At 45.2% G+C, this 144,179-nt stretch overlaps 1 protein-coding gene and 1 long non-coding RNA gene across 3 annotated transcripts; one reads left to right on the top strand and one right to left on the bottom strand.

Moving 5' to 3' along the window:
* Positions 1-60,637: 60,637 nt before the first annotated feature.
* On the bottom strand, positions 60,638-86,269 carry LOC132399977 (uncharacterized). 2 transcript variants are annotated; one of them, XR_009514156.1, is made up of 4 exons: positions 86,003-86,269; positions 84,365-84,529; positions 71,108-71,285; positions 60,638-62,101 (listed from the first exon to the last, which is right to left on the bottom strand). It is a non-coding gene; the product is annotated as an uncharacterized LOC132399977 (long non-coding RNA). The 2 variants fall into 2 exon arrangements; XR_009514155.1 differs by lacking the exon at positions 86,003-86,269 and having other exon boundaries at positions 84,365-84,737.
* On the top strand, positions 84,912-112,086 carry sdc4 (syndecan 4). Its single transcript, XM_059980981.1, has 5 exons — positions 84,912-85,150; positions 103,559-103,679; positions 107,110-107,132; positions 107,555-107,744; positions 108,232-112,086. Exons 1-5 carry the CDS (start codon positions 85,082-85,084, stop codon positions 108,381-108,383), a joined length of 555 nt encoding a protein of 184 aa, XP_059836964.1. The 5' UTR covers positions 84,912-85,081; the 3' UTR covers positions 108,384-112,086.
* The last annotated feature ends 32,093 nt before the right edge of the window (positions 112,087-144,179 follow it).

Raw genomic sequence — 144,179 nt, 5'->3', positions numbered from 1 at the left:
CTTTGCTTAAACATTGAAATCAAGCTTGCATGCTCATTCCACACTCTCCCAACTCTCTGATTAAATAAGTTTTGTTCCCCTTTAACGTTTTAATTTTAACCCTTAACCGATGACTTTGTCTCATCCAACATCAGTGGAAAAAGCCTGCTTGTTGCATTTACCTTATCTATACACCTCATAATTTTGTAAACCTCTATCAAATCTCCTTACAGTCTTCTACATTGTAAATAATACAGCCCTAACCTATTCAATCTTTCCTTATAACTCAGGTCCTCCAGACCTGGCAACATCCTTATAAATTTTCTGTCAGAATCTTCTATCAGATTCCTTTTTTTTCAGCTCTTTACCTCTTCATCATTCTCAATTACCTGCTCTGTGCATTGAAGGTTGTTACTACGTGGCCATAGAGAGTAACACTGGTATGTCTGACTCTGACCTGGTGCACCTACAAATCCTCTGCAAAGCCCTTTCTTACGATGCTGACAGATGTGTACAGAACAGGGAACAGAGCTGTGAGCTCTCTCCAGACGAGTGATCTTCAGAGGTGGAGTGGGAGTTTAACGTCCACATTCTGCAGCTTTCGAGCGGAGGTCGGCAATACCCACACGGAAAGTGACATCAGGAACCTGACAGTAAACGCTGTGACATTTCATCTGCAGGCAGCCCACTGGTGCAAGGGTGTGATCTCTGAACCTCGGATCTTCAACCCAGAGGTCCGACCACAGACCGCCCCGCAAAATCTCCTCACTCCATCACACACAGGCACCTACATCTGTACACACACAGAGTTACGCGTACATGAACACTCACACTCACTCACACACAGTTATAAATAAACACAGACGCAAGCAGATAAAATCACAGATAGTCAACCATAAATACACCCACACACACACGTGCACATGCTCAGAGTTATAGACAAACACACTGTGGAATTCTTTACTACAGACGGCTGTGGAAGCCAAGTCACTGAATATATTTAATGCAGAGGTTCTTGATTAGTAAGGGTCAAAGGTTAGAGGGAGAAAGCAGGAGAATGGGGTTGAGAGAGATAATAAATCAGCCGTGATGTAATGGCAGAGAAAACTCGATGGGCTGAATGGCCTAATTCTGCTCATATTTCTTATGGTCAACACACACACACACGCACGCACGCACGCACGCACACACACACACACACACACACACACACACACACACACACTCGCACGCACGCACGCACGCACGCACGCACGCGCACACACACACACACACACACACACACGCACACACACACCTCTTGTGCCTAGTAAAGTGGTTACTGAGTGTATGTCCATGGTCTTCTGCTGCTGTGCCCCATCCACTTCAAGGTTCGACGTGTTGTGCATTCAGAGATGCTCTTCTGCACACTATTGTTGTAACGTGTGGTTATTTGAGTTACTGCCGCCTTCCTGTCAGCTTGAACCAGTCTGGCCATTCCCCTCTCACCTCTCTCATTAACAAGCTGTATTTCCCCACAAGATGGCCGGTCACTGGATGTTTATCGTTTCTCACACCATTCTCTGTAAACTCTAGAGACTGTTGTGTGTGATAATCCCAGGAGATCAGCAGTTTCTGAGATACTCAAACCACCCCGTCTGGCACCAACAATCATTCCACTGTCAAAGTCACTCAGGTCACCTTTCTTCCCCATTCTGATGTTTGGTCTGAACAACAACTGAACCTCTTGACCATGTCTACATGCTTTTATGTATTGAGTTGCTGCCACGTGATTGGCTGATTAGATATTTGCATTAACTAGAAGGTGTACAGGTGTACCTAATAAAGTGGCCACTGAGTGTGTGTGTATGTACATATACACACAGACACACAAACACATGCACATACAGACTAACTCACACAAGCACACACACGTACTGATACAATCACACATAATAACACACTCAAACTCTTGCACACTGCCTCTCTCGTGCTCAGTCACACAAAAAAACACACAAACACACATCCAAATCCAGAAAATTGCCCCACCTCTGATTGCTAACCTGTTCTAACTTTCAACCAATAACTAGTTCCAATCCCTGCTTTCCTTGCTGCCTCCCTGATCTCACACAATCCGATCTGATTAGTCATTTATTATGAAAGAACTTTGAGCAACCTACACCCGTGAGATAAAATGGTGGAATTCAGCTGTGGAAATCACTATCTGAGCTGTAGTCCCTTTCCTGTACTCTCCGTTCTGCTCCACTGTTAGCTCTTTCCAGTCATAGCATCCCAACCCAAACCAAACACTCAGACTTCAGACTGTGTAAAATATATAGTCACCACATCATATGCAGATCAGCTCCTTTACTTATTTGAACACACACAGATTTCTGCTAGGCTCAGCAGGTCAGGCAGTATCTATGGAGTGGGAGAAAGAGGCCGAGACTCTTCATCAGGACTGGAAAGGAAGGGATAGAGGCCAGAATAAGGAGGAGGAGGAGGAGGAGGGAGGAGAGAATCCAGTTCCAGCCAGCTGGTGATAGGTGAAGCCAAGTGAGGGAGAAGGTGGGTGGGTGGGAGGGGCAATGAAGTGGGAAATGGGAGATAGAAGCATAGAAAACCTACAGCACGATACAGGCCCTTCGGCCCACAAAGTTGTGTTGAACATGTCCTTACCTTAGAAATTACTAGGCTTACCCACAGCCCTCTATTTTTCTAAGCTCCATGTACCTATCCAAAAGTCTCTTAAAAGACCTATCGTATCCTCCTCCACCACTGTTGCCAGCAGCCCATTCCACGCACTCACCACTCTCTGTGTAAAATCTGTGTAAAACCTGACATCTCCTCTGTACCTACTCCCCAGCACCTTAAACCTGTGTCCTCTTGTGGCAACCATTTCAGCCCTAGGGAAAAAGCCTCTGACTATCCACATGAGTAATGCCTCTCATCATCTTATACACCTCTATCAAGTCACTTCTCATCTTCCGTCGCTCCAAGGAGAAAAGGCCGAGTTCACTCAACCTATTCTCATAAGGCATGCTCCCCAATCCAGGCAATATCCTTGTAAATCTCCTCTGCACCCTTTCTATGGCTTCCACATCCTTCCTGTAGTGAGGCAACCAGAACTGAGCACAGTACTCCAAGTGGGGTCTGACCAGGGTCCTATATAGCTACAACACTCAGTCGGCTCCTAAACTCAACTCCTTTACTTATTTGGAACACACACAAATTTCTGCAAGAACTCAGCAGGTCAGGCAGTATCTATGGAGTGGGAGATGATCGGTAGAAAAGGCTGAATCTGATAGGAGAGGAGAGTGGACCATGGGGCATCAGAAGGAGTTGATTGACAGGTGAGGATCAACTTTATTCACTATATACATCCTTTTACATATATTAGCAAGTTCCTAATAACTGTAATTGTATGTGATGAATGAAGTCCATTCTTAAAGTTGAGAGGGGAATCTCCTTGGGGATAGCAATTCCTCTGTCCAGGAAGATGGCCAGTACTCTGGACTGGCCTCTGCACCAATCCTATCTCTCTGCTGCTTTCACACGGGCGAACCCCATTACTCAGAATCAGCTTAAATATCACCAGCAGACGTCGTGAAATGTGTTGTTTTAGAACCATAGAACACAACAGTACAGAAACAGGCCTTTTGGCCCTTCTTGGCTGTGCCGAACCATTTTCCTGCCTAGTCCCACTGACCTGCACCTGGGCCATATCCCTCCATACACCTCTCATCCGTGCAGTACATTGCAATTCCCAATAAAAAAGCATTAGATTATAATAATTATATATACAAATTAAATAAGTGGTGCACAAAGAGAGAGAAGAAATGAAAAGTAGTCAGGGAGTTCGTGGGTTCACTGTCCATTCAGAGATGTGATGGTGTTCCTGAAACGATGAGGGTGTGTCTTCAGGCCCCTCCTTGCTGAGAAGAGGGGTCCTTGCTGCTTGGTGGATACCAATCGTCACAAGCTCCTCCACGGATTGACCTCATCTTCCATCAGCTCATTAGCTTTGCTGACATCGAGAGGATGTTTTTACGTACCACCTGTCTTTCTCCAGTAAAGATAAAGGTTATAAAAATCAGCTTTCTTTGTCACATGGAAAATACAGTGAAGTGCCTCATTTGCATCAACGACCAACACAGACCCAGGGCATGGTGGGGCAAGTGACGCCAATAAAGCAACTCACAGACAGTGCTGGAGGAGCTCAGGCAGCGACTGTGGAAATGAATAAACAGTCGCGGTTTGGTCTGAGACCCTTCTCAGCACTGGAAAAGGAGGAAAACACCAGAGTTAAAAGGTGTGGGGAGGGGAGGAAGCCATCCAGAAGGTGATAGGTCAATCCAGGTGGGTGGAAAGGTAAAGGCTGGAGAAGAAGGAATCTGATAGGAGAGGAGAATGGACCATAGGAGAAAGGGAAGGGGGAAAGGACCCAGGGGAGGCAATGGGCAGGTCAGAAGAGGTAAGAGGCCACAGTGGGGAATAGAAGAAGAGGGGAGGGGGAGGGAATTTTTTTTACCCAGAAGGAGAAATCGATATTCATGCCATCAGGTTGGAGGCTACACAGAGAGAGTATACACACAAAAGGTTCAAAGGTCCAATTTACTGTCAGAGAAATGTATACAATATACACCCTGAAATGCTTTTTCTTCACAAACATCCATGAAAACAGAGGAGTGCCCCAAAGAATGAAAGACAGTTAAATGTTAGAACCCCGAAGCCCCCCCCAACAGCTCTGCTCCCGCGTGTAGGTGGCAGCCAGTCACAATCCCCCACCCCCCGCCAAAAAATAGCATCGGAACCCCCCCCCCCCACCAGGCACTGGAGTATGAGCAAAGCAACAGCAAAGACACAGACTTGCAGTTACCCCAAAGACTACTCGTTCAGTCAGTATTCGACATACCACAGGCTCTCTCTCTCTCTCTCTCTCCCTAATAAGGGAGAAGGAGGTGTCTCCGTTTTCCCCAGTGAGCGGTGAGGCACAACAAACAACTTGCTGGCTTATGATGCTAAAAGACTGTTACGTCGCATTTTTTCCGAGCTCTGTGCCTGAAGATCGCAAAGATCATGGGTCTCCAGGCACACGGCAGATATCCTGACTGCCCTGATGACACGTGGGTCTCCTGTCGTGACGCCGACCCTCTTAGGCCGAGCCTTTGGCGTGTCAAACAACAGCCAGTTATGGAGCCCCGAGAACGGCTCCCATTCCCGCAGAGAACCGTAGTCAGCGTGTAACTCCAGGTCAGGGTCATCAACGGAACCCAGAAAGGGACAAATGGAGAGATTAGAGATGGGAGTAGAGCTGTTTCTGAAGACGCAAGCTAAGGAGTCGCCGTTAGGCGCCATTAACCTTCCTAATCTCCACTTTCAAAATGCGTGAAAACTTCAAAAGGTCAGGCGGCATTTATGGAATTGACTAAATGGCCAATGTTTTGTGCCAAGACCCTTCATCAGGACTGAAAAGGAATATAAGGTGTTGCTCCTGCAGCCTGAGTGTGGCCTCATCATGTCACAAGAGGAGGCCACGGACCAACATGGGAATGGGAGTGGGAATTTAAATGCTTGGCCACTAGGAAGTTCCGCTTTTGGTGGATGGAGTGAAGGAGCTCAACGAAGCAGTCCCCCAATTTACGAGAGGTCTCACCAATGTAACGGAGCACCGGACACAACAGACAGCCCTGGCAGGTTCGCAGGTGAAGTGTTGCCTCACCTGGGAGCAATGTTTGGGGCCCTAAACGGAGGCCCTAACCCAGGCATGGGCAAACTACGGCCCGCGGGCCATATGCAGCCCGTTAAGCTTTTTAATCCGGCCCGCAGAACTTGATGAAATTATATTAATAAACCTTGTTAACGTTTTTTCCCCACAATTCTGGCGTTTTCCCAATAGATGACGCACTCTATATACATTGACCTTTGTTGAGGTGCAGCGTATTACTCCACATTTGCGCTTTACTTTGTGACCTTGTGGCAACCCATTTCCTGGCACATCCGAACCGGCTCACAATTAGCCAGCGTTCCGGCTAAGGGAGATAGCCTGCAGAGATTTGCGAGCACAGAGCTCCGCATACCAGCGCGCTCTCCCTGCTTTGTCATTGTGCGGGTCGTTGTTGAGTTTTGGCACAGGGGACAATTGAATAAGAAGGAGCAGGACAAGTAGACCTGCATCTCCTACCGTTTTTGAAATAAAGACAGTCAGGAGGAGAGTGATGATGATAATATCTTGAAGGATAACAGAATTTTCAGTGCTTTAAAATAATAACTGTTACTATTAAAAAAAGCTGTATTTTATTCATTTAATTTTCAGTGTTTTAAAAGTCATTTCAATAAATAGCTAAATACCATGGGACTTCAAAGACAGATATTTTGTTGTAATGCATTTGTTCATTTTCAATTGAAATTAAAGCACATGTTTTCTACATATCCCATGATATTTTATTTTCTCTTATGAGGTGTATTACCAAAACACTCCGTCCATCTGCTCCTGGTCCGGCCCCCCTGTCAAATTTTAGAACCCTTTGTGGCCCTCAAGTCAAAAAGTTTGCCCACCCCTGCCCTAACCTGTACGTCTTTGGAATGTGAGGGGATACTGAAGCAACTCTTTACAAATGTACAGACTCTTTACAGGCAGTGGCAGGAATTGAGCCCTAATCATTGATGCTGTTATGCATTATGCGAACCACTACACTACTGAGCTGTTTACTCAACATTGACTCATTGTCAATGTGATTCATCCAACAATTGTGTTTTCATTGGCAAATTTAATTATGACATTTCTTTTTGAAATAAAAAATAATAATCATTAGGCAATGATATCACAAGCCAGGCTGACTTAGTGTCTGCAATCTCTGCAAATTCCAGACAAACTGTCTGGATTGTTCCTGCTATTGGTGTTGATTTATTATTGTCACACCTACCAAGATACAGTGAAAAGCTTGTCTTGCAAACAGTTCATACAGGTCAGGTCATTACACAGTGTACTGAGCTAGGATAAAGTAAAACGATGACAATAAAGAATAAAGTGTAAAAGCTCCCAGAGAAAGGTAAATGATAAAGTGCAAGATCATAACGGGGCACCATGGAAGCATAGAGGTGTCAGAGTTCAGAGTTCAAACTGACGCTGCCTATAAGGGGTTTGTACATCCTTCCCGTGACCACGTAGGTTTCCTCCGGGTGTTTTGACCGCTTCCTCCCACCGATTGGTAGGTTCATTGGTCATTGTAAATTGTCTTGTAATTGGGCTAGGGGTTAAATAATTGGGTTGCTGGGCAGTGTGATTATTTGAGCTGATATTGTCTGTTCCACACAGTAAAAGGCATCATGGATTTGCACCTTGGAAAGTTTCCAAGGCGCAGGCCTGAGCAGGGTTGCATGGGAGACCAGCAGTTGCCCTTGCTGCAAGTCTCCCCTCTCCACGCCACCGCTGTTGTCCAAGGGAAGGGCAAGGGCTGATACAGCTTGGCACCGGTGTCGTCGCAGAGCAATGTGTGGTTAAGTGCCTTGCTGAAGGACACAACACGCTGCCTTAGCTGAGGCTCGAACTAGCGACCTTCAGATCACTAGACCAACGCCTTAACCACTTGACCATGCACCAACACTGTTCCACACAGAATCGCTAAACAAATAAATATATAAACCATTATCATGCCAAGGATGATGGTAGAGGCAGATACATTAGGCATATTTAAGAAACTCTTAGATAGGCACATGGATGAGAGAAAAATGGAGGACTGTGTGGGGGGGAAAGGTTAGATTGATCTTAGATTACATTAAGTGGTCTGTACAACATCGTAGGCTGAAGGGACGGTACTCCACCATATTCTATGTTCTATAAGACCATAAGACATAGGAGCAGAATTAGGCCATTTGACCAATTGAGTCTGCTCCGCCTTTCAATCAATGGCTGATCCTTTTCTCCCCTCCTCAGCTCCATTCTCCGGCCTTCTCCCTGTAACCTTTGATGCCCTGTTCAATCAAGAACCTATCAATCTCTGCCTTAAATACACCCAATGACCGAGCCTCCACAGGTGCCTGTGGTAATAATTCCCACAAATTCATCACCCGCTGGCTAATGAAATTTCTCCGCATCTTTGTTTTAAATGGACAGCCCTGCAATCCTGGGACTGTGCCCTCTTGTCCTAGACTCCCCCACCATGGGAAGCATCCTTTTCACATCTACTCTGTCTTGATCTTTCAACATTTGAAAGGTTTCAATAAGATTCATTGAGGCATAGAAAGCCTACAGCACAATACAGACCCTTCGGCCCACAAAGCTGTGCCGAACATGTCCTTACCTTGGAAATTACCTAGAGTTACCCATAGCGATCTATTTTTCTAAGCTCCATGTACCTATTCAGGAGTCTCTTAAAATACCCTATCGTATCCGTCTCCACCACCGTCACCCAATCCTTCTTCCTTCTGAATTCCAGTGAGTACAGACCCAGAGCCATCAAACGTTCCTCGTATGACAACCCTTTCATTCCTGGAATCATCCCTGTGAACCTCCTCTGGACCCTCTCCAATGCCAGCACATCTCCTCTAAAATGAAGAACCCAAAACTCTTCATAATACTTAAAGCTTCACCAGTGCCTTATAAAGCCTCAGAATCACTTCTCTGCTCTTATATTCTAGATCTTTTGAAATGAATGCCTTCCTCAGCACCAACTCAACCTTCAAGTTAACCTTCAGGGTGTTCTGCACAAGGATTGCCAAGTCCCCTTGCATCTCAGAGTTTTGGATTTTCTCCCTGTTTAGAACATAGACTGCACATTTATTTCTGCTACCAAAGTGCATGGCCATACATGATCCAACTTTGCATTTCATTTGCCACGTCCTTGCCTATTCTGCTAATCTAACTCCTTCTGCATCCTACCTGTTCCCTCAACTCTACCTGCCCCTCCAACAACCTTTGTATCATCTGCAAACATGGCAACAAAGCCGTCTATTTCATCATCTAAGCCACTGATATACAGCATAAAAAGCAGCGATCCCAACACCGACCCCTGCAGAACACCACCAGTCACTGGCAGCCGACCAGAAAAGGATTATTGTATTCCCACTCGCTGCCTCCCACCAATCAGCCAATGGTCTAACCATGCCAGTGACTCTCCAGTAATACCATGGGCTCTTAAGCTGGTAAGTGGCCTCATGTGTGGCACCTTGTCAAAGGACTTCTGAGAGACCAAATATACAACATCCACTGCATCCTCTTTATCTATCCTACTTGTAATCTCCTCAAAGAATTCCAAAAGTTTGTCCTTAAGGAATTTTTTCTTAAGGAAACCATGCTGACTTTGTCCTATCTTGTCATTTGTCACCAAGTACTCCATAACCTAACGAGGTAGATTATGAAGTCAAGAGTCCATCACATCGTACAAGAGGCACAGTCAAGAATCTGATGCTGTCCTTGAGCCTGGTGGTATGTTCTTTCAGGCTTTTGTATCTTCTGCCTGAGGGGAGAAGAGTGACAGAGAATGTCTGAGCTGTGCACGTCAATGCTGACAATCATGAGAGACCTATTTGTAAAGCCAATGGGAAGTAAAAGTCAGAGTGTGCCAGCCCAGGCTGGGCAGAGCTTGAGTGGCAAAAGGGTGCCACAAAGGCATTGAACGGAGAGCCCGCTGTCCCCTCTGGTGAGTGGGAAACCTCCTGGGCCAACCACATCATAGGACAGTGGAAAGGTTTATTCCAGGGACTGCGACTAATGTTGGTTCCAAGTCCTGTCAAGTGCACGGGTACAGAGACAATGAAAAGCTTGCTAACAGCACCATCACAGGCACGTAAAGTAGGTACAGACAACACTCAGGATATAAATAGCCTGTTTATTATACAAGATCTACCAGTCGAGATGGTGGCTGCAAACAATGATTCTTCAGGCTACACCTTCCAGATAGCAAATTGTTCCAATTTTTTCACTTTTTCTACGCTTCCTGCTTGTTCTTTTTTGTCTTGTTTGGGTTACGGAAGCTGCTGGAGCCAGTGACGTACACTTTGAATCTGGATCGAAGAATGGATCTGGACGTTGAGCTGCAACCAGAGAGCTGCCTCCTGGATCAGAGACGTGGGGGAGGGACGTTGGGTGGGTGAATAGGTCCGAGAAGACAAGCAGACTCACAGGGAAGACCAGGGACGAAGCGAAGGGTCATGAACGACTCCATCTCAAAGCTGCGATGAAAGTTGAAGCATCGGGGTGAATGCAGAGGGGTCAGCGATGGCTCCCAATGGAAGAAGTCAGCAGCCGAATCATCATGTTCGGCTCTGGATCAGCATGTTTGACATGGATGAGTGGCGGATGGACCCAAGTCGGTGGCATTTGGACCCAGATCAGCAGTCTCTCTTTGTGGAAGGACTGAGTTCACATAGCTGCTCTCCTAGTATGCAGACATCCCCCATATTCTGAGATTTATGTGGCTATTGCATTGTACTTTATATTGATTTCCATCAGTTTTTCAGTGTTTTCTTTCTTGTGGACAATTGGCAGGTGGGCGATCTGTTAATTTTTGCGTGTGAGAAGGGGTTCTGGGCTTTGGTGCTACTGTCACTGTTCTTTTCTGTGAGTGAAAGGGTCTGAGATTGATATGTATAGGGGTCATTTTTATTCAGACTGTTTTTGCTGTAGGGGAGGGGGGATTTTGGGGTCTGCAAGTTTTGTTTCTTTTTATTCTTGTGCCGGTGGGGTGGGGGGGGTTGATGTTTTTCCTTTCATCAACACCCATGGTCTTTCTGCACTTAATGGCTATTTGGGAAAGACAATTGTCAGAGTTGTATTGTGCCCATGGTCTTTCTGCATTTAATGGCTATTTGGGAAAGACAATTGTCAGAGTTGTATTGTGCCCATGGTCTTTCTGCATTTAATGGCTATTTGGGAAAGACAATTGTCAGAGTTGTATTGTGCCCATGGTCTTTCTGCATTTAATGGCTATTTGGGAAAGACAATTGTCAGAGTTGTATTGTGCCCATGGTCTTTCTGCATTTAATGGCTATTTGGGAAAGACAATTGTCAGAGTTGTATTGTGCCCATGGTCTTTCTGCATTTAATGGCTATTTGGGAAAGACAATTGTCAGAGTTGTATTGTGCCCATGGTCTTTCTGCATTTAATGGCTATTTGGGAAAGACAATTGTCAGAGTTGTATTGTGCCCATGGTCTTTCTGCATTTAATGGCTATTTGGGAAAGACAATTGTCAGAGTTGTATTGTGCCCATGGTCTTTTTGTGTTTAATGGGTATCTGGGAAAGACAATTGTCAGTGTTGTATTGTGCCCATGGTCTTTTTGAGTTTAATGGGTATCTGGGAAAGACAATTGTCAGTGTTGTATTGTGCGTGCATAGTTTCACAGTAAAATGACCCTTTGAGCAGTTGAACAAGACAGTGAGGATAGAAGCACGAAGGTCTGAGGGACGGAGCCCTGAGTCTGCAAATCACTGTGAGTTGCTGAAGAAGTCGAAGGCCCGGTGTCTGTGAATCCAGTGAAGGCAGCCTGTTGTAGGACTGGGAGACTGTGTAATGTGATTGCACGGACGGGAAGGAAGAAAGGGGCCTGCTCTTATTCTCATTTTGTTGCTAGTTGTGTTCTGTGTTGTTCTGCCGAGCACTGTCGGCCTCAAGTTGGCGTCGGAATCTGTGGCGACACCTGTGGGTTGCCCCCAGCACATCTTTATTTTTTTTTTCAATTCCATTTTTAATTTCTTAACTTTGCAAGGAATTTTGTGAAGAACCTGCGTTCAGCTTTCCCTCGGAGTAATTTGTTTGAAGGAATTAGGGCAGCCAGTGGAGTTTGCTTCTCAAAGGACACGTTTTCACCATCAGAAGAGACCAGGCTGCTCCAATTCTGCAGAGACGCTGGGCCACTGTACACACCTCCCTCACGCCACAACCTCTCCAAGGCTTTCCACGTGAGGAATGTTTGATGCTTCTGGCCCTGTACTCACTGGAATTCAGAAGAATGAGGAGTGATGTCATTGAAACCTATCGAACGTTGGAAGGCCTTGATGGAGTGCATGCAGAGAGGATGTTTCCTATGGTGGGAGAATCTAGGACCAGAGGACAGCCTCTGAATAGAGGGACATCCATTTAGAATGGAGATGTGGAGGAATTTCTTTAGCCACAGAGTGGTGAATCTGTGGAATTTGTTGCCACATACAGCTGTGGAGGCCAAGTCACCGGGTATACTTAAGGCGGAGGTTGATAGATTTTTGATTGGTCAGGGTATGAAGGGATATGGAGAGAAGGCAGGAAATTGGGGCCGAGAGAGAGCCATGATGAAATAGCAGAGCAGACTCGATGGGCCAAATGGCCTAATCCTGGTCGAGCTTTATATTTTATGTTCTTATGGTGTTAAAACACCTTTCTCAGAACGTTTTAATGCAGATCTGATAAACGAATCTGAATCTGAAAGAAAGTCAACAGACTGCCATTACAAGACAGAGTGAAAATAAGAGTGAGAAAGGACACAATCAGGGAAAAGTCATTGGTAGTCCGTAGTGTGAGAGTTGTGTACGTTCCTCAAGCAATCTCACAAAGCCAGATTATCTCATCATTGCAGAGGGCAGATTGGCCCACGCCTTTCCTATGCTGGAACGACCTGGGTTGTGTCTGGGAACGGAAGATGACTTGTCTCCCGCTTTGCATCTGTGGGGGCAGTCAGGGAGGCACAGGGCTCACGGATAGGGTAGGAGGTGGGTGGCTTGTAAAGTGTTACACTCCTCTGCCATTACACAGGGACTCCGTCTCTGCTCCCGACACACGAACATGAGGATCACGGCGTTGGCGCAAGTCCATTTCGAACAGACATGGACCAAGTATTCCCCAAAAGTCACTGGGTTTTCACACGAGGTTTGCATGTACAATCCACCTCTTGCTCTGACTGTCTGAGAATCTCCTTCCGAGACACAGCTCAGAGTAGAGAAAACGCAAGAGCTTCTGCAGGTGCTGGAAATCCAGAGCAATAAACACAGAATGCTGGAAGAACTCAACAGGTCAGGCAGCCTCTATGGAGAGGATATTTCAGGCTGAGACCTTTCATGAGGTCTCGTGAGATCATGATAAAGTGTCTTGGCACAAAATGTCGGCTCTTTATTCCTTTCCGTAGATGCTGCCTGGCCTGCTGAATTCCTCCAGCATTTTGTGTGTGCTACTTGGAGCAGAGTAGCTGTTTGCACGTGCCTGGCCGTTGTTGACTCACTCACTGAGGCATAATAACAACAGATGTAGTTCAATAGGGAAGTTCAGCATTTTGGTCATGGTAGGGCTGCGGAGGGTGCTGTACAAACCAGTGTCTTTCATCGTTAGTTTAACAGTAAAGGTAAACTCAGACCTGCCTTCTGGCTTCATGCCGATAACAGACAGTCTGTAAACTCACTCACCCACATCAGCCTGGGTCAAAATATAGAAACATAGAAAACCTACAGCACAATACAGGCCCTTCGGCCCACAATGCTGTGTCAAACATGTCCCTACCTTAGAACTACCTAGGCTTTACCCATAGTCTTTGATTTTTCTAAGCTCCACGTACCTATCCAGGAGTCTCTTAAAAGACCTTATTGTTTCTGCCTCCACCACCACTGCCAGCAGCCCATTCCACACACTCACCACTCTCTGCGTAAAAACTTACCCCTGACTTCTCCTCTGTACCTACTTCCAAGCATCTTAAAACTGTGCCCTTTTGTGCTAGCCATTTCAGCCCTGAGGAAAAGCCTCTGACTATCCTCACAATCAATGCCTCTCATCGTCTTATACACCTCTATCAGGTCACCTCTCATCCTCTGTCGCTCCAAGGAGAAAAGGCTGAGTTCACTCAACCTATTCTCATAAGGCATGCTCCCCAATCCAGGCAACATCCTTGTAAATCGCCTCTGCACCTTTTCTATGGTTTTCACATCCTTCCTGTAGTGAGGCAACCAGAACTGAGCACAGTACTCCAAGTGGGGTCTGACCAGGGTCCTATATACCTGCAACATTACCTCTCGGCTCTTAAACTCAATCCCATGATTGATGAAGGCCAATGCATCATGTGCCCTCTTAACTACAGAGACAACCTGGGTAGAAGCTTTGAGTGTCCTATGGACTCAGACCCCAAGATCCCTCTGATCCTCCACACTGCTAAGAGTCTTACCATAAATGTCTTATTCTGCCATCATATTTGACCTACCAAAATGAACCACTTCACACTAATCTGGGTTGAACTCCATCTACCACTTCTCAGCCCAGTTTTGCATCCTATCAATGTTCCGCTGTAACCTCTGACAGCCCTCCACACTATCCACAACACCTCCAACCTTTGTGTCATCAGCAAATTTACTAACCCATCCCTCCACTTCCTCATCCAGGTCATTTATAAAAATCAGAACAGATCCCTGAGGCACACCACTGGTCACTGGCCTCCATGCAGAATATGATCTGTCTACAACCACTATTATCTTCTGTGGGCAAATCAGTTCTGGACCCACAAAGCAATTTCCTCTTGGATCCTATGCCTCCTTACTTTCTCAATAAGCCATGCATGGGGTACCTTATCAAATGCCTTGCTGAAATCCATATATACTACATCAACTACTCTTCCTTCATCAATGTGTTTAGTCACATCCTCAAAAAATTCAACTGGGCTCGTAAGGCACATCTTGCCTTGACAAAGCCATGCTGACTATTCCTAATCAGATTATGCCTCTCCAAATGCTCATAAATCCTGCCTCTCAGGATCTTCTCCATCAACTTACCATCCAGTGAAGTAAGCATCACTGGTCTATAATTTCCTGGGCTATCCCTCTTATCTTTCTTGAATAAGGGAACAACATCCGCAACCCTCCAATCCTCTGGAACCTCTCCCATCCCCATTGATGATGCAAAGATCATCACCAGAGGCTCAGCAATCTCCTCCCTCACCTCCCATAGTAGCCTGGGGCACATCTCATCCGGTCCTGGCGACTTATCTAACTTGATGCTTTCCAAAAGCTCCAGCACATCCTCTTTCTTAATGCCTACATCATCAAGCATTTCAGCCTGCTACAAATCATCACTACAATCACCAAGATCCTTTTCCGTAGTGAATATTGAAACAAAGTATTCATTAAGTACCTTTGTTATTTCCTCTGGTTCCATACACATTTTTCCACTCTCATACTTGATTGATCCTATTCTCTCATGTCTTATCCTCTTGCTCTTCACATACTTGTAGAATGCCTTGGTGTTTTCCTTAATCCTGTCCACCAAGGCCTTCTCAGAGCCCCTTCTGGCTCTCGTAATTTCATCGGTAAGCTCCTTCCTGCTAGCCTTATAATCTTCTAGATTCCTATCATTACCTAGTTTTTTGAACCTTTCATAAGCTCTCCTTTTCTTCTTGATTAGATTTACAATAGCCTTTGTACACCACAGATCTTGTACCCTACCATCCTTTCCATATCTCATTGGAATGTATCTACTCAGAACCCCATGCAAATATCCCCTGAACATTTCCCATATTTCTTCCACACGTTTCTCTGAGAACATCTGTTTCCAATTTATGCTTCCAAGTTCCTGCCTGACAGCCTCATATTTCCCCTTACTTCAATTAAATGCTTCCCTAACTTGTCTGTTCCTATTCCTCTCCAATGCTCTGGTAAAGGAGATAGAATTGTGATCACTATCTCCAAAATGTTCTCCCGCTGAGAGATCTGACACCTGACCAGGTTCATTTCCCAAAACCAGATCAAGTACAGCCTCTCCTCTTGTAGGCTTATCTACATATCGTGTCAAGAAACCTTCCTGAACACACCTATCAAACTCTACCCCATCTACATTCCTCACTCTAGGGAGATGCCAATCAATATTTGGGAAATTAGAATCTCCCACCACAATAACCATGGTATTCTTACAACTTTCCAGAATCTGTCTCCCTATCTGCTCCTCAATATCCCTGTTACTATTGGGTGGTCTATAAAAAACACCCAGTAGAGTTATTGACCCCTTCCTTTTCCACCCACAGAGACTCAGTAGATGAACCCTCCATGACTTCCTCCTTTTCTGCAGCCATGACACTATCTCTGATCAGCAGTGCCATGCCCCCACCTCTTTTGCTTCCCTCCCTATCCTTTCTGAAACGTTTAAAGCCTGGCACTCGAAGTAGCTAATCCTGCCCTTGCACCATCCAAGTCTCTGTAATGGCCACAACGTCATAGCTCCAAGTGCTGATCCACACTCTAAGCTCATCCACTTTATTCATAATACTCCTCGCATTAAAATAGACACACCTCAACCCATTGGTCTAAGCGCGTCCCTTCTCTATCACCTTCCTATCCTCTTTTTTGCAGTGTCTCCAAACTTTCTCTATTTGTGAGCCAACCTCCCTTTCCTTCATCACTTCAGTTCGGTTCCCACCCCCCAGCAATTCTAGTTTAAACTCTCCCCAGTAGCCTTAGCAAACCTTCCCATCAGGATATTGGTCTGCCTGGGATTCAACTGCAACTCATCCTTATTGTACAGGTCACACCTGCCCCAGAAGAGGTCCCAACAATCAGAAATCTGAATCCCTGTCCCCTGCTCCAATCCCTCAGCCACACATTTATCCTCTGCCTCTTCCTGTTTCTATATTCACGTTTCCACTCCGAAATCCATGTGTTTCAGCTTCCTCTCCATGAACTCTGTCTACACTTCTCACTGCCTTGGTAAAACAGCCAATTTAATCAAAGACCACACCCACCCCAGACAAGACCCTTCATCAGTCCAAGGTCAATTCAGTTCTGCTGCAATCAGAGGTTCCCACCAGCTTCAAAAGGGCAACAATCTTACCCCTGCCCAAGAAGAGCAGGGTGAGCTACCTCAATGACTATTGCACAGTGGCACTCACATCTACTGTGACGAAGTGCTTTGACAGGGTGGTCATGGCTAGAATTAACTCCTGCCTAAGTAAGAACCTTGATTTACTGCAATTTGCCTCTCACAATAGGTCTACAGCAGATGCAATCTCACTGGCTGTCCATGCAGCCTTGGATCATCTGGTCAAAAGCAATATCTATATCAGGCTGCTGTTTACTGATTACAGCTCAGCATTCAACACAATCACACCCTCGGTTCCAAAACCTGGGCCTCTCTGCCTCCCTCTGCAACTGGATCCTTGACTTCCTTACTGGCAAACAACACTAGTCCACCTCAAGGATGCCTGCTTAGGTCCTCTGCTCTATTTTCTCCACAATTGTGTGGCTGGGCACAGCTCAAATGCTATCTATAAAGTTGCCAACAATGCAACTAATATTGGTAAAATTTCAGATGGTGATGAAGAGGCGTACAGGAGCGAGGTAGATCAGCTGGTTGAGTGGAGTCTCAGCACTCAATATTGCACTCAATGTCAGTATTACTGACCAAGGAATTGAGGAGTTGATGTTGGACATCAGGAAGGGGAAGTCGAGGGAACACACCCCAGCCCTCATCAAAGGATCAGCTTTGGAAAGGTTGAGCAGCTTCAAGTTCAAAAGTACCTATCCTGGGCCCAACATACTGATGCAATTACAAAGAAGGCACAATAATGGCTACATTTTATTAGGAGTTTGAAGAGAATTGCTTTGTCACTAAAGACGCTCAAAAATCTCTACAGATGTACTCGTGGAGAGCATTCCAACTGGTTGCATCACCGTCTGGTACAGAGGGGCCACTGCAAAGGTTCAGGGAAAAGCTGCAGAAAATTGTAAATCCTGCCAGCACCATCACTGGCAATCAGCATTTCAGGACACCTTCGAAAGGCGATGCCTTAGAAAGGTGGCACCAGTCATTAAGGAACCCCATCACACTGGCCATGCCCTCTTCTTATTCCTACCATCAAGGAGGTACAGGAGACTGAAGACGCACACTCAATGTTTCAGGAACAGATTGTCTCCTCTGCCATCAGATTTCTAAATAGACAATGATCCCATGGACACTCATATGAGGGGCGTTTGATGGCTCTGAGGCTGTGCTCACTGGAGTTTAGAGGAATGAGAAGGAACTTGTTGAAAGCTATCAATTATTGAAAGGTCTAGATAGAGTGGATGTAGAGAGGATGGTTCCTTTAGTTGGGGGGTCTAGGACAAGAGGCAACAGCCTCAGAATAAAAGGACCTCTATTTAGAGCAGAGAAGAGGATAAATTTCTTTAGCCAGATGGTGGTGAATCTGGGGAATTCATTGCCACAGGCAGCTCTGCAGGCCGAGTCATTGGATATATTTAAGCGTAGGTTGATAGCTGGGAGAGATAATAAATTAACCATGATGGAATGGCAGAGCAGACTTGATGGACCAAATGGCCTGATTTTCCTCCCAAGTCTTATGGCCTGTGACCTTGTTAACAAACTTAGGTGTACCTAACATTTGGCCGCTCAGAGTATATTGTGAGAAGGTGTGCAGAAGTGGCCTAAAAATGATCATCACTTCCTTCCCACCCCTCACTTTAGCCACCTACATTCACTCTTCCTCCCCCCCAACATTTAGATCACCACCCTTCCCTCTCCAGCACCTTCTCCCTCCCTCCCCGCCACCTCACCCACTGTCTTCATTGAAACAAGTTCTGAGGCAATTCCCGGTTGTAAACTTGCCCATCCTACCAAACACATCCACTTCCCTGAAATGAGTCAGTAATTCATCATTGTGCTCCACCTTTCATTTATTCTGTTGGAATTATTCACTGCATGCTGGTGTAAAAATCCAGTAACTCTGGTGTTTGGTTTGTCTGGGTTCTTCCTGATTGGAACTGATTCGTCAGTGTTTGGGAAAATGGTGCTAAGGTCTACTAAACCCTCAGCCTTCGGCCTCCAGTGTGGTGATGACAGCTACAAATTCAGATTAACTTACCTTTCATATGTATATCGAAACATACTGTGACATTAATCTTTTGTGTTAACACAATCACCATCGTAATACTGATAGGGTTGCTCTTGTCCTCCCCTACCATCCCATCAGCCTCCACTCTTAACCCATTATCCAGCACAAATCCGCCATCTCCAAAGGGACCTTACTACTAAACATATCTTTACCTCAACCCCACTTCCTGCAGGGATCACTCCCTCTGCGATTCCCTTGTCCAGTCATCCCTCCCCACTAATCTCCCTCACTTCACTTATCCCTGCAAATGGCCCAAGTGCTACACCTGCCCATTCACTCCTCCCTCGCCTCCTTTCGGGGCCCCAAACAGTCCTTCCAGGTGAGGCAGCACTTCAATCTGCTGGGGTCGTCTATTGCGGCCAGTGCTCCCGACGCGGCCTCCTCTATGTCGGTGAGACCTGTTGTAAACTTGGGGACTGTTTAATCCAGCAACTCCACTCCATCTGCCAAAAGTGGGACTTCCTGGTGGCCAAACATTTTAATTCTGATTCCCATTTTCATACCAATGTGTGATCCTTGGTCTCCTCTTGTGCCAAGTTGAGGCCACCATCAGGGTGGAGGAGGAACACCATATTCTATTTGGGTTTGCCTCCCCAAGAATAAAATTCCCATCCCCACCCCTCCTTCATTCCCGCTCTGACCTTTTATTTATTCTCAGTGGGAGGTTGTGCTTTAGCACTGCTGGCCCACCACCTTGAGGGGGTCTTGTTCATAAGTGGGCCGAAACTCCTGAAGACAGGTGGCAGATCAACCGATGATCCCACTGATGGTAGCACAGGACAGTTAACATCTTAGTCCACGTGTATTTTCAATTCAAATTCTCACCTGCTTATTAATTCCCCCTGGTTCCCCTCCCCCTGCTCTTTCTCCTATGGTTCACTGTCCTCTACAATCAGGTTCCTGCTTCTCTAGCCCTTGACCTTTCCCACCCACCTGGCTTCAGCGATCACCTTCCAGCCGGCCTCCTTCCCATCTCACCACTTTTAATCTCAGTTCTGGAAGAGTCTCAGCCTGAAAGGTCGACTGTTTACTGTATTCTGTCGGTGCTGTTTGATCTGCTGAGTTCTTCCAGCATTTTGTGTGTGTTGCAACACAACCTGAACATGCGTGGACTGCCTCTCATTCTGACGCCAACATAGCACGCCCCCCATATTCAGCAGAGCAACAGATGATCGTCATCAACAAGAAAACAGCAAAAACAAGCTTCTTCAACTGTGTCTCCCACACGTACACACACACACACACTCACTCACTCTCACACACACACACTCTCTCTCACACACACACGCACACACTCACTCACTCTCACACACACACACTCACTCACTCTCACACACACACGCACACACTCTCTCTCACACACACACGCACACACTCACTCTCACACACACACACACACACTCACTCTCACACACACACACATGCACACACTCACTCACTCTCACACACACACACACACACACACACACACACACACACACACACACACACACACACACACACACACACACACACACACACACACACACACACACACACACACCCAAAGACAAGCTATCTCGTTTTTATCTGGATATATCTCCCTATTGCGATAAATGTAACAATGGAGAGGCTTCACTAATCCATATGTTTTGGACATGTCCAAGTCTTGAAAAATACTGGAAGTATTCCAAACTTTTTCTGTACCTTTTAAAGTAAATTTTAAGCCTAACCTGGCTTGCTTGGTATTGTTGGAGAAAAAGGCATAATGTTGGAGACATCTTACCTGCATATATTGTCTTTTATTCCTCTTATAGCTCAGAGGGCGGTGTTGCTCCGTCTACTCACGCTCAATGGTTACGTGATGTCATGTCATGCTTAAATTTAGAGAAGGTCCATTGTTCAATTTCTGGTTCTAACCAAGACTTTCAAACATTGTGGGGATCATTTTTGAACTACTTTCAAAACCCTTGATTTGAAGTACAGATGTTGGCTAATAACATAAATCATTATGTGATAAGGATTTTCTTCCATCTTTCTTTCTTTACCAAACAGCCTCAACTTTGGTAGTGAGTTTAGATTCTTTTTTTATAATAAAATTATTACAATTCAAATTCCAATTTAATTAATGTACATATTTAATTATGAATGCAGGGTACTGCGATTGTAAGTGTGATTTAAATATAATGTGTTTGGTACTATTCCATCTTTTTTTGATTTATAATCTATATCCTCATGCACTCTATATTCTTGTTTGTGAAAATTAATAAAAATATGGAAAAACACACACACCCACCCCCACCGGCCCTGGACTTCCTGGTTTACAGAAATCAGACATCCAACCTCCAGTTCCCAGACCAGACTTGCAAACTCATGGACCTTTGACGTCTTGGCATAACAATCCATGGTCTTTGAACCTGGACCTCCAGACTCACCAATTTCAGTCTTCGAACCTTTAGGCACACACTCAGTATACAAAACTGTAAGAGGCTTCTGCACGTAGAGGCTTTGACGTCACCCAGCATCCTAGAGCTCTTCAAGGGAGAAATTCCCAAAATCTGGCTCTGACTCAATTACTGACAGCAGTGTATGGTGAGACTTTGAAATTCTCTATTCCTGGCAATCTCTGAAATCTCTGGAATTCTTAATACAGTAAATTGTGTTTTTGGATTTGTTTACCTGGAATTTGGAATCTTCGGCTTTCTTTTTCTCAGAAGGTTGTTTCTGTTCAGTCCTTGAGAGCAATAGAGTGATGTCATACTGTTGTGAAACAGGCCCTTCAGCCCAACTCATCCTTACTGACCCATATGTCTATCTGAGTTACTCCCATCTGTCTGCCCTGATGCCTCTGAACGTTTCCTGTCCATATACCTTTTTCAAAAAGTCTTTTAAAAAAAGCTGCAGGCACCTCTACTACTTCCTTTTCCAGCTTGTTCCATATACCCACTGTGAACTCACTTTCAAGAACTATGCAACTCATGTTCTCAGTATTGTTGTGTTGTGTATTTAATATTTCAGTAACATTTGAGTAATCTTGTGTATATCAATCGTTTGATTCAGCAATTTTGTTTAAATAATTCATTACGGGTTATATGTATAAATACGCAAATGGCATTCGTCATCACGCTCCCACACGATGCACGTGTGTCTCACTAAAAGGAAACACGAAGTTAGACTCACGCTTCGGACTTCTGTGTCTTCCTTTAAACTAGTTTAATGTTACAAAGCGTAATTTGCATTTATTTATTTTTATTTGCTCAGTTTGTCTTGATTTCCATTTTGTTGGTTCAAGTGTAGCTTTCCATTGAGTCGATCGTAATTCTTTGTTCTACAAGAATGCCCACAAGAAAATGAATCTCAGGTAGAACACAGTGACATTAACATACTTTGATAATGAATTTACTTTGGACTTTGAACTGTGACATACACCACCCTCTGTGCGAAAAAGTTGTCCCTTGTGTTCCCTTTAAAACATTCCTATCAACTGATTTCCCTTTGTGTCCCTCCCACTACCTCCTCTGCAAATTTAACTCTTTCCCAGTTCTGGAGAAGGTTTTCACTCTGCCGTGTCCACAGATCATGTCTGACTTGTTTGCTGCATTTTCGGTTTCGGTGAGTGAAGTGGCATGATTCCACGATTCCATGAAGCATAAGGAATTTTACTGGTCTGGAGGCAACATTTTCTAATCAGTCAACAACTCCAGAGCAAATTAGTTATTTATATCTCTTTGCTATTTCTGGGAACTTGCTGCACATAAGTTGGCTGACCAGCAACCATTAGATTTCAAAATCTAATTCATTGAAGCTCTTTGTGACGTGGCAGCCAGATTACAATTGTAAATCTTTCTTACAACAAGCCGCATTTCAACATAACTTCCCCAAGCAGTGGCTGGGATTATTATTCATTGTATTAAGTTACAAAGCAAAACAGAAAGGGAGGGGCAAAAACTGGTGGAGAAAAGTAGTTCACTTTCATAATGCAAGTTTCATGTTGAATAAAGAATAATAGTTTGTGATGTAATCTTTAATATAAAAAAGTGATATCAAATTGCTCAGCTCTGTTATGGTCATTCTCTCTCCTCCTCCTTCCTGTCAGCAGAAGATACACAAGTCTAAGAGTGCATAAGGATGCGTTGTCATTGGAGAGAGGAGGTTCACAAGGATGATTCCGAGAGTGAACGGGTTAACATATGAGGAGCATCCAGCAGCTTTGGATCTGTTCGCAATGGAATTTAGAAGAATTTGGGGGGGATCTCATTGAAACCTACTGAATGCTGAAAGGACTGGATAGGGAGGATGTGGAGAGAATGTTTCCTATGGTGGGGGCATCCAGAACCAGAGGGCACAGCCCCAAAACTAAGGGGTGACCCTTTAGAACAGAGATTTATTTTAGCCAGAGAGTAGTAAATCTGTGGAATGCTCTGCCACAGACTGCAATGAAGGCCAAGACCATGGGTATATTTAAGGTGGAAGTTGTTCATTTCCCAATCAGTCAGCATAATGCGAAAAGGCAGATGAATGGAGTTGAGTGGGATCCAGGATCAGCCAGGATGGAATGGTGGGGAAGACTCAATGGGCTGAATGGCCTAATTCTGCTCCTATGCCTTCTGGTCTTACGGTATGATCAGGCTCAAGGACAGCTTCTATCCCATTGTTATCAGACTCTCATATGCTAAAAGATGAATTCTTAAAAACTTGATCTCCCAATCTACCAGGCCATGGCCCTTGCATTTAATTTGTATACTGCTCTGCACTTTCTCTGTAACTATACTATATTCTGCATTCTGTTTTCTTTGTACTGTATTTCTTTAAGGTAGTCGTGTATGGAATGGTCTGTCAGGATCAAGATTAGCTTTGTTTGTCGCATGTACACAGAAGCATACAGTGAAATGCATCATTTGCAAAAAATCAAATCAAATTAGCAAGTATGGTACTGGGCAGTGACCAACAAAGTCCGAAGATGCACTGGTGGCAGCCCACAAGTGTCAACAGCCTTCCGGTGCCAACATAGCATGCCCACAACTCACCAAACCCTAACTTATATGTCTTGGGAATGTGGGAGGTAACCAGGGCACCCGGAGGAAACCCACATGGTCACAGGGAGAACATGCAGACTTCCCATGGGCAACGGCAGGAACTAAACCTCAATCTTACAGCTGGGGTGCAAAGTGATGTGCTAACCACTACATTACCGTGCCAGATGGCACACAAGCAGAAGTCTTTTCCACTGTTATAAGTCACAGTAATAAACCAGTTACCAGTAGTTTGAGTTCATTGTTATGGGCATACCAGGGTATAAATGCCACGAAAATTAGCTTCTTGCACCAGCAGTACAAAATATAGCAAACCACAACAAAGGTATAAAAGGTAGTAAAAGTGAGTGGGGAGTTGAATGATTGGAAAGCTTTTAAAATCCAACAAAAGGCAAGAGAAAAGGTGAAGCATGAGAGCAAACTAGCCAAAAATATGAGGCAGAATTCCAAAGATTTTTCAATTATATAAAGAGTAAAAGGGAGGTGAGAGTTGATATTGGACCACCAGAAAGTAACGTTGGTGAGGTAGTAATGGGGGGCAAAGAAAAAGCAGATGAACTTAATGGGTACGTTGCATCCCTCTTCACTGTGGAAGACACTACCAGTGTGCCAGAGGTCCACGAGTGTCAGGGATTGGGAGTGAGTGTCATTGATATTACAAAGGAAAATATACTATGCAAGCTCAAAGCTCTTAAGGTGGATAAGTCACCTGGACCAGATGGACTACATCCCAGAGTCCTGAGAGAGGTTGCTGAAGAGATTGCAGATGCATTGGTGATGATCTTTCAAGAATCACTCAATTCTGGCATGGTCCTGGAAGACTGAAAGATTGTAAATGTCACTTCACTCTTTAAAAAGGGAGGACAGCAAAAAAAAGGAAATTATAGGCCAGTTAGCCGGACCTCAATGGTTGGGAAAGATATTGGCACTGGCATGGACAGAGGAATGGCTGACAGGCAGGAGGCAGTGAATGGGAATAAAGGGGCCTTTTCTGGTTGGCTGCCAATGACTAGTGGTTTTCCTCAGTGGTATGGGACCGCTACTTTTCACATTGTTTGTCAATGATTTACGTAATGGAATTGATGGCTTTGTGGCAAAGTTTGCGAATGAAACAAAGAAGTGCAAATGGGCCAGTAGTGTTGAGGAAGCAATGAGATTGCAGCAGGACTTGGACAAATAGGAAGAATGGGCAAAAAAGTGGCAAATGGGATGCAGTGTTGGGAAATGTATGATAATGCATTTTGGTAGAAGGAACAATACTGCGGACTATTATATAAATGGGGAGAAGGTTCAAACATCAGAGGAACAGAGGGACTTTGGAGTCCTTGTGCAAGACTCCCAGAAAGTTAATTTTCAGATTGAGTCTGTGGTTGTGGTGAACTACATATACCTGTCTGGACACGCTCCCTGCTGACTGCTCCTGTTGCTCCTCCCACGGACCCCTGTATAAAGGCGATCGAGGCCTGAGCCGGCCTCTCAGTCTCCAGGATGTAGTATGGTGGTCACTCACTGCTTGTTCCTTCTTCCAGTCAATAAAAGCCGATATCTCACCTTTACGTCTCAGAGTGAGTTATTGATGGTGCATCAGTGGTAAAGAAGGCAAGTGCAATGTTGGCATTTATTTCAAGAGGAATAGAATATAAAAGCAAGGAGATAATGCTGAGGCTTTATAAGACACTAGTCAGGCCACATTTGGAGTATTGTCAACAGTTCTGGGCCTCATCATTCAGAAAGGATGTGCTGTCATTGGAGAGAATCCAGAGGAGGTTCATGAGGATGATTCCAGGAATGAAGGAGTTAACATATGAGGAGTGTTTGTCAGCTTTGAGCCTGCACTCACTGGAATTTAGAACAATACGGGGTGATCTCATTGAAACTTACCAAATGTTGAAAAGACTAGAGAGAGTGGATTTGGAGAGGACGTTTCCTATTGTGGGGGTATCCAGAAAGGAGGACACAGCCTCAAAATTGAGGGGTGACCTTTTAGAACAGAGTTGAGGAGGATTCTTTTTAGCCAGAATCTGTGGAATGTTCTGCCACAGACTGTGGTGGAGGCTAAGTCCCTGGGTGTACTTATCACAGAGTTGATAGTTTCCTGATCGGTCAGGACATCAGAGGATATGGCGAGAAAGCAGGAGAATGGGGTTGAGTGGGGTCCAGGATCAGCCATGATGGAATGGTGGAGCTGACTTGATGGGATGAATGGCCTATGTCTTAAGGTCTTTTGATCCAGCGCTGGGGAGTCAGTTTCCTGACAAAAACTACACCATGAAGACAAAAGAACACACCAAGCAACTCTGCAAAAAGGTTATGGAAAAGCACAGGTCAGGAGATGGACACAAGAGAATTTCCAAGTCACTGAATATCCCTCGGAGTATAGTGAAGTCAATCATCAAGAAATGAAAAGAATATGGCACAGGTGTAGATCTGCCTAGAGCAGGTCATCCTCAAAAATGGAGTGACTGTACATGAAGGGGAGGCCACCAAGAGACCTACAGCAACTCTGGAGGAGTTGCAAGCTTCAGTGGCTGAGGTGGGAGAGACTGCACATACAACAACTGTTGCCTGGGGGCTTCACCAGTCGCAGCTTTATGGGAGAGTAACAAAGAGAAAGGTACTGTTTAAAAAAAAACACATGAAACTTCAGCTAGAGTTTGTAGAAGGCATGTGGGAGACTCTGAGGTCAGCTGGAAGAAGGTTCTATGGTCTGATGAAACCAAAATTGAGCTTTTTGGCCATTAGTTAAACGTTACGTTTGGCGTAAGCCAAGCACTGCACTTCATTAAAAAGACATCATCCCTACCGTGAAGCACAGTGGTGGCTGCATCGTGCTGTGGGGATGCTTCACTGCAGCAGCCCTGGGAGGCTTGTGAAGGTAGAGGGTTAAATGAATGCAGCAAAATACAGGGAAATTCTGCAGGAAAACCTGATGCAGTCTGCAAGAGAACTGTAACTTGGGAGAAGTTTTGTTTTCCAGCAAGACATTGACCACAAGCGTAGACTGGAAAGGCTTAAAAACAACAAAGTTAATGTCCTGGAATGGCCAAGTCAGAGTCCAGATCTTAATCATAGAAACATAAAAAACCTACAGCACAATACAGGCCCTTCGGCCCACAATGCTGTGCCAAACATGTATTTACTTAGAAATTACTAAGCTTACCCATAGCCCTCTATTTTTCTTTGCTCCATGTACCTATCCAGAAGCCTCTTAAAAGACCCTATCGTACCCACCTCCACCACCGTTGCCAGCAGCCCATTCCATGCTCTCACCATTCTCTGCATAAAAAACGTACCCCTGACATCTCCTCTGTACCTACTTCCAAGCACCTTAAAACTGTGCCCTCTCATGTCAGCCATTTCAGCCCTGGGAGAAAGGCTCTGACTATCCACACGATCAATGCCTCTCATCATCTTGTACACCTCTATCAGGTCACCTCTCATCCTCCGTCGCTCCAGAGAGAAAAGGCCAAGTTCACTCAACCTATTCTCATAAGGCATGTTCCCCAATCCAGGCAACATCCTTGTAAACCTCCTGTGCATCCTTCTTAATTGAGAATTTGTGGCTGGACTTGAAAAAGACTGTTCACTCATGATCCCCTTGCTTGAGCAGTTCTGTAAAGAAGAATGGAGAAAAATTGTAGTGTCCAGATGTGCAAAGCTGATAGAAATCTATCCACACAGACTCAAGGCCGTAATTGCTGCCAAAGGTGCATCTACTAAATACTGATTTGAAGGGGGTGAATACTTATGCAATCAATTGTTTGTGTTTTATATTTGTAATTAATTTAGATCACTTTATAGAGATCTACTTTCACTTTGACACCAAAGAGTCTTCTTCTGTTGATCAGTGTCAAAAAAGCCAAAATAAATCCACCATGATTCAATGTTGTAAAACAATAAAATATGAAAGACACACACACACGAATCTGTTCCTCAAATGTTGAGGGTGTGTCTTCAAGCTCCTGTACTTCCTCCCTGATGGTAACAATGAGAGAAGCATATGTCCTGGGTTATGTTTTGTAACTGCGCAACATCAAATTAATTCAAAGGAAAATATGGGAGTCCAAAATGTCTAACTTTGTGTTTCACTTTAAGCTAGGTATGTCAGGCAAGCGGATCAGAGTCTCAAGTCACTATGTCCTTTACCTTCTTGAAAACCACCTCACATTGGCTCACATTTCGGATTCCCATGTCTCCCTTTGAATTTGTTTAATGTTTTGAAGTTACAAAACAGAATATCCTGGGTGATGGGAGTCCTTAATAATGGATGCCACTTTATTGAGGCATCAAAGATTGCGACTAGTCCAAGGCAGCATTAGGGATTTTCATGTCAGTTCTATCACCTGAGGGACAGTGGGGAAGTTGTTATTGAACCATGAGATGTGGGTCTTCAGGCTCCTGTACCTGTTGCCTGCAGCAGCATCAAAAAGAAGATATGGCCTCTGTGGGATCCCTGGTGGGGAAATCTCAGCTTCCTGAGACAATTCCTCTAGAACAGGAGTTCTCAACCATTTTTATGCCATGGGGCCCTACCACTCCTCCAAGAGGACCACAATCTTGTTGTGGTTTGGAGGCTTGTGTGCCTCAATGACTCAATGAGCTATGTTGGCTAGTGTCAGGGTTTTATGCTTTGGCTTTTGGTATGTCAAACAAGTCAAAGCTTAGAATGGTCCACCGGTCTTCCAGGTTTGGGGGTTCAGCTCAGGGCTAACAACCTTGACTAGTAAAACAAAATTGTTACAGAATCAGCAATGAAGATTCCTTCTACATTGAGCGCGATGATATTCCCGAGTCTCCACATTGGGCTTGCATGACAGGCAGTAGTGAAAACCGAGAGGAAGCTACTGAGACGATGAAGGAAGCCCTGAACACCACTAGAGATGGAGGACCTTCATTGCTGCCCTGAATGTCAGTGATGTAATGGGCAACAACACACTCTACCATTAACATGAGTGGCCCGAGGACTGCAGGTTGGGAACCCTGCCCCAGTAGATGTCCTCAATGTTAAAAGCTAGACCTATCAAACTTGGCACTTGAAGGCCTCTTTTATATCTTTACAAGTGAGAAGTGACCTGTTGCGAACAGGACAGCATGGTAGCGTAGCAGTTCATGTAACACTTCACAATGCCAATGACCCGGGTTGAATTACTGCCATGTAAGTACATGCAGGTACTTAAAGGGTTGCCATGTTTGTATGATGGTTAGTCAACACTTTACAGCTCGGGGTGTCGGAGTGTGGAGTTCAATTCTGGCGTCCTCTACAAGAAAGCTTGTACATTCTTCCAGCGAGTGTGTGCATTTTCTCCGGGTGTTCCAGTTTCCTCCACAGTCCAAAGATACATTGGTTAGTAGGTAAATTGGTCATTGTAAATTGCCCTGTCATTAGTTTATGGATAAATTAGTGGTTTGATGGGTGGCATGACTTATTGGGCCAGAAGAGCCTAGTCTGCACTACATTTCTAAATAAAATTAAATTAAGGAATGAGCTGAGTTGATACCTTCTGTCTGTACTGAGACTGGATGGGTTGTGGACCCATTGGTTAAAGTTACGATTTACCTGCCATCAATGAGCAGATGCAGGAAGCAGTTGGTTTCTATGGGAATTCAAATTTGTAAAGGATTCCTCACAGTCCCTCTAGTTGGTAGAGAGTTGAAGTTCAAGATTAATTATCATACACCCTAATGTGAAAATAGCCAAACAAAGCAACGATCCTCCTGCACCAAGACGCAAAACACATTACCAACAGTACACTACAAATAGCACATACTATTACAACTTCAGAAACATACACAGTCGCAAAAAATAACAAATTAGCCCAAGTCCCAGAATGTCATGACTGTAGATGGTCCTGATCCAGCTTATTCCTCCATTGAGCAAACACTGGAGCAGCACAGAGCGAACACCGGGGAGCAGCACCGAGCGAGCGCCGGGGAGCAGCACAGAGCGAACACCGGGGAGCAGCACCGAGCGAACACCGGGGAGCAGCACCGAGGGAAAACCGGAGAGCAGCACCGAGCGAGCACCGGGGAGCAGCACCGAGCGAGCACCGGAGAGCAGCACCGAGCGAACACCGGGGAGCAGCACCGAGCGAGCACCGGAGAGCAGCACCGAGCGAACGCCGGGGAGCAGCACCGAGCGAGCGCCGGGGAGCAGCACCGAGCGAGCGCCAGGGAGCAGCACCGAGCGAGCGCCGGGGAGCAGCACCGAGGGAAAACCGGAGAGCAGCACCGAGCGAGCACCGGAGAGCAGCACAGAGCGAACGCCGGGGAGCAGCACCGAGCGAGCGCCGGGGAGCAGCACCGAGCGAGCGCCGGGGAGCAGCACCGAGCGAGCGCCGGGGAGCAGCACCGAGCGAGCGCCGGGGAGCAGCACCGAGCGAGCGCCGGGGAGCAGCACCGAGGGAAAACCAGAGAGCAGCACCGAGCGAACGCCGGAGAGCAGCACCGAGCGAACACCGGGGAGCAGCACCGAGCGAGCACCGGAGAGCAGCACCGAGCGAACACCGGGGAGCAGCACCAAGCGAGCACCGGGGAGCAGCACCGAGCGAGCACCGGGGAGCAGCACCGAGGGAAAACCGGAGAGCAGCACCAAGCGAGCACCGGGGAGCAGCACCGAGGGAACGCCGGGGAGCAGCACCGAGTGAACACCGGGGAGCAGCACCGAGCGAGCACCGGGGAGCAGCACCGAGGGAAAACCGGAGAGCAGCACCAAGCGAGCACCGGGGAGCAGCACCGAGGGAACGCCGGGGAGCAGCACCGAGTGAACACTGGGGAGCAGCACCGAGCGAGCACTGGGGAGCAGCACCGAGGGAAAACCGGAGAGCAGCACCGAGGGAACGCCGGGGAGCAGCACCGAGTGAACACTGGGGAGCAGCCCCGAGCGAACGCCGGGGAGCAGCACCGAGCGAGCGCCGGGGAGCAGCCCCGAGCGAGCGCCGGGGAGCAGCACCGAGCGAGCGCCGGGGAGCAGCACCGAGCGAGCGCCGGGGAGCAGCACCGAGCGAGCGCCGGGGAGCAGCACCGAGCGAGCGCCGGAGAGCAGCACCGAAGGAAAACCGGAGAGCAGCACCGAGCGAGCACCGGGGAGCAGCACCGAGCGAGCACCGGGGAGCAGCACCGAGCGAACACCGGGGAGCAGCACCGAGCGAGCACCGGGGAGCAGCACCGAGGGAAAACCAGAGAGCAGCACCATGCGAGCACCGGGGAGCAGCCCCGAGCGAGCACCGGGGAGCAGCACCGAGCGAGCACCGGGGAGCAGCACCGAGCGAGCACCGGGGAGCAGCACCGAGGGAAAACCAGAGAGCAGCACCGAGCGAGCACCGGGGAGCAGCCCCGAGCGAGCACCGGAGAGCAGCACCGAGCGAGCACCGGAGAGCAGCACCGAGCGAGCACCGGGGAGCAGCCCCGAGCGAGCACCGGAGAGCAGCACCGAGCGAGCACCGGGGAGCAGCACCAAGCGAGCACCGGAGAGCAGCACCGAGGGAAAACCAGAGAGCAGCACCGAGCGAGCACCGGGGAGCAGCCCCGAGCGAGCACCGGGGAGCAGCCCCGAGCGAGCGCCGGGGAGCAGCACCGAGCGAACGCCGGGGAGCAGCACCGAGGGAAAACCGGAGAGCAGCACCGAGCGAGCACCGGGGAGCAGCCCCGAGCGAGCACCGGGGAGCAGCACCGAGCGAACACCGGGGAGCAGCACCGAGCGAACACCGGGGAGCAGCACCGAGGGAAAACCGGAGAGCAGCACCGAGCGAGCACCGGAGAGCAGCACCGAGCGAACACTGGAGAGCAGCACCGAGGGAAAACCGGAGAGCAGCACCGAGTGAACACCGGAGAGCAGCACCGAGGGAAAACCGGAGAGCAGCACCGAGCGAGCACCGGAGAGCAGCACAGAGCGAACGCCGGGGAGCAGCACCAAGCGAGTACCGGAGAGCAGCACCGAGCGAGCACCGGGGAGCAGCACCGAGCGAGCACCGGGGAGCAGAACCGAGGGAAAACCGGAGAGCAGCACCAAGCGAGCACCGGGGAGCAGCACCGAGGGAACGCCGGGGAGCAGCACCGAGTGAACACTGGGGAGCAGCACCGAGCGAGCACTGGGGAGCAGCACCGAGGGAAAACCGGAGAGCAGCACCGAGCGAGCACCGGGGAGCAGCACCAAGCGAACACCGGGGAGCAGCACCGAGTGAGCACCGGGGAGCAGCACCGAGGGAAAACCGGAGAGCAGCACCAAGCGAGCACCGGGGAGCAGCACAGAGCGAACACCGGGGAGCAGCACCGAGGGAACGCCGGGGAGCAGCACCGAGTGAACACTGGGGAGCAGCACCGAGCGAGCACCGGGGAGCAGCACCGAGGGAAAACCGGAGAGCAGCACCGAACGAGCACCGGAGAGCAGCACCGAGCGAACACTGGAGAGCAGCACCGAGGGAAAACCGGAGAGCAGCACCGAGGGAAAACCGGAGAGCAGCACCGAATGAACACCGGAGAGCAGCACCGAGGGAAAACCGGAGAGCAGCACCGAGTGAACACTGGAGAGCAGCACCGAGTGAACACCGGAGGGCAGCACCGAGTGAGTACCGGAGAGCAGCACTGAGTGAACACCGGAGGGCAGCACCGAGCGAGCACCGGAGAGCAGCACCGAGCGAGCACCGGAGAGCAGCACTGAGTGAACACTGGAGAGCAGCACCGAGTGAACACTGGAGAGCAGCACTGAGTGAACACTGGAGAGCAGCACCGAGTGAACACTGGAGAGCAGCACCGAGCGAACACTGGAGGGCAGCACGGAGTGAACACTGGAGAGCAGCACCGAGTGAGCACTGGAGAGCAGCACCGAGTGAACACCGGAGAGCAGCACCGAGCGAACACTGGAGGGCAGCACAGAGTGAACACTGGAGGGCAGCACCGAGTGAGCACTGGAGAGCAGCACCGAGCGAACACTGGAGGGCAGCACAGAGTGAACACTGGAGGGCAGCACCGAGTGAGCACTGGAGAGCAGCACTGAGTGAACACTGGAGAGCAGCACCGAGTGAACACCGGAGAGCAGCACTGAGTGAACACTGGAGAGCAGCACCGAGTGAACACCGGAGAGCAGCACTGAGTGAACACTGGAGAGCAGCCCCGAGCGAGCACCGGGGAGCAGCCCCGAGCGAGCACCGGGGAGCAGCCCCGAGCGAGCGCCGGGGAGCAGCACCGAGCGAACGCCGGGGAGCAGCACCGAGGGAAAACCGGAGAGCAGCACCGAGCGAGCACCGGGGAGCAGCCCCGAGCGAGCACCGGGGAGCAGCACCGAGCGAACACCGGGGAGCAGCACCGAGGGAAAACCGGAGAGCAGCACCGAGCGAGCACCGGAGAGCAGCACCGAGCGAACACTGGAGAGCAGCACCGAGGGAAAACCGGAGAGCAGCACCGAGTGAACACCGGAGAGCAGCACCGAGGGAAAACCGGAGAGCAGCACCGAGCGAGCACCGGAGAGCAGCACAGAGCGAACGCCGGGGAGCAGCACCAAGCGAGTACCGGAGAGCAGCACCGAGCGAGCACCGGGGAGCAGCACCGAGCGAGCACCGGGGAGCAGAACCGAGGGAAAACCGGAGAGCAGCACCAAGCGAGCACCGGGGAGCAGCACCGAGGGAACGCCGGGGAGCAGCACCGAGTGAACACTGGGGAGCAGCACCGAGCGAGCACTGGGGAGCAGCACCGAGGGAAAACCGGAGAGCAGCACCGAGCGAGCACCGGGGAGCAGCACCAAGCGAACACCGGGGAGCAGCACCGAGTGAGCACCGGGGAGCAGCACCGAGGGAAAACCGGAGAGCAGCACCAAGCGAGCACCGGGGAGCAGCACAGAGCGAACACCGGGGAGCAGCACCGAGGGAACGCCGGGGAGCAGCACCGAGTGAACACTGGGGAGCAGCACCGAGCGAGCACCGGGGAGCAGCACCGAGGGAAAACCGGAGAGCAGCACCGAACGAGCACCGGAGAGCAGCACCGAGCGAACACTGGAGAGCAGCACCGAGGGAAAACCGGAGAGCAGCACCGAGGGAAAACCGGAGAGCAGCACCGAATGAACACCGGAGAGCAGCACCGAGGGAAAACCGGAGAGCAGCACCGAGTGAACACTGGAGAGCAGCACCGAGTGAACACCGGAGGGCAGCACCGAGTGAGTACCGGAGAGCAGCACTGAGTGAACACCGGAGGGCAGCACCGAGCGAGCACCGGAGAGCAGCACCGAGCGAGCACCGGAGAGCAGCACTGAGTGAACACTGGAGAGCAGCACCGAGTGAACACTGGAGAGCAGCACTGAGTGAACACTGGAGAGCAGCACCGAGTGAACACTGGAGAGCAGCACCGAGCGAACACTGGAGGGCAGCACGGAGTGAACACTGGAGAGCAGCACCGAGTGAGCACTGGAGAGCAGCACCGAGTGAACACCGGAGAGCAGCACCGAGCGAACACTGGAGGGCAGCACAGAGTGAACACTGGAGGGCAGCACCGAGTGAGCACTGGAGAGCAGCACCGAGCGAACACTGGAGGGCAGCACAGAGTGAACACTGGAGGGCAGCACCGAGTGAGCACTGGAGAGCAGCACTGAGTGAACACTGGAGAGCAGCACCGAGTGAACACCGGAGAGCAGCACTGAGTGAACACTGGAGAGCAGCACCGAGTGAACACCGGAGAGCAGCACTGAGTGAACACTGGAGAGCAGCACCGAGCGAACACTGGAGGGCAGCACAGAGTGAACACTGGAGGGCAGCACCGAGTGAACACCGGAGAGCAGCACTGAGTGAACACTGGAGAGCAGCACCGAGCGAACACTGGAGGGCAGCACAGAGTGAACACTGGAGGGCAGCACCGAGTGAACACCGGAGAGCAGCACCGAGTAGATGCCAGCACTGGCTCATATCAGAATCAAAATCAGGTTTATTATCACTGACATATGTCATGAAATTTAAAAAAAAGATTAGCTTTATTTGTCACATGTATATAAAAACGTATAGTGAAATGCATCATTTGCTTCAAATCAATTCAACGAGGATTGTGCTTTGCATTCCTCAAACCTTGCCATACTTCCAGCGCTAACGTAGCATACTCATAACTCACTAACCATAACCCTTACATCTTTGCAACGTGGAGGAAACCAGAATACTTGAAGGAAACCCACAATTGTGGGGTGAACATACAAATTCCTTTTGTACAACGGGAACCGAACTCTGATCTTACAGTTGCCGCTGAGAGCAATATGCCAGCTGTTAAGCTCTTGCTTTGTGGTACCAGTACAGTGCAATTCATAAATAATGCAAAAAGAGAGCAAAAACTGTAAACACAAGAGATTCTGCAGATGCTGGAAATAAAGAGCAACACACAGAATGTTGGAGGAACTCAGCAGGTCAGGCAGCATCTATAGAGGGGAATAAACAGTTGACATCTTGGGCCGACACCCTTCCTACGCCAGCAGGCATGGATGTCCCCAGACCGCAATCCTTGCTTACGATCCCAAGCAGATTCAAAACCCGGACTCCACCACCATCAATGCAGGTTCTAACAACCTCAGACACCTTCAGATAGGTGATAAGTGAAACCAGCTGGGTAGGCAAAGGGCTGGAGATGAAAGAATCTGATAGGAGAGGAGAGTGGACTACAGGAGAAAACAAAGGAGGAGGGTACCCAGGGGAATAGACTGACGAGAAGTAACAAACCAGAATGGGGAATAGAGACGGGGGGAGAGGAGGGAATATGTCCTTTACTTGAAGGAGAAATCAATATTCATGCCATCAGGTTGGAGGCTACACAAATGGAAGAAAACTGTTGTTCCTCCACCCTGAAGGTGGCCTCATCATGGCTCAAAAAGTGTTTGTGGAGGCTAATGTTGGATAAGAATGAGAATCAGAATTAAAATGTTTGGCCACTGGGAAGGTCCACTTGTGGCGGATGGAGCGGAGGTGCTCAACAAAGTGGTCCCCCAATTTATGGCGGATCTCACCGCACTGGGAGCACCGGACACAATAGACAACCTAGCAGATTCCTATGTGAAGTGAACGATTGTTTGTGGCCTTGAATGGATGTGAGGGAGGAGATGGATAGCCAGCTGTAGCACTTTGGCCACTTAGAGATTTAAGTGTCAGGGGAGTGATTAGACGGGTGGGATGAATGGACAAGGAATTTAGAGGGGTGGGATTGAGGAAGCAATCCTTGCAGAAAGCAGAGAGCGGGTGAGGAGGGAGTAGGTAAAGATATGTTTAGTGGTAGGATCTCCATGGTGATGGCAGAAGTTGCAGAGAATGATCAGTTGTATGTGGAGACCCATGGGGTGGTAGGTAAGGACAAGAGGAACTCCATCACTGGCGGGAAGATGGGGTGAGCGTGGATGTTCAGGAAATGGAGGAATTGCGGGTGAGGGCAGCATCAATGGTGGAGGAAGGGAAACCCCAATCTTTGAATAAGGAGGACATCACTGATGTTCTGGAAAGAAAGGGCGCATTTTAGGAACAGATGTGGTGGAGATGAAGGAAGAGAGAAAAGGGAATAACATCTTTACAGGACACAGGGTGGGAAAAAGGTATAGTTAAAGATAACTGTGGAAATCGGTGGGTTTATGAAAGGTGTTGGTTGGCATGACATAAGTAGTGAGGTAGTGCTCACAGGTTCGTGATCCATTCAGAAACCTAGACACAGAGGTGTAGAAGCTATTCCTAAAATGTTGAATGTGGCTCTACAGGCTCCTGTAACTCCTCCCCGATGGTAGTAATGAGAAGAGGGCATGTCCTGGATGGTGGGGGTCCTTCACAATAGATGTTCCCTTCTTGAGGCATCACCTTTTGAAGGTGGGAGGCGGTGCCCAAGATGGAGCTGACTGAGTTTCCAATTCTCCAGATCTTGTGCTCTGGCTCTATCAGATCACATGGTGAAGCAACCAATCAGATGTCTCCATGGAACAACTGCTGAAATCTACTGGAGTCCTTGTAACTCCAGAACAAATACTGTGGAAAATTTTTTAACACTCCCTGAAATGGACCAGTCATTCACTCCATTTACGGCCACTTTAAAATAAAGAATAAATCAAGATTTATATGTTCAAGATTGCTTAATATTATTTCCAGTGCACAAGTGTAAAGGAGAACAAAATAATTGTTACTCTGGATCTGGTGTAGCACAAAAAGTCAATAAGATAAAGAACACAATAATAAAAACACAATAAATATAAATACATAAGATATCTCATATACATAGACTGATCGTATGTCCATAAAGTGACACTAGGCACAGGAGGAAATGTTAAAGTTGTGATGGTTGGGGCTGCTTGGGGAAAGTAACTGTTTTTGAGTCTGGTGGTCCTGGCTTGGATGCTACATAGCCTCCTCCGTGTTGGGAGTGGGACAAACCGTCCGTGAGCAAACCGTGAGCAGGATTGTCATGCTGGTCTTGCTATCAATATTTATGTTTCATGAATGAGAAAGGATTCCAGGAAATAATTTCACAATGGTTTGCACTGTGATGAAATTCCCTGCCCGTGTCTCCTGTGTCAGGACTTTCTGTGAGCAAGCTCCTTGAACTGTTATACTTGCAGCCCTTCTCTGTCTGAACACCAACATCAGTAAATACTTAGACAGATCAAAGTGTATCTTTACTGCTGAGTTTGTGTGCATAGCCAAGTTCCCGCCCAGTTAATTAATAACCTTTAAAAATCATAAAACAGCTCAGTCAGATTTCTTTCGTTCAATGGTACCAATGAAAGGAAAATGTTTCCTTTAAGACCATAAGATAAAGGAACAGATTTGGGCCATTCAGCCCATCGAGTCTGTTCCACCATTCAATATTGCCTGATATTTCCCTCTACCTTATTCTTCCACCTTCTCCTCATTATTTATCAAGGACCTGTCAATCTCTGCCTTAAGTATACCTGATGATCTGGCATCCATGGCTCTCTGTGCCAATGAATTCCACAGATTCACCACCATCTAGCTGAAGAAATTTCTCCTCATCATAGTTTTAAAGGGATATTGCTTTATTCTGAGACTGTGTCCTACTAATGGAAACATCTTCTCCACTTCCACTCTATCCTGGGGTTTCAATATCTGGTAGCTTTGCCCTTATCCTTCTGAACTCTAGTGAATATAGGCCCAAGCTTCACACAGGCATGTTCAAAAGTTCAAAAGTCACCATATACAACCCTGAGATTGATACACAACGAATCTACGGAATAATAACCATGACAAAATCAATGGAAGACCACCCAACCAAGGAGTGCAGAAGAAAACAAACTGTGCAAGTACAAAAAGAAGAAACAATAATAAATAAATAAGCAATAAATATTGAGAACACAAAATGCTGAGTCCTTGAAAGTGCGTCCATTGGTTGAGGGAACATCTCAATGATGGGGCAAGTGAAGTTGAGTGAATTTATCCCCTTTGGTTCAGGAGCCTGATTTTTGAGGGGTAATAACTGTTCCTGGAACCTGGTGCTATGAGTCATGAGGCTCCTGCACCTTTTTTTTTGATAGCAGTAGTGAAAAGAGAGCATGTCCTGTGTGGTGGGGATCCCGGATGATGGATGCAGCTTTCCTGCGACAGCGTTTCATATAGAAGTGCCTTGTGGTTGGGAAGGATTTGCCTGTGATGGACTGGGCTGTATCCAGTACCTTTTGTAGGGTTTTCTATCCAAGGGCATTGGTGTTTCCATACCAGGCCGTGATGCAACCAGTCAATGTACTCTCCACCACACATCTATAGATGTTTGTCAGAATTTTAGATATCATGTTGAATCGCAATGGCTCAATGGTTCCATTTAATATCAGAAAATGTACACAATGTACAATCTGAAATTCTTACTCTTCACAGACGTCCATGAAACAGAAGGAAACCCCAAAGAATGGCAGAGAAACATTAGAACCCCAGAGCCCTCCTCTCCCCTCCCACACACAAGCAGGAGCAAAGCATGAACCCTCCCCCTTCCTCCCCCCACTCGTAGGAAAAAATTCCTAAGGAAGTAGTGGCACTGCTGTGCTTTCTTCATAATTGCATTTACATACTTGGCCCACAACAGGAGTTTAAAGTTGTTAACCCTCTGCACCTCTGATCACCCAATGAGGACTGGTTCGCGGACCTTCAGTTTCCTTCTACTGTATGTTGCAATCAGTTCCTTGGTCTTGCTGGCATTGATTGAGAGGGTTTTGTTATGACCCCACTCAGCCAGATTTTCACTCACCCTCCTGTATGCTGATTCATTGCCACCTTTGATTCAGTCTACCACAGTGGTGTGGTCAGCAAGCTTGAGTATGGCATTGGAGCTGTGCTTAGCCACACGGTCAAAAGTGTAAAGCGAGCAGCACAGGGGCTAAGCCACATTCACTCTTACCAGGAGTAAGGGTTGGTTATTCAGTCCCTCAAGCTTGGTTCTGCCAGTTAACCTCAAAATCACTTTGCTGCACTAATCCCTCATCCCTTCTTTGTTTACTGCCATGGAGTCCCAGATTAATAAAGCACAGATACAGGCACTTTGGCACGACCATGGAACTCAAGCAGCTAGTCCACATACCCTGCATATGCCCCATATCTCTCCATACCCCTCACCTACCTATCCCCAGAGGCCCTCTGTTGGTTATGGTCAACCATAGAAGTCGCACCCTGTTGACTATGTGATACCCAGGCCAGGGCAGTACAACGTGGAGAGCAAGCTGTTGCCCATGGAATGGCAGAGGCCGATACAGTTTGGCACCAGCGGCATTGAGGAAGTTGCCAGTCAGCGTTGAACTCACCGTAGGACTGTCGAAGGGACCCCAGCTCCGGACTTTCCCTCAGGGTTAACTCCCAAAACCTTCTCCAAGAGTGGGTACAGCTGCAAAGTAGAGGAGGTTTGAGATCAGAGTTTTCCTTCTCCTAAATAAGCTGTCAACCCCATCTGCCCAAAGTACATATATGTCATAAAATACTACCCCGAGATTGATTTTTGCAGGCATTCACAGTAGAACAAAGAAGCACAATAGAATCGATGAAAAATTACATACAAAGATGGACTAACAACCAATGTGCAAAGGACAAACTGGGGAAGAACTTTAGAATTTGCTGGAGAGGAATCTCAGGTCCACAGTCAAGGTTAAAGTAATTATCAAAGTACCAATATGCTACCATATACCACTTTGAGATTAATTTCTCTTCACAGGAAAATAAAGAAATACAATAGAATGCATTTTATTTAGAGGTACAGCATGGAACAGGCCCATCCGGCCCAATGACCCACCCTGCCCAGCAACCCACCTATTTAACACTAGGCTAATCACAGGACAATTTACAATGACCACTTAACCTACTAACCCGTATGTCCTTGGACTGTGGGATCCCATGACTATGTATGTTTCCTCGGGATGCTCAAGGTTCCTCTCGCAGTTCAAAAACTGCCTCTTTGTCATCAATTTATTCCTGCAAGATCAAAGTTCAAAAGTTCAAAGTAAATTTATTATTCAAGTACGTATGCTGTATGCCACCATATAGAACCCTGGGATTCATTTTCTTGTGGCACTCACAGTAAATACAAAGAAGCACAAAAGAGCCAATGAAAAATGACACACAGCATGATGAACAAACAACCAAAAGACAACAAAATGGGCAAACACAAAAAGGGAAAAATAAATAATAAATAAGCAGTAAATATCAGGAGCATGAGCAGTTGGACTTTGAGAGTCTTTGAGAGTGAGTCCGTAGGTTGTGAGGACAGATCAGTAATGAGGCGAGTGAATTTGAGTGAAGTTATTCCCTTTGTCTGAGGGCGAATAACTGTTCCTGAACCTGTCTGTCGTTTGACATCCTGTTGAACAAAATGATAAGTGCTGTTGGGAACCTAGAGGAATGAGCAATGAACTGATTGAAAGGCGCAGATTTCTCAAAGAAACTGGCAGGGTAGATGCTGAAAGAACATTTGGAGGCACAAAATTAAAGTTCAGTTTATTGTCATCCAACCATGCACGTGTATACCGCCAAAGGAGATAACGTTCCTCCAGACCAAGGTGCACAACTGACCTACTTGGGCCTTAGTTCCCAGTGGAGCATTGGCCATCGATGGCCTCCCGTCTCCACCATCCTCTGAAATTGATGGTATGGTTGGTGTCCTTCAATGTTTCTGTAATCCGTTGTATCCACTGTACGGGGGATTGACCTGTACAGCTTCACCAGAGCCCCATTAGCTGACCTTGCCAGTTTCCACCTCTCATGACGGAGACGCTGAGTTGGACTTTGAGAGGAAAGGTGCACAACACTGTACATATAACTCACACACACAACACATAAAGTAATATTACCACTAGTAAATTAACAAATAATAAGGTGCATTTACAACCAAGTTAAAAAGTATGACACTACGAGCACTTTGTACATGATGAGACCTGGGTGGTGGCAGGGAATTCAGTCGTCTTATGGCTTGGAGGAAGAAGCTGTTTCCCAAACTATCAGTCCTTGTCGTGAAACTATGATATCTCCTGCCTTATGGTAGGGGATCAAAGAGATTGATGGCAGATGCTGTAAACACTTCCTCTCCTCCGAACCAGGAATTGGGAATGATTCAGTTAAGCCAGACATGGCAAATCACAAAGGGGATGTACTTTAACTGTGAACATAAATCTAGGCTCTCCATGGTCCAGTTCATTCGTATAAATTATCGCCACCCATTGTCGTCTGATTATTCTTCCATGGATTCCTAAGCAGCTACTTACCAGCTCAAGCTTGAAACTCCCTCATAATCTTGTACTCAGTCCCACAGAGTTCAAACTGTTTGGGACTTATTTACCCTGTAATGTTGACGTGACCCATTGTCGTTTCTCAGTCAGTCAGTCCTATCGGCTGCTTTTAAACTTGACTGCATCCTCCCTTTTCCAACTCTCCATAAACTCGAGGAATCCAAAACTCTGTTTCCTGTACCCCTCCCCAATCCAAGTCTCATTCAGTCACAATAGACAATAGACAATAGGTGTAGAAGTAGACCATTCGGCCCTTCGAGCCTGCACCGCCATTCTGAGATCATGGCTGATCATCTACTATCAATACCCGGTTCCTGCCTTGTCCCCATATCCCTTGATTCCCCTATCCATAAGATATCTATCTAGCTCCTTCTTGAAAGCATCCAGAGAATTGGCGTCCACTACCTTCCGAGGCAGTGCATTCCAGACCCCCACAACTCTCTGGGAGAAGAAGTTTTTCCTTAACTCTGTCCTAAATGACCTACCCCTTATTCTCAAACCATGCCCTCTGGTACTGGACTCTCTCAGCATCTGGAACATATTTCCTGCCTCTATCTTATCCAATCCCTTAATAATCTTATATGTTGCAATCAGATCCCCTCTCAATCTCCTTAATTCCAGCGTGTACAAGCCCAGCCTCTCTAACCTCTCTGCGTAAGACAGTCCAGACATCCCAGGAATTAACCTCGTGAATCTATGCTGCACTTCCTCTATAGCCAGGATGTCCTTCCTTAACCCTGGAGACCAAAACTGTACACAGTACTCCAGGTGTGGTCTCACCAGGGCCCTGTACAAATGCAAGAGGATTTCCTTGCTCTTGTATTCAATTCCCTTTGTAATAAAGGCCAACATTCCATTAGCTTTCTTCACTGCCTTCTGCACTTGCTCATTCACCTTCAGTGACTGATGAACAATGATTCCTAGATCTCTTTGTATTTCTCCCTTACCTAACTCTACACCGTTCAGATAATAATCTGCCTTCCTGTTCTTACTCCCAAAGTGGATAACCTCACACTTATTCACATTAAACGCCATCTGCCAAGTATCTGCCCAGTCACCCAGCCTATCCAAGTCACCCTGAATTCTCCTAACATCCTCATCACATGTCACACTGCCACCCAGCTTAGTATCATCAGCAAACTTGCTGATGTTATTCTCAATGCCTTCATCTAAATCATTGACGTAAATCGTAAACAGCTGTGGTCCCAATACCGAGCCCTGTGGCACCCCACTAGTCACCACCTGCCATTCCGGGAAACACCCATTCACCGCTACCCTTTGCTTTCTATCTGCCAACCAGTTTTCTATCCATGTCAATATCTTCCCCCCAATGCCCTGAGCTTTGATTTTACCCACCAATCTCCTATGTGGGACCTTATCAAATGCCTATCACCCAGCCACCCACCCTCCCAAAGAAATTGGTAAAATTGGTAGCGTAGATTGGACGGCACATTAACGTAGCATGGGTGTGGCGCTGTAGCGGTTAGTGTAATGTTATCCTACACCCTCCTACAGAAAGCCCAAGCCAGATGGGCTGGCCATGTCGTCAGGATGTCTGACAGTCCACTACCAAAACAGCTGCTGTATGGAGAGCTGAGCCAGGGCAAGCATTCAGTCGGAGGGCAGAAGAAACGTTTCAAAGACTGCCTCAAAGTGTCCCTCAAAGACCTCAACATCAATCCCAGTAGCTGGGAATCGCTTGCTCTGGACCGCCCAGCCTGGTGGAGCAGGACCACTAAAGGAGCGTATGCAGCAGAAATCAGATGCACCGCAGAGCCTCAGAGGAAACGCGCCGCGTGCAAGGCTCGAGATACCTCCACTTCCACTGCAGCACCTACCCTCATGTGTCCCACATGTGGGCGAGCTTTCAGGGCCCGGATTGGCCTCACCTGTCACGTCCAGACCCACAGTCACAAACCCTCCACCTGACAGAAGTCGTGGTCGTCTTTGACTCCGAAGGACGAACAACAGCATCACCAAGCCAGCACTCAGCGACCAGGGTTCAATTCCCACCACTGTCTGTAAGGAGCACCAGCTCTCCTTGTGGCTTCAGGCATTCCGGTTTCCTCCCACATTCCAAAGACGTACGGGGTAGGGTCAGTGAGTTGTGGGCGTGCTACGTGAGTGCCATAGCCAAGGCGACACTTGCAGACTGATGCAAACAACACATTTCATGTGTGTTTCAACGTACGTGTGACAAGTAAAGTTAATCTTTTCTCTTTAAGTTGATAAATTGCTTTGTTATCCTCACGTGTATGGAAATGCATGAAAAACTTTGTTTCGCATGGCGATCCTTACAGGTAATTTCATCGAGGTATCAAGTGCATCAAGGTAGTTCAAGGGAAAGGTTCAAAGTTCAAAGTAAATTTACTATCAAATTACACATTGTGGGGAACTACATATACCTGTCTGGACACGCCCCCTGCTGACTGCTCCTGTGGCTCCTCCCACAGACCCCGGTATAAAGGCGATTGAGGCCTGAGCCCGGCCTCTCAGTCTCCAGGATGTAGTATGGTGGTCACTCACTGCTTGTTCCTTCTTCCAGTCAATAAAAGCCGATATCTCGCCTTCACGTCTCAGAGTGAGTTATTGATGGTGCATCACACATACATCACCATTCCCAACCCTGAGATCCGTGCTCTTGTGGGCATACCCAATAAATCCGTAGAATAATAACTATAGCAGAGTCAATGAAAGATCTCACCAACTTGGGTATTCAACCACTGTGCAAAAGACAACAAACTGTGCAAATACAAAAAGAAAGAAATAATAACAATAATAAATAAGTAAGCAAAAATATCGAGAACATGAGACCGAGAGTCCTCAGGAGTGAGTCAATTGTTTGTAGGAGCAGTTCAATAATGGGGCAAGTGAAGATGAGTGAAATTATCCTATTTGGTTCAAGAGACTGATGGTTGAGGGGTAATAACCATTCCTTGACCAGGTGGGTGTGAGTCCTGAGGCTCCCGTACTCTCTTCCGGATGGCAGCAGTGAGAAACGAATATGTCCTGGGTGGTGAGAGTGCCTGATGATGGACGTTGCTTTCCTGCAAGTGTTTCATGGAGATGTGCTCAATGATGGGGAGGGCTTTACCTGTGGTAGACTGGGCTGTATCCACCAATTTTTGTAGGATTTTCCATTCAAGGGCACCAGTGTTTCCATACCAGGCTGTGATGCAGCCAGTCAATATACTCTCCACAGGACTGTAACAGAATGCAGTGTTACAGTTACAGAGAAAGTGCAGTGCAGGCTGACAGACAAGTGCAAGGAGGTAGATCTGAGGCCAAGGTTTCATCTTACCATACAAGAGTGCTGGAACAGTGGGATAGAGGCTGTCTCGGGGCCCGCTGATAGGTGCTTTTAGGCTTTTGCAACTTCTGCTCAATGGGAGGCGGGAGAGGAGAGAATGACCAGCATTGTAGCATAACGGTTAGCATAATGCTATTAGAGTGCAGGAAACCCAAGTCCAGTTCCACCACTGTCTGTAAGAAGTCTGCAAGTTCCCTCTGTAACAGCATGGGTTTCCTCCAGGTGCTTCAATTTCCTTGGTTAGTTGGTCACGTGTGTGTAATTGGGCAGTGTGGGTTTGTTGGCCCTGTCACTGTGTTGTTTTTGTAAATAAAATAAACTGTGCAAGCTCCCAGTATATCAGGGTTCTTACCCTGGGGCCCACAGATCTCTCAGAGGTCCATGGATAGATTCCAGGGGTCTACAAACTTGAATGGGAACAAATTTGCATCTTTATTTTCACTAACTTTTAACTGAAATGTAGCATTTCCTTCAATGATGAACGTAGGCAACAAACCACAGTAGTAATAGCAGTAGCTATGACTTTGTCAGAAAATCACTTTACAGGTGTTATAAATAGCACAAAATATTGCTTACAGCATGCTCATCACTGCTTCAAAATTACTGTAGTTATTAGACCCGCGGCTAAATTGAACGTGATCACAGTCTTTCTGGCTGCAGACGCCCGTGCAGCGTAGCTGGCCAACTGTTGGGCAGCCCTGCAATTGGACATCCGACATGATATGCGTGTCCAGCCCACAGTTCAATGTTCCAATTCAAGCTAAGCAACAACGGCCTTCACACTGACAAGTAGCTGTTCAGAAGACGAAGAAGAAGGAGAGTTTTATAAGCTATCTGCAAGATGGCATCATCGGTCACCGGGACCTTCTTGCTGGAAGTCCAAATCTGTCCTGCTTGCACTTTCCTCAAAGAATTCCAGAACAATGTGTCAGGCAAGATTTCCCCTTAAGGAAACCATGATGACTTTGGTCTATATCATCATGTGCCTCCACCTACCCCGAAACCTCATCCACAATAATAAACTCCAACATCTTCCCAACCACTGAGGTCAGACTAACTGAAAGAATTCTTCCTCAGATCCCATCCAAATCTTTTCCCTCTTACCTTATACCTATGCCCTCTAATTTTAAAATGCAAGGCAGTGAAATTGAATTACATCCTTCATATACACGAGGAGCAAAAATCGTTATGTTATGTCTCCATCTAAATGTGCAATGGACAATTTATAATAAATATGTACAACAGGATAGTAAATATAACATAGAAATACAGTTGCATCAGCATGAATTAATCAGTCTGATGGCCTGGTGGAAGAAGCTGTCCCGGAGCCTGGCTTTTATGCTGCGGTACCGTTTCCCGGATGGTAGCAGCTGGGATAATTTGTGGTTGGGGTGACTCAGGTCCCCAATGATGCTTTGGGCCCTTTTTACGCAACTGTCTTTGTAAGTGTCCTGAATAGTGGGAAGTTCACATCTACAGATGCGCTGGGCTGTCCACACCACTCTCTGCAGAGTCCTGCGATTGAGGGAGGTACAGTTCCCATACCAGGCAGTGATGCAGCAAGTCAGGGTGCTCTCAATTGTGCTGCCGTAGAAAGTTCTTAGGATTTGGGGGCCCATACCAAACTTCTTCAATTGTCTGAGGTTAAAGAGGTGCTGTTGTGCCTTTTACACCACATATCCAGTACATACAGACCATGTGAGATCCTCGGTGATGTTTATACCGAGGAACTTAAAGCTGTTCACCCTGTCAACCCCCAGTTCCATTGATGTCAATAGGGGTTAGTGTGTCCCCATCCCTCCTGTAGTCCACAATCAGCTCCTTTGTTTTAGCGACATTGAGGGAGAGGTTGTTTTCGTTACACCACTGTGTCAGGGAGGTGACTTCTTCTCTGTAGGTTGTCTCATTATTATTTGAGATTAGGCCACTCAGTGTAGTGTCATCATTAAATTTAATTAGCAGATTGGAGCTGTGGGTGGTGACACAATCATGAGCATAGAGAGAGTAAGGAGGAGGCTTAGGACACAGCCCTGGGGGCTCCTGTGTTGGGGGTCACTGGGGTAGAGGTGAGAGATCCCACTCTTACCACCTGCTGGTGATCTGACAGGAAGTCCAGGATCCAGCTACACAAGGCAGGGTGAAGGCTGAGGTCTCTGAGCTTCTTGTCAAGCCTGGAGGGAATTATGGTGTTGAATGCTGAACTGTAGTTCAAGAACAGCATTCTCACATAAGCATCCTTCTTCTCCAGGTGTGTAAGGACGGTGTGTAGAGGTGTGGCTATTGTGTCATCTGTCGATCGGTTGTGTCAGTAGGCGAGTTGTAGGGGGTCCAGTGTGGGTGGTAACAAGCTGCAGATGTTGTCCTTGTCCAGCCTCTCGAAGCACTTGCTTATTATTGAGGTGAGTGCCAGTTGTTCAGACATGTTACTTCGGTCTTTTTAAGTACCGGGACAATGGTGGATGTTTTGAAGTGGGAGGGCACTCTACCCTGGGAGAGGGAGAGATTAAAAATGTCAGTAAACACAATTACCAGTTGAGCTGCGCGCATCCTGGATACCTGCCCTGGGATGCGTCCAGTCCTGCAGCCTTGCAACTGTCCACTCTTTGGAAACACCTATGGACTTCGGCATCAGAGATGACCAAGGTGCAGACGTAGACGTAAATGTTGTCTACATAGACTTTAATAAGGCACTTGACAAGGTCCCGTATGGCAGGCTGGCCAAGAACATTCAGCATTCAGAATGAGGTAGACATTGGCTTGGTGGGAGATGCCAGAGAGCAGTGTTAGAGCTCTGACTGGAGGTTTGTGACTGGTGGAGTGCCACAGGGCTGGATGCTGGGTCCTTTGTTGTCATCTATAATCAATTATCTGGATGGTAACGTGGTTAACGCGATCAGCAAATTTGTAGATAACACCAAGATTGGGGATGTAGTCAACAGTGAGACCTGCATCAGCTGAAAAAAATGGCAAATGGAATTTAGTGCAGACAACTGACAATACTGATCCCTTTAAGGGGAAGCCATTCACAGTGTATCTACAATCACACTGAAGCCTTTAGGGCATTCTAAGCACTTGATGACTAAAGACTTGTTTACCAAGCTGCTGGCTCGACTGTTCCTGTGACAAATACATCAACGTTTGCACTGTTCCCACATTATTCACTGTTCTTAATACTCCGTTGCCGAATGATAAAAGAAAAACAATGTGTTACGCTGCACATAGGCTTTGCACATAGTAGCTCATTACTTGCATACAGTCATGCAGACTGACTCACTTTTTCTGTCTGCTTATGACCGCTTTCCATATAAACCATATAACCATATAACAATCACAGCACGGAAACAGGCCATCTCGGCCCTCCTAGTCCATGCTGAACTCTTAATCTCACTTAGTCCCACCTACCCGCACTCAGCCCATAACCCTCCATTCCTTTCCTGTCCATATACCTATCCAATTTTACCTTAAATGACACAACTGAACTGGCCTCTACTACTTCTACAGGAAGCTCATTCCACACAGCTATCACTCTCTGAGTAAAGAAATACCCCCTCGTGTTTCCCTTAAACTTTTGCCCCCTAACTCTCAAATCATGTCCTCTCGTTTGAATCTCCCCTACTCTCAATGGAAACAGCCTATTCACGTCAACTCTATCTATTCCTCTCAAAATTTTAAATACCTCGATCAAATCTCCCCTCAACCTTCTACGCTCCAATGAATAGAGACCTAACTTGTTCAACCTTTCTCTGTAACTTAAGTGCTGAAACCCAGGTAACATCCTAGTAAATCGTCTCTGCACTCTCTCTAATTTATTGATATCTTTCCTATAATTCGGTGACCAGAACTGCACACAATATTCCAAATTTGGCCTTACCAATGCCTTGTACAATTTTAACATTACATCCCAACTACTGTACTCAATGCTCTGATTTATAAAGGCCAGCATTCCAAAAGCCTTCTTCACCACCCTATCTACATGAGACTCCACCTTCAGGGAACTATGCACTGTTATTCCTAGATCTCTCTGTTCCACTGCATTCCTCAATGCCCTACCATTTACCCTGTATGTTCTATTTGGATTATTCCTGCCAAAATGTAGAACCTCACACTTCTCAGCATTAAACTCCATCTGCCAACATTCAGCCCATTCTTCTAACCGGCATAAATCTCCCTACAAGCTTTGAAAACCCACCTCATTATCCACAACACCTCCTACCTTAGTATCATCGGCATACTTACTAATCCAATTTACCACCCCATCGTCCAGATCATTTATGTATATTACAAACACCATTGGGCCCAAAACAGATCCCTGAGGCACCCCGCTAGTCACCGGCCTCCATCCCGATAAACAATTATCCACCACTACTCTCTGGCATCTCCCATCTAGCCACTGTTGAATCCATTTTATTACTCCAGCATTAATACCTAACGACTGAACCTTCTTAACTAACCTTCCATGTGGAACTTCGTCAAAGGCCTTACTGAAGTCCATATAGACTACATCCACTGCCTTACCCTCATCAACATTCCTCGTAACTTCTTCAAAAAATTCAATAAGGTTTGTCAAACGTGACCTTCCACGCACAAATCCATGCTGACTACTCCTAATCAGATCCTGTCTATCCAGATAATTATAAATACTATCTCTAAGAATACTTTCCATTAATTTACCCACCACTGATGTCAAACTGACAGGTCTATAATTGCTAGGCTTACTTCTAGAACCCTTTTTAAACAATGGAACCACATGAGCAATACGCCAATCCTCCGGCACAATCCCCATTTCTAATGACATCTGAAAGATCTCCGTCAGAGCTCCTGCTATCTCTACACAAACTTCCCTCAAGGTCCTGGGGAATATCCTGTCAGGACCCGGAGATTTATCCACTTTAAAATTTCTTAAAAGCAACAGTACTTCCACCTCTTTAATTGTCATAGGATCCATAACTTCCTTACTTGTTTCCCACACCTTACACAATTCAATATCCTTCTCCTTAGTGAATACCGAAGAGAAGAAATCGTTCCAAATCTCTCCCATCTCCCTCAGCTCCACACATAGCTGACCACCCTAATTCTCTAAGGGACCAATTTTATCTCTCACTATCCTCTTGCTTTTAATATAACTGTAGAAACCTTTTGGATTTACTTTCACCTTATTTGCCAAACCAACCTCGTATCTTCTTTTAGCTTTTCTAATCTCTTTCTTAAGATTCCTTTAAATTCTTTATATTCCTCGAGCAATTCCTTTACTCCATGCTGCCTAAATCTATTGTAGACATCCCTCTTTTTCCGAACCAAGTTTCTAATATTCCTTGAAAACCATGGTGCTTTCAAACCTTCAGCCTTTTCCTTTGAGAAGTTTGTCACCTCTGTTTGGGTGGCATGGTAGGCTAGCGGTTAGTGCAACACCTGATATAAGATCGGGGTTCTATTCCCGTCACTGTCTCTAGGGAGTTTGTATGTTCTTTCCTCGAGGGCTTCCTCCGGGTGCTCCAGTTTCTTCCCACGTTCCAAAGACAGTTAGGCAAGCGATGTTGGGTAAGTGGCAATGGTGGTGTCGGAGGCATCCTTGGTATTTAACTATACGTATATGTGACAAATAAAACTAATCTTTACCTTTAATATTTTTTAAAATGTTTGCTCCCTCTTGATATAATAGTGGTGAACCGCCTTTGAAAACAGAGTCCTTCTGGTGGAGGTTGCCAATGGTGCTGGTAAGGGAGTTCCGGGATTCAGACACAGCGGCAATGAAGAATCCAAGAGATATCGGAGGCAGCTAGCACGATTCTATTACAGCTCAGGACAATCAGAGTTCAGAGTTCAATACCGGTGCTTTCCGTAAGGAGTTTGTACGTCTTCTCCATGACTGTGTGGGTTTCCTCTGGGTGCTCCAGTTTCCTCCCACAGTCCAAAGATGCACTGGTTAGTAGGTTAATTGGTCATTGTAAATCGTCCTGTGACTAGGCTAGGGTTAAATAGGTGGGTTGCTGGGCAGAGTGGCTCTTTGGGGTAGAAGCCCCAGTTCTGCACTGTATCTCTAAATAAATAAATGATTATCTCAAGTCAAGTTGAATTAATTGTTATTTACACAAATACGGTGAGGTATAGGTACAATGGAAATACTGGAAAACTTACTGCATCACAGGCACATTCAGACAACACACAGAACGTAAGTTATGCAAGATAGTCAAAGAATACAAAATTTGCAAAGCAAACCAAAATCAGAGATTGCCATAACACAGATAGATGATAAATATCATTAAAGTACTCGATAAACCATTCCTGTACTCCCAGCTTGGAAGTATAGAGGTTAGTGTAACACTTTGTAGAGCCAGCTGGTAGACCAGGGTTCAATTCCTCCCACTGTCTGTATGGAGTTTGTATGTTCTCCCAGTGACTGCATGGGTTTTCTCCCGATGCTCTGGTTTCCTTCCACATTCTGACGGTTTACGGGATAGGGTGAGTGAGCTGTGGGCATGCTATGTTGACACCGGAAACATGGTGACACTTGTGGGCTGCCTCCAGCATGTTATTGGACTGTGTTGGTCCTTGAGGCAAGTGACACATTTCACTGTATGTTTCCATGTTCGTTCATGTGTTTGTTATGTGCAGTGTCATATGACGTACGCGATCATGGTCTTTCCATGACCATGATTATTCTTGGCAACTTTTCTACAGAAATGGTTTGCCGTTGCCTTCTTCTGGGCAGTGTCTTTACAAGACGGGTGACCCCAGCCATGATCAATACTCTTCAGAGATTGTCTGCCTGCTGTCAGTGGTCACGTAACCAGGACTTGAGATATGCTCAAATGACCATCCACCACCTGATCACATGGCTTCACGTGACCCTGATGGGGGGGTAGGCAGCTGCTACACTTTGCCCAAGGGTGACCCGCAGGCTAGCGGAGGGAAGGAGTACCTTATACCTCCTTCGGTAGAGACGTTGCTTCACCCCACCACCCAAGTGTTTCGATGTACAGGTGACAAATAAGGCCAATCTTTAAAAAGGACGATATTAAACACTCAGTAAATATCAGAATCAAACACAGACTAATTGAGTTTACTGTCCTATACACAAGTGCAGTGAGAAATCTGCTTAGAGCAGCAACGTGGGCACATCACTACAGACAACACACAGAACCCATGTTATAAACAGTGCCTAGAAAAGTGTTCACGCCCCTTGGAAGTGTTCATGTTTTATTGCTAAACAACATTGAATCACAGTAGATTTAATCTGGCTTTTTTGACACTGATTAACAGAAAAGACTTTCTCATGCCAAAGGGAAAACAAATTTCTACAAATTGGTCTAAATTTATTATAACTGTTAAACACAAAATATCTGTTTGCATAATTACTCACCCCCTTCAAGTCAGTATTTAGTAGAAGCACCTTTGGCAGCAATTACAGCCTTGAGTCTGTGTGAATAGGTCTCTATCAGCTTTGCACATCTGGACACTGCAATTTTTCCCCATTCTTCTTTAGAAAACTGCTCAAGCTCTATCAGATTGCGTGGGGATCGTGAGTGAACAACCTTCTTCAAGTCCAGCCACAAATTCTCAATTTTGGTTTCATCAGACTATAAAACCTTCTTCCAGCTGACTTCAGAGTCTCCCACATGCCTCCTGACAAACTCTAGCCAAGATTTCATGTGAGTTTTTTCAACAGTGGCTTTCTCTTTGCCACTCTCCCATAAAGCTGCGACTGGTGAAGCACCCGGGCAACAGTTAGCATACGCGCAGTCTCTCCCACCTCAGCCACTGAAGCTTGTAACTCCTCCAGAGCTACCGTAGCTCTCTCAGGGGCCTCCCACACTAGTCCCCTTTTTGGCATGGTCACTCAGTTTTTGAGGACGGCCTGCTCTCGGAAGATTCACAGCTTCCTGATGATTGACTTAACTTTTCCAGTTCCCTTTGCAATCTCAACCCTTTCCAGATACAGGTGTATTTTTACTATAGTCAATTGACATACCTTGACTGCACACAGGTATCCAAAAACAGATCTCTAGTTAACTGATTACGTGACTTCTAAAACCAATTGGCTGCACCAGTGATGGTTTGGTGTGTCATATGAAAGGGGGTGAATATTTACGCAATCAATTATTTTGTGTTTTCTATTTGTAATTAATTTAAATCACTTTGTACAAATCTGTTTTCACTTTGGCACAAGAGTCTTCTTCTGTTGATCAGTGTAAAAAATGCAAAGTAAATCCACTGTATAAATTATACAAGTGAAGAGAGAGAACTGATGGTGCAAAAACCAGTCATCAGTGCAAAAGAAAGCCACAACCAGATTCAAGTCCATAGTGGTGTAAGAAGTGGTCTGTAACGCGCTGTTGCCAAGGTAGGATTAGGGTTATGTATCACCTACTAAAAGACAATAGAACTCTGATGGGAACAAGCTGTTCCTGAATTATCCAATGGGATCTTTAAGCTCTTTCAACCATCAAGATCCTGAACCAGTGTGGATAACTTCACTCACCTCAGCACTGAACTGACTCCACAAGACTCACTTTCACGGACTCTAATATATATATCCATAGAACAATTACAGCACGGAAACAGGCCATCTCGGCCCTTCTAGTCCATGCCGAATGCTTACTCTCACCTAGTCCCACCGACCTGCACTTAGCCCATAACCCTCCATTCCTTTCCTGTCCATATACCTATCCAATTTTACTTTAAATGACAATACCGAACCTGCCTCTACCACTTCTACTGGAAGCTCGTTCCACACAGCTACCACTCTCTGAGTAAAGAAACTCCCCCTCATGTTACCCTTAAACTTTTGCCCCCTAACTCTCAACTCATGTCCTCTTGTTTGAATCTCTCCTATTCTCAATGGAAAAAGCCTATCCACGTCAACTCTATCTGTCCCACTCATAATTTTAAATACATATAAACCGTACATACATACTGTAAATACATATACATAAAATACATTAAATACATATATACTGTATACATTATTATTATAGTTGTGTTCTTAAATTTTAAAACCTGAGGTACAGGCATAGTCAAGCACAGTCATTTTGCAATTGCTAGGAACATTCAGACTATTCTAACGACGTTTAATATAGAGGCTTTCTGAAAACTTACATAAATATGGCTGTGTAGGCCTACTTGCTTAGTGCTACTGTGTGGTGAATTTTGATGGTAACAATTGTAGATAGTACTATCGGGACAATGTTTACCCTGTTCATGTTCCATAGTCTTTCAATTTCCTCTTTTGATTCAGCTTACTACTGGTGCTTTTCACTTATTGATTTCTGTATATTTTATGTTTGGAATGATTATATCTATTAAGCAAGTTGATCTTGTTTATCCTGTAATATTTTATCTGGACGGTTATTATGGATTGCCCTGTCTGTAATAATGCATCTGCCATAATATCATTTGTAGAACTCCAACTCTAAAGCTGGATCAGAATTATTATTATTTGCTTTTTTGTATCAGCACAGTTTGTCTTCCTTCGTACATTGGCTATTTGTCAGTCTTTCTTAGTCTGCAATTTTTCATTGATTCAATTGTATTGTATTTCTTTGCTCTACTGTGAATATCTGTTGGAAAATGGTGACATATATTTTAAGATGTTGAGGAACAACAAGGCCACTGGGCCTACTGGAAAAAATCCTTAAGCAACAGAACTTTTAAATCATATCCATGACCTGCTTGTCAAGATCTGGGACCAGGAGAAGATTCCAGCTGAACTCACAGGTGCCCTGACTGTTACACTCTTCAAAAAAGGGTGACAAAGCTGACTGTGGAAATTATATCCTCTCTACAACAGGAAAGGTACTCTCCTGAATTTTATTGACAGACTTTCACCTCTGGCAGAAGATTTCCTGCCTGAATCTCAGTGTGGCTTCTGTCCAGCCAGAGAATCTGATGTGATTTTTACAGCACGTCAATTGCAGGAGAAAGCCCGGGAACAAAATCTCTCACTTTATATGGCCTTCATAAACCTTACAAAAGCATTTGACTCTGTAAATCATCCCACCCTTTGGCAGGTACTGTCCAAAATCGGGTGCCTGGAGAAATACCTCAAGATCCTGCAACTCTTACACAATGATATGAGTGCAACAGTCATCAGCAACAGCGGCTCTGAAACAGCGCCTTTTTCAACATTGAGACCGGGGTCAAACAGGGGTGCATCATTGTCCCAACTCTGTTTGCCGTTTTCATTGCAACCATTCTTCACCTCACAGGCCAAGACCTCCCACAAGGACTCTACAGGACAGATGGGGGGCTCTTTAACCTTAACAGGTTCAAGGCGAAGAGCAGGGTGTCAACTGCCTCCATCATGGAGCTCTAACATGCAGATGACAACGTCATCGTAGCTCACTCTCAGGAGCATCTGTAGTGCATAATGGATGCTTTTGCCAGAGCATAAGAGCTCCTGGGACTTGATCTAAAACCCAAGTCCTTCACCAACCTGCTCCAGATCAAGCTCCTAAAGCTCCAACCATCCCCCTGGAGAACACTGAGCATTTCCCAATGTTGGCATCCTTCTTTCCTCAAGAGCCAACATTGACCTCGAAACAAATGGCAGAATAGGCTGTGCCAGTGGAGTTTCTGCCAGGCTGAGAAAGAGTTTTTGAAGATTGGGATATCAACTCCAGCACTAAGCTATAGTCCTCCCCTCCTTGCTATATGGAGCAGAGTCATGGACAACATATAACAGGCACATAAAATCCCTAGAAACTTACTATAGAAGATGCCTCTCAGAGATTCTGAGAGTTAGATAAAAGAACAGGCACACTAACTCCAGCATCCTAGAGGAAGCTAACATTAACTCCACAGCCTCAATCGTGACTCCAATTGCGATGGGTTGGCCTGACTCCCGCCTCCCTGAACAACTCCTGTTTGGCCAACTGAAGGATGCAAAGCACACTTCTGGAGGGCAGAGAAAGCAGTTCAGGGACAATATTCTAGACCTACCTGCGGAAGTGCCACATTAGCTTGAATGGAGGGGAGAGATTAGCAAGGGATAGGAAAAGCTGGAGAAGGTCTATGAGGGGAATGCAGAGCTTGAAGAATATTTCCACCGTGCCACTGAGACTAAGCAGCTTCATCATAAGGAGGGACTGGGAAAGACCCAACTAGCTACATCCACCAGCACTTCAGTGCCAACTAGTAGGACTTGTGGGTCACGGATCGGCCTCTTCAGTCATTTCAAGACCCACAAGTGACCAGATCAACAACCAGGAGAAGAAGCATACTCATCTACGAGAGATCGTTGATGTTGATGATGATGACCGTATGTACTTAGTGTTATGATCCCAGCCCCCTCCTTTGTGAGAATCGCAAGAGCACCCGTCGAAAAGGGGGGGGGGGGGGGGGGTCAGTAGACCCAGTCGGAGAGAGAGAGAGAGAGAGACGTGCCAAATTGCAGGTACCACCAGGGATACAGAATAAAGACAACAGCGACTATTGTCTCATGGAGACCACGGGAAAAGCCCTTGGGCAAGGTGGGCTGGTTGAGAGAGAGATTGCATCATCACAACCTGATTGACACCTGCGACTCCGTGAGGAAGTATAAAGGAGAGTCTCAGGGGGACAGCCCCCTCAGACGCACCAAGAAGACACGAGAGTGTTCCCGCAGCAGCGGGAAGCCATTCTGAAGGAAGCCACGTGCGTTAGATTCCGGGATTGGAATCTGTGGCTGGAATCACAGAAAACCGCTTTAACTAACATCGGAGAGAGGAAACCAACGCTCCCCCGATTTCACAGAAGATTCATCAAGACTCGGCAAGTTCTTTCTCTTCTCCCCCAATCTCTCTCTCTCGGTCGCCCCACGGAAAACCCAGCGATTTTCAAAGGGCTGAGGCCTGCAGACTTTCAGAGTGACTTTTATATTTCCAACGGACAATCTATTAACCCCTAGACAACAGCAGAGCTCACTTCTTAATGATGAGTATTACTATACCCGCGCTTTAGATTGAGTGTTGACGATGTGCATTATCTGAATGTTTGTATTAACCCTACTTTTATGTTCCTTTATCAATAAAAACGTTTGAAAATAGTGACATCAGACTTCAACAGACCTCCCTATCTTTGCTGGTAAGTTATCCAGTTACGGGATACGTAACATTAGATAATAAATTTACTTTGAACTTTGAACCTCCTCCCAAAGGTAGGACCCGGATGGTGAGTATCTTCAGTGATAGATACCACTTTCTAGAGATAGTTGCTGCCAGAATGTTTGGCGACATATGCAGGTTGCCCCCCCCCCCCCCATCACACCCTTGTTAATGCAAAGAACTTCACTGTGTATTTCAATGTACACGTGATAAATAAATGTTATTGTTGAATCCTGAATCTTTAAACTTCAAGTCAAGATGAAGGGTCTCACCTTAAACTGTTAACAGCTCATTTCCCTCCACAGATTCTGCCTGACTCGCTGAGTGCCTCCAGCAGCTCAGGGTCCCAGTATCTGCAGGTCCCTTGCGTCTCCAAGAGTCCAGAAAGCCTGCAGTCCACATCCGATCCTCCTCAACGCCTAGGGCATAAGTGTTCCCGGCAGGTGTGAAGTGACTGCGCGCTGGGTGGCAGCTGAGCCTACATCCACACTACACTGGATAAATCTGTAACCGAAGCTTTCTCGCTTCGTTTTTACCCTCCATCCACACTAAAATGGCGTTTTCGTCCCCCGAAATCGGAGCTTTTCAGAAGCGCTTTCCAGGGTGGGTATTTTTGAAAACACTGCTGGGGCAGATCAGTGTGGATGGGGTAACCGGAGAAATCTGAAAATGCTGTCAGATGGCAGCGTGCTATTTCATTGTTCTCTTGAACGCAACCGAACAATTTCAGAACAGACGGCAATGAGACTGAAGCCAGAAGAGTTAGAAATGTACTCACCAAATACTTTGACCCATAACTTACTGAATAAATAAGTATACTCACTTTGCCGTTTTCTGTCCTTGCTCGTATGAAGGTGGTTTACCTATTTATGCAAGTACCTCTCTGACAATAGATGTGTAACAGCCTAATGTAACATTGTATGGAAATACAAGATAACGCTGATGCATTTAACAAGGTGCTTTATTAATGCAACAGAGTTAGTCAGTTTTTCAATGTTTGTCATCAGCCGGGTCAATCTGTCCCTTTACTTTTAAGTTCTCCTGCGTGAGAGCCAACAACTATCCATCGTTTTAAGTTTTTCTAGTCTGTAACTACACAAATGCGCACTTTTACCGCGAGATTCGACACCAAACATGTCACTTGTTTTCGGTAGATGTGTCCTGCGCATGCCCAGTAGGAGGAGATTCGCCAAAATCTCTGTTTCAAGGTGGATAGAGATATTTTTTAAAACCCATAGTGTGGACACCTATCATTTTTACGCAAAACCGGCGTTTTCAAAATTATCCGGTCTAGTGTGGATGAAGCCTGAGAGTCAGGTGTCAAGCACATTACTGTAAATGATAACAGATTGAAATGAAGGATTCCAAGGCTGTAACACAAGCCAGACTATCTTGGATGATATTTGTGGAACGTGCAGCCTCCTCTGATGTGGTTAGTGGGATTGGACAAAGTTCTTCCTAGACCTGTTGGGTGGCTGAGTCTGCATGGTCTCTTCCCGTTACCTCCCATGCTCTACTCCACTTTGTGAATCTTGCTTCTGTAACGAGCTTCCAGAACCTTTCATAATACATCCACAAGGCTTACGAGCAAAATAAGACCATTCCACCCATTAAGTCTGCCTTGCCTTTCTATCATATTCTGTTAACTTTCTCAACCCCATTCTCCTGCTGCCTTCTCCCCATAACCTTTGACATCATTACTGTCAGAAACACACTGAGTCTCAGCAATTTGCAGAACGGTAAACTTTATTTTTCGAGTCTGCAGAGTCGGACCCAACCAGCTCCTGCTAGATTGAGTGCCGAATTACACTTTGCACAGTTTTTTATACCCTACATTCTTCTTTAATCTCATTACAAAATTACAAATGTGATTACCCCTTTGGCCCACTTATCAGCCTCAGCGCATTAACACCGTTATTGTTCAACCGTTAAGCATGTCTTCCCGTTACCCGTATCGCTTCTTTAATCAGCAAGCTATTGTTTCATCCTGATTTTGCAAATTGGTTTATACGTTGCCCTGCAAGTTGCTTTGCACGTTCTTTCTGTGTCAGCACATTCTAAATGGACTCCTTAAGAATCATTTCTCTCAATTACTAATCAATAACCTATCAACAACCACTTTATAAATACCCTATGACTTCAGCCTCCATGGCCATCTGTGTTTCTGTAAATTCCACAGATTCACCACGCTCTGGCTAAAGAAATTCTTCCTCATCACTCTTCTTAAGGGAAGTCCTTGTAGTGTGAGACTGGGCCCTCTAATCCTAGACTCCCCCACTATAAGGAACATCTTCTTCACATCCACTCTATCCAGGTGTTGAAAAGTTGCCATGAGATTCCCCCTTCATTCTTCTCCACTCTTGAGGGTACAAGCCCTGAGCCATCAAAGGCTACCGATCTGTTAACTCTCATTCCCGGGATCATTCTCCCAAAACTCCTCTGGACTCTCTTTAATGCCGACACATCCTTTCGTAGACATGGGGCCTGAAACTGCTCACGATACTCCAAACACAATCTGGCCGATGCCTCAGCATTACATGCTTGCTTGCTTTTAAATTCTAGCCCAGAGGGAGGTTATGCCTACGTGCAGCAACAGCCGACAGTATCTGAGGCTACAGTACTCATTCAAATGGCACTTCTGTATCAGGCAGTAGTAAATCATGGCAACTGGACTTGCTGTGTTGTCTAGAAGACGTTTCACCACTCATCGGAGAGGCTTTTTCAGTTCTGATCCATGGCGGGTAGTTTTCCGGCATATAAACTCTATGATTTGTTTAAAAGTACAATTACATGAGGGGCATTAAGAGTTGTAGAGGTGATGAAAGGATCATTAGTCTTATCTTTGCATGAATGGAGGTGAGAACTGTTGTGGAGACGCTGGGGTAGAGTTGTTAGGACTGCATTGGAAGTAGCTGATAGGTGATGTCATACCCCACCCCCTCTGTTCAGGGATGAGTTTTCCAGTTTGACAAAGGTGGCTTCTTTAACCCCTCTTTCAAAACATCTGTCCTCCCTCTCCAAAATACGCACATTGTCACCTTCCACAGAGAGTCCTTTGTCCTTTAGGTGTAGATATACAGCTGAGGAGTCAGCCCTCCATATGTGAAGCAGTTGTTTTGTCTCCCCGATATAAAGATCTGTGCAGTTCTCACTGCATTCGACAGCATATACAATATGCTCTGTTTACGTTTGGATGTAGCATTCTTGGACTGGACGAGTTTCTGTTGGAGTGTGTTTGTAGACTTGACAAACATGGGATTTGGTGTTTGTTTAAAATTCTTCTGAGTTTCTCTGAAATTCCAGCTACGTATGGGATGACTATATTTTTCCACTTGCTTTGCTCCTTCCCTCTGTGGGACTGACGTCCCTGCTAGATGAAGACCCAGCCAGGGTGGCCACAAAGGCTTCTCTCAAATACTTGCGCTCCTTGTCTTTAGCTGTAGTGTTGGAGGTAACAATGTGCACAGGGAGGACAGGTGGCTTGAAAGAGGGGTTAAAGAAGCCACCTTTGTCAAACTGGAAAACCCATCCCTGAACAGAGGGGGTGGGGTATGACATCACCTATCAGCTACTTCCAATGCAGTCCTAACAACTCTACCCCGGCGTCTCCACAACAGTTCTCACCTCCATTCATGCAAAGATAAGACTAATGATCCTTTCATCACCTCTACAACTCTTAAGTGATTGCTGTACCTTTAAACAACTCACAGAGTTTATAAACTGGAAAACTATCCACCGTCGATTAGAACTGAAGAACTCTCTTGGGTGAGTGCCGAAACGTCTTCCAGACAACACAAGAAGTCCAGTTGCCTTAATTTACTATTGCTAATGGCCTGGATGACTAGGAGCCTTCATAGACATATAGCACTTCTGGTTAAGATGATACGACCAATCACATGCAACATCTCTCTGGTAGTTAAAATGGCAAGAACTTCGACTAAAAATATCATTAAAAGCACCTTTTCTGAGGTAAATTGTGTTAGGTTCTCACCACAAACAGTGAGGGGGAAAGCGAAGGCGAAGTGAGTTCGGGGAATCAGTTAGAATGGTGTGTTGCAGAATTGATGCAGATGGAGAGAGCCATTCGGAGAGGAGTTCTGATGCCTGTACAATTGGTCTGGGTTGGAGGCTGAATCGCTCTGGGTGCTAAGAGGAGGAGGTGAGGCAGAGGAGATTCGGTGCCGTTACAACTGGCCAGGGTGTCAAGCTGATATGAAGAGCTGAGGAATGGCTTTGGACTGGATGGTGAAATCTGGGCCCAGAGCAAGTCAAAGGGCAGCATGGTCTAGGCCCTGAGGCCTTCACAGTAGCCGGGTCCTAGTGCGAGGTATAATATGCTATTTAGATCATTTAAAATCTGGCCCAGATTGGAGGCAAGAGCCGATTTCACTTGCTCACTGCAAAGTTTTCTCCCCTCTCTATGATGCTGGCACCTTTCACTGTTCCATTGTTTGTTCAAGATAAATACCGGCCAAGACAAAGTGAAAAGAAAGGGTGTCAGGGTCTCAGACAAGAGCCAATTTCACTCGCTCTCTGTGATGGTCACCCCTCTCTCCATGGCACTGAGGCTATGAAAACTGCCCCGGCTGCTGTGCTCCATTCCCGCTAATGTGATGAACTTACAAGTGAGGCTTTGGGCCTAGTCCCGGTTGCTCCAGGGCCAGATCTGAGGACTCAATTTGGTTTGGAATGCTGTTCACTTCGATTGTTTGCATGATTTGTGTTTTTCTTTCCTTTCTCTTGTGCATCGACTGTTCTTTTATTTTTACTTTTTTCTTCAATTGGGTTTTTTTTTTCAGTTTCTTGCTTTGTGGCAAGTTGTGAGCAAATAAATTCCAGGGTTGTATAATTTATACATTCTTTGATAATAAATGTACTTTGAATCTTTGAATAATTAATATACTTTGAGTCAATAGCAATCACCATGGCACTTGGTTTACTACCCTACACGTGGGTAGCCACCCAGTACTGGTGTGAAGGGTATAACAGGCATGAATTGAACTCACAGTTGATAAACTGAGCTATGGTTGATGTTGTCCTGGGATCCATCATTAATCAAGCTCTTCCTTTAATACAAGTGACTTGGAATTCTGCACTGTAAGGGTCCGTTCTCCTTAATCAGGCACCTTCCAAATGTTGAAGAGGAGACCACAAATGCTAGAGTGAGATACAGAATGTTGGAGGAGCTCAGCAGGTCAACCATCACCTATGGAGGGAAGTGGAAAGACAAGGTCAAAGTAAATTTAATATCAAAGTACAGTACATATCATACACTCAATGGCTACTTTATTGGGTATCTCTTGTGCCTAATTAAGAGGCCACTGGGTGTATGTTTGTGACCTTCTACTGCTAGAGCCCATCCAGTTCAAGGTTCAACATGCTGTGTTTTCAGAAAATCTTTTCTACACACCCCTGCTGTAACATGTGGTTGTTTCAGTTACTGTCACCTTCCTGTCAGCTTGAACCAGTCTGGCCACTCTCCTCTGGCTTCTCTCATTAACAAAGCATTTTCACCCACAGAACTGCTGCTCACTGGACACTTTTTTTTTACACGGTTCTCTGTAAAGTCTGGACAAAATTGCAGGAAATCAGCAGTTTCTGTGATACTCATACCACCCCATCTGGCACCAGCAATCATTCACAGTCAAATTCACCTAGATCACATTTCATCCCCAGTCTGATGTTTGGTCTGTCTTCTGTTAGATGACCTCTTCTTCAGCTCATTACCTCTTCAGCTATCGCTTACCATCTTCTCATCTCACCTGCCCTCCCCCCACCCACCCAACTTCCCCCTCACCTGGTCTCACCTCTCACCTGCCACTTGGCACTCCTCCACCAACCCCAACCCCATTAATCTGGCTTCTGCCCCCTAATGAAGGGTCTCAGCCCAAAATGTCGACTGCTATTCTCTTCTGTAGATGCCGCCTGACCTGTTGAGCTCCTCCAGTATTTAATATGTATTGCTTTGGATTTTCAGCATCTGTAGAACATAACGTTTTTGATGAGTAAGGTCATCAGAGGTTATGGGGACAAGTTAAGAGAATGGGGTAGACAGGAAAACTAGATCAGCTATTATGGAAAGGTGGAGCGGAAGGGCTGAATGGCCTAATTCTGCTCCTATGTCTTATGATCTCCAGAGGCACTTTATTCTTTGACATTTCTACCCGTTACTTCCCCTCCTCACTTCCTTTCTACTTTCCACAGGGTGCTCTCTCTCTATAACCCCTGGTTCACTTATTCCTCCCTATCCTCTGCCCAGCATCTCTAGGAGGTGCAGGGGGCAAAGAGTGGGAATAAAGGGAGCCTCTTCTGGTTGGCTGCCAGTGACTAGTGGTGTTCCACAGGGGTCTGTATTGGGACTGATTGGGACCTCTTGTTGATGGTTGAGGGGCAGCAACTGTTCTTGAACCTGGTGGTGTGAGTCCGCAGGCTCCTGGACCTTCTACCTGATGACAGCAGGGAGAAAAAAGCTTCGTCTGGGTGGTGAGGATCTTGATGACAGATGCTGCTTTTCTATGTAGATTTCAAATAGATGTGCTCAATGGTTGGGAGGGTTTTACCCGTGATGTACGGGGCCGAATCCACTACCTTTTGTGGGATTTTCTGCTGATGTTCCCACACCAGGCTGTTATGCAGCCGTTTTTCACACTCTCCACCTCACATCTATAGAAGCTTGCCAAGGTTAGAAGAAATAAAACCATAGGCTATTTTCTATATGGAGAGAAAATTCAAAAATCAGAGGTTCAAAGGGACTTCTGCAGAATTCCTGAAAGATTAATTTGTAAGTGAGTTGGTGGTGAGGCAAGCAAATGTGATGTTAGCATTCATTTCAAGAGGATTAAAATATAAAAACAAAGATGTAATGTTAAGGATTTGTAAGCCATTGGTGATGCCTCCCTTGGAGTACTGTGAGCAATTTGGGGCTCCTTATCTAAGAAAAAATATGCTGACATTGGAGAGGATTCAAAGGAGGTACAGGAAAATGATTCATATTACAGCCTGATGGTATGAACATTTAATTTTTCAGCCAGGTAACCTACTCCCCCTCTGCCCCTATCCTTCTCTTCCTGATCCATCCAGTTCCCTCTACACCTGCCCCAGCTCCCAATCACCCTATTTCTTTCCCCTCCTCCACCCATTCTCCCTATCACCCACACGCTCCTCCTCCTACTTTTCTCATCTGCCCTCCCCACATCCTTTTTTTTTGGCTCCATGCTCCACCTTCCTCTCCTATCAGATTCTATCATTTGCAGTTTTTTTAATGATATTTTTAAATCCATTATCCCTCCTGGGGCATGGGCCGCTGACACCAGTTCACCAGAGGCCTCTGTTCTGGGCCTATAAATCCTTCCTCGACCAGGGATGGGGTCTAGGGGGCTTCCGTTGGTGTTTCTATGGCTCTGCGTTTTTGTGGGACAGGGTTGCTAGTCCCATGCCCAACCCTCCTCCGTGCCCAGCTGTGCTTGGGATCGTCCATGGTAAAATTGTAACCCTTCACCCATCAGCTCACAGCTCTGCCACAATTCCCAAAAATATATTCCTCATCAGTTCTCCTCACCTGGATCCAGCCATCGCCTTCGTGCTCGTGCTTGCCTCTTTCTACTGGTAACCCCTCTCTATCTCTGAGTTGGGATGAGCGGTTCTAACCTGAAATATCAGCTATCTGTTTCCCACCACAGATTCTGCCTGAACCACTGAGTTCCTCCAGCTGTTTGTACGTTTCCTGCAGATTCCACCATCTGTAGGCGCTTTATCCACACCCATACAAAAACCTACTCCCACTTGCTCTCTTCTGTTCATCCTTGCCTTCTCTCTCTCCAATTTTCACTGTATCCCTTTCTCTCTCTCTTCCTGTTTTATTTGTCCCCTCTCTCTCTCTCTCACACAGATGCTCTTTCCCTCTCTCTCTCTCTCACACACACACACACACACACACACACACACGTGCTCTTTCCCCCTCTCTCACACAGATGCTCTTTCCCTCTCTCTCTCACACACACACACGTGCTTTTTCCCCCTCTCACACAGATGCTCTTTCCCTCTCTCTCTCACACACACACATGTGCTCTTTCCCCCCTCTCTCTCTCACACAGATGCTCTTTCCCTCTCACTCCCTCTCTCACTCACACAAACATTTTCTCTCACCTCACCTACACACATTCTCTCATATGCACTTGATCTGTGAATCAGATGCACATAGACTCTCTCTCTTTTTACACAAATTTATTGTCTCTTTCACACACACACATGCACATTCTCTCTCACACACACATACACTCTTTCTCTCACACACACACATACTCTCCCTTTCTCATACACACACTCATACACTCTCTTTCTTTCTCTCTCTCTCTCATGCACTCCCTCTTGCTCTCTCTCTCACACACACACTTTCTCTCACATACACAAACATACACTCTCCCTTTCTCTCTCTCACACACACTCTCTCTCTCTCCCTCCCCCTCCCTCCTACCCCACTATTTTTCACTCGGGTGCATTCTTTCTATCTCCCTCACACTTGCGTAATCCAAAATTAACTTGCATTTTTGAAATCCTGCTCTGGTAATCAGTTCCCTGAAAATACCCAGCACTTCCTCAGGCAAGTTGCATAACATGCCTTTTATAAAGGAAGTGAGGTATGTTTGTTGGAATATACCCTTGGAAAATAATTGTTGCCAGAAGCAGTGAATACTGAAATAGTCTGTGGCCTCTGCTCACAAAGTGGTTCTGAAACGTCTGGGTCACTTGCTCTTCTCTTTCACAGCAGAGAATCTTGAGATTTGGACCTTTCAGAACAAAAACTAGCTCCCAATATGGACACCAGCCACAACACTGTGAGGAATGAGAGGGGAATAAAAGGGAAAATAGTCATTCAATCAGCATTTCTCCTCCAAGACCAAACCTTGTAGTAGGGTTTGGAGGCCCATGTGCCTCGGTGACCCGGAGAGCTATGCTGGCTGGAGTCAGGGCCTTGTGTTTTGGCTCTTGGTAGGGGCACCTGTGCCAAACAGGTCAAAGGGTAGAGGTCAGACAGAGAGTGATCCACCAATCCTCCTGGTTTGGGTGTTCAGCTCAGGGCTATCAACCCTGACTGGTCAAGAAAGAATTGTTACAGAAGTAACAACGAAGAACCTTTCTGTATCTGGGTGTAACAGGATGGACAGAGAGAGAGGGAAGGTTTTCATTGACTCCCTAAATGCCCGTGGTGTAAGGGCAGTAATAATCAACATATCTGCTCAGGATACCGTAGGGCTTACCGGGGAGCCTAACACTTGGTGGTAGAGCTTGAAGTTTGTTCAGAGTGCTCCAAGCATGTCAGTGCAGTACACGTTGTCAATATAGTCATGGGAGAATTGCATAATTTGGGTGGTTGATTGTGTGCCAGTGATTCAAGCTTCTTTATCCTGGATAGTGGTAGATTTCTGGAGCAGTGTTCTCCCAGTCATGTCAAGACTATACTGAGGCCTTCTGTTAGTCAGGATACATAGATATAGGAGCAGAATTAGGCCATTTGGCCCATCAAATCTGTTCTGTCATTTCATCATTGCTGATCCAATTTTCTCGCTCAGCCCTAATCTCCTGCCTTCTCCCTGTAACCCTTCATGCCCTGACTAATCAAGAATCTATCACCCCTGCCTAAAGTATACCCAATGACTTGGGAGCCTGTGGCAACAAATTCCACAGATCCACCACTCTCTGGCTAAATAAATTCCTCCTCATCTCCCTTCTAAAAGGATGCTACTCTTAGAGCCCCCCACCAGTGGAAACATCCTCTGCCTTCCACTCTGTCGAGACCTTTTAACATTCGATAGGTTTCAATGAGGTCACCCCTCAATTTTCTGAATTGCAGTGAGTAGAAGCCCAGAGCCATCACATGACAAACCTTTCAATCCCCAGAATCATTTTCTATTGAACCCTCTCCAATGTCGGCATATCTGTTCACAGATGAGGGCCCCAAAACCACGGATATTGAATATGCGAGCCAGGGCAGTACAGTGTGGACAGCAAGCTGCTGCCCATACGACAGGATCTCCCTCTCTGCACAGCTGATGGACCCAAAGGAACGGCACAGACCGATACAGTTTGGCACCAGCAGCATTACAGGAGTTGCCAGTTGGTGTTGAACTCAGTTTAGGACCGTCTTAGGGAATCCATTTCCAGATTTTTTCCTTGGGGTTTAATCCCTAAACCTTCCCCGTGAGTAGGTATAGCCACAAGGTGTGGATTTGAGGTGCTCACCATTGGGAGCATTTAATAGGTAGTGGGAACTTACTCCCACTGTCTCCCCCGCTACAATAACCTTAGGGAACCACTAAAGATCTTAAGCTCGAGGATTCATAACTAAACAGATGGTCAAGCAGGTCTATTATCTCCTTATTATCACCTGGCCACAGAGTTTAGTTTGATAAATGTTCCAGTGAAGGACGTGACCTATCAGAACCCTAAGGTGCCTTAAATTTCTTAATCATTATTTAGCGTGTATAGACTTGGAAAATAACAAATTTGATTCCATCACTCCATGAATTGGGCTTCAAAAGGGATGAAAAAGCTTTGGAGTGTCAAAGTTTACAGCCAGGAATATTTCTGAAGTATTGTCACTGTTGTAATCTGGGAAACAACTGCAAAAAGCACAAGACCCAGCAAACATCTGCTTGTTGAAGTTCAGGTTCAGTTGTCATTCAATTATCTGCATGTATATAACTAAACAAATCAGAATCTGGATTAATATCACTGGCATACGTCATGAAATCTGTTGTCTTTGTAGCAGCAGTACACTGCAATACATAATAATAGAGAAACAAGTGTGAATGACAGTAGGTAAAAATATATCCAATAGTTAAATTAAATAAGTAGTGCAAAGATAGTGATTAAAAAATAGTGAGGCCATGTCCATGGGTCCAACGTCTATTTAGGAAATGAATGGCAGAGGGGAAGAAGATGTCCCTGAATCGTTGAGTGTGTGCCTTCAGGCTCCTGTACCTCCTGCCTGATGGTAACAGTGAGAAGAGGGCATGCCCTGGGTGATGGGGGTTCTTAACGTTGGATGCGGCTCAAAGGCCAAGGTACAAAATACAGTACATGCGGACCACCCAGCACATTTAGTTACGATAGCACGTATGGTCACAAAATAAGATCAGCACGAGTCCCTAGGTGTCATGGCCTGAAGATTGATGGTGTATGGGACACTCTCCTGGAGCCATGTCCTACAGCAATTCTTCACCTAACGCTAACCAATCCAGCACATCTTTCAGGGAGGGAACACTGGACAGCAGCCCCAGTGACTGAACCACCAACCCAGCACGGAATCCAACAGATCACTGTGCCTCTGGTCTCCCCTATACCATCTCTGGCACTTGTAGTAGTTGACACCGTAGTCTTAGCAACAACCACACCACAGAGCTCACCTCCACAGAACTCTTCACATCCACACAAAGCCCCCATGTACCAGCAGCCATTGAGGTATTTTGGAGGTGTAGTTCACGGTGCCAATGAAGGAATGAACTGGACAAGGGTCATCATATACACAGGGTCTCTGTTCTTCAACTTTTCCAACCTTTCTCCACTGCGGCGGAGAATCAAACCTTATCTATAATCCTCATAATTTTGTATACCTCTATCAAATCTTCCCTCGTGAGGAGGATGAGCCAGAGGGTGGTGAATCTGTGGAATTCATTATCACAGATGGATGTGAAAGGCAGGTCATTGGCATATTTAAAGTAGATGTTGATTAACTCCTGATTAGTAAGGGCATCAAAGCTTACAGGCAGGAAACTGGGATTGAGAGGGACAATAGATCAACTACAATTGAATGGTAGAGCAGACTTGATGGGCCAAATGGCCTAATTCTGTTCCTAAGTCTACATTCCCCTATGCTTCAGAAAATAAAGTCCTAACCTATTCAAACTTTCCCCAGAATTCCAGTCCTCAAGTCCTGGAAACATCCTTCTAAGATTTCTCTGCAGCCTTTCAAACTTTATGTTCTCTTTCCTGTAGATACATGACTGGAACTGCACACAGTATTCTAAATATGGTCTCACCAATGCCCTTGTACAACTTCAACATAGCATCCCGATTCCCAATTCCCATACTCAATGCTCTGATTTAGGAAGATCAATGTGCCAAAAACTAATAGCCTTTCCCATACAAAACAGAAATGGCTGCAGATACTTGGGGATGTGAGATGAGAATCTCTACAGCATCTGAGTGTTGACTTTTATTGCAGCCTGAGAAAACACTGGTTAGACCACACTTAGAGTATTGTGTTCAGTTCTGGTCAGCAGTGTCTTATACAACTTCAACATAACGTTCCAGCTCCTGCACTGAATACTCAGATTTAGGAAGGCCAATGTTCAAAATTCTCTCTTTATGACCCCATCTATCTGTGACACCACTTCTGAGGAATTGTGGATCGGTATTCCTAGTCACTGGGACATAAGACACTGCCCAGAAGAAGGCAATGGCAAACTACTTCTGTAGAAAAAGCTGCCAAGAATAATCATGGTCATGTCATACGGCACAGCACATAACGAACAAACAATCCCTAGATGTCTCTGTTCTTCCATGCTCCATTCACTCTATTCCTTGTTTCTGCTTCTCTTTGCACATTTATAGAGTCATAGAGCACTACAACATGGAAACAGACCCTTCAGCCCATCTAGTCCATGCCAAGCTGGTAGTCTGCCTGGTCTCATCGATCCACACCAGCAAAATAGCCCTCCATACACCTCTCATCCATGTATTTGTATGAACTTCTCTTAAATATAGCAATCAAATATGCATCCTTCCACTTCTCTCCACACTCGCAGCACCCTCCCCTCAGGTTCTCCTTAAATATTTCATCTTTCACCCTTAACTATGACCTCTAGTCTCACCCAACCTCAGTGGAAAAATGCATGCTTGCATGAACCTTATCTATGTTCCTCATAATTTTGTATACCTCCATTAAATCTCTCTTCATTCTCCTACACTCTGAGGAATAAAGTCCTAACCTATTCAACCTTCTGCTATAACTCGGGTCCTCAAGTTCCGCAAAGTCCTTGTAGTGCATGATATCGCATAGGTGGGGAATACACTGTACATTCCATTCTACCCAGGCTCCCCTAGGCTACACTGAGCTAGTTAATTTACTAAAGGGTGGAGGGAGTTTCCCTCTCTCCCTTTGGGAATTTCCACAGATATCATCTGACGAGCGTTTGATAGTTTTGGGACTGTACTCACTGGAGTTCAGAAAAATGAGGTAGACTTCACTGGATAGCTTGAAACCTGTCAAACGTTGATAGGCCTTGATAGAGTGGATGTGGAGAGAATATCTCCGATTGGGGGTGGAGAGGAGTCTAAGACCAGAGGACACAGCCTCAGATTTGAGGAATGTCTATTTGGAATGAAGATGAAGGGGAATTTCTTTATCCAGAGAGTGGTGAAACTGTGAAATTCATTAACACGGATGGCCAAGTCAAGACAGAAGTGATAGATCCTTGTTTAGTCGGGATATGAAGGGATACAGGGAGAAGGCAGGAGATTAAGGCTGAGAGGGAAATGGATCAGCCATGATGAAATAGTGGAGCAGATTCAATGGGCCAAATGACTTAATTCTGCTCCAATATCTTATGGTCTTATGGTTGTATAATTCTGCTTCATCTTTGACAACTCCTTCCTGAGCAGAGATCTGTATTTCACTTCATCCTGGTTCTCTACTGGAAACTTGTGGGCATAGACACAGAATCTAGTTGGCACAATACTTTGGGGGCAGACATTAAACGTTGGGCCATCAGAAGACCAGCCTACAGTGTCAACAAAAGAGCCTTATCACTGACTTCAGGAAATACGAAGGTGCGCATGACCCTGCGTGACAGCACCTCTTTAATCAAGGAAGCATAGCAGTACCTCCAGTTGCTGGGATATTGAGGTGAGCAAGGCTCCCTCACACCGCCATTCTAACCAAATTTTACAGGTGTCCTGACCTGCTGCATTACCGTCTGGTACAGGAATTCAAAGTTCAAAATAAATTTATTAACAAAGCACATATATGTCATTACATGCAACCATGAGGTTCATTTTGTTGTAGACATACTCGGTAAATCCAACAACCATAACAGAATCAGTGAAAGACCTCATCCAACGAAGTGTACAATCAGTGTGCAAAACAAAAGCAAACTGTGAAAGTACAAAAGAAAAATAAAGTCATAATAATAAATAAATAAGCGATAAGTACCTTCTTCCTGATGGCAACAGCAAGAAGACAGGATGACCTGGGTGGTGCATTTGACTGCAAGACCCTACGAACGACGGTGAGGACCGCTGAGAAGATCATCGGGGTCTCTCTTCCACCCATCCGAGATATTTATCAACACGCACAAAATGCTGCAGGAACCCAGCAGGCCAGGGAGCATCTATGGAAAAGAGAACAGTTGATGTTTCAGGCTGAGATCCTTCAGCAGGACTGGAGCAAAAAAAAAGATGAGAAGTTGGAGTTAGAGGGTGGAAGCGGGGGAGAGAGAAACACAAGGTAATAGGTGAAATTGGGAGAGGGAGAGGTGAAGTTAAGAGCTGGGAAGTTGATTGGTGAAAGAGATACAGGACTGGAGAAGGGGGGATCTAATAGGAGAGCACAGAAAGCCATGGAAGAAAGAAAAGGGGGGAGGAGCACCAGAGGGAGATGATGGAAAAGGGTTTGGGGGATGATGAAGGAGGGGCAGGGACATCACTGGTAGCACTAGAATTCGATGTTCATGCCATCAGGTTGGAGGCTACCCTGACGGAATAGAAGGTGTTGTTCCTCCAGCCTGAGTGTAGCTTCATCACAACAGTAGAGGAGGCCACGGATAGACATAGTGGAATGGGAATGGGAAGTGGAATTAAAATAGATGGCTACTAGGAGATCCCACTTTTTCTGATGATCAAAACATAGGTGCTTGGCAAAGCATCTCCAAATCTACATTGGGCCTCACCGGTATACAGGAAGCCACACCAGGAGCACCGGACACAGTATGTAACCCCAACAGATTCACAGGTGAAGTGTTGCCTCACCTGGATGGACTGTTTGGGGCCCTGAATGCTAGTGAAGGAGAAGACGTAGGGGCAGGTGTGGCACTTGTTCCGCTTGCAAAGGTAAGTACCAGGAGCGAGATCAATGGAGAGGGATGAATGGACAAGGAAGTTGCGTAGGGCGTAATCCCTGTGGAGATCAAAAAGTGGTGTGGGGGGAAGGGAAAGATGTTCTTGGTGGTGGGATCCCATTGGAGATGGCAGAAGTTGCTGAGAATTATATTCTGGACGTGAAGGCTGGTGGGGTGGTAGGTGACAACAAGAGGAACCCTATCCCTGGTAGGGTGGAAGGAGGATGGGGTGACAGCAAACGTATGTGAAATGGAAGAGATGCAGTTGAGGGCAGAGTTGATGGTAGAAGAAGGAAAGCCTCTTTCTTTGAAGAATGAGGAGCTCTTTACTTCACCCCCCTGTTTCACCTATGACCTTGCATTTCTCCCTCCCTCCCCCACCCCCTCCTTTTACCCCTGCTCCTCATCTTTTTACCTCTGGTCCTGCTGAAGGGTTTTGGCCCAAAATGTCAACTGTACTCTTTTCCTTAGATGCTGCCTGGCCTGCTGAGTTCATCCAGCATTTTGTGTGTGTGTGTGTGTGGTTTGGATTTCCAACATCTGCAGATTTTCTCTTGTTTGTGAGATATTTATCAAGGCTATTAACATCGTCAAGGATCCCTCCAATGAGCCCCACAATCTCTTCGATCCCCTATCATCGGGTCAGGACTACTGTAGCATTACAACAAGGACTGTAGAGATGGGAAACAGCTTCTTCCCCCAGGCCATAGGAGTACTGAACTCCCTGCCCCCACCCAGATCTCACCATGTATGAAGCGTCGGTAGTCACCCATGATTGAGTGGCTAAACACTGCTCCAACACCATACTCAAGTCTGCTGATGACACCACTGTTGTGGGCTGTATCAAAGGTGGTGATGGATCAGCATACAGAAGAGAGATTGTTTGGCTGAGAAGCATCAGAACAACCACCTCTCACTCAATGTCAATAAGACCAAGGAATGGATTGTAGACTTCAGGAGAGGGAAACCAGAGGTCCATGAGCCAGTACTCATCAGAGGATCAGAGGTGGAGTGGGCCAGTAACTTTAAAGTTCTGGGAGTCACTATCTCAGAAGACCAGTCCTGGGCCCATCATATAAACATAATTGCAAAGAAAACACAATAGCGCCTCTATTGCCTCAGCAGTCTGCGGAGTTTCGGCATGTCATCAAGGGTTTGACAAGCTTCTGTAGATGTGCAGTGGGTAGAGTGCTGATTGGCTGCATTACAGCCTGATGTGGAAACATCAATGCCCTTGAGTGGAAAATCTTACAAAAGGTAGTGGATTTGGCCCAGGACATCACGGGTAAAACCCTCCCAACCATTGAGCGCATCTACATGAAACAATGCTGTAGAAAAGCAGCATCCATTATCAAAGATCCTCACCACACACGCCATATTCTTTTCTCACTGCTGTCATCAGGTAGAAGGTCCAGGAGCCTCAGGACTCGCACCACCAGGTTCAAGAACAGTTACTACCCCTCACCCATCAGGCTCTTCAACAGATTGGGCTAACTTCATTCATTTAAGGGAACTTTTATCTTGTTATTTCATGCTTGTTATTTGTTGCTGTTTATTTATATTTGCATTTGCAGTTTGTTGTTCTTTGATCCTGCTTACAGTTACTGTTCTATAGGTTTGCTAAGTATGCTCGCAGATAAAGAATCTCAGGGTTGTGACATATATGTACTCTGATAATAAATTTACTTTGAACTTTGAGCATTATACTATTTGCATTTTGACTTGCGTTGTAAATGCACCTTATGCTAAATGTCAATCTTCTGGAATTTATTTTATTATTTGCGATTTATTTGTGGCATGTGTTGTGTATGAGTTATATGTATTGTGTTGTGCACCCTGGTCTGGAGGAAAGTTGTTTCGTGTGGTGGTATACATCTATACGGTTGAAATGACAACAGATTTGAACTTGAACTTGACCAATAGTGCTGAGCTGGGGATGGTTGAGACGTTCCATTTCCCAGGTGTACACATCAAGTCAAAGTAAATGGCACCTGTGAACATTGTGACCCAGGGCAGCATCCTCTGGACGGGTCATGAAACTACTGTACTTCTTTCACATCCTTTTTCTTTCAGATGTGGTTCTGGAGCCTGGGATCTACATTTTGGTGGTGTGTTTTGGGGCCAATTGAGCAATCTGGCATTCTGCTGTCTCCGAGGGTGTCCTGGGAGAAGTGTGCTGCCTCAAGGCCAAGAGGCCTGGAGACTGGTCACGAGCCCACGATCGACTCCAATTCTCACCGATCTCGCCGATTAAAGTGCCGAAGAAAATTGAAAATCATCAAGCTCGAGATCAGAAGCAAGCAGATGTTCAGTGCCATCTACCAGCCTCTCACTTACTGCAGCTAGAAGAAGGAGTCTGCATGAGACAGTCTCTCTCGCACACTCCCTCGATGCTGTCAGAGTTCTGGTTTTAAGCGACATGGTTTGTGGGCTGGACTCTGTAGTTCACGTTATGATGTGTCTCTGGTTTCTGGTCCCTCCTTCTTTTGTTGCTATTTTGTGCGATTTTTAATCAGGGCAGCCAGCAGATAACGAACACTGAGCTGAACTGAATAAGCCTGGACTCTTTCCATTTTGTGTTTTATATCCTGCGTTTTCCTCTTCTTTTTTCTGTTGGCCTTTGTACGATTTGATTTTTTTGCACATAGGTGGGGGGGCGGGGGTTGGATTTTTTTTTGAACAAGTTCCATGGTGTTCTTTGTGGCTGTCTGTAAGGAAGACCCACCACAGGGTTGTACTCTGCGTATATACTTCCATAATAAATGTACTTTGAATCTTTATTGCCTCTACTTCCTCAGAAATCTAAGGAAATTTCTTGTCTCCATTGAGCTTCACCAATTTTTATAAGGGCAGCATAGAAATGATCCTAACTGGATTCCGGCTTCTGCTCACCTTCCTTGGCAGGGCCAAAATGTTGACTGCTCATTCCCCTCCATACGTGCCGCCTGACTTGCTGAGTTTTGTACAGCATCTGCTCTGCCCAAGACTGCCGTAAGCTGCAGAGAGACGAGGATGCAACTCAGCAGATCATTGAAGCCAGCATCCCCTCCGAGGCAGTCTGTGCTTCTCACTACCCTGGTAAAAGAGCCAGGATAATCAAAGACCCCACCCACCTCAGACATTTCCTCTTGGCCCAAAATCACATACCACCAGGCTCAAGGTCAGCTTCTGTTCCACCGTTATAAGACCATTAAACAATAGACTCGACCTCACAATCTACTGTCCCTTGTCATAGCATTGCATCTTATTGTCCGTCTGCACTGCCCTTTCTCTATGATGGCTACACCATTATATTATTGCTTTCCCCTTCTACTACCTCGAGGCACTTTTGTTTTGAGTTGATCTGTATGGATAGCTTGCAAAACAAAGTTTTTGCTGTAACTCGGTAAATTTGTTCGCTACGCACAGCAGTGAAAGACATATCTCCACCCTGCCGCCTGTGTAATTCAGTACATGTAACAGCAACAAGCTGATACTGTAGCAGTACCATTTTGCTAACGCGGGCGGACGAGGAACGTTGAAAATTCGAGAGGCAAAGATCAGCTTTATTTGGCACATGCACATCGAAACATACAGTGAGGTGCATCATTTGCGTCAACCACCGACGGAATTCGAGGATGTGCTGGGGGGGGGGGGGTGTAGCAGCCCGCAAGTGTCACTGAGTTTCTGGCACCAATGCAGTAAGCCCACAACCCACTGACCCTAACCCATACGTACATCTTTGGGATGTGGGAGGAAAGCAGGGCACCCGGAGGAAACCCACGCGGTCACGGGGAGAAGGTACGAGTTCCTTGCAGACAGCGGTGGGAATTGAACGCAGGATGCTGGCGCGGTAATAATGCTCTACTAACCGCGATGCTCCCGTGCCACCCCAAGACATCGCAAAGAGCGTGGAGGTAACGCTCCCCAACCCCTCAGACACTGCTGACTGGGTATCGCTCATCTATGATTGATGGGGCAGAGCAGGATGGTCAGGTGGCATTTATTTTACAGAAATATCTTTACTATCAATTGAAACCACGATTGTACAATCACATTACAAACAAGAACCAGAGAAATCATGACTAACACAGACTAAGCTAACACATACCCATCCTCATGACCGATGGTATTCCTCCCCCACAGTGCCCAACAGTCTTGAAACATCGCTATGTTACCAATGGATGCAGTGTAATCTTTTTCCATGGCTACACAGGCATCGATATACCTCCTGAACATTTCCAGGCAGTAAGCCTGGATGGAACCCTCTGCTACCCGTCTCCAGGACCCATTGATATTTGTCATAGGCAGCCCCAGACACCCTCTGCTACCCGTCTCCAGGACCCACTGATATTTGTCATAGGCAGCCCCAGACACCCTCTGCTACCCGTCTCCAGGACCCTTTGATATTTGTCATAGGCAGCCCCAGACACCCTCTGCTACCCGTCTCCAGGACCCATTGATAGTTGTCATAGGCAGCCCCAGACCCCCTCTGCTACCCGTCTCCAGGACCCATTGATATTTGTCATAGGCAGCCCCAGACACCCTCTGCTACCCGTCTCCAGGACCCTTTGATAGTTGTCATAGGCAGCCCCAGACCCCCTCTGCTACCCGTCTCCAGGACCCACTGATATTTGTCATAGGCAGCCCCAGACACCCTCTGCTGCCCGTCTCCAGGACTCATGCATAGGTGTGTACCCAGCTCCAGAACTTTCTGCTCCCTGTCTTCAGGACCCACAAATATCTATCTTAGCTAGTGCCAGGGACCCTCCACTACCCATCTCCAGTACTCACAGATTGCCATCTCAGGAGGAGATCCCAGGAGTCGGGTTGCTAGCAGATCCTCCCTCCAAATGGATGACCAGAGATGAAGAGGCTGGAGCTAAAATGCAGTCAGAAGGCAAGGAGCAGCTTCTTCAGAGATGCACAGGCAGCTGGGAGATCTGTGTACCCACTGAACAACATCTCACAGGGCACCATCCTACCACATCGGAATCAGAATCACTTTACTACCAGAATGCTCGTTTCTTCACTCTGATGATGAAAAGGAAATTTGATGCCAATGATCCTCTCCGTTGAGCAGACCATGCACTGCAGCCTGGACTTGAAGGTGGAGGAGGCGGTGGGAAATGCTACCCAATGAATCTAGCAGCAACTGTACATGGTGCAGCTGAGTAAGTAACTAGGTGGCTTCAAGTCTTCTCTACAGTAAGTTGGTTCACCTCACAAACCACAATTGTAGTTTATTTTATATATGTGGGGAAAGCATATCCTTTTTATATCAGTCTATCTGTGATCAGCCTGGCATTTCTAAACCACTGACGTAACACCACAGCATATCTTTATCTTTCTGCTGAATCACAAAGTAGAACACTGTATGATTGGTTGGTGCTGAGGTCAGCTGGGGGTTAGATGTAAGTGAGGAGGGGCAAAGCTCTGGTCGCCGTGAAGGAGTTGGGCCGAATGGTCAGTTTCTATGCTGTATAACTCTGTGTCTCTAAGACTATCCAAAGCACCTTACAGCCAATTTTCAATCAAGCGTCGTCTTCTTGGGCCTTTCTTCAGGGTGAAGATGACTCAATTCCATTCCGGTTCTGCAGGTTTCGAGATGACTGATGAGGCTTGAGGTGGAAACCATGGAATAACCCGTTCCTTAGTACAGTGAAACGGCAGGATCTGGAAAAAGGCCAGTAGCGTCACAAAGGATCCCACCCACCCAGCTTGTGGACTGTTCACCCCACTCCCATCAGGGAGCAGGCTACGTAGCACCCACACCAAGAGCACCAGACTCAAAAAGAGCTACTTTCCACAAGCAGAAAGGCTGATCAGCATCTCCACCCACTAACTCTCCCCACCACCACTACGTTATCATTTCCTGTCAGAGTTACCTTATTACGGATGCTCCCAGCCTTACTTTATGGACCTGCAATCGATCTATGTATATAAGCGATCTGATGTACTATATTTATAGTTATTGTGTTTATCAAAAATTATTCTGTTCTTTATCTTGCTGTGTTTTTTTTTGTGCTGCATCAGATCCGGAGTAACAATTATTTTGTTCTCATTTACACTTGTGTACTGGAAATGACATTGAACAATCTTGTCATTAACCTTGAATGTTGAATCTGTGTGTATACCGTCCCGAATGTCCCGTATCCCATTGAGCAGAGATTCCCGGCATCTGTGGGGAGATGGGAAATCCTGAAGTTTTTGAAAACCAGAAGAAACAGGCTGATATAGGGTCTTGATCCAAATCATCAACTGTCCATTTCCCTCCACAGATGCTGTTCGATTCACTGAATTCCAGCATCTGCCATCTCTTGTGTCTCCATCAGATGCAGCCTGCCTGCTATTCAAATCAACGTAGTCACAGGACACTGCAGATTTTTTTGTTCAGAGATGAAGCATGGACCATTCCGGCCCAGCAAAGCACATTGACCAGCAACCCACCGATTTAACGCTAGCCTAGTCACAAGACAATTTACAATGACCAATTAACTTACTAACCGCTACATCATTGGACTGTGGGAGGAAACTGGAGCCTCTAGAGGAAACCCAAGCGCAAATGGGAAGAATTTGACTCTTTCTTACAGAGGACGTTAGAATTGAACTCTGAACTGAGGCCTGGGCTGTAATGGCTACCATGGCACCCAAATAGAGTCATAGAAAATTACAGCATTGAAACAGGCCCTTCACCCCATCTAGTCCATGCTGAACCACTAAAATTGCCTACTCCCATTGGCCCGCACCGGGACCAAACCATGTACCTATCCAAACTTCTCTTAAACGTTGAAATCAAGCTCACATCCATCACTTGTGCTAGCAGCTTGTTCCACACTCTCACAACCCTCTTAGTAAAGAAATTTCCCTTCATGTTCCCCTTAAACTTTTCACCTTTCACCCTTAATCATGACCTCTAGTTGTACCCAGAGCATCCAGAGGAAACCCACATGGTCATGGGAAGAATGTACAGACACCTTACAGACAGTAGCAGGAATTAGACAATAAGACACAGGAGCAGAATTAGGCCATTTGGCCCATCGAGTCTGCTCCATCATTCAATCATGGCTGATACTTTTTTTTTCTCTCCTCCTCAACCCCAGTTCCCAGCTTTCTCCCCATAACCTTTGATGGGGTCCAATCTAGAACTTATCAATCCCTGCCTTAAATGCACCCAACAAACTGGCTTCCACAGCTGCATGTGGCAACAAATTCCACAAGTTCACCTGTAGCTAAAGAAATTTCTCCGCATCTCTGTTTTGAAAGGGTGTCCCTCTATCCTGAAGCTGTGCTTAGACTCTCCCACCATGGGAAACGTCCATTCCACACCTACTATGTCCAGGCCTTTCAACATTCGAAAGGTTTCAATGAGATCCCCCTCATCCTTCTGAATTCCAGTGAGTACAGACCCAGAGACATCAAACGTTCCACTTATGATAACCCTTTCATTCCTGGAATCATCCCTGTGAACCTCCTCTGGACCCTCTCCAATGCCAGCACATCTTTTCTAAGATGAGGGGCCCAAAACTGTTCACAATACTCAAGGTGAGGCCTCACCAGTACCTTATAAAGCTTCAGCATCACATCCCTGCTCTTGTATTCTAGACCACTTGAAATGAATGCTAACATTGCATTTGCCTTCCTCACCGCCGACTCAACCTGCCAGTTAACCTTCAGGGTGTTCTGTACAAGGATTCCCAAGTCCCTCTGCATCTCAGATTCCTGGATTTCCTCCCCATTTAGAAAATAGTCCGCACATTTTTTTCTACTACTCAAGTGCATGATCGTGTATTTTCTAACATTGTATTTCATTTGCCACTTTCTTGTCCATTCCCCTAATCTGTCTAAGTCCTTCTGCAGCCTACCTGTTTCCTGAACACTACCTGCCCCTGCAACAATCATTGTATCATCTGTAAACTTGGCAATAAAGCCATCTATTCCATCATCTAAATCATTTATATATAGCATAAAAAGAAGTGGTCCCAACACCAACCCCTGCAGAACACCGCTAGTCACTGGCAGCCAACCAGAAAAGGATCCTTTTATTCCCACTCGCTGCCTCCTACCCATCAGCCAATGCTCTAACCATGTTAGTAACTTCCCTGTCATACCATGGGCTCTTAACTGGGTAAGCAGCCTCATGTGTGGCACCTTGTCAAAGGACTTCTGAAAGTCCAAATATACAACATCCACTACATCCCCTTTATCTATCCTACTTGTAATCTCCTCAAAGAATTCCAAAAGGTTCGTCGGGATGGATTTTCCCTGAAGGAAACCATGCTGACTGTGTCCTATCTTGTCCTGTGTCACCAAGTACTCCATCACCTCATCCTTAACAATTGACTGTAACATCTTCCCAACCACTGAGGTCAGGCTAACTGGTCTATAATTTCCTTTCTGTTGCCTTCTTCCTTTCTTAAAGAGTGGACTGATATTTGCAGTTTTCCAGTCCTCTGGTACCATGCCAGAGTCCACTAATTTTTGAAAGATCATTTCTAATGCCACCACAATCCCTAACTGTACCTCTTGCAGAACCCTAGCGTGCAGTTCATCTGGTCTGGGTGACTTATGTACCTTTAGATCTTTCAGCTTTTTGAGCATCTTCTCCCTTGTAATAGTAACTGCACCCACTTCTTTTCCTTCACACACTACAACATCAGGCATACTGCTAGTGTCTTCCACAGTGAAGACTGATACAAAATACACATTAAGTTCATTAGCCATCTCCTTGTCCCCCATTATTATTTCTTCTGCCTAATTTTCTAGTGGTCCTATATCTACTCTCATTTCTCTTTTATTTTTAACATACTTGAAAAAACTTTTATTATCCACTTTGATATTATTTTGAACCTGAATCACCTGTTCTGTAAAGCGTTGTGCTAACCGTTACGTTATTGTGCCGCTCGATTTAATTTTTATATATTTCTTATTGTGATTTACGGAATTCTTAATTTATGGCACTGTACTGCTGCCACAAAACAACAAATTTCCCAGCGTATGTCAGTGACAGTAAACTTGATAGTGATTCTGCTATCCGAATGGACCATGAGCCCATAAACACTTCTTCACCTTCTGCACTGATTTTAATATATTTTCCTTATTGCTACCCAGTAATTTCTTACGCCTTGTGCTGTATGGAAGTGTAGAAGCTTCGTAGCTTGGATTGGTTGCTTGTTTGCAGGGCTGTTCGCCAAGCCCGAAGTTAGGTTGCGAACATGAAATACTGTTGTAGGACTGCAGCATCCATTATCCGAGATCCTCACCACCCAGTCCATCCTCTTTTCTCACTGCTGCCATCAGGTAGAAAGCATAAGAGCCTCAGGATTCATACCATCAGGCTCAAGAACAGTTACTACCCCTCAACCATCAGGTTCTTAAGCACAGGGGATAACTACACCCACATGTCCATCCATTGAAATGCTCCCACAATCTATGATCTCACTTTAAGGACTCTTTATCTTGTTATTTCATGCTCTTGATTTTGATTGCTATTTATTTATATTTGCATAGTTTGCTGTCTTCTGGTTGATCTTTCGTTGATCCTGTAATAATTAATATTTTATGGATTTGCTGAGTATGCCTGCAGGAGAATGAATCTCAGGGTTGTATGTGGTGACATATATGTACTTCGATAATAAAAATTATTTTGAACTTTGAAACATTGTCATAGAGAAGTACAGCACAGAAAAAAGCCCTTCAGCCCATCTAGTTCACGCTGACTTTTAAACTGCCTACTCCCAATGACCAACACCAGGACCACAACCCTCCATATCCTTACTATCTATGTACCTATCCAAACTTCTCTTAAATGTTGAAAGCAAGCTTATGTGGACCACTTGTGCTGGCAGCTCGTTCCACACTCTCACAACTCTCTGAGTGAAGAAGTTCCCCCTTATGTTCCCCTTAAACTTTTCACTTTTCACCCCTAATTGAAGACCTCTGGTTGTAGTTCCACCCAACCTCAGTGGAAAAAGCCTGCTTGCATTTACTTTATCTATACCCCTCATAATTCTGTATACCTCTAACAAATCTCCTCTCAGTCTTCTACATTCTAAATAATACAGTCCTAACCTACTTAATCTTTCCTTATAACTCAGGTCCCCAGATCCAGCAACATCCTTACAAATTTTCACTGCACTCGTTTGACCTTGTTTACACCTTTCCTGCAGGTAGGTGATTACAACTCTACATAATATTCCAAATTAGGTCTCAGCAATGTCTTGTATAACTTCAACATAACATCCCAACTTCTGTACTCAACACACTGATTTATGAAGGCCAATTTGCCACATTTCTTTATGACCCTATCTGTCCGTGATGCCACTTTCAACAAATCGTGTACCTGTAATCACAAATCCATTTTGTTCTACCACACTCACCAGCGCTCTATCATTCACTGTGTAAGACTTACCCTGGTTGGTCCTACCACCGGTAGCACGGCACACGACCGTAGCGGCCTTTTGGATCTGGTACTACTTTAATTTAGTTTTTAAATTTAATTTTAAGGCACAATTAGGGTTTAGGGCATTGGACAACAGAGCGACTACCTACCATCGCCAGATACTGCTCCGATACAGAGATCGCCCAAAAACAAACCTTCGTGAAAATCTGCTGGTTAGATTGCGTGACCTCGGCTTGCTGAGGGAATCGGGCCTGCAGTCCTCGGAGTCGCCTGATGCCGGTGGCCGGAGTTGGGGACGTCGTAAGCGGTGTGCGAGGAAGTGGAAGCGAGGCGAGCGGGCAGGAGTCTGTGCCAGGAAAAAAGCAAGCCCCAGCCGGCCGGCCCTCCCGTCCATTCTGCTCTTGTAGTGGATTTTCCCCCAAGCCATCGGACTACCAACCTACGGCCCTCTGCTGTGCCTATTGTCTTGTTTATTATTTATTGTAATGCCTGCACTGTTCTGTGTATTTTATGCAGTCCTGGGTAGGTCTGTAGTCTAGTGCAGTTTTTGTATTGTTTCATGAAGCACCATGGTCCTGAAAAACATTGTCTCATTTTTACTGTGTGCTGTACCAGCAGTTATGGTCGAACTGACAATAAAAAGTGACTTGACTTGACAAAATGCAAAACCGACACTTGGCTGCATTGAGTTCCATCAGCTATTTTTCAACTGATCTAGGTCACTCTGTAAACCTTCCTCACTGTCGACTACACCCCCAATCTTGGTGTCATCTGCAGATTTGCTGATCCAGTTAACCACATTGTCACCCAGATCTTTATCGTTGCACTGGCTGCTAGTGTCTGCGGGATCCCGACCAACTAGATAGCTGAGTGATCTCCGCCGTTGCAGATACCTGCTTATTGTTCTGATACTGCTGCAACCAAACAACAAACTTCACGACGTCTGTTGTGATGTTAAACCCGATTTTAATTTGGATTCTGATTCTAGTTTCACTACTGTCCTGGCAAGTTATTCTTGTCTGTACGACCATAAGTCATGGGAGCAGAATTAGTCCATTCAGCCCATTGTCTGTCCGCTATTCCATCAACTTCCCTCTCAACCCCAGTCTCCTGCCTTCTCCCCATAAGCTTTCACACCCTAACTAATCAAGAACCTATTGGCTTCTGCTTCAAATGCACCCAGTGTTCTGGCCTCCAAGGGTGCCCTTGGCATTGAATTCCACAGATTTACCACCCTCTAACTGAAGAAATTCCTCATCCTCCCTATTCTAAATGGCCTGCTCTCTACTCTGAGGCTGTATCCACCACTTGGGAAACATCCTCTCCACGTCCATTCCACCCCAAAACCACTCCCCATGGAACACCACTAGTCACTGGCAGCCAAACAGAAAAGACTCCCTTTATTCCCACTCTTTGCCTCCTGCCAAGTGCCCTAAAAGCACATCCTTAAAGATCAACATCCTCCCCACCACTAAGGTCAGGCTAACTGGCCTATAATTTCCTTTCTTCCGCCTCCCACACTTCACCCACCACACTGTGTTAAAGAAAAACATGCCCGCTTTTTGCCTTTAAAGTTTAAACACAGTCAGCAGGTGCTGCAAATCCAGAGCAGGTGCTGATGAAGGGTCTCAGCCCGAAACGTGGACTGCTCATTCCCCTCCCCTGATGCTGCCTGACTTGCTGAGCTCCTCCAGCATTTTCTGTTTGCCTTTTTACCCTAAAATCATGTCCTCTTCAACTGGACAGTTCTACCCAGAGAGAGAAGGATTCTGTCTACCCTAGATAGATAGATACTTTATTCATCCCCAAGGGGAAATTCAACATTTTTCCAGTGTCCCATACACTTATTGTAGCAAAACTAATTACATACAGTATTTAACTCAGTATAAATATGATATGCATCTAAAATCACCCTCCCAAAAAGCATTAATAAATAGCTTTTAAAAAGTTCTTAAATAGTTTACTAAGTTACCCTATCTATGGCTGTTGTAATTTTTTTTAAATGACTTCCTCTTCCTTCCTTTCTAGTCCTGATGAAGGGTCTCAGCCCGAAACGGTCTCTTTTCCATGGATGCTGCCTGGCCGCCACAGTTCCCCAGCATCGTGCGTCTGTTTCGATCTCCCCAGCACGTCAGAGCTATGGGCAGAGGGAATTCCAAGCCACCAATGAGATGCGAAAGCACATGAGATCATCGGAATTTTTTTCCCCCAAAACATTTGTTTTCTAATCGTCAGACCAGGAAGTGCCCCGTTCCGATTTCTCAGAGGACACAGTTTGTGCTTGAAACAATTAAATCCCCATTCTCCCTTTTTTTTTGCTTCTCAAGAGCTGGTGTGTGGTTAGTTAATGCCGAGGAAGAACGACCCCCTCCCCGAAACAACTTCGCACCCGGTGTTTTCCCCGCCAGTTCATCCGTTCACGTGACAAGGTTACGTCTGGGGGGGCGGAGCCGGCGACAGTGTAAAAGCAGCCGTGGCGGGGTCCCCGGTCATTACTACAACTCTGCTTGTACCGAGTTATTAGGAGAAGCGGCGGCCGAAATCTACAAGGGCACGCTCTTTAATTCGGAGACACCTCGCAGATCAGAACTCAGGGCGAGATCGGAGGGAACCTAGCGCCGAGAGGGAAGACAGTCTCCAGCTAAGCGAAGAGGAAGCTTCTGATCGTTAAACTTCGGGAAATTTAACCATGTTGAAAATCTGGGCAGTGATTACCGTGTTGGTGATCTTCACCTGGGACGTCTCCTCAGCCAAGACGGTAAGTATTACTGGTTTTGTCATATACTTGAAGACGAATATCAAGGTTGTGTATAGTATCTCTTTGATGATAAGTTTACTTTTGAAGTCCCAACAAGTAATACGCTTTCAACTCAGGTCTATTTTACTGGGGTGACGAGTCCGGCAATCGAGTTTCTTTAAAAATAGTATTTATTCTTGTCTCTAGAGTGCCTGGTCTTTCCCCGTCATCACTTTAAATACAATCTACTGATCTCCTCGGGCGGTTTAGATAAGCGAGTATCGTGTCGTTCACTGGCATCAGGAAACTTTTCTGTAGTCGCCCGAGTCCCGAGGAGTTTGGTGGATGAATTTCCTCCGGCAAAAGGTCACAGACTTCTACTGAGAGGTTGCGAGACCCCAACATTCGTGAAGTGGCGCCGGTGGCACGTCCCTGCGCGGGCGCAACCGCGATATAACTCGGCGACATTCTCCCTCCCCGTAAAATCTCTTCCAAGGCGGTTTTGGTCACAAATAAGGCACTGGAACTCAGAACGCACGCAAGTTTGTAACCTGTTTTTTCTATTACTGGGGTGCCAGGTACTCTGAGATCGTAGGCACTTCGATTGGGAGAACTCCCTCCCAATCTCCCCGTTGGTAAGATCTCAACCATGTACGCATGTGGAAGGCAAAGGGTTAAACTTACCTGTTTGCTAAATAGATTCATTTGTAAGAATGTTTAAATATCGTTTATAAGTGGGTACTACTTCGCCCGCTAAAGGGGTTAACACGCTGTTACCTTGTTCCCAAGGCACTTTGAGGGTTTGCAATGTGTCCAGTGATGCTGACATTTACTGCCAGTACTTCGCAATGCAAATTTGTATTTTACACGTACTTGTTACTGCGCTTGAGGCCCCTTGGCTCATAAGGTGGGCATCGGCTCCCGGAGCAGTCCCATTGCTTGTATCCCCAGATCTCCTCTGCGTATTCTCTCCCTCAAAGCGTATCCCATACAATTCTAGCCGTGTTGCTTGCTGCGCCTACGCCACGGCAAATTCGCAATACACGTGAGTGTATGTGCTGACTTGATTTACAGTCGCTGGTTAACTTGACTCTAGGGTAAATGCATGAGGCCACACGGAGCCTAGATGAGCAACATTGGGTTGGGATTGGATTCCTTGCCCCAGTTATGGCAGATTGGTTGTGGCTGAGAGCTTTCAAGCACTTTCCTCTTTCAAGTTTCTAGCCAAGCGTCTGTAAAGTTACAGGCCAGGTCTTGAGACATTCAGTACCAAGTGTTTCAAACTTCCCAAGGTAATTCAGCTTTCACTGTATCGTTCCTTCACTGCACCTGGGGACACTCCCTCCAACAATGGCATGGCACTGAATAGACCATTTGTTATGTTTTTATTGACATATAATATCACTGTTGACCAAAGATAAGTCTGATAACATGTACTAGTATTGGGAAAACTTGTCAGATTAGAAGTTCCATAATCATTCTAATATGAAATATCACAGGGGATAATGAGTATGTGCTCTTCACTCCAATTCTGTTGACCTGCAGGGTGCGCCTTCCCCTTCCCTCTTGCGACTAATGTTGTGTGGTTAATGCCAGTGCCTCCTGTGTTGGTTACAGGCTGTGGGGGGTAGAGAGGTATTGCTGCCCAGCAATGTGGAGATGAAAGAACTAATATGGAGATTTCACTCTCCTCAACTCTGAACTCATTCTACAACCTACAGACTCTACAATTTCTCAGTATTAATTATTTTTGTATTTGCACATTGATTACCAGTCTTTGTACAGATGTTCATTGATTATATTGTATTTCTTTGTTCTACTGTGAATTCACACAAGAAAGTGATTCTCGGGATAGTATCTGGTGATATGTATGTACTTTAATCATAAATACCCTGTGAACTAATACTCTGACTATCACTGTTTAAAGGCAGGAGAGGTTTGGAGGGCTCTGAGCCGAAAGCAGGTAGATGGGTTAAAGAACAGGTGAGGAAGAATTTCTTTAGCAAGAGCAGGGGTTCCCAGCCTGAGGTTTAAGAACCCCTCTGTTCATAGTAAGGGTCTGTGGCACCCCTGAGGTAGAAGGTGATGAATTTGTGGAATTGGTTGCTAGAGATGGCTCTGGAGGCAAAGTCATTGGGTGCATTTAAAGTGGAAGTAGATAGGTTTTTATTAGTAGGGGGTCAAAGTTGCTTGGAGAAGGCAGGAGAATGGGGTTGAGAGAGATAATTGCCATCATGGAATGGCAGAGCAAACTTGATGAGCTGAATTGCCTAATTCTGCTCTAGTCTTGTGGAACTAGCTCACTGGACTACATGGCTAGCAGAGAAAGTTCGGCTGAATAACCCATTCTGTTGTATTACCCTGACCTTGCATCCATTATCTTCAACCACTAACCCACTGTGATACACCCCTGTTATTGACTTGACCATATTGAAAGAAATTTCCTCCTTTCACTCTTGGTGTTGTTACCATCAAGTATTTGTGCAATTTCTGTTCTTTCGGCAAATGCCTTCTTTATCACCAAATCTCTGTGACAGTGATGGGTCTTGTAATATTAGAACTCTTGTGTAGTGCCTGGGGCACTGGGCTGCCTCGTCATGCATTTAATCTGCTGGTACTTGAAGCATTCTGTTTGTTTTGTTAACCTAATGATTTATAAAGTTTGCTTTAAGCATCTACATATTAGCATTCTGGGAATTCCTACTGTGTTGGGGGGGGGGGAAACACAAACTGGGTCACAGTTTGGAGGCTACACTAGAGTGTGTTCTTGGCATTGACAAGTGGTGAAATGTGTGCACTAAATTTGATAGAGGGATTAAAAAAAAAATTGAGGTGAATAGATAGGGTAAATGCAAGCATGCTTTCCACTGAGGTTAAGTGGGACTAGGGCCAGAGGTCACAGGTTAAGAGTGAAATATTTAAGATAATCTTCGCTCAGAGGGTGGTAAGAGTGTGGAATGAGCTGCTAGTGGATGAGTAGCTGCCAGTTAGATGGCAGCACTTACTTTGCAGAAGTACATGGATGGAGTCGATGAGACTGGGCAGAATAACAATTTGGCACTGACTAGGTGGGCCAAAGGTCCTGTTTCTGTTCTGCAGTGTTCAGTGACTCCATAAATACCTCCCAAGCACTTAAGAGCTGCAATTAAAATTATTTTTCTTATTTTTAAGTTCCCTGCATAGGGAAGCAGACCATAATGCATTTCTGATAGTACAAAGTCACTTTCACTGTAATAGTGGCCTCTGAGGTAATGTTTCCATGTGCTGGAATGTTATCACAGCCAAGCAGTGGTATTTGGCAGACACATAGGAAAGGTTTTATCAGAACCTGCTTAAACTCCCATTGGCTTTGAGGCAACATTTTCACTGAAAGATTCCCATCTGCAGCTTTGATTGGGAATCTTGAATGTGGATGATCAGCTTGGATCCACTTAATAATCTTGTTCTCTAGCTTTGACTCCAACACTTACTAATGGACCATGGCACCCTGGTGTTGCAAGACTTTGTTTGCCTACTTCAGGAGTGTCTTTGGCACAGTTTCAAGCTGAGGTTTGGGCTGATAAGAGAATCGGATTTATTGTCATTGATGTATGAAATGAAATTTTGTTTTATGCAGCCAAAGATTGTAAGAATTAGTGCAAAAGGTGTATTTTCTGCTGAAGGGCTTTTCAGTAATGGCAAAAGAAACTATTGCCTCAGAGGTCAATATATTACAGTGAAAGTGATTGTACCTTCAATAGAAAACAATCACACTAATTTATAATGAGGTATTGTTTGCAGACAGTTCAGAACTGGTGGAGGAGAGGCTGTATCACTGAGTGGGTCTTCAGGCTCCACTCCAATACCTACAACCTGGCAGCAGTAACAGGAAGATGGCAAATTTGAGACGAGGGTCCTCAGTGAGGAATGCTACTGCCCTGAGGCACAGCCAAGAAGGGTTATAACTAGCAGCAGTACTTTCCATCATTGGAGATGTTTAGATTTAATTGTTCAATCCATTCTGCCTAGAATTGTAAAGCCACTTTTTCATATGCTAAACTGGCTACAATACAAAGCATTCCTACCCATGCAGTGTTGAAAGAGAGACATTGTGTTTGTACAGTATCTGACTTTTACAGGAAGGAATTGTTTTAAAACCTTTGTCCTTGAACAGACAAGCAGTGAATTTCAGGGGAATATTGTTTCCATATGAAAGGGAAGTTGTATTACAAACCAAATTGTTGTGCCCATTTTTTTTGAGGAAAATGTGTGAAATAGGTCCTTCTGACTACCCAACAATCCCCAATTTATCGTAACCTGATTACAGGACAATTTACAATGACTAATTAACCCACCAATCATTAGTAAAACAGGTGCATATTAATGCATTAATATCTCAATTTTTAAAATTTTAATTATTTCTATATAATTGGTTTCTTTTGTAATCCTGTGTATTTTATATATTTGAATACATTATTTTGAGAAGGGGTCCTATAGCTCTCATTGGACTGCCCAAGAGGTCCATGGCATAAAACGTTAAGAGCCTCTGCTCTAGGATGTGTTTGTTGTTGACGAGTAGTATGGAACAGTGATGCTTTCTGCATGTAGATATAAATGTCAAGGAAGAGCTAGTTATTTTTAAACCATGGAGATGGTCCCATCACTGGATTACCTTCCTTATCTCAAGCAGTGCATTCTATCAGCATATTTTGTGGCTTTTTAGTCTTTCTACTGTTTGTACAGAATCAGTTAATACCAGTGTGGGCAGAGAAATGTGTGTAAACAAGATGTAGAGATTAAACTGGATTATCTGGTTTTTGTGGATATTGCTCAGACCATCTGCTTCAGAGTAGCGCCAGGTAATGACCTGACTGCACCTGAGGTGGGGGGGGAAATCTGGTTTAACTTTAAGGTTGTCCTTAGTACTCCATTACACTCTTGAAAATGAACTGGAATATTGATTTTGCTCATGACTCTAGGGCCTGAGATGTTTTCACTTCCTTTGAAGGGAGAGGGGAACTTTGTTAGTGCTTTCAGTAACTGATGCCTACAAAAGGGAGCACTACCTGGTATTCCCCTGGTTGTGTGCCACTTCCTCAGTAAAGCAGAGCCCGCTTCTTGTACGTGGGAACAACTCTTGTTGCTGCTTGTCTCACCTAGCCTTGGTCTTCACCTCCTTCACAAACTTGGGACTGTTCCTTGATGTATGAGGGCCCTGGTATCAGCGGCGATGGTTCAATTCTCGAAACGCATGAGATTCTGCAGATGCTGGAAATCCAGAGTGTAACAATACTGGAGGAACTCAGCTGGTCAGACAACTATGGAAACAAATGCAGTTAATGTTTTGGGCTGAGAGCCTCTTCAGGATTGGCAAGGAGGGAGAAGGAAGCCAGAATAAGGTGGGTGGGAGAAGGAAAGAGGAAGAAGGACGAGCCAGATGATGAAAGGCAAAGCCAGATGGCTGGGGGAGGGGATGAAGTAAGAAGCTGGGAGGTGACAGTAGGAAAAGATAAAAGGGCTGAAGAAAGTGGACCATGGAAGAAAAGGGAGGGACACCGGGGGAGATGCTATCTTAGCCATTGAATTTTCCATCTAACTAGATGAGTCTGTTTCCCTTCATATTTTCTCTTTTGTACATTTGTCCAAATCCCTGCTATTCAGATTAGATTAAGCAGTTGTCTGCAATGCAAACAATCTTTCAATTGAGGAGAAAGTTCAACATCCAGTTGCTTCAATATCAGTTTTGATGCATTGTTTCAACTTTTTAGTTAGTTTCTTCCTGTTAGAACAAGTTAACACTGGGCCAGAGAATCTGTTCTAATTGTATTCTTTAACTATTGAGCACCAGATTTTTGTTTATCCAGCACAGCTTTCCAAGTTAACTTGTGTTAGATCCTACTGTGTGAAGGGCCAATGTTTTTCCAATACGCTCTGCCAAATAAAATCTACTTCCTTTGCTGAAAAGGGACTTCTAGAATTTTTTAAATATAATCAAAATAAGCTTTATTCATAAATTATTTGCATGAATAAACCATACAATGTCTTTTATTCCTGTATTTGTAGTCTGTTTTAAGCAGGTTCTATTGCATTTCTGCACACCAATGGGACTGTTGCTACTTGAGGCATCTGGGGGGGGGGGGTACATTACTACAAAAATTGAGGGGTATCCTCACCCAACCTCACCGTCTAGTGAGGGAAGAACCCTACACTGGCCCTTCCCCACCTAGCTCTTGCAGCAGCTGCCCCAAGTTTGTGTCCCTTGACACATACTCATACAGCCAACTGCATGATCTAAAGACTTGGTTTAGAGTTCCATCATGGTGCTCTGGAAGGATTATAAGGTCCTGCTTTGCTTCTGGATGACTCTACCTTCTGCCAGCTCCTTTCCAGTTCAGATGAAGGGTCTCAACCTGGAGCATCAACTATTTTCTCACTTCCTTCTGAGTTTGCTACCTGACCTGAGTTCCAGCACTGGTGTGTTGCTCCTGCTCCGCTTGTCTTTTAGTTGATGCTGGATAAAATTCCTGCTAGTCACCCCATCTGGATCTTGGTAGCCCTGTAGAGGATGGGGATAAATGCCCTCTTTAGTACTGAGCCTTCAGAGTCCTCCTGGGCAAAAGGTAAGGGTTTAGTTCAAGGTCTTCCTCCGATCAGTGTAAGAGTGTCCTGGGCAAAGTATCATGAGATCAGTGTAACCTTTAAAAGACAGGAGTGAGGGTTGAGTTACAATGCACAGCTTGCAAACCTCCCACAGAATGTCACTTTTGTTTTAATCGCATGATGCAAGCCACTCTTATTTTCCCTCCAAGTTGCACAATACTGTCTTGTCACGACTCCATATCATGTCATTGTCTCTTGATCCTGGAACTCTCTCCTAGCACCACAGGTAGCACCCATCAGAAGATCCATAGTGTCAATAAGGTGGGTGATGAGGGCTGGTGATGCTTGCCATCACACTCTAGGGCATTGACTATTGACAGCAGATCAACAAAGTCCTATGTCCTGGGCCAGTTCCCTCCAGTTGTCCAGATGTGGCCTGTCTTCTTGGTGCATCCTTCCACCCTCAAGGATGTCATCTTGGAGCTTCTGTAGTTCTGGGTTCTTGTAGGATGCCCCATGCCCAACCCTCCTCGTTTCACAGCCGGGCTTAGACGTGATAAGCAGAATTGGGCCATTTGGTATGGGAAGAAATTTTATTCTAAGTTTGCTTGGATTATTGCTTTCCTTTTGAACAATAGGAGCAGTAGATTTGGGGGGGGGTGGTGGATGGTGGAATTGCCACCACATACCTACAATAGGCCCTAGTGGCTTGCTTAGTGTGAGATGAGGTGTAAAAGTGCCTCTACAGAGCAGGGAGGGGCTCCAATCTATTCTTTCACCAAAAGGCAAAGTGCCAAAATTCATTAAATGTGGCTGCAATCTATCCAGCAGTTATGTCAGCTATTCCACATACTTGTGAAAACTTTGTACTCACTGTCAACTGCACACTCCTACAGTGAAAGTTTTTGCTCAGCCATAATCAGTTCATTACATTAACCTGACTTTATTTTTTAGTTCTGTTTTCATTATTGAATGTTTTTGTATGTCATATCCTAACCAACACACATCAGCAAAATTTCTGTGTGTAAGTGCATAAAGTTGCCCCAATTCAGCCCCTTCAGTTTATCAGTAAATGGAAACTATTCAATGAGGTGTTTTCCCAGGTTCAAGTAAGAGTCCTGAAGAAGGGTCTCTACCCAAATGTCATCTGTTTATTCCTCCCCACAGATGCTGCCTGACTTGCTGACTCCCTCCAGCATTTCGTGTTTTGTGATTAGTAAAGGTGTCCAGGGTTTTGGGGAGAAGGCAGGAGAATGAGGTTAAGCAGGGATAAATCTGCCATGATGGAATGGTGGGTTGGACTCAATGGGCTGAATGGCTTAATCTAATCCTATGTCTTGTTTACATATCCATGTCTCGTAGCCTTGAACTGCTCTGTTGCCTTTGCTCCTCCATCTTCCTAGCCTATTACCCTCAAGTTCCAAGCTCGGAGTGCTGTGGTTGTGATACGAACCAGGGACTGAAGCGTCAGTTGACCATCTGACCTTAAAATGTTCTGTTATTTGTCGAGCTAGTGTTCAGTCATGAGCATCATTTCCCATCCTCCCTTAAAAGTTTTTATTTGAGGTGTTGCAAAGCGGGTCCTTCCGACCCTTCGAGCTGCGCCACCCAGCAACCCACCTTTTTAACGCTAGTCCAATCACAGGACAAACTAGCCTACTAACCAGTACTAACAGAGAGAAAATACAGTATTCAGAAGATGTCAAAATTGAACTCTGAAGTCCCATCTTGTAAAGTGTTGTGCTTACCTTGGCACCCTAAAGATCGATATGATTTCTAGATTATTGTCCTGAATGAAGGTGATTCCGCCTGTGGGGTGGGAGTAGAAAATTGCAAAAGAAATGTAATTAGAGTGAAGAAATGTCTCCTCTTGGTTTTGAGGACTATTCTCCGGTCCAATCTCCAGCCTGCCAAGCCCAACCAGACTTTGAGTTTCACACCGAAAGCCTTTAAGTGGCTGTTAATCACCATTCATTTTGATATACAGGTCACTTGGTCCATGTAACTGTTCCAACCAATAGAGTGCCAACTGTATCAACTAATCACCCGTCAGTTCACGAACTGGAATAATGAAAAAGCTAGAGGAACTCAAGAGGGTCTGACAGAAGATCTGGAGGGAAGTGTACTGTCAACTTTTTTTAGTCAAGACATCCACAGTTCAGAAGAAAGGGCCTGATCTGAAATGGTCTATTTTCCACTTTCCCCACCTCACAGATGTTCAAAGTTCAAACTAAATTTGTTATGTACAAACCTGAATTTTGTTTACTTGCAGTCTTTCTCAATGAGCCATAAAAAACAAGTAGTAATAATAAATATTGAATGAGGTGAGTCCTTGATAGAGTTCCCATAAATTTTGGGAACAGATCAGTGTTTGGGCAAGTAAAGTTATCATACCTGGATCAAGGGGTAATAATTGGCTCTTGTACCACCTTCCCGATGGCAGCACGGAGAAGAGAGCTGTCCTACATGATGCTGTTGAATTCCTCCAGCATCTCACATTTTGCTCCAGATTCCAATATTTGAAGTACTAAAATGCTGACAATTGGCTCCCAATAGCCCATCCCACGACATTATCTTGGGTGGTTATAGGGTTGAGTATGTTTTAATCTTTTCCAGAAAGAAACCCTCTCAGTGTGGCATGAGGCGGATGTATAGAACTTGTCGATTGAAGTCCGCCATTACCTGGTGGATGTTTGATCTCTGCTTGGGAGCTATTCTTTCCCCAAACCTCCCACCACTGTACTGTGTTAAGTGTAAGTAAAGTGATGTTTTAGAGTGAAGAGTCACAGAGGAATTTGGGATTTTTGCTCAAAGCTCTGAATGGAGGTCCAGTTGACCTTGGGTTACTAAAACCCCTTTGTCACCTTTATGCCTCTAAATGGGGCAAGGAGGTCCTTATCTTAAAGGGGGATGATTATGGGTTGTTTTGTGGGGATCGGTCAAGGTGGAGACCAGGAATGATGGTGCAATTTTAGTGAGGTTTCTTCATCAGTTGAAGTGATGGTGCCATTGAGTCATAGACTGGCATTTGAATGTTTCCTTGGCAGGGCCATCCAATGCATATACCAGCAAGTTGCCTTCAGTGTAGTGAGGGTGTGCAATATAACTTTAGATATTGAAGGCGATGCTACTGTTTACAGGCTCCCACCAAACCTGGTGTTGCTGTGAACACCTGGATGCCAATCGACTGGATTCAATTCAGTGCATGATGTCTTTGTGTGGACACAGAAGCCATTTAATTCCTGTGTAAATGGCTAACACAAGGGAGCATCATTGAGGAAAGTATAAGGGGGTGCCTGAGTTGGTTTTATAACAGTTTGCCCTACTAAAGATGGTGGAGGCAGGTATATTTAGGGCACTTAAGAGATGGCGAAACACATGGGTGAAAGAAAACTGGAGGGCATTGTAGGAGTGAAGGGTGGATTGATCTGAGTAGGTTCAAAGGTCAGCACAACATTATGTGTTGTGTTCTCTCCTTGTGGTGTGGTGGTTTGCTGATATCTGGAAAATGTAAAAATCAGGGAGAGGGTAATTGGGCTGAAGGTTGGTGATGATGAGGTTAATGGAAAGCTGAAGATACAGCTATGTTACAATGCTGGAGCTTTCATTCAATGCTGTAAATCAAACAACACTCATCATTCAATGTAAGTGAACAGGACTGAAATTTTGAATGCTTTCCAGGTGTTTGCAAGTCCTGACCTCAGATCATGCAATGGTGGTGTGATCATGATCAAAACAAATAGTAGTCACCTCCCTGCACCTGGCTTGTGTCCAGAAGTCCCAGTGTCCCACCCAACCTGTACTGTGGCAATGAAAGCAAAACTAGGAGAGGCTTGGGGAGTTGAATTGCAGCTACTCACTTGGCCAGGGAGGACAGAGCAACCTGAAATCTTTTCTCTTTGGGTGTGGAATCTATTTTGTCGTGAGTAACTCTAGAAACACCCAAGCAACAAACTAGGTCACAACTTTGCACGATAGAAGCAACCAGCCATTGGAAGGAAAAGGAAGTCGGTCCTTTCAGATCTTCCCCTGAAAGCTGAAGGCTGGATTAGGGTCTTGCATGTTTCATTCTGGGTTGTAGATGAGGGCTAGTTGTGGCAACAATTAGGCCTTTAGAATGTGGGCAACAATCTTCCCTCGGGGCTGGGGGGCAGGGAGCTAGGCAGCATTTGTGTGAAGAGACATTTTCTTTGGAAACTTAAGTCCTCTACTTTAGAGTTGATCATTCCCTCTAGTTCTGGGGCTCTGAAGTGTTGACAGATTTCTCTATCTGGAGACTGCTTAGTACTTTGGTTGTTTATTCAGATTCCAGCATCTCTGTATTCCTTTAAGAGGTGTGATGTTTCCAGTTCATTGGAATCTGGATCAGTTTCTGCATTCCAGATCTTGATCAAGTCTCAGTTCAAATTTATTATTAAAATCCATACATGTCACCATTTACTACACTAATTTGCTTTCTTGCAGGCATTCACTGTACAACAAGAAATACAATAGAATCACTGGGAAAAACTAGTCTAACAGCCCATGCGCAAATGAAGACACACTATGCAAATACACAAAGCATCTAAGTTGTGAATAATACTGAGAGCATGAGTTGTAGAGTGAAGTTATCCACCGTTGTTCAGAGGCTTGATGGCTGCAGCATAATAGTTATTCTCGAACCAGGTGGTGTGGGACCTAGGTCTCTTGTACCTCCTGCCCAATGGTATGGGCAAAAGAGGGCAAGGTTTGGATGGTGGGGCTCCTGGATGACGGATGCTGCTTTCTTGTCAGCAGTCATTGTAGATCATCATAGTAGATGTGCTCCGTGGTTGAGAGACCTTTCAGTACTTGTAGGCTTTTCTGTTAATGTCTATTTTCTAAAACTACAAAGGGAGGGATCTATTAGAACAGTAACTGCCCCAGACCAGGGGAAAAAATCACCCAGCTGGAATTGAAAATTGTACGCCATTACCTTTTTTCTAATGTGAATTGATGGAATTTTGCTCAGTAGATCTGTCCTTTGAGAGTGTTTTCCTTGGTAGGCGAAGGATGGGTGTCTCCAAAGAAACTGACTCTGTTGCCTCTGCCAAATTGAAGTCTGCAGATTGATATCCTACAGCAGAGAAGGCATGTGCAGATGTCAGCTGTTTGATATCAAGTATGCAAGTTGCATAGAGTCATGTTGCATCTGCTTTCTGTCTGGGGACAGCCATTCAGCAGTGAAACGCAGAATTCAATCCAGTGAGAGCTATCCAAGCTATTAATAAACTACTTTAAAGAACGTGCCTTAACTGCTGCCTGTTTCATTTAAACAAAGAATAATTGACAGTCAGGGCATGTGTGTGTCATCTGGACTAGATGGGTTCCCAACTAACTCTTGATGCCTCTTTTCTGGGCCGAAGGGTGAGGGGCCAGTTCCTTGGCCATTAGACTTTCTTATCTTGCATTGGTGGATTCTGGCCCAGTCTATGAACAGTCCAGGACAAATGAAGACCCTGGTCCTTGCACATTGGTTGAGCCAAGAGCCAGTACATGTCATTTCTAGATCAGGTTTTTGGTTAATTTGGCCTGAGCACAGGCCTTTGGGGTGGTCCTTGTTCAACACTGGTTTAAGATCACTGCCCTGAGGCCGCCACTGCTGACCGTGTTGTCAAATTGAGATGTTTCCCACACCTCTACTGAGCTTGGAGGCAAGCTGAAGAAGGCACACTTGGATGCCAGTTGTTCCACAGGGCAAAGTGGGTTGGCACTTCCAGCAGAGGTGTGGGTAGACCTTCTGCTGGGAGTGGGCAGTGCAGCGGGGCTGGTGGAAGCGGGGTCAGTGAGGTGCTCCAAAGAGCTGGAGAGGAAGTGACTTGTCAGACTATAAGGAGAAATGGGGGTCTGAGTTCCTCTACAAAGGGCAAGTATCAGCTCTGTGGGCCAAATGGTCTCCTATTCTGAGATGCTTTAGTTAGATGATGGCTCTGAGACTGATTAAGATCCAAACCCCCCCACTATGGAAGTAGCTCAAACCATTGAAATGGGATGGTGAGGCTGACTCATTCTTTAGTGTGGGCTATGTTGCTTTGTGAAGGATAATGGTTTTTGCATTCACTGCTTCTGACTAGCTCATCGCCTCTCAAGAGTGGAGGGCTGTGGCTCTGTAACATGCAGCACACTCCCTCAGTCAAAAGGCACCTTTTCAGTTCCACTCATCGTCCTTCAACCATACACAGCCAAACAAAACAATGTTCCTACCGGCCAATGTGCAGAACTCTATGCCAACAGTCTCACAGGCACATAATTGTGATCACAGAAGCAGTCATAAAATGTATTCAAAGTCCAAATGTCATGGTCTGTAGATTGATGGTGTCCTGGAAACGCATCCCTGCAAAAACGGGGGCTCATCGTGCCTCGTGCAGCCGCAGATGACTGCAATCCAGCTTTGCTTGTTCACTTGGTTAAAAATGCTTGCAAGCTTCCCCTCCCCATTGCTTGGAAGTCATACAAGCTAGTGACTGGGCTTTAACTTGTCCTGATCAACCAGACGTGACTGGATAAAGGCTCTTTGTTTTTAATTCCTCTCTTTTATCGCTGCTCTGCCAGGCATGTGCTGGAGCTCTGATTACACACTGTGGTGTGAAGGGGTTTCTGACTTGATTATCCAGTGCATTTAGCAGAGCCTCTTCTGCCACGAGTCCCTGTCTGATGTACACTGTGTGCCTCTGCCTCTGTCTGACCTGTGCTGAAGGCTCAGGTGGCATAGAGCACGGGATGGGAAGGATGGTCACCTCCAAGGAGGCTAGAGGCAGAAGTGGTCACTCAAATTTGAAATTTATTGTCTCAGGCAAGGTGGCTTAATGTCATTTCCAGTACACAAGTATAAAGGAGAATGAAATAATTGTTACTCTGGGTCTGAAGTAGCACAAAAATAAGACAAAGAACACAATTTAAAAAAAAACACTAAGTATAAATACATGATTTTTTCCACAGAAGTGGTTTGTCATTGCCATAACTTTACAAGATGGGTGACCCCAGCCATTACCAATACCCTTCTGAGATTGTCTACCTGGAGTCAGTGGTTGTATAACCAGGACTTGTGATGTGCACCAGCTGTCCATTTTGAAAAAAACACCATGCAGCTGCTCCCATGGCTTCACGTGATCAGGGTGGGGCAGTTGGGGGGGAAGTTGCTAAGCAGGTGCTACACCTTGCCCCCAAGGGTGACCCGAGGCTAGCAGAGGGAAGGAGCACCTTCTACCTCCTGGTAGATGCATCTCCATTCTGCCACCCAACCACTCTTTGTTATTTTTTAAAATAACTTGCACCACACATTCTTTGAACTTGCTCCTCAGTTAAAATATGTCCTCTAGTATTTAACATTTCTTCCCTGAGATGTATTCTGTTTACCCTATCTGTGCTTCAATGTTAAATTTCTATTGGGTCTTCCTCTAATCTCCAATGAAAACAAAGTTTGTCTAACCTTTCTGTATAAACTCAGTGTTTTCTCCTTGGTGATGGAGGATGAGAGGTGACCTGATAGAGGTGTATAAGATAATGAAAGGCATCGATTGTGTGGATAGTCAGAAGCTTTTTCCCAGGCTGAAATGGCTAGCATGAGAGGGCATAGATTTAAGGTGCTTGGGAGCAGGTACAGAGATGTCAAGGGTAAGTTTTTTTACGCAGAAAGAGGTGAGTGCATGGAATGAGCTGCTGGCAATGGTGGTGGGTTGGAAGCAATAGGGTCTTTTAAGAGACTCCTGGATAGGCACATGGAATTTAAGAAAAGACAGCTATGGGTAAGCCTAGGTAATTTCTAAGGGTGGGACATGTTCAGCACAATTTTGTGGGGAAAAAGGGCCTGAGTAGGTTTTCAGTTTCCGAAATTGCACTTTCATCCAGGCTGTATCCTGTCCTTTGCACTAGCTCTGAGGTAGATGGCCATGATATAAATCGGCCCCAATTTCAGGGCCAGGGACTTCCTTCCAGGTTTTTCAGCTTATCTACTCACTATTTAGACATTGACTCTGAATTGTTTGTGAAGGATGTTTTAAGATTTGGCACAAACTGACTGAAGACTTGGCAAGAGACAAATTTCTATGTCCTGTTAAGGTAAAAATTTCCATGACTAAGAGGATGTCACAACTGAATGAATCAATAACTTCTCAGAACATTCTTCATGACTAAGCTAACCTTGTCACAGTTGTGTTTGCAACAAATCTATCAACTTGTAAAGACTATTTAATCCAACTGGAGGAACTGGGGAGTGGGAACAACTTTATTGCTGCAGGCTAAAGCTGACAATCAATGATTGACTCGGTGTACTGAACTGCTATTCAATTAGAAACTTAGTAGATGTTAAAAATATCTACTATACGCAAGAGGCAGTGACTGCTGGAAATCCAGAACGACACAATGCTGGAAGAGCTCAGCAGACCAGGCAGCATCTGTGGAGGGGAATGGGCAGTTGAAGTTTTAGGTTGAGACCTTTCACTTGTCTGGAAAATACGAAGAGTGGACAGTTTTCCTCCCAAGCCTGTTCATTTCAAGATTCGGAGTGAATTTATTATCAAAGTACCTGCCTATTCCACTACACTGAGATTCATTTTCTTGCAGACACTTGCAATACAAAAGGGAAATACAATAGAATTAATGGAAAAACAACCAATAGTGTGAAAGGCAACAATGTGCATATAAAAATATGTAAATAAGTTTAAAAAAACCCATTAAGAACATGAGTTGTAGAGTTCTTGAAAGTGATTCTGTAAGGTTGTGGAATCAGTTTAGTGTTTGAAGTGGGTTAAGTTATCCACACTGGTTCAGGTGTCTGATGGTTTTGTAAACCAATTGCCATTCCTTTGAATAGCCTCAGTACCAGGTTCCCAACCTCTTTAATTCCATGGACCAATACCATTAAGTAAAGGGTCTGTGGACCCCAGTTTGGGAACCCCTGTCAGTGCTGTATCTGCACACTGCCTATGTGCAATGCTTTGAGATGCTAGCCAGCTGGTTCAGTGCTTCATTCATTTTAAATATTCTTTATTTGTCACATGTACACCAACATTGAGTATAGTTTGTGTCAATGACCAACACAGTCTAAGTGGTGCTGGGGTCCAGGCTTCTGGTGCCAACCTGGCATGCCCACAACTAATAACCCTAACCTTTGTCTTTGGAATGTGGCAGTGAGCTAAGCAAGTCCACATGGTCATGGAGAAAGTACAAACTCTTCACAAACAGCAGCAGGAACTGAACTGGATCACTGGCACTGTAACGTGATACATAAGTATCATTGCCATTGTGCCAAATCTCAAAGTAGACCCTCCAATCTAAAATTCCCTTCCTTTTAAAGGTCTTGTGTTCTATTGCCCTCTTTGTAGGCTATTAAAGATCCGTGCAGAGCACTTGAAGGAAGAGGTCTTTAGTGTTGCCATGAGTTACTAGGACACAAGGGCCTGGGGTGTAGGGAACAGATGGCTAAGCTAAAATTTCCCCCTTGGAATGGAGGAGTGACCTTGGCACAGGTAGGGTGAATGCAGCACTTTCCCCAAGGGAAACCATAAGACATGGAAGCAGAATTAGGCCATTCAGCCCATCCAGTCTGCTACACCATTCAATCATGGTAGTTTTATTTGCCCTTTCAACCATTTGTCGTACCTTCTCTGTAACCTTTGACCTGACTAATCCATCAACCCTGCTTTAAATATCCCCCACAGCCATCTGCAGTGATGAATTCCTCAAATGGAGCCAGAAACTAGAGAATATAGATTTAAGATGACAAAGGAAAGATTTGGGGTGCAGCTTCACACGGTGGCTTGTATCTTGAACAAGCTACCAGTGAAAATAGTTGAGGCAGATACAGTGGTGATCTTCATGGATAGGAAAGGTTTGTGGGGCCATAGGCAGCAACATTAAAGTTTGTCTGTTTATCCCTTGTACAGTGAAATGTTTGCATTAATAACCTGAGGATGTGCTGGAGACAGCCCGTGAGTGTTGCCACACATTCTGGTGACAGTGGAACAACACCAGCCACAGCAAAACAAAGCCTAATCCTCCTCATCACATGGGCTGGCCACTTCTAGTGGGTTCAGGCATCAGTATGGATGAGTTGGGCTGAAGGGCCTGTTTCTAGGTTGATTCACTGTCTGTTTAATGAAGATGGAGCCAATCTGTCAGGACTCGCTGGAGCTTCCAGCTGGCAGGAATAACTTCAGGCTGGTGACGAGACGGTGCCTCCTTAATCCACTTTCATGTGTGAGATGGGTTAGTAAAATGAATCTGAACCGTGGTAGCCACTATCCCCGCCTTAATTAGCCAAGGAATCTGAGCCTGCCTGTCAAGTTGGTGCTGTCACTGAGGAACCAGTTGCAATGGAAGTTTGTTTTTCTGGCTATTTGATCCCGTCACTCTGTGGCTTCCCTATCGCCTCACCCACCCCCCACTTGAAGCTCCGTTATAAAAAGGACGGCGAGGGATCAGATGGGTTTTGAAAGAAGGGCTGTGGATTAATTTTAATTGTGAAATTCCACTCCACCCAGGACAGACCAAAGTGGAGCTTCAGCAAGGTCACCAGCTTGTGTGTGAGTAAGGACTAGAAATGGGAAGATCGCCAATTTAGTTTCGTTGATTTGCTGTTGCTAGCTGCTGGAATGTTAGTTATGTGGCTGTTGGGCTGTAACTGTACACGGAGTCTATTTTAACTGTTTCCCCTTTCTCTGGCTTTGGGGACTCGGCTGCCTCCTACAGCCACTGCTTGTGCCAACCCATGGATGATGTGGGTACAAAGTTTGGGCTTGCTTGCTTTGTCAAGAACCTTTTTTTTAATAAAAAGATTAGTTTTAGTTGTCACATGTGCACCAAAACTGTGCTGGGGGCAGCCAGCAAGTGATGTCGTACTTCTGGCACCAACAGAGCATGTTCACCTTTATCTGTATGTCTTTGGGATACTGGGAGGAAACCCACATGGTCACAGGGAGAACATACGATCTCCTTACAGAATTGAATCCTGATCTTGCGGCTGGCAGTGTTGAAGCATTGCTACCCGAATCTAAAGCTCCTGATCCTCGAAGGGAAGGGGATCTAAAGATCGCGCTCTGCTGAATTTTCTCTGTACTGAGTGAGAGGTGGAACTGAGGCCCTTCAGCCCATCTGCCGAGTCAACTCAAGTGCTCATTTGCACTAATCCCCCCCCCCCCCCACTTCCATCAGTTGCTCCCCCAACTCCCAAATCTACCGCTGGCCTACAGTTGTGCTTCAGTGGGTGAAAGGGGGCTTGTTAGTCCTGTGATTTGCTGAACGTGTGTATGGCAGTCCCAGAAATAAGTGATGATGCTTGTGGACTGGCCCTGGCGCATCCTTGGGCTGTGCTGGTCACCTTCAGTGCATTTCACTATTTTCATGTACCTGTGATACACCTGGATCTAATGTTCTGTAGGTCACTGAAACTACATGCTCGAGTTTTATGAGATAAAAAGTGCAGTGCATTATGCCGAATATTCCAATCAAACAAGTGAAAATTAATTTTTCTGGTCTGCTCACCCTGGCTTTAATGAAACAGTTGTGGGGGGGAGAAAGAGTTGAAATGAGACTTTGTTGTCACACTAGGTCAGAAGGTCTGTCTGCAAGGACAAGTAGGGTGTATATATAGCTTCCTTCCTGTTTGTCCTCTGTGGAATGCTTCAATAAGAATGTAGTGCTTGTTTCTTTTCTAACATGTGATCTGAAGCTGGCATGTTGGGAAGGAGAGGACACTGAAACAAATATCCCCAGTTAACTATCAGCTGGTTTTGGTTTTGTTGAACTCTTGTTTGGGGGGGGGGGGTGGCTGTATTAGTTACCTCTAGTGGTGTACACCCTTCACTAACCAACCTATCCTTTTTCCCCAAACAGCAACAAGGCTCTAACAGGAGCAACCTAAATGAACTGGAGGGTTCTGGTTCCCTAGATCCAAGCCTGCACCCCGACGACATCAGCGAACATGGTTCTGGCTCGGGAGATTTTGCGGACAATGGTAACTATATTACTACTTGAAGTACTTCAGTTTTTATGGGAAACTGGTTTTTGTTTTTACAACAGGGATTTTTGTTGGGGGGTAGCAACATCAGATGGTTTTTGGCTTTGAGAATCCAAAGTTCAAAGTAAATGTTATTACTGGTGTACATAATGTCACCCTGAGATGTCTTTCTCAGGCATACTCGGCAAATCTATAGAATAGTAACTGTTCCAGGATCAATGAAAGATCAGCCAGAAGGTGTCAGACTGTATAAATGAAAAGCAACCTGTAACAAACATTAACAAGATGGACTCCATTAAAAGATCATTGGATGGGCAAGTTGGTGTAGTTCTTCAAGAACCTGATGGTTGTGGGGTTGTAACAGTCCCTGGTCCTTGTGATGAGTTCAGTTGGTGGGGGGGGTGGGGGGGGAAGAAGAGCATGGCGGATCTCTGAGGAACATGAGGATCTCTGGGTGCTGCTTCCCTATAACAGTGTTTCATGCAGATGTGCTCAGTAGTTGGGAGGGCAGCCAGGAATATTCCTCCAGTGCTCTTAATGCTGGAACAGACCCTATCTATAACAAATGTTCAACTTGCCAGCACTTTAACTCTCCCTCCTAACATAATTCCCATTTCCTGTGCAATCCTCTCCTTCCTAACATTATTGCCATTTCCCCTGTACTGTGCCCCATTTTTTTGGCATGACATCACACCTGCGATTGCTTCCAAGAAGTCCCAACTCTCCTTTTTCTCTCTAAGCTATACACTCAACTAATCTTTCTATCATTATTCTGTTAAACCACAGAGACCATTCTGGGCTTTCTTTGGTTTAAGGTTGACTGAAAACCCAGATGGTGTTAGTTCATTCTAATGTGGTATTGGTATATTCTTCTGTATTCTTATTGACTGACTGCATTAGATCTATAAATAAAATTCAGGCAATAGATCTTGATCCCCTAGAGCCTCAGGAAGGGAAGGCATGTTCCAAAGCCAACCACCTAATGGTCCAGCACTCGCTTTGAGTGGAATCTGGAATCTGCTCCAGTGGTTCCAATCAGAATGTATGCAACCTGAAACTCGAACTCTTCACAGTCGTCCACAAAACGAAAGGGAAAACCCCAGAGAATGAATGACAAGTAAATGCTGGAAATGCAAAGGTCCCCCTCCCACACAAGCAGAAGCATCAACCCTCCCCCACTTTAATATAATGCATTCTCTCTCCTCCCCCACCCCAACCACACGTAAACAATCGCAACGCGCCCTTAAAGGTCATAATCCAGAGCCCAGCAAATGTCACTGTTCATCTCAACCGTTCTACATCCTGCACTCTCCTTATTAAAGAGGTATCACTCCTTCCACAGCAAGAAGGATGTTGCAGTCTGCAGTGTTAATTAGTTCCCCCCCCCCCCCCCAACTCAGAATCGGCAACAAACTCCCTAGGAGATTCAGGATCTTCCTGTTGCCAAGCCTGGACTACTTTGCCCTGGATTTGACTCTCTGGTTTAAAGAGCAGAGAAAGGTTATGACTGAACCATTGGGAGAAGGAAATGAGATGCAAAAGGTCGATTGAAAGTAGTTTGTTTTAACCTGGTCATCAACAGGCTACTAGGTTTCCCTTCTCTTGATTTAAGTAACAATAAGGGAAATGAGTTGCAATTTTTGGTGCTTTTTATGGAGCACAGGGGCCAGCAAAGGATGAATGACAATGGACTTTTGGGTTTCCAACTTGTAGTAAATTCTGAATGTATCCCAGATTGGAAATGGCTAATATGAGAGAGTTACACTTGGAATGTTGCCTTCAGTTCTGTTCACCTCATTATAGAAAGGATGTGGAAGCTTTGGAGGGTGTGGAGAAGATTTGCCAGTATATTGCCTGAATAAAGAGCATGTCTTGTAAGAAAAGGTTGAGATAGTTGGGGCTTTTTATTCTTATGAAAGAGAATGAGAGATGACTTGACAGCTGTACAAGATTATAAAGGGAATAGATGGTTGGACAGCCGGTGACTTTATTTTTCTCAGGGCAGAATGGCTGGTACAAAAGGCACAATTTTAAAAGTGGGGGTTCCCAACTTTTTTCTGCCATGTAGCCTTGCCACTAACTGGGAATTGTGGACCCCAAGTTTTTCCCTGTGCCTGTGGTATTGGAATTCTGAAAGTTTTCTGTTCCAGCACCTTTGCCATCATTTCCTTGTTCCCTCACAGTACTGTCGAGTTTCTGCAGAAGGAGGAAGTGGTTTTGATTATTTCCATGCTCATAGCTGCACTGAGGTTACAGCTCCCCTGTTTTACAGTAAATCTGCAACTGCAGGGCTTTCTCTGCACTCCTCATCATCTGCTCGGGCAGCACAGTGGAAATTCCAGCCTGCCTACTGGTGGAAATGTGGCTGATGTGATCAAATGATTTTTAACAGCTGTAATTCAGCAAGAAAGTTCAAACTTTTTGTGCATGGGTGCAGCTGACACCAATTTAAATCAGAATTGGGTTTATTATCCCACAGTGAGTGACAGCAGTACACTGTCATACTGTGGGGGAGTGTGCAGAGGAGCTTTGCCTGGATTAGTTTTGTCTATCAAAACAGAGGACAAACTTGAACAGCTTTTTTTTTCTCTCTGGATGCTGAGAGTTTATAACATTGAGATGTGTGGAGTCCCATCACAGGTAAAGCCCTCCCAACCAATGATCACGTTGTCATTAGGAAAGTGGCTTCCGTCAGAGATCGTCACCATGCTTTCTCTGCTGCCATTAGGTAGAAGGTACAGGAGCATCAGAACTCACACCACCAGGTTAAACAGTTACTATCCTTCAACCATCAGGCTCTTGAACAAAAGGGGAGAATTACACTCACTTGCCCATCCATTGAGATGTTCCCATGACCAATGATCTCATTTTGTTATTTATTACTGTTTGTTATAGTTGCTGCATTTTCAGTTTGCTGTCTCCTGCAATCTGGTTGATCTTTCATTGATCCTGTTGTACTGTTACTATTCCATAGACTTGCTGAGTATGCCCACAGAAAAATGAATCTCAGGGTTGTATATGGTGACGTGTATGTACTCTGATAAAGTTATTTTGATCTTTTGAGATTTCTGCATGGTGGAAATGTCTGGTGCTGGAGAACATGACTTTAAGCTGAGTGGGTAGTGTAAAGGTCCAGTCTCTTTGCATAGGTGGGTAGATGTCTGAAATATGCCAGGGGAAATGGTGGAAACAGATACAATTGTAATGTTTGAGGTGTTTAGACAGACACGAACAGATGGGGACTGGAAGGACATGGATCATGCGGACAGATGGGCACTGGTGGGCACAGACATTGGACTAAAGGGGCTATTCTGTTCTCTGAAATCAGGATTCGTACTTGTGGGGTGGGGAGATGATCTTACTGTAGATACTGTAAATAGCATTTTCTAAGCTAAAGATCACAAACTCTTTTTTTTTCCACTTCCAGATGAATTTGATCCAAGTGATGAGGTGAGTTCCATTTTCTCAGCCATCTGTAAGACCCAATTACGAGAAACATTGGGTAGTTTGCTGACTTGTCAATGGTGTGAGTTTAGCAGTACTGGGAAGAGATGAAACCTAGTGTCTAGCTTTTTAATTTGTCACATAAATTAAAATACCTAATGAAATGTGTCAATGTCTGATGCAGCCTGTGGGTGTATTGAGGGCAGCCCATGCTTCTGGCACCAACACTAGCATGCCCACAATTTATTAATACAAAACTATAGTCTTTGTCTGGTGGGAGGAAACCCATGTGGTCATGGCAAGAATGTACTACATCCTTGCAGTCCTGGCATTTACTAGTCCAGAAGCTGTGTTTCGGTCTCTCTGACGGGAGAAATGGATCACTTCAGGAGAGTAGTGAGATCTAATAGCTCTTCCTTTTTCCACAGGACGACGAAGAAACCAACAATCACATCAATGAGAGCGTTGATGAATTTCAGTCCACAAACGATCATGTTTTGGGCAATGAGGTGGTCCCAGAGAAAACTAGACATTCAAACAAAGACATTGACAACAGAGTTGCCTTGGCCAGCACCAACAACGGCAACGGCATGTTTGCAAGCACAGAGATGCTAGCAGGTATGGGATGCAGATTAAATTTGGGGTCCAGCATAAGCTGTTTAGTTACCAGGTAGTGAATAGACCTCTGCTCATTCCAGTCCCCGTGGAAACCATATGTAAAATATCCAGCAGGTCATTTGGCTTGACACAGCATGGAGGGAAATGGATCACCTGCAGGGAGGCAGAAAAGATTTGGTTTAATTCAGTGTGGTGCTCAGCACAGACATCACAGGCCAAAGGGCCTCTGCCTGTGCTGAACTGCTTGATTTTCTACAGACACTGGTTCCATGAAGCAACCTAGGGAATGGTGATTGTTGTGGTTAGCACTAACTGTTGGTCTTTTTGTTGGCCTGTTGCTGGCTGTCATGTCAAGTGACAGCACTTCAGACAGCAAGATGTTCAGGAACAATTAAAGGTCATGAAATGAAGCATTTGTTGGAAGAAGTGACAGTAAGATCTTATCAACTGACTGTGTGTGTGTGTCTCTCTCTCTCTCCCCCCTCAGCAATGATCGCTGGTGGTACCATCGGCCTCCTGTTCGCCATCCTCCTCATCCTGCTACTTGTCTACCGCATGAGGAAGAAGGACGAGGGCAGTTACGACTTGAGCAAGAAGCCCATCTACAAGAAGGCCCCCACCACAGAATTCTATGCATAAACCTTAGCAGGAACTTCAGAATGACAGACTTTATATTCTCTCCAGAGCTTCCGCCTTACCAAGAAAAAAGTGGAGCAATATTTGCAGCTAGTTTAAAGCCTCTGCTAGTCTTTAATATTACACATGGAGAAAGTAAAGAAACCCACTTAACTGGGAAAATACGTCCATCCCAGATTTTAAGAACATTTTATAAAGGGCAAGGCTGGAAAACAAACTCTGGCCTCACTGTTTTTGTCCATAATATGTATTTCTGCCAAGGTTTGTTGAGGAGGAGGCGAAGAAAGATTTCACTGTCCTTACATTTCCATTTTTAAGTTTATTTTCCTTGCAGTCTTCCTCAGGCAGGTAGTTCTGTGAGTTATCCCGCAGACCAGCTGTCTCAAACACTAATCAGCCAAAATGCAGCATCTCTTTTCAAGAACCACAGTTGTTTCCTACTAGAACTTTCAAACATTGGACTGCTTCGAGAGTTTCTTTCCCTATGTGGGGAATTGTTTTCTGTTCCCTTCTGCACGCACTGTGTGCTTTCTCCTCCTCCCCAAAACTGCAAAAGAAAATTGAGTTTTATTGAATTGTTTTCACATGCTTAATCATAGTACAATTTTGTTGTATTTTACTAGAATACTACACTCATTGGCAAAATCTTTGTAGAATTGGTTATAACCAATTTCAGCTTTAAAAAAATGAATTCAATATTTCTCTCTTTCAGTGTGGCTTTGCTTATTAAAAACTTTTGTACAGATGACTAAATTCTAGGACAATGTATCTAATTGCCATTTCATTTTCTATGCAATGTACCTATTGATAGATGCTCATTACTGGGGCCATTTCCTTAAATTGGTGCATCACAAGATAGCATGGGTCAGAGATGGAGGTGAGAATAACTTTTATAGGTGGAAATGGAACCTTCTCTCAGGAGAAAAGTTTGGATGAAAGACCTTTTTTGCTGGTGAGGGAGAAAGCTTGTCAGTACATCATAGATTCAATTTTTAACTACTGAATCTGACCAAGATTCTTGTTGCTAGGAGACCAAACTGTTTTTTTTAAAAAAATGTACAAAAGAGAGCCACATCAATTTGTGCTCCTATTCCCCATGTACTAGAGGTCATTGTAATGGAAATCCTTTTGAGGATGTTTTGTACACTAAGCTCACTCAAGTAGTCAATCACTAAATCTCACTCTGAACTCTGGTACTGTAAAGGCCTTGGACTTTAACATTTTAAATTAAATTGGCAGACATGAAATCTAGCTGGGTTTATCCCTCAATCTTGAGACTAACATTCTGTGACAATCAAAATGAATCAGTAAAGAGAGCCTTGCAGAAACAAAGGTTTTAACTATGTCCCTGGTGGCTTGGCAGATGAGAAAACCTTGGCCCTAGACTAAACCAATTCTTCCTATGCCTCAGTGTATGAGTAAATATGTAGACTGCAGAGATGGGAAAGCAATTTGTGAGTTAAATTATTTTGTGAATCATTTCTGTTTGGTCCAATGTGTTAAATGTTTTCTCGTTGAATAATGCCATTCATGCTGTCTTGTTCTTTTTACTTTGAAAGAATTTTGGTCCTTAAGTTCCAATTCTGTTTGCTCAAAGCCAAGTGCATTGTGTAGTTGGGACCAGTCCATTTGAGACTGGATATTTTTGAGGGAGATCATTGTCTTTAAACAACTTTTATGCCTTCTGAATTCCTTGTAAGAATATTGTAGCTATATCCACAATCAGCTATCAAACATTTATTCAGGAGAATTGCAAACCTGGGGACCAGATAGTTAGGGGTTATAATAAATGGGAACAGAAGATGCAATGATACCTATTTCTGCTAAAGTACCCCTTTTTGAGGGGATTTAGGCCTTCACCAAATTGTTGGGGTGGTGGGGAAGGAAAGGGAAATAATCCCATTCTGAAATGTTTGTAGTGCCCTTTGAATATCATTCTTAACTCAATCAGGTTCCTGGGTGGTGGCAAAATGAAGGACTACAAATGCTGGATTCTTGTGTATATGTCTCAAGCTAGTGTGGTGAAATGATTCTGATTGAAATGAGATCCACCAGCTGGGTACTGGCCATGGTATTTCTTGCCTTCAACTTGCTCCACAGAGCAAGCTTTATCAAGCAGGAGGTAGGGAGGGTGGATAATTGTAGGTTCCACGTGTATCTGCTCACTAGACTCAATCTTTTTGTCTAGAGATTGGGATGGGATTTATTCTCTGCAGGGTATCAATTATCAATGAGATGTACTCTATTTCCATCCCCTTTAATGGAACTAACTTTACAATGTGTAGCCATGTTATAATTAATGCATCACAGGAACTATCTGACATCCCATTCAGTGCCACCATGTTCAGCTAAGCCAACACTATTTCTTTGTATTGTCTGACCAAGAGAAAGTAGGGCAGCCTCGAACTGTAATCCCATTGTTTTGCACCTTTTTATACCGCCCAGTAAGTAGGGTTGAACTGCTTTTAAAATATAAAAAAAACTTATCTCTGCTTTGTGAAACTCCTTTTGCAAAGTGCTCATGTACTGACTTTAGTATTCAAAGTATGCCCAGGTACAAGTAAAAAATATAAAATATAATTTTTGGTTTTTCAATAAAACTATTTTGGTACATAAAATTTGATTCTTTGGATCTATGTTGGTGTAAATATTAATGGTGGCATTCTTAATGGCACTTGGTATGGGAGAGGAGGGATTTTATAAACTAGGGGTGTACCTTGGATGAAGTCTGTGGGTCCAACCCACACTGAAATTCAACCCAAACTATAACAGGAGTGAGATGGTGGGGCATTTCTTATCTTTGACTTTGAAGTCCAGCTTCATTCTGTGTGCTAGCTTTTGTGTTTAACCTCAGGGTCTGAAAAGCTCTGGTGTCTGAGAGGGCTGGGAGTGGGGGTTTCTAACCTGGTGTCCATGGACCCATTGCTTAATAGTCGGGGACTAGGACCTTTTTTTAAAAAAGGTTGGGGAACCCCCTGGTTTAAAGCTTCCTGTACTTCAGTACATGGCAGCCTGGTTTCTGGAGTTGGGGAAAGGTTTTAGAATCAAGTCCGGTCAGGAGACTTCCTTGGACTAGGAGCATATGTGCCACATGAGTGAAACGGGTGGAGAGGGAAGGAGGTTTCCTTCCACTGCTGCCGTTCCATAGAGAACCATCACCTTTTCCCTTTGGTTCAGGGTGGGGTGTGCAGGTGGTAGAGAATGTGCCACCATTTAGTCTGTTGTGATGGATACATTACTTGACTGCTGGCAAAATATGGTACCAATGAGTGATGTGTTCCAAGTTAAGATTGTTGCTACTCTGAATACTGGTATTCTTGTGTGCAGTGCCTGTACTGGTCGGGGTCTTCCATTCAGTAAGACCCAGTGCCAGCAATAAACTTTGAGGGAGCTTTTACCTGTTGACCTGCCTGGTGAGAGACTGGGTTAGTTGGAGCACTACTTTCATACCTGGTCTGGTGGTACTGTTGGATTCCATGTAGTAGTACTACCAGACCAGTTTTCCAAATTGGGTTAAAATTGCTCCCTCAAAGTTGCATACTGTGTCTTAACACCAGTGGGAAAAGCTGTAACTTGTCTTCTGTTAACTAATTTTATCTAAGGATTGAAATGATTTTTGCTATTTTCAGATCTGTATATATTCATGTGTTTTAATTCTATTTCCAGATTTATTATGTATGTATAAATAAACCTATCTTTACACAGGCTGGTATGTTCTATCTATGCAATGATTGGGGATTTGGTTACATTTAACTTGGGTTGTCCTGCATAGCATTTCCATGGGGTGGGGAGAGGGAAGCACTTACATTTTGCAATAAGATCCCACAAACTCCAATGAGTTAATGCTGACAAGTCCAGTGGAATTAGTAAATTTAATGACACCAGGGAGAGATCCCTTTCTCTTGAAAGAATGCTTTTGACATCGGTAGCATTATGAAGAATCACACTTGCCCTCGTGGACTTCTCATTCCCATTCTGAAGGAGGTTGTGTAGCCTATCATGTCAGGACCAACACACAATCAATTACTTTCCCCAAGCAGTAAGACTGCAAAGTTTTTTTCTGTTCCATTGGATGATGATGCAACCAGACAGCACGGCATACCTGTGGAAATGTGCTGGAGTCTCTGATGACATCTCAAGCTCCAAATAAATAGTGTGGGAAAAGAGCAAAATAGTAAGGCCGTGTTCATGGACCATTTAGAAATCGGTTGGCAGAGGAACTGTTCCTAAAACATTGAGGGGGTGTCCTTGAGTTCCTGTACCACCACCTTGATGGTAATAATGAGAGGAGACTATGTCCTGGATGCTGAGGGTCATTAATGATGGATGCTGCCCTCCTGAGGCAGTGCTTTTTGAAGATATCCATGGTGGTGGAGAGGCTAATACCTATTTAGCTGCATTGACCTTTACTCTGAAACCTTTCCTGTCCCTAGTCCTGTCTAACTGTAATTGTATTGACCTATAACTCTGCCTTTGGCAGCTCAATCCATATACTGGCCACACTCTGTGGGGAAGATGATAGTCAGATGCCCTTTAAATCTTTCCCCTCTCAGTTTTAACCTATGCCCTTCAATTTTGGACATCCCTGCTCTGGGAAGATGACAGTGACTGTTCACCTTATCTAGGCCTCTTGTGGTTTTATAAACCTCCACAAGGTTACCCCTCAGCTCCCTCTTCTCCAGGGAAAACAGCCCAGTCTACCATGCCTCTCCTTAAAGCTCAGGAAGGGTGGAGCGGTAGTAGTGCGGTTAGCACAATTGCCTTAATGTGCCAGTGATCACTGACCTGTGTTCGATTCCCACCACTGTCTAAAGTTCAAAGCAAATGTTATCATCAAAGCACATATATAATCCTCAGATTCATTTTCCTGTGCAAATCTATAGAATAGTAACCACAACAGGATGAATGAAAGATCAACCAGAGTGCAGAAGACAACAAACTGAATTGAATTGACTTTGGTTCTTACATCCTTCACATACATGAGTAAAAATCTTAACATTATATCCCCATCTAAATATGCCATGTGCAGAGATAAACAAATAGTGATAAATAATGAAAACATGAGATAATGTGTCCTTAAAGAGAGATCATTGGTTTTGGGAATATTTCAATAATGGTGCAAGTGAGCACAGTTATCCCCTTCTATTCAAGATCCTGATGGTTGAGGGATAATAACTGCTCCTGAACCTGGTGGTGCAAGTCCTGGGGCTTTTGTACCTTCACCCTAATGGCAGTATCCAGAACAGAGGAGGCAGCCTCAAAATTGAGGAGTGACTCTGGAACAGATGTAAGGAGGAATTTTTTTAGCCAGAATGTTGTGAATCTGTGGAATGTTCTGCCACAGACTGTGGTGGAGGAAAATACGGTGTGTATATTTGAGGCAGAATTTGATCATTTCCTGATTGGTCAGGGCATCAAAGAATATGGCGAGAAGGCAGGTGTATGGGGTTGAGTGGGATCTGGGATCAGCCATAATGGAATGGCAGAGCAGACTTGATGGGCTGAATGGCCTAATTCTGCTCCTATGTCTTATGGCAGCAGAAGGATGAGAGCATGACCTGGGTGTTGGGGATCTCTGATGATGGATGCTACTTCCCTATGACAGCCTAACAGAAGCTGATGCTTTTTCCCCGTGACCACATGGGTTTCCTTCCACACTGTAAAGATGAATGGCTTAGGGTTAGTAAACTGCAGGCATGCTATGTTGGTGCCAGAGTCGTGGAGACACTTGCCCCTTGTATAATCTTGGAGATTTGATTTGACTGAAAGGACAAGTTTCACTGTATGTTTTGATGTACATGTGACAAAAAATTAATAATCTAATGTTTAACAAGCTTGTTAATCTTTTCTGCACCCTTTTGAGCTTAATGATATTTCAATAGGATTCAATAGATCCATTTAATGTCAGAGAAATGTATACAATATACATCCTGAAATTCTTTTTCTTCGCAGACATTAGCGAAAACAGAGGAGTGCCCCAAAGAAGGCATTTGATTTAAATAATCATAAATACTGGAATATCTAAAATGGAAGATTGAATAGGTTAGGACTTTATTCAAACAAAGAACAATACAGCACAGTGCAGGCCATTCTGCCCACAATATTATGCCAACCCTTAAACCCCACCTCCCATATAACCCTCCACCTTAAATTCCTCCATATACCTGTCTAGTAGTCTCTTAAACTTTACTAGTGTATCTGCCTCCACCACTGACTCAGGCAGTGCATTCCACGTACCAACCACTCTCTGAGTGAAAAACTTTCCTCTAATATCCCCCTTGAACTTCCCTCCCCTTATCTGAAAGCTATGTCCTCTTGTACTGAGCAGTGGTGCCCAGGGGAAGAGGCACTGGCTGTCCACTCCTGTCCATTCCTTGGAACATAGGAGATTTGATGGAGGTATACAAAATTATGAAGGGTATAGATAGGATAAACGCAAGCAGACTTTTTCCACTGAGGTTGGGTGGGATTACAACCAGAGGTCATGGGTTAGGGGTGAAATGTGAAATGTTTATGGGGAACATGAGGGGGAACACCTTCACTCAGAGGGTGGTGAGAGTGTGGAATGAGCGGCCAGTGCAAATGGAGCATGCAAGAGAGGTTTGGATTGGTATTCAGGTGTTAGAGGTATGGAGGGCTATGGTCACAGTGCAGGTCGATGGGAATAGGCAATTTAAATGGTTCGGTATAGTGTAGACGAACTGCAGGGCCCATTTCTGTGCTGTAGTTTTCTGAGTCTATTAGTTAGAATCACAGAGTTCTTCAACATAGAACTTTCTGATTAACATGAGTGGAAATAACTTCAAGGTGACTAGAGGAATGTACGGGGGGTGTCAGAGGTAAATCTTTACCCAGAGAATGGTGGGTGTGTGGAAATCCCCACCGGGGTGTCGGTAGAGGCAGATACAATAGGGACGTTTAGGAGATTCTTATGTTCAAGTGTAAGAGACCCCTCCGCCACCAAATTTCTGCACACACCATGAATGTTACTTCACACTTCATCCATGAAGTTTTCTCAGTCATCCAGGTCATCAAGTAGTAGTAAAGACTTGTGTTGTCTAGAAGATGTTTCGCCACCCATCCAAGCGGCTGCTTCAGTTTTGATCCACAGTGGGTAGTTTTCCGGCTTATAAACTCTGTGAGTTGTTTAAAGGTACAACAATCCCATGAGGGTCATTAAGAGTTTAGAGGTAATGAGAGCGTCACTAGTCTTATCTTTTCATGAATGGAGGTGAGAACTGTTGTGGAGACGTTGGGCTAGAGATGGTAGGACTGCATTGGAAGTAGCTGATAGGTGGTGTCCTACCCCAACCCCTCTGATGGGTTTTCCAGTTTGTCAAAGATGGCTTCTTTAACCCCCTTTTCAAATCATCTGTCCTCCCTGTCCAAAATATGCACATTGTTATCGTCAACAGTGTGTCCTTTGTCCTTTAGGTGTAGATATAGTTTGACCTGAGGTGTTAGCCCTCCTACGTTGGGCCGTCCACTCGTGAAGTGGCTGTTTAGTCTCACCCCTATACAGATGCGAGGAGTAACACCTCAGGTCAAACTATATCTACACCTAAAGGACAAAGGACAAATAATGTGCATATTTTGGACAGGGAGGACAGATGGTTTGAAAGAGGAGTTAAAGAAGCCATCTTTGTCAAACTGGAAAACCCATCCCTGAACAGAGGGGGTGGGGTATGACATCACCTATCAGCTACTTCCAATGCAGTCCTAACAACTCTACCCCGGCGTCTCCACAACAGTTCTCACCTCCATTCATGCAAAGATAAGACTAATGATCCTTTCATCACCTCTACAACTCTTAATGACCCTCATGTGATTGCTGTACCTTTAAACAACTCACAGAGTTTATAAACTGGAAAACTACCCCCCATGGATCAGAACTGAAAAAGCCTCTTGAGTGAGTGGTGAAATGGCTTCTAGACAACACAAGTCCAGTTGCCTTGTTGATACATCTTCAAGTCAAGTCAAGTCACTTTTTATTGTCATTTCGACTGGTACAGTACACAAAACGAGACAACGTTTTTCAGGACCATGGTGCTACATTGAACAAACAATACAAAAACCACACTGAACTACGTAAAACAACACAAAAACTACACTAGACTGCAGACCTACCTTGTTGCACTAGTTATTCATTTATATACAGTATATATTTCTTATTGTCACTTGTAATTTTTTGTGTATTGCACTGCGTTGCTGCCACAAAACAACAGATTTCACAATGCAATGGATACAGATCACTGGAGGGGCTCAGCAGGTCAGGCAGCATCTATGGAGGAGAGTAAGCTGTTGAAGTTTCAGGCCGAGATCCTTCATCGGGACAAATTTCACGATGCATGTCAGAGAAAATAACGCTGTTATGATTCGATTAGATGATAGAGAACTGGAGAGCCAAAGCAGGTAGGAGGGAAGGGTTGAAGAGACTGTGGAGATGGGTAAAGGGCTGGCAGTATGTTGTGGGCTGAACAGTGCATACTCTGCTGATGTTTGTAGAAATAAGCTCCTTGAGTTCATTCTGACCATAATGACTATCTACGTTATTTCCATTCCCTGCATAATCTCCACTTTCCAGTAACAGTGAAATAATAGGTCTGATGCAAAAATCCACTTAATAAACTGCAGCGTTTTCCAATGCACCCAGAGTGTCAGACCTTGGGGGCAGTGGGGGAAGCACTAGGTGTGAATGAAATCAAAGAGCTAAAGCCTTGACTTGTATTGGTTACTGGAAAGAATTGAAAAAAAAGTCCCCGAAGATCTATTTTCTAAAAAAAAGAAACGCAGCATTGTTGTAGTGTAGGGAAGCAATACATACCACACAGAGGATATGAGTCAGATGTGAAATCCGAACATTAGTGGGTTCTTGATTATTACAGCTTGAAAGGAAGATGTGTCATCATCTTCCACCAGCTCTGCCATTGAGTTCTTGGTTAGATCGCTCATTATCCAAAATCTCCCCCTTCACCTTATTGCCATGGTGACCCTACCCTACACTACAGACAGCATCACTCTTGGGATCTCAGGAACTCACAAGCCTTTCTACCACGCCAAGGTGACAATCCTCGGAGAAGATATATATAATGTATTTGTGCGTGTTGTGTATGTATGTATGTGTCAGACTGGACACTGATGAAGGGTCTTGGGCCAAAATGTCGACTGCTTATCCTCCTCTATCGATGCTGCCTGGCCTGCGGGGCTCCCCCAGAACTTTGTGTCTGTTACTCAAAATTTACAGCATATGCAGATTCTCTTATGTAACAGTCTACTCTGTCTATGCATCTCATAATCTTATAAACCTTTGTAAGTTCTCCCCTCAGCCTCCACCACTACAGAGGAAACAAAGGAAGTTTATTTTTTGTTCAATTAGTGGACCGTACACTGGATATCGGACCACAGACCACCAAGCAAGTTACTCAGAACAGAGCTCTGAACACCTTAACAACATTCTGTTGATCAGAGAGGGATTGGCAAGCATTTGTCAAGGCGATTTGGGCTTGTGATAAGGGTCTGTTTTAAGCAGGATAATGAAGAGTACAGGGATCGCCTACAAGGTTTAATTTTATTTTATTTGGAGATCCACCACAGTAACTTCTGGCCCAATAAGCCCACGCCAGCCAAGTACACCCGTGTGACTAATTAACCTACTCAAACATCTTTGGAATGAGGGAGGAAAGTGGAACAGGCGGGAGAAACCCAAGTGGTCATGGGGAGAATGTACAAACTCCTTACAGGCTGTAACTGGAATTGAACCCAGGCCACCCGTGCTGTAATAGAGTTACGCTGCTAATTGTAGAAAGGCATTTGATAAAATTCCTCACAAGATTTGTTACCAAACCTTGAAGCTGACAGGCCTGAAATCAATGTATTAGCATGACTTCGATTAACTGTGCGGAGGATCCAGAGAATATAATGGACAGAGGGCCAGTCTGGCAGAGTGTGACTAATGGCCTTCTGTAACCATCTGTGTTGGAATTACGATTAGTTCTGGTGCTTATAAAGGACTTGCACAATGAAAGCAGTACTCATGTCCAAATACTGATGATTCAAAAGTGAGGTGTGTTGTTTGCTACGTGGCTGGAAGTGATAAGTAACCGAGAAATGTTTTCTGACTGAGTGACTGGTTGTGTCTCAGCCTGAAATGGAAACACAGATGTCCAAAGACAAAAAAAGTACAAAATATGGTAGACGTGGTCCAGTCCATCACAGGAAAATCCCTCCCCACCACTGAGCAGATTGACAAGGAGCTCTGCCACAAGAAGGTAACATCCATCATCAAGGACACCCACCACCCAAGGTCTTCTCACTGCTAATCCTTGTGCAGGCAGTACAGGAGCTTCCAGCCCCGCACCACCAGGTTCAGGAACAGCTATTACCCGACAACCATCAGGCTCCTGAACCAGTGTGGATAACTTCACTTCCACAATGGGCCTTGGGTCCCACACCACCATGTTCAGGCATAGTCACTACCTACATGATCAGGTGTGAATAACTTCACTCACCTCTGCTCTGAACTGATTCCTCAATCTACAGACTCAGTTTCAAGGACTCTACAATTCATGTTCTCAATAATATTAATTTATTGGATGTTGTTTTTATTTACACGGTTTGTCTTCTTTTGCACATTGGTTGTATGTCAGTCTTTGTGTGTAGTTTTTCATTGATTCTGTTGTATTTCTTTGTTCCAGTCAAGATGGCACCTGTGTACAATGCTCCTTCGGCTGACACCTTCTGGATAAATCATGAAATTATATATTTCACTTTTTTATGTGTTTTCCATTTATGTTTTGATTTGGGAACTGTTGCAGTTTGGAGAGAGTTTGGGTGTTTTAGCGCTCTGCAGTCTCTGAGAGGATTCCGGGCGATTGGGGTGTGTGGTATCCTCCTAGCAAGAAGGCTGTGGGGGGCGCGAGCTGACGTTTGACTCCATTTCACCCATTAAAACTTCCATTATTCACCAATTAAAATGACAAGGTGTGGAGTTCAAATAAGTTTGGGTCTTGTATGTGCAGATCACAGAAACATACAGAAAATTGGTGGAGACACAAGAGAAGGCAGGTGCTGGAACTTGGAACAACACTAGAGCAGGGGTTGCCAAGCTGGGGTCCTTGGTTAATGGTGGGAGTCCATGGCATAATAAAGGCTGGGAACCCCTGCAACAGAGGAATGCAGAGGATTCTGGAGGAACTAGATGGGTTAGGCAGCATCCTTGAAAGGAAGTGAAAAGTCAGCCTTTCAAATCAAGACCCTTCTTCCAGATATACCCACCTAGCTGTTGCTCCACTGTTCCTCCAGCAGAGTTTCTTTCTTTCTTTAATTATTTATTGAGATACAGCACAGAGTAGGCCCTTTTGACTCTTCACTCAGAGATTCCCTCAACTTAACCATAGCCTAATGGAACAATTTACAATGACCAAATTACACCTTTAGACTGTGGGAGAGAACCAGACCACCCGGAGGAAACCCATGCGGTCACAGGGAGAACATACACACTCCTTAAAGGCAAGAGCAGGATTTGAACCTATATCTCCGGTATTGTAAAGCATTGTGCTAACCACTGCGCTACTCTGCCGTCCCAGCACCTTATGCACGGTTCTAGCGTCTTGTGCCTCGCGCCAGATTCCAGCATCTTGTGCTCTAAGACAGAGGAATTCAGTGGGTCAGGCATCGTCTGTGGAGGGAGTTGTACAGGTCTCTGGAAGGTGGACATAGCTATGATTAATCCCTTTTGGAAAACTGTAAGCAGTTCTGGGCAGCTCCTTGTGAGGGATATATCGGCTCTGGAAGCCATTTATCATAATGAACCCACGACTGGGTTAATTTACAGTGAGAATTCTCATTCCTTCATTCATTGGAAGTTCACAGGCTAAGCTTTGATCAGAACACAAAAGGAAGCAATTCATCCCACTGTCAGCATCTTAAGAAGAATTGTCCCATTAATGGGTTGTTACGTTGAAGTTTAGATGCTGTGAGGCCACATATGAAGTATTGCGTGAATTTCTGGGCACCCACCTATAGGAAAGTAATCAAAAATTGAAAGAATGTAGAGAAAATTTACAAGGATGTTGTCAGTACTTGAGACTGGAGTTATAAGGAAAGGTTAAATAGGTTAGGACTTTATTCTCCGGAGCGTAGGAGATTATTTGATAAAGGTGTATTAAAGTGATGAGAGTTATAAGAGCGGGGTTTTACCACTGACGTCAGGTGAGTCTAGAACTAGAGGTTAAGGGTGAAAGATGAAATATTGAAGGGGCACCTGAGAGGGATCTTCATTCAGTGGGTGATGTGACTGCAGACCGAGCTGTCTGTGGAGATGGTGGATATGAGTTTGATGGCAGCATTTTAGACAAATTTGAGTAAGTACATGGATGGGAAGTGTGTGGAGGGCTATGGTCCAGGTGCAACTCAACAAGAGTAAGCAGAATAATACTTCGGCATAGGCTAGATGGGCTGAAGAGCCTGTTATTGTCCTGTAGTGGTCTATGAGTGTTTGACTCTAATAACATTCCATTGCCCCCTCCCCTTTGAAATGAAAGCTATGGAGAGGATTGGAGTAGGGGGCAGGAAGGGGAACAATGCAATCCTTCTCTCAATCTGGGGATTTATTATTTTTTGACTTTTCAGCTTTGGAAAAAATTGGTTGGTTTAGTATCATCACAAGTACCGAGATACAGTGAGAGGCTTTTGTTTGCCTACGGTACGTTCCATTGGCAAGTACATCGAGGTTGTACAAAAATAATAACAGGATGTGCGATATGGTGATACATTTACAGAGAAGGTGCGGTGCAGGTAGGCAAAAAAAGAGCAGAAGGCTTAGGAGATCATCTTTTAACATGTGAGAGATACATTCAAGAGTCTGATAACAATGGGATAGAAGCTGTCTTTGAACTTCATGGTACATGTTCTAAGTCTTTTGTATCTTCTGCCCGATGGGAGAGTGGAGAAGAGCGGATGACCAGTGTGGGAGGGGACATCGATTATGCTGAGACAGTAGGAAGTGTAGACAGAGTAAATGAGGGGGTGGGGGCAGGAGGTGATGGGTTAATAGAGCGTAGTAGGATGGGCAGAGAGAGATTTCTGCAGTGAACAAGGAATTTGGGACAAAGGGGTAGGGCTTCAGCAGTTACTCGACTTGCAGAGAGTGGCAGTGAACATGGCTCTTCATAAATGGCTAACGATGCCAGATTATTTGCCAGTATTCAATCTATATTTGGTAACCAAAGCACTTCTAAGGAGCGAGGAGTGGGTTCTTGAAGCTAGGTAGCAGATCTTATTGCCTGTGTGACGATCTCATTAGTCTCTTCCTGTTGTTCTATGACACATTCTTGGTCTCAGCTAGAGTACTGGCTACAGTTCAAGGCACCACACTTTGAGAAGATGTGTACAGATTGCCAGAGAAAATAATAAAAGCAGAATCAATCAGAATCAGATTTAGTATCACAGGCATATGACGTGAACTTTGTTTTTATGTGATAGCAATACACAATAAAAACGAAATAGTGTTCATGGGTTCAATGCCCATTGAGAAATTGGATGGCAGAAGGAAGAAGCCTGAATCACTGAGTATGTGTCTTCAGGCTTCTGTACCTCCTCCCTGATGGTAGCATTGAGAAGAGGGCATGTCCTCGGTGGTGGGGATCCTTAGTGATGAACACTGCCTTGAGGCTGGGGAGGCTGGTGCCGTGATGGAGATGACTGAGTTTACGATTCTCTGCAGGTTACTTCGATCCTGGGTTGGTGATCAGTTTATTCTTGTCATTAAGGACATTTAAGGGACTCTTAGATAGTTTGAGAAAAACAGAGAGCTATGTGGGAAGGAAGGGTTCGATTAATCACAGAGTACATTAAGAGACGGGCACCGCGGTGTGGGCTGAAGGTCCTGTACTGTGGTCTTAATGTACCAAGGTAACGTGCAAAGTTTTATTTTGCCTTCTATCTACACAGATCATTCTAAAGATAAGGTGTAGTGCAGGTGGACGGGTGGGGTGCCACGGCCAGAACAAAACAACACATACCAGTTAACAGGTCGCATCAATGTCTAGCATGGAGGCGCCGATGCTCATGATCGAAGAAAGCTGCAGAGGGTTACTCTGCTCGATCGCAGACACTAGCCTCCCCAGAAGGTGGCATCCATCACGAACAACCCCCGACACCCAGGACATGCCCTCTTCTCATTACTACCATCAGGGAGGAGACACAGAAGCCTGAAGACAATAAATTTCATGACTTATGTCAGTGATTTAAAAACCTGAGTCTGATTTTGGAAATGGTTGAACTGTTGAGAGCTTAGTTACTGGGAAGAGTGTGAATCAAGAGGTGATGCTCCCTTCAGGGCAGGAAAGGGTCAGGGGAGATCAGATAGAAATGTTTAAACTCCTGACTAACTTTAGATCAAGTAAATCAAGGTTCTAATGTCTGAATGGATGATATCCAGATATAAATACACTTGGGTAAAGAAGAAATCTGAACTATCTCAGTGGAACAACCTGTCTGTTCGGGTGGAATCAGGTTCAGTAACAATCCCCCAGCAGAAACTGGAGAAATATCCAAAGATGAAAAGGAACATCAGGAATGATGTGAAATGAGAATGGGAACTCACTGGGTTTCTCTTCCCCTGAGCTGTAGTAATGTGTGATTCAGGGCCGCATTCAGCATTTTTGTTTCCTGTTTTTCATTGTCCGTTAATAAAGTGAAAGTGATGGAAACTGCTCACGTGTGACTGGCCTACATGGTTCTCAGTCACCTGTACTTCCCTTGGTAATATACATGTACTGTGTGTGATATATATATCAGAATCAGGTTTAATATCTCCGGCGTATCCCGTGAAATGAAGTACATAGTATAAAAAGGGAACAAATTGAAATAGTGTATAAAGCCCTGTGCAATAGTCTTAGGTACCCTAGATTTTTTATATGGTTTCGGAGAGTTTTGCCTCCACAGACCCCTGATGTCAACATCATCGAGGCTGTTTGGGTTTACCTGAAAAGACAGAAACAAGCCAAAATCTACAGAAGAACTGTGGCAAGTTCTCCAAGGTGCTGGGAACAACCTACCAGCCGGTTTTCATATAAAACTGCGCGATAGCGTATCTAAGAGAATTGATGCAGTATCAATGGAAAAGGGTGGTCACACCAAATACAGATTTGATTTAGTTTTTCTATTTACTGCTCTTTATAGATACCAAGAAACTTAATTTTATTATTTTGAAAGCATCATTTCTGTAGAGAATACAGTATTATGTATACAGCATGCATGTGGATACATATGAAAGGTGAAGCCAGGTGAAAAGACAACTGTTTATTCCCCTCCACGGATGCTGCCTGACTGGCTGAGTTCCTCCAGCATTCTGTGTGTGTTGGTCTGGGTGAGACTATATTCCTCGCCCCCCCCCCCCCAACCCGTTCTAGTGCTTCTACCTATTACTTTACATCCCTGCTCTCAGTATCTGGCCCCTCTTCCTATTTACTCTCTCTCGGCCTCCCAAGGTGTAAATACCCAGAAATTACACTTCACCTCAGCCCTTCCATTTCAAAGGAAACAATCCCATCTTTCTATATAGCTGGAGGAACTCAGCAGGTCGGGCAGCAACCGTGGATAACAAGCAGTCAATGTTTCGGGCCGAGACCCTTCGTCAGGATGCTCGTTTCCATGGATGCTACCCGACCTGCTGAGTTCCTCCAGCATGTTGTATGTGTTGATTTGACCCCAGCATCTGCAGTGTACTTTGTGTTTTCTGTATAGCTTTATTCTTCCAGGCATAAAATCAGAACAGAGATGAGGATGAATTTTTTTTTAGCCAGAGGGTAGTGAACCTGTCAAATTCATTGTCACAGACAGCTGTGGAGGCCAACTCATTTGGTATGTTTAAAGGGAGGTTGATAGGTTCTTGATTAATCAGAGCATCAAAGGTTACGGAAGCAGGAAGGAGAATGGGGTTGAGAGGGATAATATATCAGCTGCGATTGAGCAGACTCAATGGGCGGAATGGTCTAATTCTGCTCCTATGTCTGATACATCTCAATAACTCTATGATTCTGTAACCTAGATTGGAATTGGACGATGTTCCAGTTCCTCTCCAGCTCAACGGTATCTTTCCTGTGATGTGGTGACCAGAGTTGTCTGTAGTTGCCAAACTGCGATGTAAACTCGAAACAGTCTGGCATAACCGCCTCACATCTTCCCACCGCCTTAACAGGGATAGAGTTCCCCTTGCCCTCAGCTACCACCTCATGAGCCTCCACATTCCAACAGATCATTCTCTGCAACTTCTGCCATCTTCAGCGGTATCCTACCACCAGACACATCTTTGCCTCCTCCCTTTCTCCGCTTTCTGCAGGAATTGCTCCATCCGTGGCTCCCTTATCCATTTGCCCCTCTCTGTTAATCTCCCTCCTGGCACTTATCTCTGCAAATGGAAGAAGTGCTACACCTGCCCATTCACCTCCTCCCTCACCTCCATTCAAGGCCCAAAAGAGTCCTTCTAGGTGAGGCAACACTTCACCTGCAAATCTGACAGAGCCGCCTACGGTGTCAGGTGCTCCCGATGCAGCTTCCTCTATATTGGCGAGACTTGACACCTTCGCTTCATCCACAAAAAGCTAAACTTCTTGGTGGTCAGCCATCTTAATTCCAATTGCCATTCCAACATGTCAGTCCATGGCCTCCTCCACTGCCATGATGAGGCAGGTTGGAGGAGCAACACCTCATTTTCTGTCAAGGTAGCCTCCAACCCTATGGCATGAACATTGATTTCTCCAACTTCCCGTCCCCTTTCTCCCCCTCCCTTTCCCTCTTCTTCAATTCCCCACTTTGCCGCCCCCTTACCTCTTCTCTTTTGCTCACCTGCTGACCACCTCTTCCTGGCTGTCCTCCTCCTTCTCTTTTTCCTATGGTCCACTCCCCTCTCCTATCAGATGGCTTTTTCTCCAGCCCTTTACTTTTTCCGCCTATCACCTCCCAGTTTCTTACTTCATTTCCCCTCTCCTCCACCCACCCGACTTCACCCATCACCTTCCAGCTTGTCCTCCTTCCCCTTCACCCCCTCGCACCTTCATATTCTGGCTCCTTCCCACCCCGCCCCCACCCCCACCATCCTTTCCAGTCCCGGTGAAGGGTCTTGACCCAGAAGAATGATAGCTTATTCATTTCCATAGATGGTGCCTAACCTGTGGAGGTCCTCCTGCATTTCATGTGTGTTACTCCAGAATAACGTCCCAGCTCTAGAATGTGGCAGCTTGCCTGTAGCTTCCCAACAGTTGTCGAGGGCATCTGGACCATTTAGAAAGGTGCTTCCAAACTGGAAGTGCGTTTTTCAACAATAATTAAATATACAGGCAGTCTCCAGGGCTACATGAAGCGTCTGTTCCTCAGCTGATTTCTCCGTAAGTCTGTTTTCCTATGGGTGTTGTTTTGTGCCTGGGATGCCGTTGTAATCAGGTTTTGTTGTTGTCGCTTGTGTTGTTCTGCTGAACGTGGAATGTGTGATGGCACTTGCAGGCTGCCTCCACACCTCATTAGAGTGCATTGGTTTTTAACGCAAATGACGCGTTTCACCGCATTTTTTGATATATGTGTGATAAGTAAATGTGTCCCAATCTGAAATAGATCTACAGTGTATCACTTTGATATCGGTGTGACTCAGAGCGCCTTCTCAGCCATCTTCGCGTGTTCAGCAGAGTTGCATATAATACAATCTGCTGCAGCATCTCCGTCTCTAATATAGATCGCAAGATGATTGTAAATGGTTCTTTGTAAGCTTTTTTCCATTTGGCCTGAGTTGCTGATTGAGCAGACTGTAACTGACAAATTGCTTTCTTTGCAAAGTTTTGTGAGTTTGGTTGAAACTCAATCAGATCGTCTGGAGTTAAGGAGACTTTGGTAAGTTGTAAGTCAGACCTGTGGATCTGTGTCCAGTTAAGAGCAGAAGCTGCCAGCTCCTCCTCTGCACTGTATCAGTTTCAGACGTTACTTTTATCCCCTATTCATTTCCATGGCAGCCCCGCGTTATATCAGCTGTTGCCATGGCGATTTTTGTATGGAGTAAATAGCATTCCTTGTGAAAAATAACTGCAGGGAGTGGCGATGTGATCGTTGAAAATAAAATAAAAGTCTGGAATCGAGTTCACGGCAGAAGAAAGAAAACGATGTGGGCCAGTGCATTACATGCCAGCCCTGTGATTGATTACAGCCCGTGAGTTAGACCTTTGCTTTGTGATTACAGCCTGTGCATTAAATGCTAACCCTGCGAATGCCTGCTAGAAAATGAATCTCAGGGTAGTATATTGTGACATATATATTCTTTGATAATAATATTTCTTTGAACTTTGATGAGCAGGAGCACTGGTTGTCAATTTAGCACTGCATTGTGCTCTGGGTGAGATGATGGGGAAGGAGATAGGGTGGGAGGGGAAATCACCTCCACGTCTCCAAGCCCGAAAACTTTGTGATCAAACTCACCTCCAGGGACTTGGGCACAAAGATCTGTTTCTGTGCTGTTTGTGGGATTTCTGAGGTGTTATGTTTCAAGCATGTATTTTAAACTTATGAAGAGCATTTGATGGTTTGGGGCCTCTACTCACAGGAGTTTAGAATGAGGGGAGATCTTATTGAAACCTATCAAATATTGAAAGCCAACATAGAGTGGACATTTCATATAGCAGGGGAAGGTAGGTCCAGAGGGCACAGCTTCAGAATCCAGGAACATCGATTTAGAACAGAGATGAGGAAAAATTTCTTTAGCCAGAGGGTGGTGAATCTGTGGAAATCATTGTCACAGAGGCTGGGGAAACCAAACCACTGGATTATTTAATGCGGAGCTTGATAGATCCCTGATTACCCAAGGCATCAAAGCAGGAGAATGGGGTTGAGAGGGTGCCATGGGAGTGTAGTGGTTAGCTCGGGGCATCGGAATTCTGAGTTCAATCCCAGCGTCTTCAGAAAGGAGTCTGTAAGTCCTCCCCATGGAGGGTGTGTGTGTTTTTCCGGGTTCTCCGGTTTCCTCCCACAGTCCAAAGATGTACCAGTTAGTATGTTATTTAGTCTTTTTAAATTGCCCTGTGATTTGAATCATAGAGTCATAGAAAATTACAGCACTGAAACAGGCCTTTCAGCCCATCTAGTCTGTGCCAAACCATTTAAGCTGCCTACTCCCAGAAACCTGCACCGGAACTATCACCCTCCATATCCCTCCCATCCAAACCTCTCTGAAGTGTTGAAACTGAGCCTGCAAGCGCCACTTGTGCTGGCAGCTCCTTCCTCTGAGGGCAGAAGTTTCCCCCTCTTGTTCTCCTTGAACTTCTCACCTTTCACCCTTAACTCCTGACCTCTGGCTGTCGTCCCACCCAGCCTCAGAGGAGGAAGCCTGCTCACATTTACCCTCTCATTAGATTCGGGTTGAATCGGTGGGTTGCTGTTGGCCTGTTCCCTGCTGTATTTCTAAATAAAATAAAAATATAAATCAGCTATAATGAGATGGCTGAGCAGACTAAATGGGCTGAGTGCCTAATTCTGTTCCTATGTCTTATGGTGTACAACCTGTGGTCCACTTTTAAGAACAGTCTTGTGGGACTCTTTATGGAGTGGAGCAGTTCCTTCTCCAGTATCCTGGACGGCCACTACTCTTTTAAAAAAAAACTTCATAGAAACAGATTAAACTACAATGCAAATGTGCCAAGTACAGACAGACTTCACTGAAGAACAGGAAACAGAGTCAATCCTCAGGTGGTATCCGTGGAGATGATGGAGAAATCAGTTTCTTTGCTGTCTGTACCTTCTCCAGATGGTGCTTGACCTGCTAATCCCCTCAAACATTTGCTGTTTTTATTACAGATTGCTTGCACCGGAGGAATTTTGTTTTCGCATTCCTGCAATGGACTATTTAATATTGCATTCAGTTCCAGTCACCAGGAAGGATGTTGAGGTTTTGGAAAGGGTATAGAAGTAGTTTACCAGGATGGAGATCGTCACCTTGTCACAGCGAAGAGAGTTCCTGAGCTCCTGAGGGCAATACTGCCTGCAGTTTAACTCCTGATAGGTCACCCATGGCGACAAGGTCAGGAGGAGATTCCAGTCAAAGAGCGACCCAGCCAAGACCTGGCAGAAGATGATGCCACATCACAGCAGCAGTGAAGGGTCCCTGGTCACCTTGCACTCCGTGCTTCTGGACCCTGACCCCAATCTGTCAAGGACCGTGTGGTTTACCAGGATGCTGCCTGGATTAGAGGGCACATGCTACAGCAGAGGTTGGACAAGCCTGTTGTTGTCTCTGGAGCAGCAGAGGCTGAGGAGAGATCCGACTGAAATGTATAAGATTACGAGAGGCACAGACAAAGAAGAAAAGCTGTTATCTTTTCTCCAGTGTTGAAATGCCTGATACCAGAGGATATACATTTAAACTGGGGGTGGGTGGGGAGGGGAGGAAAAGTTTGAAGGAGGCAGGTTTTATTATACAGAATGGTGGGTGACTGGATGCACTGCAGGGCTGATGGAAGCAAATTCAGCAGAGGCATTCAAGAAGCTCTTAGATAGGCACATGTTTGTGCAGGGAATGAAACACAGAAACATAGAAAACCTGCAGCACAATACACAATGCTGGCCGAACATGTTTACTTAGAAATAACCCAAGGTTACCCACACCATTCTATTTTTCTGAGCTCCATGTACCTATCCAGGAGTCTCTTAAAAGACCCTATAGTATCTGCCTCCACCACTGTCACCGGCAGCCCATTCCACGCACTCACCACTCTCTGCGTTTAAAAAAAACTTACCCCTGACATCCCCCCTGTAGCTACTGCCAAGCACCTTAAAACTGTGCCCTCTTGCGCTAACCATTTCAACCCTTGGAAAAAGCCTCTGATTATCCACACAATCAATGCACTCTCATCAGGGAATGAAAGGATATGGACATGTGGACGGAGGGTAAAAACAAAGAGAAAAAGCTTTGGTTACAGATTTATCCGGCATAGTGTGGATGTAGTCTTAGTTTAGTTGGTCGTTTGATTACTAATGGCCTGTTGATGTGCTGTATGTATGCTCAATGTTGTGTAAATGACTCAGTCCATCACGGGTAAAGCCCTCCCAACCATTGAGCACATCTACATGAAACACTGTCGCAGAAAAGTAGCAACCATCATCAGGGACTCACACCACCAGGACATGCTCTCCTCCCGCTGCTGCCATCAGGAAGAAGATACAGGAGCCTCTGGACTCACACCGCCAGGTTCAGAAGCAGTTATTACCCCTCAACCATCAGGCTCCTGAACCAAAAGGAATAGCGTCATTCAGCTTCACTTGCCCCATTGAAATGCTCCCACAACCCATGGACTCACTCTCAAGGACTCATGTTCTCAATATTTATTTCTTATTTATTATTATTTCTTTCTTTTTGTATTTGCACAGTTTGTTGTTTTCTGCATTCTGGTTGAAAGCCCAAGTTGGGCAGTCTCTCATTGATTCGGTAACGATTATTATTCTATAGATTTATTGAGTATGCCCACCAGAATCTCAGGTTTGTATATAATATATGTACTTTGATAATAAACTTACTTTGAAATTTGAACTTCGTTAGTCACTATCACATTGCTCTTTGGTGGGATTGAACAGGGCACAAATTGGCTGCCATCCTTCCTAAGTTTTACACCAGTTGCACAGGCCCGCTGGGACTTCTTGAGGCCAAGGGAGTCTGTCGTCTCTCTAATTGAGATAATATATATAATTTCTGTCTTTACAACCTCTGCCTGACCCACTGAGTGCTTCCAGCATTTCTTTAAAACAGCTCAGTAACAGGCCCAGTCCAGTGAGCCTAAGCCATTCAACTACACTCATGCACTCAGTTCTGTTCTGTTCAAAGGGTGCTTGCTTGACCTGATATCTGAAAGCAAAGCCCTGCAGGCTAATGGGAATTCTGAAGGAAGCAGAGAATGCTGGGAACAGAGAATGAGTTGATCATGGGTCCAGAGAATGCAGCCTCACTATAGAAGTACGTTTTAGGACAGAGATGAGGAGGAATTTCTTCAGACAGGGGGTGATGAATCTGTGGAATTCATTGCCACAGACAGCGGTGGATGCCAAGTCAATGGGTAAGTTTAAAGCTGAGGTTTAAAGGCTCTTGATTAATATGGTCAAGCGTTACAGGGAGAAGGCTGGAGACTGGGGGCGGAGAGGGAGAATAAATCAGCCATGATGGAATGGTACAACGGACTGAATGGGCTGAACGCCTAATTCTGCTCCCATGTCTATGGCCTGATGAATCTTCTTCCAGATTTCTTTAATTATTTGAATATATTCTCCAGTTGCCATGGAGATGGTGTGTGGATTTGAACTCCTCACTCTGGAGCTGTGATCCAGGTCCCTGGATTAAAAGGCAGCGATTTATCCTCAAGATCGGGTGAGCTGACAAACTGTAGCGTAAGAGACGCCAACCTGCCCACCGGCATTCTCCATTCGTGCAGATGTCGCGGGAAGCTCTGAGTAGGCGCCAGTGGGGGGGGGGGGATGGGTAAACAAGGATTGTGCAGATGCTGGAAATCCAAAGCAATACACACAAAACGAGTGTGCTGACGAAGGGTCTCATGCACAGTTCATTCCCCTCCATCAGTGCTACCAGACTCACTGAGCTCCTCCAGCGTTTTGTGTGTGTTGAAGTTGTTGGAATGGAAATTAATGCAGGGAACTGTATCAATTTGGTCAGAAGAACAAAGAAAGGGAATGGCCTTGAAATGGATTTCACTCTTAGGGGTCATAGAGCACTACAGCACAGTGAAAGGCCCTTCAGCCCATCTAGTCCATTCAGAACTATCATTCTGCCTAGTCCCATCTGAACCATAGCCCTCCATTCTCCTCCAATCCATGTGCTTACCCAAACTCCTCTTAACTGTTGCAATCAAACCTGCATCTATCACATCTGCTGGCAGCTCCAACCACCCTCTGAGTGAAGACCCCCTCATGGTACCCTTAAATATTTCATCTTTCTGTCTTAACTTGACCTCCAGTTCTGATTTCACCCAACGTCAGTGGAAAAGGTCTACTTGTATTTACCCAATGCTTTGTAAACCCCTATTAAACCTCCCTTCCTTCTCATATGTTCCAGGGAATAAAGTCAAGTTTTCCCTATAACTCAGCTCCTCAAGTCTAGTCAACACCCTTGTAATGTTTTCTGTACTCTTTCAATCCTATTGGCATTCCAATTCGGAATCTGTTCTGCAGGTCGGTGATCAGAACTGTACACTGTACTCCAAATCTGGCTTCACCAATGTGTGTTATACAACTTCAACATAACATCCCACTAATGGGATAAATCTTCCAAAAATCATGTTGTTGAGAACAACAGCTTCTTTCTCAAGTCAAGGTCAAGTTTATTGTCATTTTGACCATAAACTGCTGGTACAGTACACAGTAAAAACAAAACAATGTTCCTCCAGGATCCTGGTGAGACATGAAACAACACAAAACTACACTAGACTATGTGAGACAGCTCAAGGCTACACTAGACTACATAAAACAACATAAGAACTGCACTAGACTACAGACCTGCACAGGACTACATAAAGTGCACAAAACAGTGCAAGACAGTACAATAATTAATAAACAAGACAATAGGCACAGTAGAGGACAAATTTCAATATAATATTAAATGATGTAGGTGTCAGTCTAGACTCTGGGTATTGAGGAGTCTGATGGCTTGGGGGAAAAAACTGTTACATAGTCTGGTCGTGAGAGCCTGAATGCTTCAGGGCCTTTTGCCAGACGGCAGGAGGGAGAAGAGTTTGTGTGAGGGGTGCGTGGGGTCCTTCACAATGCTGTTAGCTTTGCGGGTGTAGCGTGTGGTGTAAATGTCTGTGATGGCGGGAAGAGAGACCCTGATGATCTTCTCAGCTGATCTCACTATCTGCTGCAGGGTCTTGCGATCCGAGACGGTGCAATTCCCAAACCAGGCAGTGATGCAACTGCTCGGGATATCTTCCTGTAAGTTGGTAACTTTTTCCTTAAACTGACATAGTCTTCACGTTTACCAAAGAGACCTGAAATAGAGTCAAAATTTCTAGGTTGCAATCAATACTACAACTTAGCTTCACAATGATTCTGTCTATCCATGTCCCCACAACAGCTGCACACAGAGTTTACATCTGAATGTGGAGAGCTTAGTCAATGCTTTAAGCACACTCCCTAAGCTGGCCTTCATACAGTAAAACCAGGCGGTTGTGGGAGTAGGGGAAAAACTGAATGGTTTCCAATGTCTTTTATTGTTTGTGACCACACCACCACCCCGTTCTTTACCCTGGCACCCATGCCCACAGCTTAATTCCCATACATAGCTGGCCTCAGGCCATTGTGAGTCACAGACAACTCACTCAAGAGGAGATCACGGGATCAACATGTGCAAGCGCCTGTAGACATTCTCTCACACTGAAATGTACGTGTGGAAAGGCAGGCTTACTCAGGGCACACTGGGGGACATCACTTAATTGTTGCTACTGGATTTGCTACTTGTTTTAATGTGAATGAAAAATTCAATTCATAGTTTGATCCAATTCTTTCCTCACTATGCCTGGAACCTCTGGGGGAACTTGATCCCAAAGCCCCACCAGCTCCTGCAGCAGAAAGCAAAATGGTCTCCCTACTACCCCGTACGTGCGTAATGATATCACCATCTCCACTTAAAGGCACAGACAAGCACTCTCGCATTACCCAGATGAACGCCTGAGTACACTTTTTAACGATAATGAATAGCATTCAATGGTCACCCGGTTACACAATTTATGTCAGGGGGTTCTTACCATTGTGTATGTCGATGACATCATTTCCTGTGAGGCCTCCATTGCTCAGGGTCAACCATGGATACTGCATCTAGATACACAGGCCAGGGCAGTACGATAAGAAGACCAAGCTGTTGCCCATGTATCAAGCTCCCCCTTTCCATGCATGGGATGAATTCAAAGGAATGGCAGAGACCGATAAAACTTGGCACCAGCAGCTTTGCAGGAGTTGCCGGCCAGCGTTGAACTCAGCATAAGACTATTTCAGGGACTCTAGCTCTGGAGTTTTCCTCAGCATTGACTCCCAAAGCCTTGCTTATGGCAACAGGTGTTTGAGATTAGAGCTTTCCTTCTCCTAGATGTGCTGCCAACCACGGCCGATGAGCCCTGAAGTGACTGGTTTCATGGAGCCAATAACCCACCTTTGCCCCTTCTCCTGTCAGTAGAAATGGTTCCACTGGGGTCAGTAGTTAAGCCACACATGACGTCTAGGAGCTGGACTTGGTTGTTAGAGGCTATTTGGGATGCACTCCATTGGGAGCATTTAACCGGTAATGGGAGCTGGTCCCCATTACAACCCCCGGCTATGACAACCGTAAGGAAGTTTCACTGCTATGGAATGACACCTACTTCAGAGGGAATCACATTTGTTAGGAGACTGAGGAGATATTGGGATGTCATAGCACCGGCAAGTTTCTACAGATATACAGTGGAGAATATTCTAACTGGTTGCATCACAGACTGGTCTGGAGGCTGCGGTACGGAGGAGCTTGCAGACAGTATGTAGACCCAGCCATCGCAGTCATCGGCTGAACCTTTCCCCACCATGAGGCCACTTTCAAGAGGCAGTGCCTCAAGAAGGAGGCATCCATTACTCAGGCCCCACCCTTCTGGGGCCTGCCCTCTCCTCAGTACTACCATTGGAGAGGATGTACAGGAGCCACACTCAATAATTTTTTCCCCTCCACCATCTTCTAAATGCTCCATGAATCAATGAACACTGCCTTTATTTTCCTTTTTTTGCTCTGTTTATTTATATTGTAATTTATGAAAATGTTTATATCTTTGTATTGTATAGCTGCTGCAAACAACAGATTTCATGTCATATAAAAGTAAACCTAATTCTGATTCCAAATCTGAATCCGAATCTGATTCTAAATCTTGAAGTGCTTCATCTAATTTCTTGATTGCCGCATCTACCACTCTGTCTTCATCAATTTTCTTCGTTTCCTCCTCAAAAAACTATTAGACTTATGAGACCTGATCTCCCTTGAACAAAACTATAGTGATCCCTGATCAGCCCCCACCGTTCCAGTGAAACATGACTTTCATAAACTCTACCGGGAATTTGTGTGGTTTTATGCAACAAAATAGTTGAAAATTAGGTCCAATTCTTCCAATAGTCTGATAACGGTAGTGAGACAGGGGCTGTCCCAGATTATGAGGGTCCTTAGCAATTGCATTAAGGAGGTCAAAATTCTAAAGAGAGGGGGTACATTTACATCAATCTGTGGAGGTGGCAAGATAGGCCAGTATGTGGTTAAAAATAATGGATCTGGGCATTAATGGCAAAGATGGTAACCTTGGTTAATGATGAATGTTGATGGTTTGGACTGCAAAAAGAAGGAAGCGTACAGTTCTGTGCACATCTTACACACACATAGCTAGGGTGTCTAAGTCTTTAGCACAGTACTGTAGTAATCTTATATATTGCACTGCACGACAATGATGAAACAGCTCCCAGAGCCATTCCACTTCAAACATCATTGAAACCTGACCCCTGTCAGCATTCTCCAGAAGGAGATCATGTCAAAGTCAAAGTACGTTATGTCACATTCACTTTCTTGCAGGCATTTACAGGAAAATAAAGGAAGACAATAGAACTTAGAATATCTATACATGAACAAAGACCGATAATCAAACAAAACGGCATCCGCAAAACAAGTCCCCTTCCTCCCTCCCAGCCTCACACACAGTTAGTCCTCCAACCCCAGGACCTCCAGTCTCCAGACCTTCAAGCTCTGTACTTCCTATTGACCCACAGGCTTTGATCTTTGGTAGTGAACTCCAAACTAGCCAATGATGGCATCCCAAGCAGCAGGCCTCAAAATGTGGGCTCACTGGACCTCATGCCTCCTGCTCACACGGACCTTGATCCTGGGACCCACTGACCTGGCTCAGCCCGACATCCACAGGTGTTCCTTGTCAACCGTCATGTCACTAGCCATCGAGCACAGCTCTGGCTGCCACACTACCGGACAGAAGACAGAACAACTGAGAGAGTGCAGAAGAGATTCACTGGGCTGTCAGCAGAAATTAGAGAAGCTGGGCTTAGTCTCACTGGAGGAACACAGGAGGCCAGGCAGCATCTACAGTGGGAAAATGAACAGGCAACATTTTGGGCCAAGACACCTCTGTTACAATATGCACTTGCCCGGGGCAGGCTCTGGGCTTATACACTCCGATCCTCCAGAGTATAGATGGCTGGCCTGGCCCGCTTCGCTAATTGATGATCATGGTTTTGAGCCAAGATTTGGATATATAAAGAGCACCTGAACTCTGGTTCAGTCTGTGTTTTCATTTAGAATTTCTGACTCGTTTAGATTCTCATCTAGTCTCAGCAGGTTCTCGTCTAGCATCCAGTCAAGAAACCTGTTCTCTTCTCCATCTCAAAATCGTGTCTCGATTCTAGTCTCGGATACTCCAGCACTTGGGTCCGTACCGTTCTTGTCTGAGCCTCTTGTCACACCTTCATCAGGAGTGGAGAGGAAGGGGGAAAGCAAGAGTAGGAAGGTGGGGCAAGGCAAAGGAGTACAAGCTGGCAGGTGATAGGTGAGATCAGGTGAGGGGGAAGGTAAGAGGGTGGGTTGGGGAGGGAGGATGGTGAAAAGTTGGGAGGTGACAGGTAGAAAAGATGAAGGACTGAAGAAGAAGGATTTTGATAGGAGAGGATTGTGGATCATGGGAGAAAGGGAAGGAGAAGGGGCACCAGAGGGAGGTGATAGGCACGTGAGGAGAAGAGGGAACTAGAATGGAAAATGAATGGTGAAAAATTACCAGTTTCAGAAATCAATTTTATTCTGCATTATGAGATACTGTCAAGATGAAGTCTGCACCGATAGAATAATATTTTCACTGGAACATAGGCTAAAGGGTGACTTTATAGAGGTATATAAAATTATGAGGGACATAGGAAAAGTAGTTAAGAGTCTTTTCCCCAAGGTGAGGGGTCTAGAGATAAAGGTCATAGGGTTAAAGTGAGACTGGGGAAAGTTAAAAGAAATCTGAGGGGTAAGTTTTTCACACTGAAGGAGGTGAAAAACTACCGGAAGGGGTAGACTAAGATGGGAGATAAGACCTTTCAGAGTAGATTCGGCACGTCATCTAAAACTTTGACAGACTTCTACAGAGTATCCTGACTGATATGAGAACACCAATGCCCAGGAGCGGAGAAGTCAATAGAACGTAGTGGATATGGCCCAGTCCGTTGCAGGCAAATCTCTCCCCACCATTGAGCATACTTATACGGAATGCTGTCAAAATAAAGCAGCATCCATCATCAAGGACTCGCACCTTGCTCTCTTCTCACTACTACCATTGAGCAGGAGATACAGAAGCCTTGGGTCCCACAGCACCAGGTTCACACAGTTACAGAGAAAGTGCATGTAGGCAAAGGGGTGCGATGACATAGACTATGAATTCAGCAGAGCACTCCCTTCCATCCCTCATCATTGTCAATACATGGGTGATCACAATCCATGACCATGATTGTTCTTGGCAAATTTTTCTACAGAAGTGGTTTGCCATTGCCTTCTTCTGGGCAGTGTCTTTACAAGACGTGTGACCCCAGTCATTATCAATACACTTCAGAGATGGTGTGTCTGGCGTCAGTGGTCACATAACCAGGACTTGTGATTTGCACCCGCTACTCATACGACTGTCCACCCCCTGATTCCATGGCTTTATGTGACCCTGATCTGGGGTGGGGGGGGGGGGGGCTAAGCAGGTGCTACACCTTGCCCAAAGGTGATCTGCAGGTTAGTAGAGGTAAGGAGCACCTTACACCTCCTTTGATAGAGACGTGGCTTCACCATGCCACCTATTGAGATAATTACAATGCTTGGACATGTCCTTGGGTAGGATGGTCTTACAGAGAGTGACAGGCCTCGTGTAGGAAATGGAATTAGTGTATATAGCTATCATGGCTGCCATGGGCAAAATATTGTATGATTCTGTGACCATCGTTGAGACCACGTTACCTAGCGATTACCACACAGCAGCCTGCGGGATCTTGCTGTGTACCATTTGCCGGTTTCTCGCGTTGCTGCAGTAACCACAAGCAAGACGCACTGACTGGGGTATCCTGGGGGCTACGGAGCCAGCTGCAAATGCACATTCCTCCTTTATGATCCGATCCCGCTTTAATTAGCCACCAGCTGTGCGGATACATTCGCCTAATCGGCGAGGTATTGTGAAAGCAGTGAGCATTGTTTGTGGTTAAACATGCTCATAAAAAAATAGATTCTCAGCTTCCGGTATAAATTCATTTAATTGAATTAATCCAGAGGAAAGCCAAAGCATTGGTGGGGTGGGGTGTATGTGATGTGCCCCTCTGTGATTGGAACAATCCAGGTGCAGGGTTAATGAGTGGAGGAACTCTCAGCTCGAAACAACCCATATGGTTCACAGTGGTCCCTGATAATTATGTCCCACATCTTTAACTACACTGTTACTGCCCAGCACAGGCAAATCTCCACCAGCACCTGTCTCAGGCATCGGATTAAAACACCAACAACAAATACCTCTTTTAATGTAGTGAAAAGCACCCATTGTACTTCACAGGGGATATTGGGACAGGTGTTCATTATGGGAGGTTTTGAAGGAGTGTCTTAAAGGAGTAGAGGCAGAGAGATTGTGAGTCTTTTTTCTGGTACTCTGTCCAGATTAGTTTTCTGGTACTCTCTCCATAGTCTGTTGACCAGTATGGCTTGCAATTAATACTCTCAAAACGCTGGAGGATCTCAGCTGGTCAACCCGCTTCCAAGGACAGGGATAAACAGTCGATGTTTTGGGCTGAGACTTCCCAATATCTGCGGATTCTCTTGCATTTGCAATAAATATTCCAATCACAGCCCAAGCAAAATTACTGTACAATCATATATTGATGCCCCAACTCTTGTACTCAATGTCTCTTCCGATGAAGACAAGCACACTATGTACCTTCTCGTCCAGCCTGTCTGCCCAGCTCAGTACTTGCAATCCAAGATATCACTGTTCAATAACACACTGTGGCCCTGTTATTCACTCTGAATATCCTTCACAGTGTCAAAGTCAAGGTCAAAATTAATTTATTATCCAAGTACGTCACCAAATACTACCTTAAGATTCATTTTCTTGTGGGCATTTACAGGAAAATAAAGAAACACAATAGGATTTATGAAAAATAACCTATGCATAAACAAAGACTGACAAGTGACCAATGCACAAAATAAGACAAATAAAACAAAACAATTCTGAGAACATGAGTTGCAAAGAGTTCTTCAAAGTGAGTCCATAGGTTGTGGAATCAGTTCGGAGTTGAGGTGAGTGAAATTATCCACACTGGTTCAGGAGCCCGATGACTGGAGGGTAATAACTGTTCCTGCACCTGGTGATATGGTTCCTGAGGCTCCTGTACCTCCTGCCTGATGAGAATGTGGCCTGGATAATGGGGAGGTCCCTTGATAGAGGATGCTGCTATCGTGTGGCAGTGTGCTTTGCAAAAATTGAACACTGTAGTACAGTACAGGCTCTTCAGCCCTCAATATTGTGCTGACCTTTTCAAAATTCTAGTAAATTTAACCTACTCTAAGATATCCCCTCCCACATAGACCTCCATTTTTCTATCATCCATGTACGTATCTAAGAGTTTCTTATATGACCGCAATGAAAACACAAGAGATTCTGCAGATGCTAGAAGTCTAGAGCAACACACACAAAATGCTGGAGGAACTCAGCAGGTCAGGCAGCAGCTACAGAGGGGAACAAACAGTCGACATTTTTGGGTTGAGACCCTTCATCAGGACTGGAAAGGAAGAGGAGGATACTGGAGTTTTGTTTGTGTTGTTCCTAATGTATCTACGTTGCCGAAGGAATTTCCAGAGCTCAGTGCCCTGGCCACCAGTGCTGGAGAAGTTATATTCAGAGACGTGTAGGAGACCAGGAGTTGTGGTAGTTACGGAGAGAAGGAACATGATGAATGTCACGCAAGCCTTTCTATTGTGTTTGTGTTGGATTTATTATGGGAACTGGTTATGTAAATGAGTTATTGTACTCAGTGGCAATAACGAGGGATAATCATAAGTGCAGGAGGTGTAATTACAGTGTGATATGTTTACCAAGGTGATCTCTGTACCAAAGTGACCCTTGGACTTTATAATTAAACAAATGGGCAGAGTGTTTTAATGTTCTAACTTATTTCCCTGATGTCCCAGTGTTAGTTTTTGCACGTCTGTGCATGAAGCTTGATTGGCTAACACAAAATATGAACTGCTTTCTCGTTTAGATGAGGTGTTAGTCTTGCGTTCCATCTGCTCTGTCGAACGGGCTTAAAAGGTACCAGAGCCAACATCTGTGATAGTGCTAGACTTGGACCAACTATCAGCACTTTACATGGTGCAATTTATACACAACATCTGGATTATTGGACACATGTGCAAGGTTTCTTCAGTAAGCAAGAAATGCAAAGAGCATCCTGATGTTTGCATTAAAACTTTGACAAATTTCTATAGCATATCCTGACTCATTACATCACACCCTAATATGGAAACACCAAGGTTCAGGGATAGAAAATCGACAAAAATTGGTGCCCAGTTTCTCTCTGGCAAAGCCCTCTCCACCAGTGAGCACATCTACAAGGAGCACTGTCACAAGAAAGCAGCATCCATCAGGGACCGCCACCACCCAGGCCGAGCTCTCTTCTCACTGCTGTCATCAGGAAGAAGGTACAGGAGCCTCAGGTCCCACACCACTAGGTTCGGGAACGGTTATTACCCCTCAGTCATCAGGCTCCTGAATCAGCATGGATAACTTCACTCACCTCAACACTGAAATGATTCCACAACCTACAAAATCATTGTTGGGAACTCTACAAAGCACGTTCTCAGTATTATTTATTCACTGATTTATTTTTTATACAATATGCCATCTTTAGCATGTTGGTTGTTTTTCTATCTTTGTGTGTAGATTTTCACCGACTCTTTTTTCTATTCCGTTCTACTGTGAGCGCCTGCAAGAATCTCGAAGCAGTATATGGCAACATAAATGTCTTTGATAATATATTTACTTTGAATTTGACTCAAGTAGCTTGAGTCAATGAAACTCGTCAATCAAGTCGATGAAAGATAGGGGAAAGATTCACACCCTCTGCCTTTGACATTTGTGGTTATTGGTCTGAGATTAGTAGAGATAGCCCTGGCTCAAATCAGCACTGACGGGAGACTGGGACTGGCTGTAAAGATCCTCCGGCCATACTGCCATTCACCATCACAGCTGGCCCCTGTCTCCTCCCCCACCCTCTCGTACAGCAGTCCCGACCGAACATCTCCCTCTGCATTTTCTCTGCCGCTATCAAACTCACCCACGCTAAGGATATTGACTCCTCTATAACCCTGAGTTGGAAACCAAATTGGTTTGTTATTGTCACGCATACCAAACCATAGTGAAAACCATGGAAAGCATGCTGTCCAGACAGATTGGGCCATATATAAGAGTATTGCGTTGCTAAAAAAGAAACAGTATTTAGAATGCCTAAGGAGAAGTTCGGATAGGTACATGGAGGACAAGGGTCCTGGTCCAGGTTGATGGGAGTTGAGGGGTTAAATGGACTAGATGGGCTGAAGGACCTGTGTCTGTGCTGTACTTTTCTATGAGTCTATAATGCCAAGCCGACACTTCTTCCTGATCAGATGGATGTACAGTATTCTGTCCACAGATTCATGGTAATTAGATCTTCCCTGAATCCGTGGCAAGCAATACTTCCAACCAACACACCCACCTGCTCTACGACTTCGCTGGGCCCTTTCCCTTTAAACTTGTATAATCTATTTCCTCCAACATCCAAAACATTGCTTACTGAATCAAATTGAATTGGATAATTATTGTCCCAAGCACAGAGATACAGTGAAAAACTTGTTTTGTACGCAATCCACACAGATCATTTCACTGTAGCGTTGCATGGAGATAGTACAAGGAAGTAGAAAGCAGAATTAAAGTGTTATAATTACAGGGAAAGTGCAATGCAGGAAGATAATAAGGTGCAAGGTCATGATGAGACACACTCGATGTCCAATTTGTTGGTTACCTCCTGTACCTAATAAAGCAGCCACTGAGTGTGTGTTCCTGGACTTCTGCTGCTGTGTCCCATCCACTTCAATGTTTGCTGTGTTGTGTGTTCACAGATGTCCTTCTGCACACCACAGTTGTAACGTGTGGTTATTTGAGATACTGTCACCTTGAACCAGTCTGGCCATTCTCCTCTGGCCTCTCTCATTAACGAGGTGTTCTTTGCCCACAGAACTGCTGCTAACTGGATTTTTTTTTGTTTTTCCCAGCATTCCCTGCAAATTCCGGACAATTGTTGTGTTTGAAAGTATCAGGAGATGAGCATCTTCTCAAGTCAAGTCAAGTCACTTTTATTGTCATTTCGACCATAACTGCTGGTACAGTACATAGTAAAAACAAGACAATGTTTTTCAGGACCATGGTGTTACCTGACACAGTACAAAAACTAGACTGAACTACGTAAAAAACAACACAGAGAAAGCTACACTAGACTACAGACCTACACTGGACTGCAAAATGTGCACAAAAACAGTGCAGATATTACCATAAATAATAAACAGGACAATAGGGCAAGGTGTCAGTCCAGGCTCTGGGTATTGAGGAGTCTGATAGCTTGGGGGAAGAATCTGTTACATAGTCTGGTCGTGAGAGGCCGAATGCTTTGGAGCCTTTTCCCAGATGGTAGGAGGGAGAAGAGATTGTATGAGGGGTGCATGGGGTCCTTCATAATGCCATTTCCTTTGCGGATGCAGCGTGTAGTGTAAATGTCTGTGATGGCAGGAAGAGAGACCCCTATGATCTTCTCAACTGACCTCACTGTCTGCTGCAGGTTTGTGATCTGAGATGGTGCAATTTCCAAACCAGACAGTGATGTAGCTGCTCAGGATGCTCTCAATACAATCCCTGTAGAATGTGATGAGGATGGGGGGTGGGAGATGGACTTTCCTCAGCCTTCACAGAAAGTAGAGACGCTGCTGGACTTTCTTTGCTATGGAGCTGGTGTTGAGGGACCAGGTGAGATTCTCCGTCAGGTGAACACCAAGAAACTTGGTGTTCTTTACGATCTCTACCGAGGAGCCGTCGATGTTCAGCGGGGAGTGGTCGCTCCGCGCCCTCCTGAAGTCAACAACCATCTCTTTTGTTTTGTTCACATTCAGAGACAGGTTGTTGGCTCTGCACCAGTCCGTTAGCCGCTGCACCTCCTCTCTGTAAGCTGACTCGTCGTTCTTGCTGATGAGACCCACCACGGTCGTGTCATCGGCGAACTTGATGATGTGGTTCGAGCTGTGTGTTGCAGCACAGTCGTGGGTCAGCAGAGTGAACAGCAGTGGACTGAGCACACAGCCCTGGGGGGCCCTGTGCTCAGTGTGATGGTGTTGGAGATGCTGCTCCCGATCCGGACTGACTGAGGTCTCCCAGTCAGGAAGTCTAGTCTGAGATACTCAAACCACCCCGTCTAGCCCAATGAAGCAGTGGAGGCTAGTTCAGTAAATATAGTTAAGATGGGATTGGACATATTTTTGCATAAAAGGGGAAATAAGTGTTATAGTGAAAAGGCAGATAGGTGGAGATGAGTCCATGAGCAGATTAGTCACAATCTTACTGAATGGCGGAACAGACTTGATGGGGCAGATGGCCTACTCCTGCTCCTATTTCTGATGTTGTTATGAACCTCTTGACCGTGTCAGCATGCTGTTATGCATCGAGTTGCTGCCACATGTTTGGCTGATTAGGTATTTGCATTAACAAGCAGGTGTACTGGCGTACCTAATAAAGTGGCGGCTGAGTGCCCCTTGTGAGATCAGGAATCTATCTTATCATACTAGGGAACCATTGCCTTACAATGAGGTGATAGAAGTGGTCCTTCAGCCTGGTGATACATGCTTTTAGGCTTTTGTATCTCCTGCCTGGTGTGAGGGGGGGAGGAGAGCAAATGTCGGGGGTGGGCAGAGATCTTTTATTATGATGTATTGAGGCAGCAAGGAGTGTAGACAGAGTCCGTGGAGAGGCAGCTGGTTTCTGTGATTTGCTGAACTGTGACCATAACCAGAAAGATCCTAATTAAGTACAAGTGCGTTATTGCTCTTAGCACACCAGCCCTTGTCAGTCAAGGCATTGAGTATAGGTGCTCTGTTGCAGTTGTACAAGACACATTTGGAATATTGTATTTAATTTTGTTCATCCTGCTATAGGAACAATGTCATCAAGCTGGGAAGATTTATGCAGATATTGATGAGACTTGAGGGTCTGTGCTATGGACAAAGATTGAGCAATGTGAGGCTTCATTCAGTGGAATGTAGGAGAATCAGTTTGATCATCTGAAGACACATAAAATCATGAAGGACATAGAACTGGAGAACATAGACTTAGAGCGAGAGGGGAGAGATTCAATTAGAACCTGTACACAAGAACATAAGAAACAGGAACAGGAGTAGACCATCTGGTCCATCGAGCCTGCTCTGCCATTCAATAAGATCACGGCTGATCTGGCCATGGACTCATCTCCACCCACCTGCCTTTTCCCCATAACCCTTAATTCCCCTACTTCACAAAGATCTATCCAGATCTGGTATAAATATATTTTTTGAGGTAGCCTCCATTGCTTCATTGGGCCAAGAATTCCACCAATTCACCATTCTCTGGGAAAAGCAGTTCCTCCTCATCTCTGTTTTAAATCCATTCCTGCGAATCTTGAGGCAATGTCCTCTAGTTCTAGTCT

This window comes from Hypanus sabinus, chromosome 9 (genome assembly GCF_030144855.1).
Source record: "Hypanus sabinus isolate sHypSab1 chromosome 9, sHypSab1.hap1, whole genome shotgun sequence".
NCBI lineage: Eukaryota > Metazoa > Chordata > Chondrichthyes > Myliobatiformes > Dasyatidae > Hypanus > Hypanus sabinus.
Note: the sequence above shows the minus strand (reverse complement) of the source record. Positions and strands in the feature narration are given on the sequence as shown.

What these genes read in the sequence shown, in the direction of transcription:
- sdc4 (XM_059980981.1), top strand. Translation starts at nt 85,082, where the DNA reads ATGTTGAAAATCTGGGCAGTGATTACCGTGTTGGTGATCTTCACCTGG. An exon ending in ACGTCTCCTCAGCCAAGACG is followed by an intron (nt 85,151 to 103,558) that starts GTAAGTATTACT and finishes TTCCCCAAACAG; the next exon opens with CAACAAGGCTCTAACAGGAG. An exon ending in GGGAGATTTTGCGGACAATG is followed by an intron (nt 103,680 to 107,109) that starts GTAACTATATTA and finishes TTCCACTTCCAG; the next exon opens with ATGAATTTGATCCAAGTGAT.